General features: G+C 31.5%; 35 non-coding genes across 35 annotated transcripts; all 35 read left to right on the plus strand.

Annotated features, from left to right (window-relative positions):
• Positions 1-701: 701 nt before the first annotated feature.
• Positions 702-774, plus strand: TRNAF-GAA (transfer RNA phenylalanine (anticodon GAA)). Its single transcript has one exon. It is a non-coding gene; the product is annotated as a tRNA-Phe (tRNA).
• A 2,358-nt stretch (positions 775-3,132) lies between these two features.
• On the plus strand, positions 3,133-3,205 carry TRNAF-GAA (transfer RNA phenylalanine (anticodon GAA)). The gene has a single exon. It is a non-coding gene; the product is annotated as a tRNA-Phe (tRNA).
• An 8,688-nt stretch (positions 3,206-11,893) lies between these two features.
• TRNAF-GAA (transfer RNA phenylalanine (anticodon GAA)) lies at positions 11,894-11,966 on the plus strand. The gene has a single exon. It is a non-coding gene; the product is annotated as a tRNA-Phe (tRNA).
• A 2,358-nt stretch (positions 11,967-14,324) lies between these two features.
• Positions 14,325-14,397, plus strand: TRNAF-GAA (transfer RNA phenylalanine (anticodon GAA)). Its single transcript has one exon. It is a non-coding gene; the product is annotated as a tRNA-Phe (tRNA).
• Positions 14,398-18,694: 4,297 nt separating this feature from the next.
• Positions 18,695-18,767, plus strand: TRNAF-GAA (transfer RNA phenylalanine (anticodon GAA)). The gene has a single exon. It is a non-coding gene; the product is annotated as a tRNA-Phe (tRNA).
• Positions 18,768-22,578: 3,811 nt separating this feature from the next.
• Positions 22,579-22,651, plus strand: TRNAF-GAA (transfer RNA phenylalanine (anticodon GAA)). The gene has a single exon. It is a non-coding gene; the product is annotated as a tRNA-Phe (tRNA).
• A 15,108-nt stretch (positions 22,652-37,759) lies between these two features.
• TRNAF-GAA (transfer RNA phenylalanine (anticodon GAA)) lies at positions 37,760-37,832 on the plus strand. Its single transcript has one exon. It is a non-coding gene; the product is annotated as a tRNA-Phe (tRNA).
• A 5,310-nt stretch (positions 37,833-43,142) lies between these two features.
• TRNAF-GAA (transfer RNA phenylalanine (anticodon GAA)) lies at positions 43,143-43,215 on the plus strand. The gene has a single exon. It is a non-coding gene; the product is annotated as a tRNA-Phe (tRNA).
• Positions 43,216-48,029: 4,814 nt separating this feature from the next.
• Positions 48,030-48,102, plus strand: TRNAF-GAA (transfer RNA phenylalanine (anticodon GAA)). The gene has a single exon. It is a non-coding gene; the product is annotated as a tRNA-Phe (tRNA).
• A 1,386-nt stretch (positions 48,103-49,488) lies between these two features.
• On the plus strand, positions 49,489-49,561 carry TRNAF-GAA (transfer RNA phenylalanine (anticodon GAA)). The gene has a single exon. It is a non-coding gene; the product is annotated as a tRNA-Phe (tRNA).
• A 2,852-nt stretch (positions 49,562-52,413) lies between these two features.
• On the plus strand, positions 52,414-52,486 carry TRNAF-GAA (transfer RNA phenylalanine (anticodon GAA)). Its single transcript has one exon. It is a non-coding gene; the product is annotated as a tRNA-Phe (tRNA).
• Positions 52,487-56,961: 4,475 nt separating this feature from the next.
• Positions 56,962-57,034, plus strand: TRNAF-GAA (transfer RNA phenylalanine (anticodon GAA)). The gene has a single exon. It is a non-coding gene; the product is annotated as a tRNA-Phe (tRNA).
• Positions 57,035-57,934: 900 nt separating this feature from the next.
• On the plus strand, positions 57,935-58,007 carry TRNAF-GAA (transfer RNA phenylalanine (anticodon GAA)). The gene has a single exon. It is a non-coding gene; the product is annotated as a tRNA-Phe (tRNA).
• A 3,818-nt stretch (positions 58,008-61,825) lies between these two features.
• Positions 61,826-61,898, plus strand: TRNAF-GAA (transfer RNA phenylalanine (anticodon GAA)). The gene has a single exon. It is a non-coding gene; the product is annotated as a tRNA-Phe (tRNA).
• A 4,475-nt stretch (positions 61,899-66,373) lies between these two features.
• Positions 66,374-66,446, plus strand: TRNAF-GAA (transfer RNA phenylalanine (anticodon GAA)). The gene has a single exon. It is a non-coding gene; the product is annotated as a tRNA-Phe (tRNA).
• A 900-nt stretch (positions 66,447-67,346) lies between these two features.
• TRNAF-GAA (transfer RNA phenylalanine (anticodon GAA)) lies at positions 67,347-67,419 on the plus strand. The gene has a single exon. It is a non-coding gene; the product is annotated as a tRNA-Phe (tRNA).
• A 5,768-nt stretch (positions 67,420-73,187) lies between these two features.
• On the plus strand, positions 73,188-73,260 carry TRNAF-GAA (transfer RNA phenylalanine (anticodon GAA)). The gene has a single exon. It is a non-coding gene; the product is annotated as a tRNA-Phe (tRNA).
• Positions 73,261-75,618: 2,358 nt separating this feature from the next.
• TRNAF-GAA (transfer RNA phenylalanine (anticodon GAA)) lies at positions 75,619-75,691 on the plus strand. The gene has a single exon. It is a non-coding gene; the product is annotated as a tRNA-Phe (tRNA).
• A 3,337-nt stretch (positions 75,692-79,028) lies between these two features.
• TRNAF-GAA (transfer RNA phenylalanine (anticodon GAA)) lies at positions 79,029-79,101 on the plus strand. Its single transcript has one exon. It is a non-coding gene; the product is annotated as a tRNA-Phe (tRNA).
• Positions 79,102-80,973: 1,872 nt separating this feature from the next.
• Positions 80,974-81,046, plus strand: TRNAF-GAA (transfer RNA phenylalanine (anticodon GAA)). The gene has a single exon. It is a non-coding gene; the product is annotated as a tRNA-Phe (tRNA).
• A 1,386-nt stretch (positions 81,047-82,432) lies between these two features.
• On the plus strand, positions 82,433-82,505 carry TRNAF-GAA (transfer RNA phenylalanine (anticodon GAA)). The gene has a single exon. It is a non-coding gene; the product is annotated as a tRNA-Phe (tRNA).
• Positions 82,506-88,259: 5,754 nt separating this feature from the next.
• TRNAF-GAA (transfer RNA phenylalanine (anticodon GAA)) lies at positions 88,260-88,332 on the plus strand. The gene has a single exon. It is a non-coding gene; the product is annotated as a tRNA-Phe (tRNA).
• A 2,358-nt stretch (positions 88,333-90,690) lies between these two features.
• On the plus strand, positions 90,691-90,763 carry TRNAF-GAA (transfer RNA phenylalanine (anticodon GAA)). Its single transcript has one exon. It is a non-coding gene; the product is annotated as a tRNA-Phe (tRNA).
• Positions 90,764-97,503: 6,740 nt separating this feature from the next.
• TRNAF-GAA (transfer RNA phenylalanine (anticodon GAA)) lies at positions 97,504-97,576 on the plus strand. Its single transcript has one exon. It is a non-coding gene; the product is annotated as a tRNA-Phe (tRNA).
• Positions 97,577-110,149: 12,573 nt separating this feature from the next.
• On the plus strand, positions 110,150-110,222 carry TRNAF-GAA (transfer RNA phenylalanine (anticodon GAA)). The gene has a single exon. It is a non-coding gene; the product is annotated as a tRNA-Phe (tRNA).
• Positions 110,223-114,051: 3,829 nt separating this feature from the next.
• On the plus strand, positions 114,052-114,124 carry TRNAF-GAA (transfer RNA phenylalanine (anticodon GAA)). Its single transcript has one exon. It is a non-coding gene; the product is annotated as a tRNA-Phe (tRNA).
• A 5,287-nt stretch (positions 114,125-119,411) lies between these two features.
• TRNAF-GAA (transfer RNA phenylalanine (anticodon GAA)) lies at positions 119,412-119,484 on the plus strand. Its single transcript has one exon. It is a non-coding gene; the product is annotated as a tRNA-Phe (tRNA).
• Positions 119,485-123,313: 3,829 nt separating this feature from the next.
• TRNAF-GAA (transfer RNA phenylalanine (anticodon GAA)) lies at positions 123,314-123,386 on the plus strand. The gene has a single exon. It is a non-coding gene; the product is annotated as a tRNA-Phe (tRNA).
• Positions 123,387-125,264: 1,878 nt separating this feature from the next.
• Positions 125,265-125,337, plus strand: TRNAF-GAA (transfer RNA phenylalanine (anticodon GAA)). The gene has a single exon. It is a non-coding gene; the product is annotated as a tRNA-Phe (tRNA).
• A 1,385-nt stretch (positions 125,338-126,722) lies between these two features.
• Positions 126,723-126,795, plus strand: TRNAF-GAA (transfer RNA phenylalanine (anticodon GAA)). Its single transcript has one exon. It is a non-coding gene; the product is annotated as a tRNA-Phe (tRNA).
• Positions 126,796-129,152: 2,357 nt separating this feature from the next.
• TRNAF-GAA (transfer RNA phenylalanine (anticodon GAA)) lies at positions 129,153-129,225 on the plus strand. Its single transcript has one exon. It is a non-coding gene; the product is annotated as a tRNA-Phe (tRNA).
• A 3,829-nt stretch (positions 129,226-133,054) lies between these two features.
• On the plus strand, positions 133,055-133,127 carry TRNAF-GAA (transfer RNA phenylalanine (anticodon GAA)). The gene has a single exon. It is a non-coding gene; the product is annotated as a tRNA-Phe (tRNA).
• Positions 133,128-136,481: 3,354 nt separating this feature from the next.
• TRNAF-GAA (transfer RNA phenylalanine (anticodon GAA)) lies at positions 136,482-136,554 on the plus strand. Its single transcript has one exon. It is a non-coding gene; the product is annotated as a tRNA-Phe (tRNA).
• A 2,369-nt stretch (positions 136,555-138,923) lies between these two features.
• Positions 138,924-138,996, plus strand: TRNAF-GAA (transfer RNA phenylalanine (anticodon GAA)). The gene has a single exon. It is a non-coding gene; the product is annotated as a tRNA-Phe (tRNA).
• Positions 138,997-143,323: 4,327 nt separating this feature from the next.
• Positions 143,324-143,396, plus strand: TRNAF-GAA (transfer RNA phenylalanine (anticodon GAA)). The gene has a single exon. It is a non-coding gene; the product is annotated as a tRNA-Phe (tRNA).
• The last annotated feature ends 783 nt before the right edge of the window (positions 143,397-144,179 follow it).

A 144,179-nucleotide genomic window follows, 5' to 3' on the forward strand; every position in this document is an offset into this window, starting at 1 on the left:
GTAATCTAACAATGCTTCCTGACCACAATTTGTTAAAACTTTTACTTAAATGTATGATTAAGGGTTTGTAATGGATATATTTACAGTATAAAACACATATTTTCTTTTCATTTCATGCAATCATGCTGACAGAAAAATATTGATACTTAACCTTGTGTAACCATGCAAACATAGCTCAGTTGATGTCTTAGTGACTTTTGCCATACACAGACCTTGCCAAAATAGCTCAGTTGGGAGAGCGTTAGACTGAAGATCTAAAGGTCCCTGGTTTCGGCATGTTTGAGTGCATTTTTCTTTTTTCCTTGAGTAGTGATCAGAATTTAATTATTTCAAATTTAAACAACATCATTTCTTAACATAGTTGAGTATTCAGTAGTAACTTCTAAATGATGAGAATGTTTATTTAACAACACGGTGCATAAATACAGCTTAAATATTGTTTTCATGTTTTAAGTCACGCTACTCTAACTATTATGAAAATTTGAAGTAATCTAACAATGCTTCCTGACCACAATTTGTTAAAACTTTTACTTAAATGTATGATTAAGGGTTTGTAATGGATATATTTACAGTATAAAACACATCTTTTCTCTTCATTTCATGCAATCATGATGACAGAAAAATATTGATACTTAACCTTGTGTAACCATGCAAACATAGCTCAGTTGAGGTCTTAGTGACTTTTGCCATACACATACCTTGCCGAAATAGCTCAGTTGGGAGAGCGTTAGACTGAAGATCTAAAGGTCCCTGGTTCGATCCCGAGTTTCGGCATGTTTGAGTGCATTTTTCTTTTTTCCTTGAGTAGTGATCAGAATTTAATTATTTCAAATTTAAACAACATCATTTCTTAACATAGTTGAGTATTCAGTAGTAACTTCTAAATGATGAGAATGTTTATTTAACAACACGGTGCATAAATACAGCTTAAATATTGTTTTCATGTTGTCCGTCATGCTACTCTATTATGAAAATTTGAAGTAAACTAACTGCTTCCTGACCACAATTTGTTAAAACTTTTACTTAAATGTATGATTAAGGGCTTGTAATTTATATATTTACAGTATAAAATACATCTTTTCTCTTCATTTCATGCAATCATGATGACAGAAAAATATTGATACTTAACCTTGTGTAACCATGCAAACATAGCTCAGTTGATGTCTTAGTGACTTTTGCCATACACAGACCATGCCGAAATAGCTCAGTTGGGAGAGCGTTAGACTGAAGATCTAAAGGTCCCTGGTTTCGGCATGTTTGAGTGCATATTTCTTTTTTCCATGAGTAGTGATCAGAATTTAATTATTTCAAATTTAATCAACATCATTTCTTAACATAGTTGAGTATTCAGTAGTAACTTCTAAATGATGAGAATGTTTATTTAACAACACGGTGCATAAATACAGCTTAAATATTGTTTTCATGTTTTAAGTCACGCTACTCTAACTATTATGAAAATTTGAAGTAATCTAACAATGCTTCCTGACCACAATTTGTTAAAACTTTTACTTAAATGTATGATTAAGGGTTTGTAATGGATATATTTACAGTATAAAACACATATTTTCTTTTCATTTCATGGAATCATGCTGACAGAAAAATATTGATACTTAACCTTGTGTAACCATGCAAACATAGCTCAGTTGATGTCTTAGTGACTTTTGCCATACACAGACCTTGCCGAAATAGCTCAGTTGGGAGAGCGTTAGACTGAAGATCTAAAGGTCCCTGGTTTTGGCATGTTTGAGTGCATTTTTCTTTTTTCCTTGAGTAGTGATCAGAATTTAATTATTTCAAAATTAAACAACATCATTTCTTAACTTAGTTGAGAATTCAGTAGTAACTTCTAAATGATGAGAATGTTTATTTAACAACACGGTGCATAAATACAGCTTAAATATTGTTTTCATGTTGTAAGTCACGCTACTCTAACTATTATGAAAATTTGAAGTAATCTAACAATGCTTCCTGACCACAATTTGTTAAAACTTTTACTTAAATGTATGATTAAGGGTTTGTAATGGATATATTTACAGTATAAAACACATATTTTCTTTTCATTTCATGCAATCATGCTGACAGAAAAATATTGATACTTAACCTTGTGTAACCATGCAAACATAGCTCAGTTGATGTCTTAGTGACTTTTGCCATACACAGACCTTGCCAAAATAGCTCAGTTGGGAGAGCGTTAGACTGAAGATCTAAAGGTCCCTGGTTTCGGCATGTTTGAGTGCATTTTTCTTTTTTCCTTGAGTAGTGATCAGAATTTAATTATTTCAAATTTAAACAACATCATTTCTTAACATAGTTGAGTATTCAGTAGTAACTTCTAAATGATGAGAATGTTTATTTAACAACACGGTGCATAAATACAGCTTAAATATTGTTTTCATGTTTTAAGTCACGCTACTCTAACTATTATGAAAATTTGAAGTAATCTAACAATGCTTCCTGACCACAATTTGTTAAAACTTTTACTTAAATGTATGATTAAGGGTTTGTAATGGATATATTTACAGTATAAAACACATATTTTCTTTTCATTTCATGCAATCATGATGACAGAAAAATATTGATACTAAACCTTGTGTAACCATGCAAACATAGCTCAGTTGAGGTCTTAGTGACTTTTGCCATACACAGACTTTGCCAAAATAGCTCAGTTGGGAGAGCGTTAGACTGAAGATCTAAAGGTCCCGGGTTTCAGCATGTTTGAGTACCTTTTTTCTTCTTTCCTTGAGCAGTTATCAGTTTTTAAGTATTTCAAATGTAAACAACATCATTTCTTAACATAGTTGAGTATTCAGTGGTAACTTCTAAATGATGAGAATGTTTATTTAACAACACGGTGCATAAATACAGCTTAAATATTGTTTTCATGATGTCCATCATGCTACTCTATTATGAAAATTTGAAATAAACTAACTGCTTTCTGACCACAATTTGTTAAAACTTTTACTTAAATGTATGATTAAGGGTTTGTAATGGATATATTTACAGTATAAAACACATCTTTTCTCTTCATTTCATGCAATCATGATGACAGAAAAATATTGATACTTAACCTTGTGTAACCATGCAAACATAGCTCAGTTGAGGTCTTAGTGACTTTTGCCATACACATACCTTGCCGAAATAGCTCAGTTGGGAGAGCGTTAGACTGAAGATCTAAAGGTCCCTGGTTCGATCCCGGGTTTCGGCATGTTTGCGTGCATTTTTCTTTTTTCCTTGAGTAGTGATCAGAATTTAATTATTTCAAATTTAAACAACATCATTTCTTAACATAGTTGAGTATTCAGTAGTAACTTCTAAATGATGAGAATGTTTATTTAACAACACGGTGCATAAATACAGCTTAAATATTGTTTTCATGTTGTCCGTCATGCTACTCTATTATGAAAATTTGAAGTAAACTAACTGCTTCCTGACCACAATTTGTTAAAACTTTTACTTAAATGTATGATTAAGGGCTTGTAATTTATATATTTACAGTATAAAATACATCTTTTCTCTTCATTTCATGCAATCATGAAGACAGAAAAATATTGATACTTAACCTTGTGTAACCATGCAAACATAGCTCAGTTGATGTCTTAGTGACTTTTGCCATACACAGACCATGCCGAAATAGCTCAGTTGGGAGAGCGTTAGACTGAAGATCTAAAGGTCCCTGGTTTCGGCATGTTTGAGTGCATATTTCTTTTTTCCATGAGTAGTGATCAGAATTTAATTATTTCAAATTTAATCAACATCATTTCTTAACATAGTTGAGTATTCAGTAGTAACTTTTAAATGATGAGAATGTTTATTTAACAACACGGTGCATAAATACAGCTTAAATATTGTTTTCATGTTTTAAGTCACGCTACTCTAACTATTATGAAAATTTGAAGTAATCTAACAATGCTTCCTGACCACAATTTGTTAAAACTTTTACTTAAATGTATGATTAAGGGTTTGTAATGGATATATTTACAGTATAAAACACATATTTTCTTTTCATTTCATGGAATCATGCTGACAGAAAAATATTGATACTTAACCTTGTGTAACCATGCAAACATAGCTCAGTTGATGTCTTAGTGACTTTTGCCATACACAGACCTTGCCGAAATAGCTCAGTTGGGAGAGCGTTAGACTGAAGATCTAAAGGTCCCTGGTTTTGGCATGTTTGAGTGCATTTTTCTTTTTTCCTTGAGTAGTGATCAGAATTTAATTATTTCAAATTTAAACAACATCATTTCTTAACATAGTTGAGTATTCAGTAGTAACTTCTAAATGATGAGAATGTTTATTTAACAACACGGTGCATAAATACAGCTTAAATATTGTTTTCATGTTTTAAGTCACGCTACTCTAACTATTATGAAAATTTGAAGTAATCTAACAATGCTTCCTGACCACAATTTGTTAAAACTTTTACTTAAATGTATGATTAAGGGTTTGTAATGGATATATTTACAGTATAAAACACATATTTTCTTTTCATTTCATGCAATCATGATGACAGAAAAATATTGATACTAAACCTTGTGTAACCATGCAAACATAGCTCAGTTGAGGTCTTAGTGACTTTTGCCATACACAGACTTTGCCAAAATAGCTCAGTTGGGAGAGCGTTAGACTGAAGATCTAAAGGTCCCGGGTTTCAGCATGTTTGAGTACCTTTTTTCTTCTTTCCTTGAGTAGTGATCAGAATTTAATTATTTCAAATTTAAACAACATCATTTCTTAACATAGTTGAGTATTCAGTAGTAACTTCTAAATGATGAGAATGTTTATTTAACAACACGGTGCATAAATACAGCTTAAATATTGTTTTCATGTTGTCCGTCATGCTACTCTAGTCTGAAAATTTGAAGTAAACTAACTGCTTCCTGACCACAATTTGTTAAAACTTTTACTTAAATGTATGATTAAGGGCTTGTAATTTATATATTTACAGTATAAAATACATCTTTTCTCTTCATTTCATGCAATCATGATGACAGAAAAATATTGATACTTAACCTTGTGTAACCATGCAAACATAGCTCAGTTGATGTCTTAGTGACTTTTGCCATACACAGACCATGCCGAAATAGCTCAGTTGGGAGAGCGTTAGACTGAAGATCTAAAGGTCCCTGGTTTCGGCATGTTTGAGTGCATATTTCTTTTTTCCATGAGTAGTGATCAGAATTTAATTATTTCAAATTTAATCAACATCATTTCTTAACATAGTTGAGTATTCAGTAGTAACTTCTAAATGATGAGAATGTTTATTTAACAACACGGTGCATAAATACAGCTTAAATATTGTTTTCATGTTTTAAGTCACGCTACTCTAACTATTATGAAAATTTGAAGTAATCTAACAATGCTTCCTGACCACAATTTGTTAAAACTTTTACTTAAATGTATGATTAAGGGTTTGTAATGGATATATTTACAGTATAAAACACATATTTTCTTTTCATTTCATGGAATCATGCTGACAGAAAAATATTGATACTTAACCTTGTGTAACCATGCAAACATAGCTCAGTTGATGTCTTAGTGACTTTTGCCATACACAGACCTTGCCGAAATAGCTCAGTTGGGAGAGCGTTAGACTGAAGATCTAAAGGTCCCTGGTTTTGGCATGTTTGAGTGCATTTTTCTTTTTTCCTTGAGTAGTGATCAGAATTTAATTATTTCAAAATTAAACAACATCATTTCTTAACTTAGTTGAGAATTCAGTAGTAACTTCTAAATGATGAGAATGTTTATTTAACAACACAGTGCATAAATACAGCTTAAATATTGTTTTCATGTTGTAAGTCACGCTACTCTAACTATTATGAAAATTTGAAGTAATCTAACAATGCTTCCTGACCACAATTTGTTAAAACTTTTACTTAAATGTATGATTAAGGGTTTGTAATGGATATATTTACAGTATAAAACACATATTTTCTTTTCATTTCATGCAATCATGATGACAGAAAAATATTGATACTAAACCTTGTGTAACCATGCAAACATAGCTCAGTTGAGGTCTTAGTGACTTTTGCCATACACAGACTTTGCCAAAATAGCTCAGTTGGGAGAGCGTTAGACTGAAGTTCTAAAGGTCCCGGGTTTCAGCATGTTTGAGTACCTTTTTTCTTCTTTCCTTGAGCAGTTATCAGTTTTTAAGTATTTCAAATATAAACAACATCATTTCTTAACATAGTTGAGAATTCAGTAGTAACTTCTAAATGATGAGAATGTTTATTTAACAACACGGTGCATAAATACAGCTTAAATATTGTTTTCATGATGTCCATCATGCTACTCTATTATGAAAATTTGAAGTAAACTAACTGCTTCCTGACCACATTTTGTTAAAACTTTTACTTGAATGTATGATTAAGGGCTTGTAATTTATATATTTACAGTATAAAACACATCTTTTCTCTTCATTTCATGCAATCATGATGACAGAAAAATATTGATACTTAACCTTGTGTAACCATGCAAACATAGCTCAGTTGATGTCTTAGTGACTTTTGCCATACACAGACCTTGCCGAAATAGCTCAGTTGGGAGAGCGTTAGACTGAAGATCTAAAGGTCCCTGGTTTCGGCATGTTTGAGTGCATATTTCTTTTTTCCATGAGTAGTAATCAGAATTTAATTATTTCAAATTTAAACAACATCATTTCTTAACATAGTTTAGTATTCAGTAGTAACTTCTAAATGATGAGAATGTTTATTTAACAACACGGTGCATAAATACAGCTTAAATATTGTTTTCATGTTTTAAGTCACGCTACTCTAACTATTATGAAAATTTTAAGTAATCTAACAATGCTTCCTGACCACAATTTGTTAAAACTTTTACTTAAATGTATGATTAAGGGTTTGTAATGGATATATTTACAATATAAAACACATATTTTCTTTTCATTTCATGCAATCATGATGACAGAAAAATATTGATACTAAACCTTGTGTAACCATGCAAACATAGCTCAGTTGAGGTCTTAGTGACTTTTGCCATACACAGACTTAGCCAAAATAGCTCAGTTGGGAGAGCGTTAGACTGAAGATCTAAAGGTCCCTGGTTTCTGCATGTTTGAGAAAATTTTTTCTTTTTTCCTTGAGTAGTTATCAGTATTTAATTATTTCAAATGTAAACCACATCATTTCTTAACATAGTTGAGTATTCAGTAGTAACTTTTAAATGATGAGAATGTTTATTTAACAACACGGTGCATAAATACAGCTTAAATATTGTTTTCATGTTGTAAGTCATGCTACTCTAACTATTATGAAAATTTGAAGTAATCTAACAATGCTTCCTGACCACAATTTGTTAAAACTTTTACTTAAATGTATGATTAAGGGTTTGTAATGGATATATTTACAGTATAAAACACATCTTTTCTCTTCATTTAATGCAATCATGATGACAGAAAAATATTGATACTTAACCTTGTGTAACCATGCAAATATAGCTCAGTTGATGTCTTAGTGACTTTTGCCATACACATACCTTGCCGAAATAGCTCAGTTGGGAGAGCGTTAGACTGAAGATCTAAAGGTCCCTTGTTCAATCCCGGGTTTTGGCATGTTTGCGTGCATTTTTCTTTTTTCCTTGAGTAGTGATCAGAATTTAATTATTTCAAATTTAAACAACATCATTTCTTAACATAGTTGAGTATTCAGTAGTAACTTCTAAATGATGAGAATGTTTATTTAACAACATGGTGCATAAATACAGCTTAAATATTGTTTTCATGTTTTAAGTCACGCTACTCTAACTATTATGAAAATTTGAAGTAATCTAACAATGCTTCCTGACCACAATTTGTTAAAACTTTTACTTAAATGTATGATTAAGGGTTTGTAATGGATATATTTACAGTATAAAACACATATTTTCTTTTCATTTCATGCAATCATGATGACAGAAAAATATTGATACTAAACCTTGTGTAACCATGCAAACATAGCTCAGTTGAGGTCTTAGTGACTTTTGCCATACACAGACTTTGCCAAAATAGCTCAGTTGGGAGAGCGTTAGACTGAAGATCTAAAGGTCCCGGGTTTCAGCATGTTTGAGTACCTTTTTTCTTCTTTCCTTGAGTAGTGATCAGAATTTAATTATTTCAAATTTAAACAACATCATTTCTTAACATAGTTTAGTATTCAGTAGTAACTTCTAAATGATGAGAATGTTTATTTAACAACACGGTGCATAAATACAGCTTAAATATTGTTTTCATGTTTTAAGTCACGCTACTCTAACTATTATGAAAATTTTAAGTAATCTAACAATGCTTCCTGACCACAATTTGTTAAAACTTTTACTTAAATGTATGATTAAGGGTTTGTAATGGATATATTTACAATATAAAACACATATTTTCTTTTCATTTCATGCAATCATGATGACAGAAAAATATTGATACTAAACCTTGTGTAACCATGCAAACATAGCTCAGTTGAGGTCTTAGTGACTTTTGCCATACACAGACTTAGCCAAAATAGCTCAGTTGGGAGAGCGTTAGACTGAAGATCTAAAGGTCCCTGGTTTCTGCATGTTTGAGAAAATTTTTTCTTTTTTCCTTGAGTAGTTATCAGTATTTAATTATTTCAAATGTAAACCACATCATTTCTTAACATAGTTGAGTATTCAGTAGTAACTTTTAAATGATGAGAATGTTTATTTAACAACACGGTGCATAAATACAGCTTAAATATTGTTTTCATGTTGTAAGTCATGCTACTCTAACTATTATGAAAATTTGAAGTAATCTAACAATGCTTCCTGACCACAATTTGTTAAAACTTTTACTTAAATGTATGATTAAGGGTTTGTAATGGATATATTTACAGTATAAAACACATCTTTTCTCTTCATTTAATGCAATCATGATGACAGAAAAATATTGATACTTAACCTTGTGTAACCATGCAAATATAGCTCAGTTGATGTCTTAGTGACTTTTGCCATACACATACCTTGCCGAAATAGCTCAGTTGGGAGAGCGTTAGACTGAAGATCTAAAGGTCCCTTGTTCAATCCCGGGTTTTGGCATGTTTGCGTGCATTTTTCTTTTTTCCTTGAGTAGTGATCAGAATTTAATTATTTCAAATTTAAACAACATCATTTCTTAACATAGTTGAGTATTCAGTAGTAACTTCTAAATGATGAGAATGTTTATTTAACAACATGGTGCATAAATACAGCTTAAATATTGTTTTCATGTTTTAAGTCACGCTACTCTAACTATTATGAAAATTTGAAGTAATCTAACAATGCTTCCTGACCACAATTTGTTAAAACTTTTACTTAAATGTATGATTAAGGGTTTGTAATGGATATATTTACAGTATAAAACACATATTTTCTTTTCATTTCATGCAATCATGATGACAGAAAAATATTGATACTAAACCTTGTGTAACCATGCAAACATAGCTCAGTTGAGGTCTTAGTGACTTTTGCCATACACAGACTTTGCCAAAATAGCTCAGTTGGGAGAGCGTTAGACTGAAGATCTAAAGGTCCCGGGTTTCAGCATGTTTGAGTACCTTTTTTCTTCTTTCCTTGAGTAGTGATCAGAATTTAATTATTTCAAATTTAAACAACATCATTTCTTAACATAGTTGAGTATTCAGTAGTAACTTCTAAATGATGAGAATGTTTATTTAACAACACGGTGCATAAATACAGCTTAAATATTGTTTTCATGTTGTCCGTCATGCTACTCTAGTCTGAAAATTTGAAGTAAACTAACTGCTTCCAGACCACAATTTGTTAAAACTTTTACTTAAATGTATGATTAAGGGCTTGTAATTTATATATTTACAGTATAAAATACATCTTTTCTCTTCATTTCATGCAATCATGATGACAGAAAAATATTGATACTTAACCTTGTGTAACCATGCAAACATAGCTCAGTTGATGTCTTAGTGACTTTTGCCATACACAGACAATGCCGAAATAGCTCAGTTGGGAGAGCGTTAGACTGAAGATCTAAAGGTCCCTGGTTTCGGCATGTTTGAGTGCATATTTCTTTTTTCCATGAGTAGTGATCAGAATTTAATTATTTCAAATTTAATCAACATCATTTCTTAACATAGTTGAGTATTCAGTAGTAACTTCTAAATGATGAGAATGTTTATTTAACAACACGGTGCATAAATACAGCTTAAATATTGTTTTCATGTTTTAAGTCACGCTACTCTAACTATTATGAAAATTTGAAGTAATCTAACAATGCTTCCTGACCACAATTTGTTAAAACTTTTACTTAAATGTATGATTAAGGGTTTGTAATGGATATATTTACAGTATAAAACACATATTTTCTTTTCATTTCATGGAATCATGCTGACAGAAAAATATTGATACTTAACCTTGTGTAACCATGCAAACATAGCTCAGTTGATGTCTTAGTGACTTTTGCCATACACAGACCTTGCCGAAATAGCTCAGTTGGGAGAGCGTTAGACTGAAGATCTAAAGGTCCCTGGTTTTGGTATGTTTGAGTGCATTTTTCTTTTTTCCTTGAGTAGTGATCAGAATTTAATTATTTCAAAATTAAACAACATCATTTCTTAACTTAGTTGAGAATTCAGTAGTAACTTCTAAATGATGAGAATGTTTATTTAACAACACGGTGCATAAATACAGCTTAAATATTGTTTTCATGTTGTAAGTCACGCTACTCTAACTATTATGAAAATTTGAAGTAATCTAACAATGCTTCCTGACCACAATTTGTTAAAACTTTTACTTAAATGTATGATTAAGGGTTTGTAATGGATATATTTACAGTATAAAACACATATTTTCTTTTCATTTCATGCAATCATGCTGACAGAAAAATATTGATACTTAACCTTGTGTAACCATGCAAACATAGCTCAGTTGATGTCTTAGTGACTTTTGCCATACACAGACCTTGCCAAAATAGCTCAGTTGGGAGAGCGTTAGACTGAAGATCTAAAGGTCCCTGGTTTCGGCATGTTTGAGTGCATTTTTCTTTTTTCCTTGAGTAGTGATCAGAATTTAATTATTTCAAATTTAAACAACATCATTTCTTAACATAGTTGAGTATTCAGTAGTAACTTCTAAATGATGAGAATGTTTATTTAACAACACGGTGCATAAATACAGCTTAAATATTGTTTTCATGTTTTAAGTCACGCTACTCTAACTATTATGAAAATTTGAAGTAATCTAACAATGCTTCCTGACCACAATTTGTTAAAACTTTTACTTAAATGTATGATTAAGGGTTTGTAATGGATATATTTACAGTATAAAACACATATTTTCTTTTCATTTCATGCAATCATGATGAGAGAAAAATATTGATACTAAACCTTGTGTAACCATGCAAACATAGCTCAGTTGAGGTCTTAGTGACTTTTGCCATACACAGACTTTGCCAAAATAGCTCAGTTGGGAGAGCGTTAGACTGAAGATCTAAAGGTCCCGGGTTTCAGCATGTTTGAGTACCTTTTTTCTTCTTTCCTTGAGCAGTTATCAGTTTTTAAGTATTTCAAATGTAAACAACATCATTTCTTAACATAGTTGAGTATTCAGTGGTAACTTCTAAATGATGAGAATGTTTATTTAACAACACGGTGCATAAATACAGCTTAAATATTGTTTTCATGATGTCCATCATGCTACTCTATTATGAAAATTTGAAATAAACTAACTGCTTTCTGACCACAATTTGTTAAAACTTTTACTTAAATGTATGATTAAGGGTTTGTAATGGATATATTTACAGTATAAAACACATCTTTTCTCTTCATTTCATGCAATCATGATGACAGAAAAATATTGATACTTAACCTTGTGTAACCATGCAAACATAGCTCAGTTGAGGTCTTAGTGACTTTTGCCATACACATACCTTGCCGAAATAGCTCAGTTGGGAGAGCGTTAGACTGAAGATCTAAAGGTCCCTGGTTCGATGCCGGGTTTCGGCATGTTTGAGTGCATTTTTCTTTTTTCCTTGAGTAGTGATCAGAATTTAATTATTTCAAATTTAAACAACATCATTTCTTAACATAGTTGAGTATTCAGTAGTAACTTCTAAATGATGAGAATGTTTATTTAACAACACGGTGCATAAATACAGCTTAAATATTGTTTTCATGTTGTCCGTCATGCTACTCTATTATGAAAATTTGAAGTAAACTAACTGCTTCCTGACCACAATTTGTTAAAACTTTTACTTAAATGTATGATTAAGGGCTTGTAATTTATATATTTACAGTATAAAATACATCTTTTCTCTTCATTTCATGCAATCATGATGACAGAAAAATATTGATACTTAACCTTGTGTAACCATGCAAACATAGCTCAGTTGATGTCTTAGTGACTTTTGCCATACACAGACCATGCCGAAATAGCTCAGTTGGGAGAGCGTTAGACTGAAGATCTAAAGGTCCCTGGTTTCGGCATGTTTGAGTGCATATTTCTTTTTTCCATGAGTAGTGATCAGAATTTAATTATTTCAAATTTAATCAACATCATTTCTTAACATAGTTGAGTATTCAGTAGTAACTTCTAAATGATGAGAATGTTTATTTAACAACACGGTGCATAAATACAGCTTAAATATTGTTTTCATGTTTTAAGTCACGCTACTCTAACTATTATGAAAATTTGAAGTAATCTAACAATGCTTCCTGACCACAATTTGTTAAAACTTTTACTTAAATGTATGATTAAGGGTTTGTAATGGATATATTTACAGTATAAAACACATATTTTCTTTTCATTTCATGGAATCATGCTGACAGAAAAATATTGATACTTAACCTTGTGTAACCATGCAAACATAGCTCAGTTGATGTCTTAGTGACTTTTGCCATACACAGACCTTGCCGAAATAGCTCAGTTGGGAGAGCGTTAGACTGAAGATCTAAAGGTCCCTGGTTTTGGCATGTTTGAGTGCATTTTTCTTTTTTCCTTGAGTAGTGATCAGAATTTAATTATTTCAAAATTAAACAACATCATTTCTTAACTTAGTTGAGAATTCAGTAGTAACTTCTAAATGATGAGAATGTTTATTTAACAACACGGTGCATAAATACAGCTTAAATATTGTTTTCATGTTGTAAGTCACGCTACTCTAACTATTATGAAAATTTGAAGTAATCTAACAATGCTTCCTGACCACAATTTGTTAAAACTTTTACTTAAATGTATGATTAAGGGTTTGTAATGGATATATTTACAGTATAAAACACATATTTTCTTTTCATTTCATGCAATCATGCTGACAGAAAAATATTGATACTTAACCTTGTGTAACCATGCAAACATAGCTCAGTTGATGTCTTAGTGACTTTTGCCATACACAGACCTTGCCAAAATAGCTCAGTTGGGAGAGCGTTAGACTGAAGATCTAAAGGTCCCTGGTTTCGGCATGTTTGAGTGCATTTTTCTTTTTACCTTGAGTAGTGATCAGAATTTAATTATTTCAAATTTAAACAACATCATTTCTTAACATAGTTGAGTATTCAGTAGTAACTTCTAAATGATGAGAATGTTTATTTAACAACACGGTGCATAAATACAGCTTAAATATTGTTTTCATGTTTTAAGTCACACTACTCTAACTATTATGAAAATTTGAAGTAATCTAACAATGCTTCCTGACCACAATTTGTTAAAACTTTTACTTAAATGTATGATTAAGGGTTTGTAATGGATATATTTACAGTATAAAACACATATTTTCTTTTCATTTCATGCAATCATGATGACAGAAAAATATTGATACTAAACCTTGTGTAACCATGCAAACATAGCTCAGTTGAGGTCTTAGTGACTTTTGCCATACACAGACTTTGCCAAAATAGCTCAGTTGGGAGAGCGTTAGACTGAAGATCTAAAGGTCCCGGGTTTCAGCATGTTTGAGTACCTTTTTTCTTCTTTCCTTGAGCAGTTATCAGTTTTTAAGTATTTCAAATGTAAACAACATCATTTCTTAACATAGTTGAGTATTCAGTGGTAACTTCTAAATGATGAGAATGTTTATTTAACAACACGGTGCATAAATACAGCTTAAATATTGTTTTCATGATGTCCATCATGCTACTCTATTATGAAAATTTGAAATAAACTAACTGCTTTCTGACCACAATTTGTTAAAACTTTTACTTAAATGTATGATTAAGGGTTTGTAATGGATATATTTACAGTATAAAACACATCTTTTCTCTTCATTTCATGCAATCATGATGACAGAAAAATATTGATACTTAACCTTGTGTAACCATGCAAACATAGCTCAGTTGAGGTCTTAGTGACTTTTGCCATACACATACCTTGCCGAAATAGCTCAGTTGGGAGAGCGTTAGACTGAAGATCTAAAGGTCCCTGGTTCGATCCCGGGTTTCGGCATGTTTGAGTGCATTTTTCTTTTTTCCTTGAGTAGTGATCAGAATTTAATTATTTCAAATTTAAACAACATCATTTCTTAACATAGTTGAGTATTCAGTAGTAACTTCTAAATGATGAGAATGTTTATTTAACAACACGGTGCATAAATACAGCTTAAATATTGTTTTCATGTTGTCCGTCATGCTACTCTATTATGAAAATTTGAAGTAAACTAACTGCTTCCTGACCACAATTTGTTAAAACTTTTACTTAAATGTATGATTAAGGGCTTGTAATTTATATATTTACAGTATAAAATACATCTTTTCTCTTCATTTCATGCAATCATTATGACAGAAAAATATTGATACTTAACCTTGTGTAACCATGCAAACATAGCTCAGTTGATGTCTTAGTGACTTTTGCCATACACAGACCATGCCGAAATAGCTCAGTTGGGAGAGCGTTAGACTGAAGATCTAAAGGTCCCTGGTTTCGGCATGTTTGAGTGCATATTTCTTTTTTCCATGAGTAGTGATCAGAATTTAATTATTTCAAATTTAATCAACATCATTTCTTAACATAGTTGAGTATTCAGTAGTAACTTCTAAATGATGAGAATGTTTATTTAACAACACGGTGCATAAATACAGCTTAAATATTGTTTTCATGTTTTAAGTCACGCTACTCTAACTATTATGAAAATTTGAAGTAATCTAACAATGCTTCCTGACCACAATTTGTTAAAACTTTTACTTAAATGTATGATTAAGGGTTTGTAATGGATATATTTACAGTATAAAACACATATTTTCTTTTCATTTCATGGAATCATGCTGACAGAAAAATATTGATACTTAACCTTGTGTAACCATGCAAACATAGCTCAGTTGATGTCTTAGTGACTTTTGCCATACACAGACCTTGCCGAAATAGCTCAGTTGGGAGAGCGTTAGACTGAAGATCTAAAGGTCCCTGGTTTTGGCATGTTTGAGTGCATTTTTCTTTTTTCCTTGAGTAGTGATCAGAATTTAATTATTTCAAAATTAAACAACATCATTTCTTAACTTAGTTGAGAATTCAGTAGTAACTTCTAAATGATGAGAATGTTTATTTAACAACACGGTGCATAAATACAGCTTAAATATTGTTTTCATGTTGTAAGTCACGCTACTCTAACTATTATGAAAATTTGAAGTAATCTAACAATGCTTCCTGACCACAATTTGTTAAAACTTTTACTTAAATGTATGATTAAGGGTTTGTAATGGATATATTTACAGTATAAAACACATATTTTCTTTTCATTTCATGCAATCATGCTGACAGAAAAATATTGATACTTAACCTTGTGTAACCATGCAAACATAGCTCAGTTGATGTCTTAGTGACTTTTGCCATACACAGACCTTGCCAAAATAGCTCAGTTGGGAGAGCGTTAGACTGAAGATCTAAAGGTCCCTGGTTTCGGCATGTTTGAGTGCATTTTTCTTTTTTCCTTGAGTAGTGATCAGAATTTAATTATTTCAAATTTAAACAACATCATTTCTTAACATAGTTGAGTATTCAGTAGTAACTTCTAAATGATGAGAATGTTTATTTAACAACACGGTGCATAAATACAGCTTAAATATTGTTTTCATGTTTTAAGTCACGCTACTCTAACTATTATGAAAATTTGAAGTAATCTAACAATGCTTCCTGACCACAATTTGTTAAAACTTTTACTTAAATGTATGATTAAGGGTTTGTAATGGATATATTTACAGTATAAAACACATATTTTCTTTTCATTTCATGCAATCATGATGACAGAAAAATATTGATACTAAACCTTGTGTAACCATGCAAACATAGCTCAGTTGAGGTCTTAGTGACTTTTGCCATACACAGACTTTGCCAAAATAGCTCAGTTGGGAGAGCGTTAGACTGAAGATCTAAAGGTCCCGGGTTTCAGCATGTTTGAGTACCTTTTTTCTTCTTTCCTTGAGTAGTGATCAGAATTTAATTATTTCAAATTTAAACAACATCATTTCTTAACATAGTTGAGTATTCAGTAGTAACTTCTAAATGATGAGAATGTTTATTTAACAACACGGTGCATAAATACAGCTTAAATATTGTTTTCATGTTGTCCGTCATGCTACTCTAGTCTGAAAATTTGAAGTAAACTAACTGCTTCCTGACCACAATTTGTTAAAACTTTTACTTAAATGTATGATTAAGGGCTTGTAATTTATATATTTACAGTATAAAATACATCTTTTCTCTTCATTTCATGCAATCATGATGACAGAAAAATATTGATACTTAACCTTGTGTAACCATGCAAACATAGCTCAGTTGATGTCTTAGTGACTTTTGCCATACACAGACCATGCCGAAATAGCTCAGTTGGGAGAGCGTTAGACTGAAGATCTAAAGGTCCCTGGTTTCGGCATGTTTGAGTGCATATTTCTTTTTTCCATGAGTAGTGATCAGAATTTAATTATTTCAAATTTAATCAACATCATTTCTTAACATAGTTGAGTATTCAGTAGTAACTTCTAAATGATGAGAATGTTTATTTAACAACACGGTGCATAAATACAGCTTAAATATTGTTTTCATGTTTTAAGTCACGCTACTCTAACTATTATGAAAATTTGAAGTAATCTAACAATGCTTCCTGACCACAATTTGTTAAAACTTTTACTTAAATGTATGATTAAGGGTTTGTAATGGATATATTTACAGTATAAAACACATATTTTCTTTTCATTTCATGGAATCATGCTGACAGAAAAATATTGATACTTAACCTTGTGTAACCATGCAATCATAGCTCAGTTGATGTCTTAGTGACTTTTGCCATACACAGACCTTGCCGAAATAGCTCAGTTGGGAGAGCGTTAGACTGAAGATCTAAAGGTCCCTGGTTTTGGCATGTTTGAGTGCATTTTTCTTTTTTCCTTGAGTAGTGATCAGAATTTAATTATTTCAAAATTAAACAACATCATTTCTTAACTTAGTTGAGAATTCAGTAGTAACTTCTAAATGATGAGAATGTTTATTTAACAACACGGTGCATAAATACAGCTTAAATATTGTTTTCATGTTGTAAGTCACGCTACTCTAACTATTATGAAAATTTGAAGTAATCTAACAATGCTTCCTGACCACAATTTGTTAAAACTTTTACTTAAATGTATGATTAAGGGTTTGTAATGGATATATTTACAGTATAAAACACATATTTTCTTTTCATTTCATGCAATCATGCTGACAGAAAAATATTGATACTTAACCTTGTGTAACCATGCAAACATAGCTCAGTTGATGTCTTAGTGACTTTTGCCATACACAGACCTTGCCAAAATAGCTCAGTTGGGAGAGCGTTAGACTGAAGATCTAAAGGTCCCTGGTTTCGGCATGTTTGAGTGCATTTTTCTTTTTTCCTTGAGTAGTGATCAGAATTTAATTATTTCAAATTTAAACAACATCATTTCTTAACATAGTTGAGTATTCAGTAGTAACTTCTAAATGATGAGAATGTTTATTTAACAACACGGTGCATAAATACAGCTTAAATATTGTTTTCATGTTTTAAGTCACGCTACTCTAACTATTATGAAAATTTGAAGTAATCTAACAATGCTTCCTGACCACAATTTGTTAAAACTTTTACTTAAATGTATGATTAAGGGTTTGTAATGGATATATTTACAGTATAAAACACATATTTTCTTTTCATTTCATGCAATCATGATGACAGAAAAATATTGATACTAAACCTTGTGTAACCATGCAAACATAGCTCAGTTGAGGTCTTAGTGACTTTTGCCATACACAGACTTTGCCAAAATAGCTCAGTTGGGAGAGCGTTAGACTGAAGATCTAAAGGTCCCGGGTTTCAGCATGTTTGAGTACCTTTTTTCTTCTTTCCTTGAGCAGTTATCAGTTTTTAAGTATTTCAAATGTAAACAACATCATTTCTTAACATAGTTGAGTATTCAGTGGTAACTTCTAAATGATGAGAATGTTTATTTAACAACACGGTGCATAAATACAGCTTAAATATTGTTTTCATGATGTCCATCATGCTACTCTATTATGAAAATTTGAAATAAACTAACTGCTTTCTGACCACAATTTGTTAAAACTTTTACTTAAATGTATGATTAAGGGTTTGTAATGGATATATTTACAGTATAAAACACATCTTTTCTCTTCATTTCATGCAATCATGATGACAGAAAAATATTGATACTTAACCTTGTGTAACCATGCAAACATAGCTCAGTTGAGGTCTTAGTGACTTTTACCATACACATACCTTGCCGAAATAGCTCAGTTGGGAGAGCGTTAGACTGAAGATCTAAAGGTCCCTGGTTCGATCCCGGGTTTCGGCATGTTTGAGTGCATTTTTCTTTTTTCCTTGAGTAGTGATCAGAATTTAATTATTTCAAATTTAAACAACATCATTTCTTAACATAGTTGAGTATTCAGTAGTAACTTCTAAATGATGAGAATGTTTATTTAACAACACGGTGCATAAATACAGCTTAAATATTGTTTTCATGTTGTCCGTCATGCTACTCTATTATGAAAATTTGAAGTAAACTAACTGCTTCCTGACCACAATTTGTTAAAACTTTTACTTAAATGTATGATTAAGGGCTTGTAATTTATATATTTACAGTATAAAATACATCTTTTCTCTTCATTTCATGCAATCATGATGACAGAAAAATATTGATACTTAACCTTGTGTAACCATGCAAACATAGCTCAGTTGATGTCTTAGTGACTTTTGCCATACACAGACCATGCCGAAATAGCTCAGTTGGGAGAGCGTTAGACTGAAGATCTAAAGGTCCCTGGTTTCGGCATGTTTGAGTGCATATTTCTTTTTTCCATGAGTAGTGATCAGAATTTAATTATTTCAAATTTAATCAACATCATTTCTTAACATAGTTGAGTATTCAGTAGTAACTTTTAAATGATGAGAATGTTTATTTAACAACACGGTGCATAAATACAGCTTAAATATTGTTTTCATGTTTTAAGTCACGCTACTCTAACTATTATGAAAATTTGAAGTAATCTAACAATGCTTCCTGACCACAATTTGTTAAAACTTTTACTTAAATGTATGATTAAGGGTTTGTAATGGATATATTTACAGTATAAAACACATATTTTCTTTTCATTTCATGGAATCATGCTGACAGAAAAATATTGATACTTAACCTTGTGTAACCATGCAAACATAGCTCAGTTGATGTCTTAGTGACTTTTGCCATACACAGACCTTGCCGAAATAGCTCAGTTGGGAGAGCGTTAGACTGAAGATCTAAAGGTCCCTGGTTTTGGCATGTTTGAGTGCATTTTTCTTTTTTCCTTGAGTAGTGATCAGAATTTAATTATTTCAAAATTAAACAACATCATTTCTTAACTTAGTTGAGAATTCAGTAGTAACTTCTAAATGATGAGAATGTTTATTTAACAACACGGTGCATAAATACAGCTTAAATATTGTTTTCATGTTGTAAGTCACGCTACTCTAACTATTATGAAAATTTGAAGTAATCTAACAATGCTTCCTGACCACAATTTGTTAAAACTTTTACTTAATTGTATGATTAAGGGTTTGTAATGGATATATTTACAGTATAAAACACATATTTTCTTTTCATTTCATGCAATCATGCTGACAGAAAAATATTGATACTTAACCTTGTGTAACCATGCAAACATAGCTCAGTTGATGTCTTAGTGACTTTTGCCATACACAGACCTTGCCAAAATAGCTCAGTTGGGAGAGCGTTAGACTGAAGATCTAAAGGTCCCTGGTTTCGGCATGTTTGAGTGCATTTTTCTTTTTTCCTTGAGTAGTGATCAGAATTTAATTATTTCAAATTTAAACAACATCATTTCTTAACATAGTTGAGTATTCAGTAGTAACTTCTAAATGATGAGAATGTTTATTTAACAACACGGTGCATAAATACAGCTTAAATATTGTTTTCATGTTTTAAGTCACGCTACTCTAACTATTATGAAAATTTGAAGTAATCTAACAATGCTTCCTGACCACAATTTGTTAAAACTTTTACTTAAATGTATGATTAAGGGTTTGTAATGGATATATTTACAGTATAAAACACATATTTTCTTTTCATTTCATGCAATCATGATGACAGAAAAATATTGATACTAAACCTTGTGTAACCATGCAAACATAGCTCAGCTGAGGTCTTAGTGACTTTTGCCATACACAGACTTTGCCAAAATAGCTCAGTTGGGAGAGCGTTAGACTGAAGATCTAAAGGTCCCGGGTTTCAGCATGTTTGAGTACCTTTTTTCTTCTTTCCTTGAGTAGTGATCAGAATTTAATTATTTCAAATTTAAACAACATCATTTCTTAACATAGTTGAGTATTCAGTAGTAACTTCTAAATGATGAGAATGTTTATTTAACAACACGGTGCATAAATACAGCTTAAATATTGTTTTCATGTTGTCCGTCATGCTACTCTATTATGAAAATTTGAAGTAAACTAACTGCTTCCTGACCACAATTTGTTAAAACTTTTACTTAAATGTATGATTAAGGGCTTGTAATTTATATATTTACAGTATAAAATACATCTTTTCTCTTCATTTCATGCAATCATGATGACAGAAAAATATTGATACTTAACCTTGTGTAACCATGCAAACATAGCTCAGTTGATGTCTTAGTGACTTTTGCCATACACAGACCATGCCGAAATAGCTCAGTTGGGAGAGCGTTAGACTGAAGATCTAAAGGTCCCTGGTTTCGGCATGTTTGAGTGCATATTTCTTTTTTCCATGAGTAGTGATCAGAATTTAATTATTTCAAATTTAATCAACATCATTTCTTAACATAGTTGAGTATTCAGTAGTAACTTCTAAATGATGAGAATGTTTATTTAACAACACGGTGCATAAATACAGCTTAAATATTGTTTTCATGTTGTAAGTCACGCTACTCTAACTATTATGAAAATTTGAAGTAATCTAACAATGCTTCCTGACCACAATTTGTTAAAACTTTTACTTAAATGTATGATTAAGGGTTTGTAATGGATATATTTACAGTATAAAACACATATTTTCTTTTCATTTCATGCAATCATGCTGACAGAAAAATATTGATACTTAACCTTGTGTAACCATGCAAACATAGCTCAGTTGATGTCTTAGTGACTTTTGCCATACACAGACCTTGCCAAAATAGCTCAGTTGGGAGAGCGTTAGACTGAAGATCTAAAGGTCCCTGGTTTCGGCATGTTTGAGTGCATTTTTCTTTTTTCCTTGAGTAGTGATCAGAATTTAATTATTTCAAATTTAAACAACATCATTTCTTAACATAGTTGAGTATTCAGTAGTAACTTCTAAATGATGAGAATGTTTATTTAACAACACGGTGCATAAATACAGCTTAAATATTGTTTTCATGTTTTAAGTCACGCTACTCTAACTATTATGAAAATTTGAAGTAATCTAACAATGCTTCCTGACCACAATTTGTTAAAACTTTTACTTAAATGTATGATTAAGGGTTTGTAATGGATATATTTACAGTATAAAACACATATTTTCTTTTCATTTCATGCAATCATGATGACAGAAAAATATTGATACTAAACCTTGTGTAACCATGCAAACATAGCTCAGTTGAGGTCTTAGTGACTTTTGCCATACACAGACTTTGCCAAAATAGCTCAGTTGGGAGAGCGTTAGACTGAAGATCTAAAGGTCCCGGGTTTCAGCATGTTTGAGTACCTTTTTTCTTCTTTCCTTGAGCAGTTATCAGTTTTTAAGTATTTCAAATGTAAACAACATCATTTCTTAACATAGTTGAGTATTCAGTGGTAACTTCTAAATGATGAGAATGTTTATTTAACAACACGGTGCATAAATACAGCTTAAATATTGTTTTCATGATGTCCATCATGCTACTCTATTATGAAAATTTGAAATAAACTAACTGCTTTCTGACCACAATTTGTTAAAACTTTTACTTAAATGTATGATTAAGGGTTTGTAATGGATATATTTACAGTATAAAACACATCTTTTCTCTTCATTTCATGCAATCATGATGACAGAAAAATATTGATACTTAACCTTGTGTAACCATGCAAACATAGCTCAGTTGAGGTCTTAGTGACTTTTGCCATACACATACCTTGCCGAAATAGCTCAGTTGGGAGAGCGTTAGACTGAAGATCTAAAGGTCCCTGGTTCGATCCCGGGTTTCGGCATGTTTGAGTGCATTTTTCTTTTTTCCTTGAGTAGTGATCAGAATTTAATTATTTCAAATTTAAACAACATCATTTCTTAACATAGTTGAGTATTCAGTAGTAACTTCTAAATGATGAGAATGTTTATTTAACAACACGGTGCATAAATACAGCTTAAATATTGTTTTCATGTTGTCCGTCATGCTACTCTATTATGAAAATTTGAAGTAAACTAACTGCTTCCTGACCACAATTTGTTAAAACTTTTACTTAAATGTATGATTAAGGGCTTGTAATTTATATATTTACAGTATAAAATACATCTTTTCTCTTCATTTCATGCAATCATGATGACAGAAAAATATTGATACTTAACCTTGTGTAACCATGCAAACATAGCTCAGTTGATGTCTTAGTGACTTTTGCCATACACAGACCATGCCGAAATAGCTCAGTTGGGAGAGCGTTAGACTGAAGATCTAAAGGTCCCTGGTTTCGGCATGTTTGAGTGCATATTTCTTTTTTCCATGAGTAGTGATCAGAATTTAATTATTTCAAATTTAATCAACATCATTTCTTAACATAGTTGAGTATTCAGTAGTAACTTCTAAATGATGAGAATGTTTATTTAACAACACGGTGCATAAATACAGCTTAAATATTGTTTTCATGTTTTAAGTCACGCTACTCTAACTATTATGAAAATTTGAAGTAATCTAACAATGCTTCCTGACCACAATTTGTTAAAACTTTTACTTAAATGTATGATTAAGGGTTTGTAATGGATATATTTACAGTATAAAACACATATTTTCTTTTCATTTCATGGAATCATGCTGACAGAAAAATATTGATACTTAACCTTGTGTAACCATGCAAACATAGCTCAGTTGATGTCTTAGTGACTTTTGCCATACACAGACCTTGCCGAAATAGCTCAGTTGGGAGAGCGTTAGACGGAAGATCTAAAGGTCCCTGGTTTTGGCATGTTTGAGTGCATTTTTCTTTTTTCCTTGAGTAGTGATCAGAATTTAATTATTTCAAAATTAAACAACATCATTTCTTAACTTAGTTGAGAATTCAGTAGTAACTTCTAAATGATGAGAATGTTTATTTAACAACACGGTGCATAAATACAGCTTAAATATTGTTTTCATGTTGTAAGTCACGCTACTCTAACTATTATGAAAATTTGAAGTAATCTAACAATGCTTCCTGACCACAATTTGTTAAAACTTTTACTTAAATGTATGATTAAGGGTTTGTAATGGATATATTTACAGTATAAAACACATATTTTCTTTTCATTTCATGCAATCATGATGACAGAAAAATATTGATACTAAACCTTGTGTAACCATGCAAACATAGCTCAGTTGAGGTCTTAGTGACTTTTGCCATACACAGACTTTGCCAAAATAGCTCAGTTGGGAGAGCGTTAGACTGAAGTTCTAAAGGTCCCGGGTTTCAGCATGTTTGAGTACCTTTTTTCTTCTTTCCTTGAGCAGTTATCAGTTTTTAGGTATTTCAAATATAAACAACATCATTTCTTAACATAGTTGAGAATTCAGTGGTAACTTCTAAATGATGAGAATGTTTATTTAACAACACGGTGCATAAATACAGCTTAAATATTGTTTTCATGATGTCCATCATGCTACTCTATTATGAAAATTTGAAATAAACTAACTGCTTTCTGACCACAATTTGTTAAAACTTTTACTTAAATGTATGATTAAGGGTTTGTAATGGATATATTTACAGTATAAAACACATCTTTTCTCTTCATTTCATGCAATCATGATGACAGAAAAATATTGATACTTAACCTTGTGTAACCATGCAAACATAGCTCAGTTGAGGTCTTAGTGACTTTTGCCATACACATACCTTGCCGAAATAGCTCAGTTGGGAGAGCGTTAGACTGAAGATCTAAAGGTTCCTTGTTCAATCCCGGGTTTCGGCATGTTTGCATGCATTTTTTTTTTCCTTGAGTAGTGATCAGAATTTAATTATTTCAAATTTTAACAACATCATTTCTTAACATAGTTGAGTATTCAGTAGTAACTTCTAAATGATGAGAATGTTTATTTAACAACACGGTGCATAAATACAGCTTAAATATTGTTTTCATGTTTTAAGTCACGCTACTCTAACTATTATGAAAATTTGAAGTAATCTAACAATGCTTCCTGACCACAATTTGTTAAAACTTTTACTTAAATGTATGATTAAGGGTTTGTAATTGATATATTTACAGTATAAAACACATATTTTCTCGTCATTTCATGCAATCATGATGACAGAAAAATATTAAGACTTAACCTTGTGTAACCATGCAAACATAGCTCAGTTGAGGTCTTAGTGACTTTTGTCATACACATACCTTGCCGAAATAGCTCAGTTGGGAGAGCGTTAGACTGAAGATCTAAAGGTCCCTTGTTCAATCCCGGGTTTTGGCATGTTTGCGTGCATTTTTCTTTTTTCCTTGAGTAGTGATCAGAATTTAATTATTTCAAATTTAAACAACATCATTTCTTAACATAGTTGAGTATTCAGTAGTAACTTCTAAATGATGAGAATGTTTATTTAACAACACGGTGCATAAATACAGCTTAAATTTTGTTTTCATGTTTTAAGTCACGCTACTCTAACTATTATGAAAATTTGAAGTAATTTAACAATGCTTCCTGACCACAATTTGTTAAAACTTTTACTTAAATGTATGATTAAGGGTTTGTAATGGATATATTTACAGTATAAAACACATATTTTCTTTTCATTTCATGCAATCATGCTGACAGAAAAATATTGATACTTAACCTTGTGTAACCATGCAAACATAGCTCAGTTGATGTCTTAGTGACTTTTGCCATACACAGACCTTGCCGAAATAGCTCAGTTGGGAGAGCGTTAGACTGAAGATCTAAAGGTCCCTGGTTTCGGCATGTTTGAGTGCATTTTTCTTTTTTCCTTGAGTAGTGATCAGAATTTAATTATTTCAAATTTAAACAACATCATTTGTTAACATAGTTGAGTATTCAGTAGTAACTTCTAAATGATGAGAATGTTTATTTAACAACACGGTGCATAAATACAGCTTAAATATTGTTTTCATGTTTTAAGTCACGCTACTCTAACTATTATGAAAATTTGAAGTAATCTAACAATGCTTCCTGACCACAATTTGTTAAAACTTTTACTTAAATGTATGATTAAGGGTTTGTAATGGATATATTTACAGTATAAAACACATATTTTCTTTTCATTTCATGCAATCATGATGACAGAAAAATATTGATACTAAACCTTGTGTAACCATGCAAACATAGCTCAGTTGAGGTCTTAGTGACTTTTGCCATACACAGACTTTGCCAAAATAGCTCAGTTGGGAGAGCGTTAGACTGAAGATCTAAAGGTCCCGGGTTTCAGCATGTTTGAGTACCTTTTTTCTTCTTTCCTTGAGCAGTTATCAGTTTTTAAGTATTTCAATTGTAAACAACATCATTTCTTAACATAGTTGAGTATTCAGTGGTAACTTCTAAATGATGAGAATGTTTATTTAACAACACGGTGCCTAAATACAGCTTAAATATTGTTTTCATGATGTCCATCATGCTACTCTATTATGAAAATTTGAAATAAACTAACTGCTTTCTGACCACAATTTGTTAAAACTTTTACTTAAATGTATGATTAAGGGTTTGTAATGGATATATTTACAGTATAAAACACATCTTTTCTCTTCATTTCATGCAATCATGATGACCGAAAAATATTGATACTTAACCTTGTGTAACCATGCAAACATAGCTCAGTTGAGGTCTTAGTGACTTTTGCCATACACATACCTTGCCGAAATAGCTCAGTTGGGAGAGCGTTAGACTGAAGATCTAAAGGTTCCTTGTTCAATCCCGGGTTTCGGCATGTTTGCGTGCATTTTTTTTTTTCCTTGAGTAGTGATCAGAATTTAATTATTTCAAATTTAAACAACATCATTTCTTAACATAGTTGAGTATTCAGTAGTAACTTCTAAATGATGAGAATGTTTATTTAACAACACAGTGCATAAATACAGCTTAAATATTGTTTTCATGTTTTAAGTCTCGGTACTCTAACTATTATGAAAATTTGAAGTAATCTAACAATGCTTCCTGACCACAATTTGTTAAAACTTTTACTTAAATGTATGATTAAGGGTTTGTAATGGATATATTTACAGTATAAAACACATATTTTCTTTTCATTTCATGCAATCATGATGACAGAAAAATATTGATACTTAACCTTGTGTAACCATGCAAACATAGCTCAGTTGATGTCTTAGTGACTTTTGCCATTCACAGACCTTGCCGAAATAGCTCAGTTGGGAGAGTGTTAGACTGAAGATCTAAAGGTCCCTAGTTTCGGCATGTTTGAGTGCATTTTTCTTTTTTCCTTGAGTAGTGATCAGAATTTAATTATTTCAAATTTTAACAACATCATTTCTTAACATAGTTGAGTATTCAGTAGTAACTTCTAAATGATGAGAATGTTTATTTAACAACACGGTGCATAAATACAGCTTAAATATTGTTTTCATGTTTTAAGTCACGCTACTCTAACTATTATGAAAATTTGAAGTAATCTAACAATGCTTCCTGACCACAATTTGTTAAAACTTTTACTTAAATGTATGATTAAGGGTTTGTAATTGATATATTTACAGTATAAAACACATATTTTCTCTTCATTTCATGCAATCATGATGACAGAAAAATATTAATACTTAACCTTGTGTAACCATGCAAACATAGCTCAGTTGAGGTCTTAGTGACTTTTGTCATACACATACCTTGCCGAAATAGATCAGTTGGGAGAGCGTTAGACTGAAGATCTAATGGTCCCTTGTTCAATCCCCGGTTTTGGCATGTTTGCGTGCATTTTTCTTTTTTCCTTGAGTAGTGATCAGAATTTAATTATTTCAAATTTAAACAACATCATTTCTTAACATAGTTGAGTATTCAGTAGTAACTTCTAAATGATGAGAATGTTTATTTAACAACACGGTGCATAAATACAGCTTAAATATTGTTTTCATGTTTTAAGTCACGCTACTCTAACTATTATGAAAATTTGAAGTAATCTAACAATGCTTCCTGACCACAATTTGTTAAAACTTTTACTTAAATGTATGATTAAGGGTTTGTAATGGATATATTTACAGTATAAAACACATATTTTCTTTTCATTTCATGCAATCATGCTGACAGAAAAATATTGATACTTAACCTTGTGTAACCATGCAAACATAGCTCAGTTGATGTCTTAGTGACTTTTGCCATACACAGACCTTGCCGAAATAGCTCAGTTGGGAGAGCGTTAGACTGAAGATCTAAAGGTCCCTGGTTTCGGCATGTTTGAGTGCATTTTTCTTTTTTCCTTGAGTAGTGATCAGAATTTAATTATTTCAAATTTAAACAACATCATTTCTTAACATAGTTGAGTATTCAGTAGTAACTTCTAAATGATGAGAATGTTTATTTAACAACACGGTGCATAAATACAGCTTAAATATTGTTTTCATGTTTTAAGTCACGCTACTCTAACTATTATGAAAATTTGAAGTAATCTAACAATGCTTCCTGACCACAATTTGTTAAAACTTTTACTTAAATGTATGATTAAGGGTTTGTAATGGATATATTTTCAGTATAAAACACATATTTTCTTTTAATTTCATGCAATCATGATGACAGAAAAATATTGATACTAAACCTTGTGTAACCATGCAAACATAGCTCAGTTGAGGTCTTAGTGACTTTTGCCATACACAGACTTTGCCAAAATAGCTCAGTTGGGAGAGCGTTAGACTGAAGATCTAAAGGTCCCGGGTTTCAGCATGTTTGAGTACCTTTTTTCTTCTTTCCTTGAGCAGTTATCAGTTTTAAGTATTTCAATTGGAAACAACATCATTTCTTAACATAGTTGAGTATTCAGTGGTAACTTCTAAATGATGAGAATGTTTATTTAACAACACGGTGCATAAATACAGCTTAAATATTGTTTTCATGATGTCCATCATGCTACTCTATTATGAAAATTTGAAATAAACTAACTGCTTTCTGACCACAATTTGTTAAAACTTTTACTTAAATGTATGATTAAGGGTTTGTAATGGATATATTTACAGTATAAAACACATCTTTTCTCTTCATTTCATGCAATCATGATGACAGAAAAATATTGATACTTAACCTTGTGTAACCATGCAAACATAGCTCAGTTGAGGTCTTAGTGACTTTTGCCATACACATACCTTGCCGAAATAGCTCAGTTGGGAGAGCGTTAGACTGAAGATCTAAAGGTTCCTTGTTCAATCCCGGGTTTCGGCATGTTTGCATGCATTTTTTTTTTCCTTGAGTAGTGATCAGAATTTAATTATTTCAAATTTTAACAACATCATTTCTTAACATAGTTGAGTATTCAGTAGTAACTTCTAAATGATGAGAATGTTTATTTAACAACACGGTGCATAAATACAGCTTAAATATTGTTTTCATGTTTTAAGTCACGCTACTCTAACTATTATGAAAATTTGAAGTAATCTAACAATGCTTCCTGACCACAATTTGTTAAAACTTTTACTTAAATGTATGATTAAGGGTTTGTAATTGATATATTTACAGTATAAAACACATATTTTCTCGTCATTTCATGCAATCATGATGACAGAAAAATATTAATACTTAACCTTGTGTAACCATGCAAACATAGCTCAGTTGAGGTCTTAGTGACTTTTGTCATACACATACCTTGCCGAAATAGCTCAGTTGGGAGAGCGTTAGACTGAAGATCTAAAGGTCCCTTGTTCAATCCCGGGTTTTGGCATGTTTGCGTGCATTTTTCTTTTTTCCTTGAGTAGTGATCAGAATTTAATTATTTCAAATTTAAACAACATCATTTCTTAACATAGTTGAGTATTCAGTAGTAACTTCTAAATGATGAGAATGTTTATTTAACAACACGGTGCATAAATACAGCTTAAATTTTGTTTTCATGTTTTAAGTCACGCTACTCTAACTATTATGAAAATTTGAAGTAATCTAACAATGCTTCCTGACCACAATTTGTTAAAACTTTTACTTAAATGTATGATTAAGGGTTTGTAATGGATATATTTACAGTATAAAACACATATTTTCTTTTCATTTCATGCAATCATGCTGACAGAAAAATATTGATACTTAACCTTGTGTAACCATGCAAACATAGCTCAGTTGATGTCTTAGTGACTTTTGCCATACACAGACCTTGCCGAAATAGCTCAGTTGGGAGAGCGTTAGACTGAAGATCTAAAGGTCCCTGGTTTCGGCATGTTTGAGTGCATTTTTCTTTTTTCCTTGAGTAGTGATCAGAATTTAATTATTTCAAATTTAAACAACATCATTTGTTAACATAGTTGAGTATTCAGTAGTAACTTCTAAATGATGAGAATGTTTATTTAACAACACGGTGCATAAATACAGCTTAAATATTGTTTTCATGTTTTAAGTCACGCTACTCTAACTATTATGAAAATTTGAAGTAATCTAACAATGCTTCCTGACCACAATTTGTTAAAACTTTTACTTAAATGTATGATTAAGGGTTTGTAATGGATATATTTTCAGTATAAAACACATATTTTCTTTTAATTTCATGCAATCATGATGACAGAAAAATATTGATACTAAACCTTGTGTAACCATGCAAACATAGCTCAGTTGAGGTCTTAGTGACTTTTGCCATACACAGACTTTGCCAAAATAGCTCAGTTGGGAGAGCGTTAGACTGAAGATCTAAAGGTCCCGGGTTTCAGCATGTTTGAGTACCTTTTTTCTTCTTTCCTTGAGCAGTTATCAGTTTTAAGTATTTCAATTGTAAACAACATCATTTCTTAACATAGTTGAGTATTCAGTGGTAACTTCTAAATGATGAGAATGTTTATTTAACAACACGGTGCATAAATACAGCTTAAATATTGTTTTCATGATGTCCATCATGCTACTCTATTATGAAAATTTGAAATAAACTAACTGCTTTCTGACCACAATTTGTTAAAACTTTTACTTAAATGTATGATTAAGGGTTTGTAATGGATATATTTACAGTATAAAACACATCTTTTCTCTTCATTTCATGCAATCATGATGACAGAAAAATATTGATACTTAACCTTGTGTAACCATGCAAACATAGCTCAGTTGAGGTCTTAGTGACTTTTGCCATACACATACCTTGCCGAAATAGCTCAGTTGGGAGAGCGTTAGACTGAAGATCTAAAGGTTCCTTGTTCAATCCCGGGTTTCGGCATGTTTGCATGCATTTTTTTTTTCCTTGAGTAGTGATCAGAATTTAATTATTTCAAATTTTAACAACATCATTTCTTAACATAGTTGAGTATTCAGTAGTAACTTCTAAATGATGAGAATGTTTATTTAACAACACGGTGCATAAATACAGCTTAAATATTGTTTTCATGTTTTAAGTCACGCTACTCTAACTATTATGAAAATTTGAAGTAATCTAACAATGCTTCCTGACCACAATTTGTTAAAACTTTTACTTAAATGTATGATTAAGGGTTTGTAATTGATATATTTACAGTATAAAACACATATTTTCTCGTCATTTCATGCAATCATGATGACAGAAAAATATTAATACTTAACCTTGTGTAACCATGCAAACATAGCTCAGTTGAGGTCTTAGTGACTTTTGTCATACACATACCTTGCCGAAATAGCTCAGTTGGGAGAGCGTTAGACTGAAGATCTAAAGGTCCCTTGTTCAATCCCGGGTTTTGGCATGTTTGCGTGCATTTTTCTTTTTTCCTTGAGTAGTGATCAGAATTTAATTATTTCAAATTTAAACAACATCATTTCTTAACATAGTTGAGTATTCAGTAGTAACTTCTAAATGATGAGAATGTTTATTTAACAACACGGTGCATAAATACAGCTTAAATTTTGTTTTCATGTTTTAAGTCACGCTACTCTAACTATTATGAAAATTTGAAGTAATCTAACAATGCTTCCTGACCACAATTTGTTAAAACTTTTACTTAAATGTATGATTAAGGGTTTGTAATGGATATATTTACAGTATAAAACACATATTTTCTTTTCATTTCATGCAATCATGCTGACAGAAAAATATTGATACTTAACCTTGTGTAACCATGCAAACATAGCTCAGTTGATGTCTTAGTGACTTTTGCCATACACAGACCTTGCCGAAATAGCTCAGTTGGGAGAGCGTTAGACTGAAGATCTAAAGGTCCCTGGTTTCGGCATGTTTGAGTGCATTTTTCTTTTTTCCTTGAGTAGTGATCAGAATTTAATTATTTCAAATTTAAACAACATCATTTGTTAACATAGTTGAGTATTCAGTAGTAACTTCTAAATGATGAGAATGTTTATTTAACAACACGGTGCATAAATACAGCTTAAATATTGTTTTCATGTTTTAAGTCACGCTACTCTAACTATTATGAAAATTTGAAGTAATCTAACAATGCTTCCTGACCACAATTTGTTAAAACTTTTACTTAAATGTATGATTAAGGGTTTGTAATGGATATATTTACAGTATAAAACACATATTTTCTTTTCATTTCATGCAATCATGATGACAGAAAAATATTAATACTAAACCTTGTGTAACCATGCAAACATAGCTCAGTTGAGGTCTTAGTGACTTTTGCCATACACAGACTTTGCCAAAATAGCTCAGTTGGGAGAGCGTTAGACTGAAGATCTAAAGGTCCCGGGTTTCAGCATGTTTGAGTACCTTTTTTCTTCTTTCCTTGAGCAGTTATCAGTTTTTAAGTATTTCAATTGTAAACAACATCATTTCTTAACATAGTTGAGTATTCAGTGGTAACTTCTAAATGATGAGAATGTTTATTTAACAACACGGTGCCTAAATACAGCTTAAATATTGTTTTCATGATGTCCATCATGCTACTCTATTATGAAAATTTGAAATAAACTAACTGCTTTCTGACCACAATTTGTTAAAACTTTTACTTAAATGTATGATTAAGGGTTTGTAATGGATATATTTACAGTATAAAACACATCTTTTCTCTTCATTTCATGCAATCATGATGACCGAAAAATATTGATACTTAACCTTGTGTAACCATGCAAACATAGCTCAGTTGAGGTCTTAGTGACTTTTGCCATACACATACCTTGCTGAAATAGCTCAGTTGGGAGAGCGTTAGACTGAAGATCTAAAGGTTCCTTGTTCAATCCCGGGTTTCGGCATGTTTGCGTGCATTTTTTTTTTTCCTTGAGTAGTGATCAGAATTTAATTATTTCAAATTTAAACAACATCATTTCTTAACATAGTTGAGTATTCAGTAGTAACTTCTAAATGATGAGAATGTTTATTTAACAACACAGTGCATAAATACAGCTTAAATATTGTTTTCATGTTTTAAGTCTCGCTACTCTAACTATTATGAAAATTTGAAGTAATCTAACAATGCTTCCTGACCACAATTTGTTAAAACTTTTACTTAAATGTATGATTAAGGGTTTGTAATGGATATATTTACAGTATAAAACACATATTTTCTTTTCATTTCATGCAATCATGATGACAGAAAAATATTGATACTTAACCTTGTGTAACCATGCAAACATAGCTCAGTTGATGTCTTAGTGACTTTTGCCATTCACAGACCTTGCCGAAATAGCTCAGTTGGGAGAGTGTTAGACTGAAGATCTAAAGGTCCCTAGTTTCGGCATGTTTGAGTGCATTTTTCTTTTTTCCTTGAGTAGTGATCAGAATTTAATTATTTCAAATTTTAACAACATCATTTCTTAACATAGTTGAGTATTCAGTAGTAACTTCTAAATGATGAGAATGTTTATTTAACAACACGGTGCATAAATTCAGCTTAAATATTGTTTTCATGTTTTAAGTCACGCTACTCTAACTATTATGAAAATTTGAAGTAATCTAACAATGCTTCCTGACCACAATTTGTTAAAACTTTTACTTAAATGTATGATTAAGGGTTTGTAATTGATATATTTACAGTATAAAACACATATTTTCTCTTCATTTCATGCAATCATGATGACAGAAAAATATTAATACTTAACCTTGTGTAACCATGCAAACATAGCTCAGTTGAGGTCTTAGTGACTTTTGTCATACACATACCTTGCCGAAATAGCTCAGTTGGGAGAGCGTTAGACTGAAGATCTAAAGGTCCCTTGTTCAATCCCCGGTTTTGGCATGTTTGCGTGCATTTTTCTTTTTTCCTTGAGTAGTGATCAGAATTTAATTATTTCAAATTTAAACAACATCATTTCTTAACATAGTTGAGTATTCAGTAGTAACTTCTAAATGATGAGAATGTTTATTTAACAACACGGTGCATAAATACAGCTTAAATATTGTTTTCATGTTTTAAGTCACGCTACTCTAACTATTATGAAAATTTGAAGTAATCTAACAATGCTTCCTGACCACAATTTGTTAAAACTTTTACTTAAATGTATGATTAAGGGTTTGTAATGGATATATTTACAGTATAAAACACATATTTTCTTTTCATTTCATGCAATCATGCTGACAGAAAAATATTGATACTTAACCTTGTGTAACCATGCAAACATAGCTCAGTTGATGTCTTAGTGACTTTTGCCATACACAGACCTTGCCGAAATAGCTCAGTTGGGAGAGCGTTAGACTGAAGATCTAAAGGTCCCTGGTTTCGGCATGTTTGAGTGCATTTTTCTTTTTTCCTTGAGTAGTGATCAGAATTTAATTATTTCAAATTTAAACAACATCATTTCTTAACATAGTTGAGTATTCAGTAGTAACTTCTAAATTATGAGAATGTTTATTTAACAACACGGTGCATAAATACAGCTTAAATATTGTTTTCATGTTTTAAGTCACGCTACTCTAACTATTATGAAAATTTGAAGTAATCTAACAATGCTTCCTGACCACAATTTGTTAAAACTTTTACTTAAATGTATGATTAAGGGTTTGTAATGGATATATTTTCAGTATAAAACACATATTTTCTTTTAATTTCATGCAATCATGATGACAGAAAAATATTGATACTAAACCTTGTGTAACCATGCAAACATAGCTCAGTTGAGGTCTTAGTGACTTTTGCCATACACAGACTTTGCCAAAATAGCTCAGTTGGGAGAGCGTTAGACTGAAGATCTAAAGGTCCCGGGTTTCAGCATGTTTGAGTACCTTTTTTCTTCTTTCCTTGAGCAGTTATCAGTTTTTAAGTATTTCAATTGTAAACAACATCATTTCTTAACATAGTTGAGTATTCAGTGGTAACTTCTAAATGATGAGAATGTTTATTTAACAACACGGTGCATAAATACAGCTTAAATATTGTTTTCATGATGTCCATCATGCTACTCTATTATGAAAATTTGAAATAAACTAACTGCTTTCTGACCACAATTTGTTAAAACTTTTACTTAAATGTATGATTAAGGGTTTGTAATGGATATATTTACAGTATAAAACACATCTTTTCTCTTCATTTCATGCAATCATGATGACAGAAAAATATTGATACTTAACCTTGTGTAACCATGCAAACATAGCTCAGTTGAGGTCTTAGTGACTTTTGCCATACACATACCTTGCCGAAATAGCTCAGTTGGGAGAGCGTTAGACTGAAGATCTAAAGGTTCCTTGTTCAATGCTGGGTTTCGGCATGTTTGCGTGCATTTTTTTTTTCCTTGAGTAGTGATCAGAATTTAATTATTTCAAATTTAAACAACATCATTTCTTAACATAGTTGAGTATTCAGTAGTAACTTCTAAATGATGAGAATGTTTATTTAACAACACAGTGCATAAATACAGCTTAAATATTGTTTTCATGTTTTAAGTCTCGCTACTCTAACTATTATGAAAATTTTAAGTAATCTAACAATGCTTCCTGACCACAATTTGTTAAAACTTTTACTTAAATGTATGATTAAGGGTTTGTAATGGATATATTTACAGTATAAAACACATATTTTCTTTTCATTTCATGCAATCATGATGACAGAAAAATATTGATACTTAACCTTGTGTAACCATGCAAACATAGCTCAGTTGATGTCTTAGTGACTTTTGCCATTCACAGACCTTGCCGAAATAGCTCAGTTGGGAGAGTGTTAGACTGAAGATCTAAAGGTCCCTGGTTTCGGCATGTTTGAGTGCATTTTTCTTTTTTCCTTGAGTAGTGATCAGAATTTAATTATTTCAAATTTTAACAACATCATTTCTTAACATAGTTGAGTATTCAGTAGTAACTTCTAAATGATGAGAATGTTTATTTAACAACACGGTGCATAAATACAGCTTAAATATTGTTTTCATGTTTTAAGTCACGCTACTCTAACTATTATGAAAATTTGAAGTAATCTAACAATGCTTCCTGACCACAATTTGTTAAAACTTTTACTTAAATGTATGATTAAGGGTTTGTAATTGATATATTTACAGTATAAAACACATATTTTCTCTTCATTTCATGCAATCATGATGACAGAAAAATATTAATACTTAACCTTGTGTAACCATGCAAACATAGCTCAGTTGAGGTCTTAGTGACTTTTGTCATACACATACCTTGCCGAAATAGCTCAGTTGGGAGAGCGTTAGACTGAAGATCTAAAGGTCCCTTGTTCAATCCCCGGTTTTGGCATGTTTGCGTGCATTTTTCTTTTTTCCTTGAGTAGTGATCAGAATTTAATTATTTCAAATTTAAACAACATCATTTCTTAACATAGTTGAGTATTCAGTAGTAACTTCTAAATGATGAGAATGTTTATTTAACAACACGGTGCATAAATACAGCTTAAATATTGTTTTCATGTTTTAAGTCACGCTACTCTAACTATTATGAAAATTTGAAGTAATCTAACAATGCTTCCTGACCACAATTTGTTAAAACTTTTACTTAAATGTATGATTAAGGGTTTGTAATGGATATATTTACAGTATAAAACACATATTTTCTCTTCATTTCATGCAATCATGATGACAGAAAAATATTAATACTTAACCTTGTGTAACCATGCAAACATAGCTCAGTTGAGGTCTTAGTGACTTTTGTCATACACATACCTCGCTGAAATAGCTCAGTTGGGAGAGCGTTAGACTGAAGATCTAAAGGTCCCTTGTTCAATCCCTGGTTTTGGCATGTTTGCGTGCATTTTTCTTTTTTCCTTGAGTAGTGATCAGAATTTAATTATTTCAAATTTAAACAACATCATTTCTTAACATAGTTGAGTATTCAGTAGTAACTTCTAAATGATGAGAATGTTTATTTAACAACACGGTGCATAAATACAGCTTAAATATTGTTTTCATGTTTTAAGTCATGCTACTCTAACTATTATGAAAATTTGAAGTAATCTAACAATGCTTCCTGACCACAATTTGTTAAAACTTTTACTTAAATGTATGATTAAGGGTTTGTAATGGATATATTTACAGTATAAAACACATATTTTCTTTTCATTTCATGCAATCATGATGACAGAAAAATATTGATACTAAACCTTGTGTAACCATGCAAACATAGCTCAGTTGAGGTCTTAGTGACTTTTGCCATACACAGACTTTGCCAAAATAGCTCAGTTGGGAGAGCGTTAGACTGACGATCTAAAGGTCCCGGGTTTCAGTATGTTTGAGTACCTTTTTTCTTCTTTCCTTGAGCAGTTATCAGTTTTTAAGTATTTCAATTGTAAACAACATCATTTCTTAACATAGTTGAGTATTCAGTGGTAACTTCTAAATGATGAGAATGTTTATTTAACAACACGGTGCATAAATACAGCTTAAATATTGTTTTCATGATGTCCATCATGCTACTCTATTATGAAAATTTGAAATAAACTAACTGCTTTCTGACCACAATTTGTTAAAACTTTTACTTAAATGTATGATTAAGGGTTTGTAATGGATATATTTACAGAATAAAACACATCTTTTCTCTTCATTTCATGCAATCATGATGACAGAAAATTATTGATACTTAACATTGTGTAACCATGCAAACATAGCTCAGTTGAGGTCTTAGTGACTTTTGCCATACACATACCTTGCTGAAATAGCTCAGTTGGGAGAGCGTTAGACTGAAGATCTAAAGGTCCCAGGTTCGATCCCGGGTTTCAGCATGTTTGAGTGCATTTTTCTTTTTTCCTTGAGTAGTGATCAGAATTTAATTATTTCAAATTTAAACAACATCATTTCTTAACATAGTTGAGTATTCAGTAGTAACTTCTAAATGATGAGAATGTTTATTTAACAACACGGTGCATAAATACAGCTTAAATATTGTTTTCATGTTGTCCGTCATGCTACACTATTATGAAAATTTGAAGTAAACTAACTGCTTCCTGACCACAATTTGTTAAAACTTTTACTTAAATGTATGATTAAGGGCTTGTAATTTATATACTTACAGTATAAAATACATCTTTTCTCTTCATTTCATGCAATCATGATGACAGAAAAATATTGATACTTAACCTTGTGTAACCATGCAAACATAGCTCAGTTGATGTCTTAGTGACTTTTGCCATACACAGACCATGCCGAAATAGCTCAGTTGGGAGAGCGTTAGACTGAAGATCTAAAGGTCCCTGGTTTCGGCATGTTTGAGTGCATATTTCTTTTTTCCATGAGTAGTGATCAGAATTTAATTATTTCAAATTTAATCAACATCATTTCTTAACATAGTTGAGTATTCAGTAGTAACTTCTAAATGATGAGAATGTTTATTTAACAACACGGTGCATAAATACAGCTTAAATATTGTTTTCATGTTTTAAGTCACGCTACTCTAACTATTATGAAAATTTGAAGTAATCTAACAATGCTTCCTGACCACAATTTGTTAAAACTTTTACTTAAATGTATGATTAAGGGTTTGTAATGGATATATTTACAGTATAAAACACATATTTTCTTTTCATTTCATGCAATCATGATGACAGAAAAATATTGATACTAAACCTTGTGTAACCATGCAAACATAGCTCAGTTGAGGTCTTAGTGACTTTTGCCATACACAGACTTTGCCAAAATAGCTCAGTTGGGAGAGCGTTAGACTGAAGATCTAAAGGTCCCGGGTTTCAGCATGTTTGAGTACCTTTTTTCTTCTTTCCTTGAGCAGTTATCAGTTTTTAAGTATTTCAAATGTAAACAACATCATTTCTTAACATAGTTGAGTATTCAGTGGCAACTTCTAAATGATGAGAATGTTTATTTAACAACACGATGCATAAATACAGCTTAAATATTGTTTTCATGATGTCCATCATGCTACTCTATTATGAAAATTTGAAATAAACTAACTGCTTTCTGACCACAATTTGTTAAAACTTTTACTTAAATGTATGATTAAGGGTTTGTAATGGATATATTTACAGTATAAAACACATCTTTTCTCTTCATTTCATGCAATCATGATGACAGAAAAATATTGATACTTAACCTTGTGTAACCATGCAAACATAGCTCAGTTGAGGTCTTAGTGACTTTTGCCATACACATACCTTGCTGAAATTGCTCAGTTGGGAGAGCGTTAGAGTGAAGATCTAAAGGTCCCTTGTTCAATCCCGAGTTTCGGCATGTTTGCGTGCATTTTTCTTTTTTCCTTGAGTAGTGATCAGAATTTAATTATTTCAAATTTAAACAACATCATTTCTTAACATAGTTGAGTATTCAGTAGTAACTTCTAAATGATGAGAATGTTTATTTAACAACACGGTGCATAAATACAGCTTAAATATTGTTTTCATGTTTTAAGTCACGCTACTCTAACTATTATGAAAATTTGAAGTAATCTAACAATGCTTCCTGACCACAATTTGTTAAAACTTTTACTTAAATGTATGATTAAGGGTTTGTAATGGATATATTTACAGTATAAAACACATATTTTCTTTTCATTTCATGCAATCATGCTGACAGAAAAATATTGATACTTAACCTTGTGTAACCATGCAAACATAGCTCAGTTGATGTCTTAGTGACTTTTGCCATACACAGACCTTGCCGAAATAGCTCAGTTGGGAGAGCGTTAGACTGAAGATCTAAAGGTCCCTGGTTTCGGCATGTTTGAGTGCATTTTTCTTTTTTCCTTGAGTAGTGATCAGAATTTAATTATTTCAAATTTAAACAACATCATTTCTTAACATAGTTGAGTATTCAGTAGTAACTTCTAAATTATGAGAATGTTTATTTAACAACACGGTGCATAAATACAGCTTAAATATTGTTTTCATGTTTTAAGTCACGCTACTCTAACTATTATGAAAATTTGAAGTAATCTAACAATGCTTCCTGACCACAATTTGTTAAAACTTTTACTTAAATGTATGATTAAGGGTTTGTAATGGATATATTTTCAGTATAAAACACATATTTTCTTTTAATTTCATGCAATCATGATGACAGAAAAATATTGATACTAAACCTTGTGTAACCATGCAAACATAGCTCAGTTGAGGTCTTAGTGACTTTTGCCATACACAGACTTTGCCAAAATAGCTCAGTTGGGAGAGCGTTAGACTGAAGATCTAAAGGTCCCGGGTTTCAGCATGTTTGAGTACCTTTTTTCTTCTTTCCTTGAGCAGTTATCAGTTTTTAAGTATTTCAATTGTAAACAACATCATTTCTTAACATAGTTGAGTATTCAGTGGTAACTTCTAAATGATGAGAATGTTTATTTAACAACACGGTGCATAAATACAGCTTAAATATTGTTTTCATGATGTCCATCATGCTACTCTATTATGAAAATTTGAAATAAACTAACTGCTTTCTGACCACAATTTGTTAAAACTTTTACTTAAATGTATGATTAAGGGTTTGTAATGGATATATTTACAGTATAAAACACATCTTTTCTCTTCATTTCATGCAATCATGATGACAGAAAAATATTGATACTTAACCTTGTGTAACCATGCAAACATAGCTCAGTTGAGGTCTTAGTGACTTTTGCCATACACATACCTTGCCGAAATAGCTCAGTTGGGAGAGCGTTAGACTGAAGATCTAAAGGTTCCTTGTTCAATGCTGGGTTTCGGCATGTTTGCGTGCATTTTTTTTTTCCTTGAGTAGTGATCAGAATTTAATTATTTCAAATTTAAACAACATCATTTCTTAACATAGTTGAGTATTCAGTAGTAACTTCTAAATGATGAGAATGTTTATTTAACAACACAGTGCATAAATACAGCTTAAATATTGTTTTCATGTTTTAAGTCTCGCTACTCTAACTATTATGAAAATTTTAAGTAATCTAACAATGCTTCCTGACCACAATTTGTTAAAACTTTTACTTAAATGTATGATTAAGGGTTTGTAATGGATATATTTACAGTATAAAACACATATTTTCTTTTCATTTCATGCAATCATGATGACAGAAAAATATTGATACTTAACCTTGTGTAACCATGCAAACATAGCTCAGTTGATGTCTTAGTGACTTTTGCCATTCACAGACCTTGCCGAAATAGCTCAGTTGGGAGAGTGTTAGACTGAAGATCTAAAGGTCCCTGGTTTCGGCATGTTTGAGTGCATTTTTCTTTTTTCCTTGAGTAGTGATCAGAATTTAATTATTTCAAATTTTAACAACATCATTTCTTAACATAGTTGAGTATTCAGTAGTAACTTCTAAATGATGAGAATGTTTATTTAACAACACGGTGCATAAATACAGCTTAAATATTGTTTTCATGTTTTAAGTCACGCTACTCTAACTATTATGAAAATTTGAAGTAATCTAACAATGCTTCCTGACCACAATTTGTTAAAACTTTTACTTAAATGTATGATTAAGGGTTTGTAATTGATATATTTACAGTATAAAACACATATTTTCTCTTCATTTCATGCAATCATGATGACAGAAAAATATTAATACTTAACCTTGTGTAACCATGCAAACATAGCTCAGTTGAGGTCTTAGTGACTTTTGTCATACACATACCTTGCCGAAATAGCTCAGTTGGGAGAGCGTTAGACTGAAGATCTAAAGGTCCCTTGTTCAATCCCCGGTTTTGGCATGTTTGCGTGCATTTTTCTTTTTTCCTTGAGTAGTGATCAGAATTTAATTATTTCAAATTTAAACAACATCATTTCTTAACATAGTTGAGTATTCAGTAGTAACTTCTAAATGATGAGAATGTTTATTTAACAACACGGTGCATAAATACAGCTTAAATATTGTTTTCATGTTTTAAGTCACGCTACTCTAACTATTATGAAAATTTGAAGTAATCTAACAATGCTTCCTGACCACAATTTGTTAAAACTTTTACTTAAATGTATGATTAAGGGTTTGTAATGGATATATTTACAGTATAAAACACATATTTTCTCTTCATTTCATGCAATCATGATGACAGAAAAATATTAATACTTAACCTTGTGTAACCATGCAAACATAGCTCAGTTGAGGTCTTAGTGACTTTTGTCATACACATACCTCGCTGAAATAGCTCAGTTGGGAGAGCGTTAGACTGAAGATCTAAAGGTCCCTTGTTCAATCCCTGGTTTTGGCATGTTTGCGTGCATTTTTCTTTTTTCCTTGAGTAGTGATCAGAATTTAATTATTTCAAATTTAAACAACATCATTTCTTAACATAGTTGAGTATTCAGTAGTAACTTCTAAATGATGAGAATGTTTATTTAACAACACGGTGCATAAATACAGCTTAAATATTGTTTTCATGTTTTAAGTCACGCTACTCTAACTATTATGAAAATTTGAAGTAATCTAACAATGCTTCCTGACCACAATTTGTTAAAACTTTTACTTAAATGTATGATTAAGGGTTTGTAATGGATATATTTACAGTATAAAACACATATTTTCTTTTCATTTCATGCAATCATGATGACAGAAAAATATTGATACTAAACCTTGTGTAACCATGCAAACATAGCTCAGTTGAGGTCTTAGTGACTTTTGCCATACACAGACTTTGCCAAAATAGCTCAGTTGGGAGAGCGTTAGACTGACGATCTAAAGGTCCCGGGTTTCAGTATGTTTGAGTACCTTTTTTCTTCTTTCCTTGAGCAGTTATCAGTTTTTAAGTATTTCAATTGTAAACAACATCATTTCTTAACATAGTTGAGTATTCAGTGGTAACTTCTAAATGATGAGAATGTTTATTTAACAACACGGTGCATAAATACAGCTTAAATATTGTTTTCATGATGTCCATCATGCTACTCTATTATGAAAATTTGAAATAAACTAACTGCTTTCTGACCACAATTTGTTAAAACTTTTACTTAAATGTATGATTAAGGGTTTGTAATGGATATATTTACAGAATAAAACACATCTTTTCTCTTCATTTCATGCAATCATGATGACAGAAAATTATTGATACTTAACATTGTGTAACCATGCAAACATAGCTCAGTTGAGGTCTTAGTGACTTTTGCCATACACATACCTTGCTGAAATAGCTCAGTTGGGAGAGCGTTAGACTGAAGATCTAAAGGTCCCAGGTTCGATCCCGGGTTTCAGCATGTTTGAGTGCATTTTTCTTTTTTCCTTGAGTAGTGATCAGAATTTAATTATTTCAAATTTAAACAACATCATTTCTTAACATAGTTGAGTATTCAGTAGTAACTTCTAAATGATGAGAATGTTTATTTAACAACACGGTGCATAAATACAGCTTAAATATTGTTTTCATGTTGTCCGTCATGCTACACTATTATGAAAATTTGAAGTAAACTAACTGCTTCCTGACCACAATTTGTTAAAACTTTTACTTAAATGTATGATTAAGGGCTTGTAATTTATATACTTACAGTATAAAATACATCTTTTCTCTTCATTTCATGCAATCATGATGACAGAAAAATATTGATACTTAACCTTGTGTAACCATGCAAACATAGCTCAGTTGATGTCTTAGTGACTTTTGCCATACACAGACCATGCCGAAATAGCTCAGTTGGGAGAGCGTTAGACTGAAGATCTAAAGGTCCCTGGTTTCGGCATGTTTGAGTGCATATTTCTTTTTTCCATGAGTAGTGATCAGAATTTAATTATTTCAAATTTAATCAACATCATTTCTTAACATAGTTGAGTATTCAGTAGTAACTTCTAAATGATGAGAATGTTTATTTAACAACACGGTGCATAAATACAGCTTAAATATTGTTTTCATGTTTTAAGTCACGCTACTCTAACTATTATGAAAATTTGAAGTAATCTAACAATGCTTCCTGACCACAATTTGTTAAAACTTTTACTTAAATGTATGATTAAGGGTTTGTAATGGATATATTTACAGTATAAAACACATATTTTCTTTTCATTTCATGCAATCATGATGACAGAAAAATATTGATACTAAACCTTGTGTAACCATGCAAACATAGCTCAGTTGAGGTCTTAGTGACTTTTGCCATACACAGACTTTGCCAAAATAGCTCAGTTGGGAGAGCGTTAGACTGAAGATCTAAAGGTCCCGGGTTTCAGCATGTTTGAGTACCTTTTTTCTTCTTTCCTTGAGCAGTTATCAGTTTTTAAGTATTTCAAATGTAAACAACATCATTTCTTAACATAGTTGAGTATTCAGTGGCAACTTCTAAATGATGAGAATGTTTATTTAACAACACGATGCATAAATACAGCTTAAATATTGTTTTCATGATGTCCATCATGCTACTCTATTATGAAAATTTGAAATAAACTAACTGCTTTCTGACCACAATTTGTTAAAACTTTTACTTAAATGTATGATTAAGGGTTTGTAATGGATATATTTACAGTATAAAACACATCTTTTCTCTTCATTTCATGCAATCATGATGACAGAAAAATATTGATACTTAACCTTGTGTAACCATGCAAACATAGCTCAGTTGAGGTCTTAGTGACTTTTGCCATACACATACCTTGCTGAAATAGCTCAGTTGGGAGAGCGTTAGAGTGAAGATCTAAAGGTCCCTTGTTCAATCCCGAGTTTCGGCATGTTTGCGTGCATTTTTCTTTTTTCCTTGAGTAGTGATCAGAATTTAATTATTTCAAATTTAAACAACATCATTTCTTAACATAGTTGAGTATTCAGTAGTAACTTCTAAATGATGAGAATGTTTATTTAACAACAAGGTGCATAAATACAGCTTAAATATTGTTTTCATGTTTTAAGTCACGCTACTCTAACTATTATGAAAATTTGAAGTAATCTAACAATGCTTCCTGACCACAATTTGTTAAAACTTTTACTTAAATGTATGATTAAGGGTTTGTAATGGATATATTTACAGTATAAAACACATATTTTCTTTTCATTTCATGCAATCATGATGACAGAAAAATATTGATACTTAACCTTGTGTAACCATGCAAACATAGCTCAGTTGATGTCTTAGTGACTTTTGCCATACACAGACCTTGCCGAAATAGCTCAGTTGGGAGAGCGTTAGACTGAAGATCTAAAGGTCCCTGGTTTCGGCATGTTTGAGTGCATTATTCTTTTTTCCTTGAGTAGTGATCAGAATTTAATTATTTCAAATTTAAACAACATCATTTATTAACATAGTTGAGTATTCAGTAGTATCTTCTAAATGATGAGAATGTTTATTTAACAACACAGTGCATAAATACAGCTTAAATATTGTTTTCATGTTGTAAGTCACGCTACTCTAACTATTATGAAAATTTGAAGTAATCTAACAATGCTTCCTGACCACAATTTGTTAAAACTTTTACTTAAATGTATGATTAAGGGTTTGTAATGGATATATTTACAGTATAAAACACATATTTTCTTTTCATTTCATGCAATCATGCTGACAGAAAAATATTGATACTAAACCTTGTGTAACCATGCAAACATAGCTCAGTTGAGGTCTTAGTGACTTTTGCCATACACAGACTTTGCCAAAATAGCTCAGTTGGGAGAGCGTTAGACTGAAGATCTAAAGGTCCCGGGTTTCAGCATGTTTGAGTACCTTTTTTCTTCTTTCCTTGAGCAGTTATCAGTTTTTAAGTATTTCAAATGTAAACAACATCATTTCTTAACATAGTTGAGTATTCAGTGGTAACTTCTAAATGATGAGAATGTTTATTTAACAACACGGTGCCTAAATACAGCTTAAATATTGTTTTCATGATGTCCATCATGCTACTCTATTATGAAAATTTGAAATAAACTAACTGCTTTCTGACCACAATTTGTTAAAACTTTTACTTAAATGTATGATTAAGGGTTTGTAATGGATATATTTACAGTATAAAACACATCTTTTCTCTTCATTTCATGCAATCATGATGACAGAAAAATATTGATACTTAACCTTGTGTAACCATGCAAACATAGCTCAGTTGATGTCTTAGTGACTTTTGCCATACACATACCTTGCCGAAATAGCTCAGTTGGGAGAGCGTTAGACTGAAGATCTAAAGGTTCCTTGTTCAATCCCGAGTTTCGGCATGTTTGCGTGCATTTTTCTTTTTTCCTTGAGTAGTGATCAGAATTTAATTATTTCAAATTTAAACAACATCATTTCTTAACATAGTTGAGTATTCAGTAGTAACTTCTAAATGATGAGAATGTTTATTTAACAACACGGTGCATAAATACAGCTTAAATATTGTTTTCATGTTTTAAGTCACGCTACTCTAACTATTATGAAAATTTGAAGTAATCTAGCAATGCTTCCTGACCACAATTTGTTAAAACTTTTACTTAAATGTATGATTAAGGGTTTGTAATGGATATATTTACAGTATAAAACACATATTTTCTCTTCATTTCATGCAATCATGATGACAGAAAAATATTAATACTTAACCTTGTGTAACCATGCAAACATAGCTCAGTTGAGGTCTTAGTGACTTTTGTCATACACATACCTCGCTGAAATAGCTCAGTTGGGAGAGCGTTAGACTGAAGATCTAAAGGTCCCTTGTTCAATCCCCGGTTTTGGCATGTTTGCGTGCATTTTTCTTTTTTCCTTGAGTAGTGATCAGAATTTAATTATTTCAAATTTAAACAACATCATTTCTTAACATAGTTGAGTATTCAGTAGTAACTTCTAAATGATGAGAATGTTTATTTAACAACACGGTGCATAAATACAGCTTAAATATTGTTTTCATGTTTTAAGTCACGCTACTCTAACTATTATGAAAATTTGAAGTAATCTAACAATGCTTCCTGACCACAATTTGTTAAAACTTTTACTTAAATGTATGATTAAGGGTTTGTAATGGATATATTTACAGTATAAAACACATATTTTCTTTTCATTTCATGCAATCATGCTGACAGAAAAATATTGATACTTAACCTTGTGTAACCATGCAAACATAGCTCAGTTGATGTCTTAGTGACTTTTGCCATACACAGACCTTGCCGAAATAGCTCAGTTGGGAGAGCGTTAGACTGAAGATCTAAAGGTCCCTGGTTTCGGCATGTTTGAGTGCATTTTTCTTTTTTCCTTGAGTAGTGATCAGAATTTAATTATTTCAAATTTAAACAACATCATTTCTTAACATAGTTGAGTATTCAGTAGTAACTTCTAAATGATGAGAATGTTTATTTAACAACACGGTGCATAAATACAGCTTAAATATTGTTTTCATGTTTTAAGTCACGCTACTCTAACTATTATGAAAATTTGAAGTAATCTAACAATGCTTCCTGACCACAATTTGTTAAAACTTTTACTTAAATGTATGATTAAGGGTTTGTAATGGATATATTTACAGTATAAAACACATATTTTCTTTTCATTTCATGCAATCATGATGACAGAAAAATATTGATACTAAACCTTGTGTAACCATGCAAACATAGCTCAGTTGAGGTCTTAGTGACTTTTGCCATACACAGACTTTGCCAAAATAGCTCAGTTGGGAGAGCGTTAGACTGACGATCTAAAGGTCCCGGGTTTCAGTATGTTTGAGTACCTTTTTTCTTCTTTCCTTGAGCAGTTATCAGTTTTTAAGTATTTCAATTGTAAACAACATCATTTCTTAACATAGTTGAGTATTCAGTGGTAACTTCTAAATGATGAGAATGTTTATTTAACAACACGGTGCATAAATACAGCTTAAATATTGTTTTCATGATGTCCATCATGCTACTCTATTATGAAAATTTGAAATAAACTAACTGCTTTCTGACCACAATTTGTTAAAACTTTTACTTAAATGTATGATTAAGGGTTTGTAATGGATATATTTACAGTATAAAACACATCTTTTCTCTTCATTTCATGCAATCATGATGACAGAAAATTATTGATACTTAACATTGTGTAACCATGCAAACATAGCTCAGTTGAGGTCTTAGTGACTTTTGCCATACACATACCTTGCTGAAATAGCTCAGTTGGGAGAGCGTTAGACTGAAGATCTAAAGGTCCCAGGTTCGATCCCGGGTTTCAGCATGTTTGAGTGCATTTTTCTTTTTTCCTTGAGTAGTGATCAGAATTTAATTATTTCAAATTTAAACAACATCATTTCTTAACATAGTTGAGTATTCAGTAGTAACTTCTAAATGATGAGAATGTTTATTTAACAACACGGTGCATAAATACAGCTTAAATATTGTTTTCATGTTGTCCGTCATGCTACTCTATTATGAAAATTTGAAGTAAACTAACTGCTTCCTGACCACAATTTGTTAAAACTTTTACTTAAATGTATGATTAAGGGCTTGTAATTTATATACTTACAGTATAAAATACATCTTTTCTCTTCATTTCATGCAATCATGATGACAGAAAAATATTGATACTTAACCTTGTGTAACCATGCAAACATAGCTCAGTTGATGTCTTAGTGACTTTTGCCATACACAGACCATGCCGAAATAGCTCAGTTGGGAGAGCGTTAGACTGAAGATCTAAAGGTCCCTGGTTTCGGCATGTTTGAGTGCATATTTCTTTTTTCCATGAGTAGTGATCAGAATTTAATTATTTCAAATTTAATCAACATCATTTCTTAACATAGTTGAGTATTCAGTAGTAACTTCTAAATGATGAGAATGTTTATTTAACAACACGGTGCATAAATACAGCTTAAATATTGTTTTCATGTTTTAAGTCACGCTACTCTAACTATTATGAAAATTTGAAGTAATCTAACAATGCTTCCTGACCACAATTTGTTAAAACTTTTACTTAAATGTATGATTAAGGGTTTGTAATGGATATATTTACAGTATAAAACACATATTTTCTTTTCATTTCATGCAATCATGATGACAGAAAAATATTGATACTAAACCTTGTGTAACCATGCAAACATAGCTCAGTTGAGGTCTTAGTGACTTTTGCCATACACAGACTTTGCCAAAATAGCTCAGTTGGGAGAGCGTTAGACTGAAGATCTAAAGGTCCCGGGTTTCAGCATGTTTGAGTACCTTTTTTCTTCTTTCCTTGAGCAGTTATCAGTTTTTAAGTATTTCAAATGTAAACAACATCATTTCTTAACATAGTTGAGTATTCAGTGGCAACTTCTAAATGATGAGAATGTTTATTTAACAACACGGTGCATAAATACAGCTTAAATATTGTTTTCATGATGTCCATCATGCTACTCTATTATGAAAATTTGAAATAAACTAACTGCTGTCTGACCACAATTTGTTAAAACTTTTACTTAAATGTATGATTAAGGGTTTGTAATGGATATATTTACAGTATAAAACACATCTTTTCTCTTCATTTCATGCAATCATGATGACAGAAAAATATTGATACTTAACCTTGTGTAACCATGCAAACATAGCTCAGTTGAGGTCTTAGTGACTTTTGCCATACACATACCTTGCTGAAATAGCTCAGTTGGGAGAGTGTTAGACTGAAGATCTAAAGGTCCCTGGTTCAATCCCGGGTTTCGGCATGTTTGAGTGCATTTTTCTTTTTTCCTAGAGTAGTGATCAGAATTTAATTATTTCAAATTTAAACAACATCATTTCTTAACATAGTTGAGTATTCAGTAGTAACTTCTAAATGATGAGAATGTTTATTTAACAACACGGTGCATAAATACAGCTTAAATATTGTTTTCATGTTGTCCGTCATGCTACTCTATTATGAAAATTTGAAGTAAACTAACTGCTTCCTGACCACAATTTGTTAAAACTTTTACTTAAATGTATGATTAAGGGCTTGTAATTTATATATTTACAGTATAAAATACATCTTTTCTTTTCATTTCATGCAATCATGATGACAGAAAAATATTGATACTTAACCTTGTGTAACCATGCAAACATAGCTCAGTTGATGTCTAAGTGACTTTTGCCATACACAGACCATGCCGAAATAGCTCAGTTGGGAGAGCGTTAGACTGAAGATCTAAAGGTCCCTGGTTTCGGCATGTTTGAGTGCATATTTCTTTTTTCCATGAGTAGTGATCAGAATTTAATTATTTCAAATTTAATCAACATCATTTCTTAACATAGTTGAGTATTCAGTAGTAACTTCTAAATGATGAGAATGTTTATTTAACAACACGGTGCATAAATACAGCTTAAATATTGTTTTCATGTTTTAAGTCACGCTACTCTAACTATTATGAAAATTTGAAGTAATCTAACAATGCTTCCTGACCACAATTTGTTAAAACTTTTACTTAAATGTATGATTAAGGGTTTGTAATGGATATATTTACAGTATAAAACACATATTTTCTTTTCATTTCATGCAATCATGCTGACAGAAAAATATTGCTACTTAACCTTGTGTAACCATGCAAACATAGCTTAGTTGATGTCTTAGTGACTTTTGCCATACACAGACCTTGCCGAAATAGCTCAGTTGGGAGAGCGTTAGACTGAAGATCTAAAGGTCCCTGGTTTTGGCATGTTTGAGTGCATTTTTCTTTTTTCTTTGAGTAGTGATCAGAGTTTAATTATTTCAAATTTAAACAACATCATTTCTTAACATAGTTGAGTATTCAGTAGTAACTTCTAAATGATGAGAATGTTTATTTAACAACACGGTGCATAAATACAGCTTAAATATTGTTTTCATGTTGTAAGTCACGCTACTCTAACTATTATGAAAATTTGAAGTAATCTAACAATGCTTCCTGACCACAATTTGTTAAAACTTTTACTTAAATGTATTATTAAGGGTTTGTAATGGATATATTTACAGTATAAAACACATATTTTTCTTTTCATTTCATGCAATCATGATGACAGAAAAATATTGATACTAAACCTTGTGTAACCATGCAAACATAGCTCAGTTGAGGTCTTAGTGACTTTTGCCATACACAGACTTTGCCAAAATAGCTCAGTTGGGAGAGCGTTAGACTGAAGATCTAAAGGTCCCGGGTTTCAGCATGTTTGAGTACCTTTTTTCTTCTTTCCTTGAGCAGTTATCAGTTTTTAAGTATTTCAAATGTAAACAACATCATTTCTTAACATAGTTGAGTATTCAGTGGCAACTTCTAAATGATGAGAATGTTTATTTAACAACACGGTGCATAAATACAGCTTAAATATTGTTTTCACGATGGCCATCATGCTACTCTATTATGAAAATTTGAAATAAACTAACTGCTTTCTGACCACAATTTGTTAAAACTTTTACTTAAATGTATGATTAAGGGTTTGTAATGGATATATTTACAGTATAAAACACATATTTTCTCTTCATTTCATGCAATCATGATGACAGAAAAATATTAATACTTAACCTTGTGTAACCATGCAAACATAGCTCAGTTGAGGTCTTAGTGACTTTTGTCATACACATACCTTGCCGAAATAGCTCAGTTGGGAGAGCGTTAGACTGAAGATCTAAAGGTCCCTTGTTCAATCCCGGGTTTCGGCATGTTTGCGTGCATTTTTCTTTTTTCCTTGAGTAGTGATCAGAATTTAATTATTTCAAATTTAAACAACATCATTTCTTAACATAGTTGAGTATTCAGTAGTAACTGCTAAATGATGAGAATGTTTATTTAACAACACGGTGCATAAATACAGCTTAAATATTGTTTTCATGTTTTAAGTCACGCTACTCTAACTATTATGAAAATTTGAAGTAATCTAACAATGCTTTCTGACCACAATTTGTTAAAACTTTTACTTAAATGTATGATTAAGGGTTTGTAATGGATATATTTACAGTATAAAACACATATTTTCATTTCATTTCATGCAATCATGATGACAGAAAAATATTGATACTAAACCTTGTGTAACCATGCAAACATAGCTCAGTTGAGGTCTTAGTGACTTTTGCCATACACAGACTTTGCCAAAATAGCTCAGTTGGGAGAGCGTTAGACTGAAGATCTAAAGGTCCCGGGTTTCAGCATGTTTGAGTACCTTTTTTCTTCTTTCCTTGAGCAGTTATCAGTTTTTAAGTATTTCAAATGTAAACAACATCATTTCTTAACATAGTTGAGTATTCAGTGGTAACTTCTAAATGATGAGAATGTTTATTTAACAACACGGTGCATAAATACAGCTTAAATATTGTTTTCATGATGTCCATCATGCCACTCTATTATGAAAATTTGAAATAAACTAACTGCTTTCTGACCACAATTTGTTAAAACTTTTACTTAAATGTATGATTAAGGGGTTGTAATGGATATATTTACAGTATAAAACACATCTTTTCTCTTCATTTCATGCAATCATGATGACAGAAAATTATTGATACTTAACATTGTGTAACCATGCAAACATAGCTCAGTTGAGGTCTTAGTGACTTTTGCCATACACATACCTTGCTGAAATAGCTCAGTTGGGAGAGCGTTAGACTGAAGATCTAAAGGTCCCTGGTTTGATCCCGGGTTTCAGCATGTTTGAGTGCATTTTTCTTTTTTCCTTGAGTAATGATCAGAATTTAATTATTTCAAATTTAAACAACATCATTTCTTAACATAGTTGAGTATTCAGTAGTAACTTCTAAATGATGAGAATGTTTATTTAACAACACGGTGCATAAATACAGCTTAAATATTGTTTTCATCTTGTCCGTCATGCTACTCTATTATGAAAATTTGAAGTAAACTAACTGCTTCCTGACCACAATTTGTTAAAACTTTTACTTAAATGTATGATTAAGGGCTTGTAATTTATATATTTACAGTATAAAATACATCTTTTCTCTTCATTTCATGCAATCATGATGACAGAAAAATATTGATACTTAACCTTGTGTAACCATGCAAACATAGCTCAGTTGATGTCTTAGTGACTTTTGCCATACACAGACCATGCCGAAATAGCTCAGTTGGGAGAGCGTTAGACTGAAGATCTATAGGTCCCTGGTTTCGGCATGTTTGAGTGCATATTTCTTTTTTCCATGAGTAGTGATCAGAATTTAATTATTTCAAATTTAATCAACATCATTTCTTAACATAGTTGAGTATTCAGTAGTAACTTCTAAATGATGAGAATGTTTATTTAACAACACGGTGCATAAATACAGCTTAAATATTGTTTTCATGTTTTAAGTCACGCTACTCTAACTATTATGAAAATTTGAAGTAATCTAACAATGCTTCCTGACCACAATTTGTTAAAACTTTTACTTAAATGTATGATTAAGGGTTTGTAATGGATATATTTACAGTATAAAACACATATTTTCTTTTCATTTCATGCAATCATGATGACAGAAAAATATTGATACTAAACCTTGTGTAACCATGCAAACATAGCTCAGTTGAGGTCTTAGTGACTTTTGCCATACACAGACTTTGCCAAAATAGCTCAGTTGGGAGAGCGTTAGACTGAAGATCTAAAGGTCCCGGGTTTCAGCATGTTTGAGTACCTTTTTTCTTCTTTCCTTGAGCAGTTATCAGTTTTTAAGTATTTCAAATGTAAACAGCATCATTTCTTAACATAGTTGAGTATTCAGTGTCAACTTCTAAATGATGAGAATGTTTATTTAACAACACGGTGCATAAATACAGCTTAAATATTGTTTTCATGATGTCCATCATGCTACTCTATTATGAAAATTTGAAATAAACTAACTGCTTTCTGACCACAATTTGTTAAAACTTTTACTTTAATGTATGATTAAGGGTTTGTAATGGATATATTTACAGTATAAAACACATCTTTTCTCTTCATTTCATGCAATCATGATGACAGAAAAATATTGATACTTAACCTTGTGTAACCATGCAAACATAGCTCAGTTGAGGTCTTAGTGACTTTTGCCATACACATACCTTGCTGAAATTGCTCAGTTGGGAGAGCGTTAGAGTGAAGATCTAAAGGTCCCTTGTTCAATCCCGAGTTTCGGCATGTTTGCGTGCATTTTTCTTTTTTCCTTGAGTAGTGATCAGAATTTAATTATTTCAAATTTAAACAACATCATTTCTTAACATAGTTGAGTATTCAGTAGTAACTTCTAAATGATGAGAATGTTTATTTAACAACAAGGTGCATAAATACAGCTTAAATATTGTTTTCATGTTTTAAGTCACGCTACTCTAACTATTATGAAAATTTGAAGTAATCTAACAATGCTTCCTGACCACAATTTGTTAAAACTTTTACTTAAATGTATGATTAAGGGTTTGTAATGGATATATTTACAGTATAAAACACATATTTTCTTTTCATTTCATGCAATCATGATGACAGAAAAATATTGATACTTAACCTTGTGTAACCATGCAAACATAGCTCAGTTGATGTCTTAGTGACTTTTGCCATACACAGACCTTGCCGAAATAGCTCAGTTGGGAGAGCGTTAGACTGAAGATCTAAAGGTCCCTGGTTTCGGCATGTTTGAGTGCATTATTCTTTTTTCCTTGAGTAGTGATCAGAATTTAATTATTTCAAATTTAAACAACATCATTTCTTAACATAGTTGAGTATTCAGTAGTATCTTCTAAATGATGAGAATGTTTATTTAACAACACAGTGCATAAATACAGCTTAAATATTGTTTTCATGTTGTAAGTCACGCTACTCTAACTATTATGAAAATTTGAAGTAATCTAACAATGCTTCCTGACCACAATTTGTTAAAACTTTTACTTAAATGTATGATTAAGGGTTTGTAATGGATATATTTACAGTATAAAACACATATTTTCTTTTCATTTCATGCAATCATGCTGACAGAAAAATATTGATACTAAACCTTGTGTAACCATGCAAACATAGCTCAGTTGAGGTCTTAGTGACTTTTGCCATACACAGACTTTGCCAAAATAGCTCAGTTGGGAGAGCGTTAGACTGAAGATCTAAAGGTCCCGGGTTTCAGCATGTTTGAGTACCTTTTTTCTTCTTTCCTTGAGCAGTTATCAGTTTTTAAGTATTTCAAATGTATACAACATCATTTCTTAACATAGTTGAGTATTCAGTGGTAACTTCTAAATGATGAGAATGTTTATTTAACAACACGGTGCCTAAATACAGCTTAAATATTGTTTTCATGATGTCCATCATGCTACTCTATTATGAAAATTTGAAATAAACTAACTGCTTTCTGACCACAATTTGTTAAAACTTTTACTTAAATGTATGATTAAGGGTTTGTAATGGATATATTTACAGTATAAAACACATCTTTTCTCTTCATTTCATGCAATCATGATGACAGAAAAATATTGATACTTAACCTTGTGTAACCATGCAAACATAGCTCAGTTGAGGTCTTAGTGACTTTTGCCATACACATACCTTGCCGAAATAGCTCAGTTGGGAGAGCGTTAGACTGAAGATCTAAAGGTTCCTTGTTCAATCCCGAGTTTCGGCATGTTTGCGTGCATTTTTCTTTTTTCCTTGAGTAGTGATCAGAATTTAATTATTTCAAATTTAAACAACGTCATTTCTTAACATAGTTAAGTATTCAGTAGTAACTTCTAAATGATGAGAATGTTTATTTAACAACAAGGTGCATAAATACAGCTTAAATATTGTTTTCATGTTTTAAGTCACGCTACTCTAACTATTATGAAAATTTGAAGTAATCTAACAATGCTTCCTGACCACAATTTGTTAAAACTTTTACTTAAATGTTTGATTAAGGGTTTGTAATGGATATATTTACAGTATAAAACACATATTTTCTTTTCATTTCATGCAATCATGCTGACAGAAAAATATTGATACTTAACCTTGTGTAACCATGCAAACATAGCTCAGTTGATGTCTTAGTGACTTTTGCCATACACAGACCTTGCCGAAATAGCTCAGTTGGGAGAGCGTTAGACTGAAGATCTAAAGGTCCCTGGTTTCGGCATGTTTGAGTGCATTTTTCTTTTTTCCTTGAGTAGTGATCAGAATTTAATTATTTCAAATTTAAACAACATCATTTCTTAACATAGTTGAGTATTCAGTAGTAACTTCTAAATGATGAGAATGTTTATTTAACAACACGGTGCATAAATACAGCTTAAATATTGTTTTCATGTTGTAAGTCACGCTACTCTAACTATTATGAAAATTTGAAGTAATCTAACAATGCTTCCTGACCACAATTTGTTAAAACTTTTACTTAAATGTATGATTAAGGGTTTGTAATGGATATATTTACAGTATAAAACACATATTTTCTTTTCATTTCATGCAATCATGCTGACAGAAAAATATTGATACTAAACTAGGGATGTGCAGGCTCGGTTCTACTCGGTTCCGTTCCGTTCTTTTTACCGAATCTTATTGGCTATCCAAAACTCGTGACAGCTGAAACCCAATAAGATCCGGTAAAAAAAACCGAACGGAACCGAGTAGAACCGAGCCTGCACATCCCTATACTAAACCTTGTGTAACCATGCAAACATAGCTCAGTTGAGGTCTTAGTGACTTTTGCCATACACAGACTTTGCCAAAATAGCTCAGTTGGGAGAGCGTTAGACTGAAGATCTAAAGGTCCCGGGTTTCAGCATGTTTGAGTACCTTTTTTCTTCTTTCCTTGAGCAGTTATCAGTTTTTAAGTATTTCAAATGTAAACAACATCATTTCTTAACATAGTTGAGTATTCAGTGGTAACTTCTAAATGATGAGAATGTTTATTTAACAACACGGTGCCTAAATACAGCTTAAATATTGTTTTCATGATGTCCATCATGCTACTCTATTATGAAAATTTGAAATAAACTAACTGCTTTCTGACCACAATTTGTTAAAACTTTTACTTAAATGTATGATTAAGGGTTTGTAATGGATATATTTACAGTATAAAACACATCTTTTCTCTTCATTTCATGCAATCATGATGACAGAAAAATATTGATACTTAACCTTGTGTAACCATGCAAACATAGCTCAGTTGAGGTCTTAGTGACTTTTGCCATACACATACCTTGCCGAAATAGCTCAGTTGGGAGAGTGTTAGACTGAAGATCTAAAGGTCCCTGGTTCAATCCCGGGTTTCGGCATGTTTGAGTGCATTTTTCTTTTTTCCTTGAGTAGTGATCAGAATTTAATTATTTCAAATTTAAACAACATCATTTCTTAACATAGTTGAGTATTCAGTAGTAACTTCTAAATGATGAGAATGTTTATTTAACAACACGGTGCATAAATACAGCTTAAATATTGTTTTCATGTTGTCCGTCATGCTACTCTATTATGAAAATTTGAAGTAAACTAACTGCTTCATGACCACAATTTGTTAAAACTTTTACTTAAATGTATGATTAAGGGCTTGTAATTTATATATTTACAGTATAAAACACATATTTTCATTTCATTTCATGCAATCATGATGACAGAAAAATATTGATACTAAACCTTGTGTAACCATGCAAACATAGCTCAGTTGAGGTCTTAGTGACTTTTGCCATACACAGACTTTGCCAAAATAGCTCAGTTGGGAGAGCGTTAGACTGAAGATCTAAAGGTCCCGGGTTTCAGCATGTTTGAGTACCTTTTTTCTTCTTTCCTTGAGCAGTTATCAGTTTTTAAGTATTTCAAATGTAAACAACATCATTTCTTAACATAGTTGAGTATTCAGTGGTAACTTCTAAATGATGAGAATGTTTATTTAACAACACGGTGCATAAATACAGCTTAAATATTGTTTTCATGATGTCCATCATGCTACTCTATTATGAAAATTTGAAATAAACTAACTGCTTTCTGACCACAATTTGTTAAAACTTTTACTTAAATGTATGATTAAGGGGTTGTAATGGATATATTTACAGTATAAAACACATCTTTTCTCTTCATTTCATGCAATCATGATGACAGAAAAATATTGATACTTAACCTTGTGTAACCATGCAAACATAGCTCAGTTGAGGTCTTAGTGACTTTTGCCATACACATACCTTGCCGAAATAGCTCAGTTGGGAGAGCGTTAGACTGAAGATCTAAAGGTCCCTGGTTCGATCCAGGGTTTCGGCATGTTTGAGTGCATTTTTCTTTTTTCCTTGAGTAGTGATCAGAATTTAATTATTTCAAATTTAAACAACATCATTTCTTAACATAGTTGAGTATTCAGTAGTAACTTCTAAATGATGAGAATGTTTATTTAACAACACGGTGCATAAATACAGCTTAAATATTGTTTTCATGTTGTCCGTCATGCTACTCTATTATGAAAATTTGAAGTAAACTAACTGCTTCCTGACCACAATTTGTTAAAACTTTTACTTAAATGTATGATTAAGGGCTTGTAATTTATATATTTACAGTATAAAATACATCTTTTCTCTTCATTTCATGCAATCATGATGACAGAAAAATACTGATACTTAACCTTGTGTAACCATGCAAACATAGCTCAGTTGATGTCTTAGTGACTTTTGCCATACACAGAGCATGCTGAAATAGCTCAGTTGGGAGAGCGTTAGACTGAAGATCTAAAGGTCCCTGGTTTCGGCATGTTTGAGTGCATATTTCTTTATTCCATGAGTAGTGATCAGAATTTAATTATTTCAAATTTAATCAACATAATTTCTTAACATAGTTGAGTATTCAGTAGTAACTTCTAAATGATGAGAATGTTTATTTAACAACACGGTGCATAAATACAGCTTAAATATTGTTTTCATGTTTTAAGTCACGCTACTCTAACTATTATGAAAATTTGAAGTAATCTAACAATGCTTCCTGACCACAATTTGTTAAAACTTTTACTTAAATGTATGATTAAGGGTTTGTAATGGATATATTTACAGTATAAAACACATATTTTCTTTTCATTTCATGGAATCATGCTGACAGAAAAATATTGATACTTAACCTTGTGTAACCATGCAAACATAGCTCAGTTGATGTCTTAGTGACTTTTGCCATACACAGACCTTGCCGAAATAGCTCAGTTGGGAGAGCGTTAGACTGAAGATCTAAAGGTCCCTGGTTTTGGCATGTTTGAGTGCATTTTTCTTTTTTCCTTGAGTAGTGATGAGAATTTAATTATTTCAAATTTAAACAACATCATTTCTTAACATAGTTGAGTATTCAGTAGTAACTTCTAAATGATGAGAATGTTTATTTAACAACACGGTGCATAAATACAGCTTAAATATTGTTTTCATGTTTTAAGTCACGCTACTCTAACTATTATGAAAATTTGAAGTAATCTAACAATGCTTCCTGACCACAGTTTGTTAAAACTTTTACTTAAATGTATGATTAAGGGTTTGTAATGGATATATTTACAGTATAAAACACATATTTTCTTTTCATTTCATGCAATCATGATGACAGAAAAATATTGATACTAAACCTTGTGTAACCATGCAAACATAGCTCAGTTGAGGTCTTAGTGACTTTTGCCATACACAGACTTTGCCAAAATAGCTCAGTTGGGAGAGCGTTAGACTGAAGATCTAAAGGTCCCGGGTTTCAGCATGTTTGAGTACCTTTTTTCTTCTTTCCTTGAGCAGTTATCAGTTTTTAAGTATTTCAAATGTAAACAACATCATTTCTTAACATAGTTGAGTATTCAGTGGTAACTTCTAAATGATGAGAATGTTTATTTAACAACACGGTGCATAAATACAGCTTAAATATTGTTTTCATGATGTCCATCATGCTACTCTATTATGAAAATTTGAAATAAACTAACTGCTTTCTGACCACAATTTGTTAAAACTTTTACTTAAATGTATGATTAAGGGTTTGTAATGGATATATTTACAGTATAAAACACATCTTTTCTCTTCATTTCATGCAATCATGATGACAGAAAAATATTGATACTTAACCTTGTGTAACCATGCAAACATAGCTCAGTTGAGGTCTTAGTGACTTTTGCCATACACATACCTTGCCAAAATAGCTCAGTTGGGAGAGCGTTAGACTGAAGATCTAAAGGTCCCTGGTTCGATCCCGGGTTTCAGCATGTTTGAGTGCATTTTTCTTTTTTCCTTGAGTAGTGATCAGAATTTAATTATTTCAAATTTAAACAACATCATTTCTTAACATAGTTGAGTATTCAGTAGTAACTTCTAAATGATGAGAATGTTTATTTAACAACACGGTGCATAAATACAGCTTAAATATTGTTTTCATGTTTTAAGTCACGCTACTCTAACTATTATGAAAATTTGAAGTAATCTAACAATGCTTCCTGACCACAATTTGTTAAAACTTTTACTTAAATGTATGATTAAGGGTTTGTAATGGATATATTTACAGTATAAAACACATATTTTCTTTTCATTTTATGGAATCATGCTGACAGAAAAATATTGAACCTTTACCTTGTGTAACCATGCAAACATAGCTCAGTTGATGTCTTAGTGACTTTTGCCATACACAGACCTTGCCGAAATAGCTCAGTTGGGAGAGCGATAGACTGAAGATCTAAAGGTCCCTGGTTTTGGCATGTTTGAGTGCATTTTTCTTTTTTCCTTGAGTAGTGATCAGAATTTAATTATTTCAAATTTAAACAACATCATTTCTTAACATACTTGAGTATTCAGTAGTAACTTCTAAATGATGAGAATGTTTATTTAACAACACGGTGCATAAATACAGCTTAAATATTGTTTTCATGTTGTAAGTCACGCTACTCTAACTATTATGAAAATTTGAAGTAATCTAACAATGCTTCCTGACCACAATTTGTTAAAACTTTTACTTAAATATATGATTAAGGGTTTGTAATGGATATATTTACAGTATAAAACACATATTTTCTTTTCATTTCATGCAATCATGATGACAGAAAAATATTGATACTAAACCTTGTGTAACCATGCAAACATAGCTCAGTTGAGGTCTTAGTGACTTTTGCCATACACAGACTTTGCCAAAATAGCTCAGTTGGGAGAGCGTTAGACTGAAGATCTAAAGGTCCCGGGTTTCAGCATGTTTGAGTACCTTTTTTCTTCTTTCCTTGAGCAGTTATCAGTTTTTAAGTATTTCAAATGTAAACAACTTCATTTCTTAACATAGTTGAGTATTCAGTGGCAACTTCTAAATGATGAGAATGTTTATTTAACAACACGGTGCATAAATACAGCTTAAATATTGTTTTCATGATGTCCATCATGCTACTCTATTATGAAAATTTGAAATAAACTAACTGCTTTCTGACCACAATTTGTTAAAACTTTTACTTAAATGTATGATTAAGGGTTTGTAATGGATATATTTACAGTATAAAACACATATTTTCATTTCATTTCATGCAATCATGATGACAGAAAAATATTGATACTAAACCTTGTGTAACCATGCAAACATAGCTCAGTTGAGGTCTTAGTGACTTTTGCCATACACAGACTTTGCCAAAATAGCTCAGTTGGGAGAGCGTTAGACTGAAGATCTAAAGGTCCCGGGTTTCAGCATGTTTGAGTACCTTTTTTCTTCTTTCCTTGAGCAGTTATCAGTTTTTAAGTATTTCAAATGTAAACAACATCATTTCTTAACATAGTTGAGTATTCAGTGGTAACTTCTAAATGATGAGAATGTTTATTTAACAACACGGTGCATAAATACAGCTTAAATATTGTTTTCATGATGTCCATCATGCTACTCTATTATGAAAATTTGAAATAAACTAACTGCTTTCTGACCACAATTTGTTAAAACTTTTACTTAAATGTATGATTAAGGGGTTGTAATGGATATATTTACAGTATAAAACACATCTTTTCTCTTCATTTCATGCAATCATGATGACAGAAAATTATTGATACTTAACATTGTGTAACCATGCAAACATAGCTCAGTTGAGGTCTTAGTGACTTTTGCCATACACATACCTTGCTGAAATAGCTCAGTTGGGAGAGCGTTAGACTGAAGATCTAAAGGTCCCTGGTTTGATCCCGGGTTTCAGCATGTTTGAGTGCATTTTTCTTTTTTCCTTGAGTAATGATCAGAATTTAATTATTTCAAATTTAAACAACATCATTTCTTAACATAGTTGAGTATTCAGTAGTAACTTCTAAATGATGAGAATGTTTATTTAACAACACGGTGCATAAATACAGCTTAAATATTGTTTTCATCTTGTCCGTCATGCTACTCTATTATGAAAATTTGAAGTAAACTAACTGCTTCCTGACCACAATTTGTTAAAACTTTTACTTAAATGTATGATTAAGGGCTTGTAATTTATATATTTACAGTATAAAATACATCTTTTCTCTTCATTTCATGCAATCATGATGACAGAAAAATATTGATACTTAACCTTGTGTAACCATGCAAACATAGCTCAGTTGATGTCTTAGTGACTTTTGCCATACACAGACCATGCCGAAATAGCTCAGTTGGGAGAGCGTTAGACTGAAGATCTATAGGTCCCTGGTTTCGGCATGTTTGAGTGCATATTTCTTTTTTCCATGAGTAGTGATCAGAATTTAATTATTTCAAATTTAATCAACATCATTTCTTAACATAGTTGAGTATTCAGTAGTAACTTCTAAATGATGAGAATGTTTATTTAACAACACGGTGCATAAATACAGCTTAAATATTGTTTTCATGTTTTAAGTCACGCTACTCTAACTATTATGAAAATTTGAAGTAATCTAACAATGCTTCCTGACCACAATTTGTTAAAACTTTTACTTAAATGTATGATTAAGGGTTTGTAATGGATATATTTACAGTATAAAACACATATTTTCTTTTCATTTCATGCAATCATGATGACAGAAAAATATTGATACTAAACCTTGTGTAACCATGCAAACATAGCTCAGTTGAGGTCTTAGTGACTTTTGCCATACACAGACTTTGCCAAAATAGCTCAGTTGGGAGAGCGTTAGACTGAAGATCTAAAGGTCCCGGGTTTCAGCATGTTTGAGTACCTTTTTTCTTCTTTCCTTGAGCAGTTATCAGTTTTTAAGTATTTCAAATGTAAACAGCATCATTTCTTAACATAGTTGAGTATTCAGTGGCAACTTCTAAATGATGAGAATGTTTATTTAACAACACGGTGCATAAATACAGCTTAAATATTGTTTTCATGATGTCCATCATGCTACTCTATTATGAAAATTTGAAATAAACTAACTGCTTTCTGACCACAATTTGTTAAAACTTTTACTTTAATGTATGATTAAGGGTTTGTAATGGATATATTTACAGTATAAAACACATCTTTTCTCTTCATTTCATGCAATCATGATGACAGAAAAATATTGATACTTAACCTTGTGTAACCATGCAAACATAGCTCAGTTGAGGTCTTAGTGACTTTTGCCATACACATACCTTGCTGAAATAGCTCAGTTGGGAGAGCGTTAGAGTGAAGATCTAAAGGTCCCTTGTTCAATCCCGAGTTTCGGCATGTTTGCGTGCATTTTTCTTTTTTCCTTGAGTAGTGATCAGAATTTAATTATTTCAAATTTAAACAACATCATTTCTTAACATAGTTGAGTATTCAGTAGTAACTTCTAAATGATGAGAATGTTTATTTAACAACAAGGTGCATAAATACAGCTTAAATATTGTTTTCATGTTTTAAGTCATGCTACTCTAACTATTATGAAAATTTGAAGTAATCTAACAATGCTTCCTGACCACAATTTGTTAAAACTTTTACTTAAATGTATGATTAAGGGTTTGTAATGGATATATTTACAGTATAAAACACATATTTTCTTTTCATTTCATGCAATCATGATGACAGAAAAATATTGATACTTAACCTTGTGTAACCATGCAAACATAGCTCAGTTGATGTCTTAGTGACTTTTGCCATACACAGACCTTGCCGAAATAGCTCAGTTGGGAGAGCGTTAGACTGAAGATCTAAAGGTCCCTGGTTTCGGCATGTTTGAGTGCATTATTCTTTTTTCCTTGAGTAGTGATCAGAATTTAATTATTTCAAATTTAAACAACATCATTTCTTAACATAGTTGAGTATTCAGTAGTATCTTCTAAATGATGAGAATGTTTATTTAACAACACAGTGCATAAATACAGCTTAAATATTGTTTTCATGTTGTAAGTCACGCTACTCTAACTATTATGAAAATTTGAAGTAATCTAACAATGCTTCCTGACCACAATTTGTTAAAACTTTTACTTAAATGTATGATTAAGGGTTTGTAATGGATATATTTACAGTATAAAACACATATTTTCTTTTCATTTCATGCAATCATGCTGACAGAAAAATATTGATACTAAACCTTGTGTAACCATGCAAACATAGCTCAGTTGAGGTCTTAGTGACTTTTGCCATACACAGACTTTGCCAAAATAGCTCAGTTGGGAGAGCGTTAGACTGAAGATCTAAAGGTCCCGGGTTTCAGCATGTTTGAGTACCTTTTTTCTTCTTTCCTTGAGCAGTTATCAGTTTTTAAGTATTTCAAATGTATACAACATCATTTCTTAACATAGTTGAGTAGTCAGTGGTAACTTCTAAATGATGAGAATGTTTATTTAACAACACGGTGCCTAAATACAGCTTAAATATTGTTTTCATGATGTCCATCATGCTACTCTATTATGAAAATTTGAAATAAACTAACTGCTTTCTGACCACAATTTGTTAAAACTTTTACTTAAATGTATGATTAAGGGTTTGTAATGGATATATTTACAGTATAAAACACATCTTTTCTCTTCATTTCATGCAATCATGATGACAGAAAAATATTGATACTTAACCTTGTGTAACCATGCAAACATAGCTCAGTTGAGGTCTTAGTGACTTTTGCCATACACATACCTTGCCGAAATAGCTCAGTTGGGAGAGCGTTAGACTGAAGATCTAAAGGTTCCTTGTTCAATCCCGAGTTTCGGCATGTTTGCGTGCATTTTTCTTTTTTCCTTGAGTAGTGATCAGAATTTAATTATTTCAAATTTAAACAACGTCATTTCTTAACATAGTTAAGTATTCAGTAGTAACTTCTAAATGATGAGAATGTTTATTTAACAACAAGGTGCATAAATACAGCTTAAATATTGTTTTCATGTTTTAAGTCACGCTACTCTAACTATTATGAAAATTTGAAGTAATCTAACAATGCTTCCTGACCACAATTTGTTAAAACTTTTACTTAAATGTTTGATTAAGGGTTTGTAATGGATATATTTACAGTATAAAACACATATTTTCTTTTCATTTCATGCAATCATGCTGACAGAAAAATATTGATACTTAACCTTGTGTAACCATGCAAACATAGCTCAGTTGATGTCTTAGTGACTTTTGCCATACACAGACCTTGCCGAAATAGCTCAGTTGGGAGAGCGTTAGACTGAAGATCTAAAGGTCCCTGGTTTCGGCATGTTTGAGTGCATTTTTCTTTTTTCCTTGAGTAGTGATCAGAATTTAATTATTTCAAATTTAAACAACATCATTTCTTAACATAGTTGAGTATTCAGTAGTAACTTCTAAATGATGAGAATGTTTATTTAACAACACGGTGCATAAATACAGCTTAAATATTGTTTTCATGTTGTAAGTCACGCTACTCTAACTATTATGAAAATTTGAAGTAATCTAACAATGCTTCCTGACCACAATTTGTTAAAACTTTTACTTAAATGTATGATTAAGGGTTTGTAATGGATATATTTACAGTATAAAACACATATTTTCTTTTCATTTCATGCAATCATGCTGACAGAAAAATATTGATACTAAACTAGGGATGTGCAGGCTCGGTTCTACTCGGTTCCGTTCGGTTCTTTTTACCGAATCTTATTGGCTATCCAAAACTCGTGACAGCTGAAACCCAATAAGATCCGGTAAAAAAAACCGAACGGAACCGAGTAGAACCGAGCCTGCACATCCCTATACTAAACCTTGTGTAACCATGCAAACATAGCTCAGTTGAGGTCTTAGTGACTTTTGCCATACACAGACTTTGCCAAAATAGCTCAGTTGGGAGAGCGTTAGACTGAAGATCTAAAGGTCCCGGGTTTCAGCATGTTTGAGTACCTTTTTTCTTCTTTCCTTGAGCAGTTATCAGTTTTTAAGTATTTCAAATGTAAACAACATCATTTCTTAACATAGTTGAGTATTCAGTGGTAACTTCTAAATGATGAGAATGTTTATTTAACAACACGGTGCCTAAATACAGCTTAAATATTGTTTTCATGATGTCCATCATGCTACTCTATTATGAAAATTTGAAATAAACTAACTGCTTTCTGACCACAATTTGTTAAAACTTTTACTTAAATGTATGATTAAGGGTTTGTAATGGATATATTTACAGTATAAAACACATCTTTTCTCTTCATTTCATGCAATCATGATGACAGAAAAATATTGATACTTAACCTTGTGTAACCATGCAAACATAGCTCAGTTGAGGTCTTAGTGACTTTTGCCATACACATACCTTGCCGAAATAGCTCAGTTGGGAGAGTGTTAGACTGAAGATCTAAAGGTCCCTGGTTCAATCCCGGGTTTCGGCATGTTTGAGTGCATTTTTCTTTTTTCCTTGAGTAGTGATCAGAATTTAATTATTTCAAATTTAAACAACATCATTTCTTAACATAGTTGAGTATTCAGTAGTAACTTCTAAATGATGAGAATGTTTATTTAACAACACGGTGCATAAATACAGCTTAAATATTGTTTTCATGTTGTCCGTCATGCTACTCTATTATGAAAATTTGAAGTAAACTAACTGCTTCCTGACCACAATTTGTTAAAACTTTTACTTAAATGTATGATTAAGGGCTTGTAATTTATATATTTACAGTATAAAACACATATTTTCATTTCATTTCATGCAATCATGATGACAGAAAAATATTGATACTAAACCTTGTGTAACCATGCAAACATAGCTCAGTTGAGGTCTTAGTGACTTTTGCCATACACAGACTTTGCCAAAATAGCTCAGTTGGGAGAGCGTTAGACTGAAGATCTAAAGGTCCCGGGTTTCAGCATGTTTGAGTACCTTTTTTCTTCTTTCCTTGAGCAGTTATCAGTTTTTAAGTATTTCAAATGTAAACAACATCATTTCTTAACATAGTTGAGTATTCAGTGGTAACTTCTAAATGATGAGAATGTTTATTTAACAACACGGTGCATAAATACAGCTTAAATATTGTTTTCATGATGTCCATCATGCTACTCTATTATGAAAATTTGAAATAAACTAACTGCTTTCTGACCACAATTTGTTAAAACTTTTACTTAAATGTATGATTAAGGGGTTGTAATGGATATATTTACAGTATAAAACACATCTTTTCTCTTCATTTCATGCAATCATGATGACAGAAAAATATTGATACTTAACCTTGTGTAACCATGCAAACATAGCTCAGTTGAGGTCTTAGTGACTTTTGCCATACACATACCTTGCCGAAATAGCTCAGTTGGGAGAGCGTTAGACTGAAGATCTAAAGGTCCCTGGTTCGATCCAGGGTTTCGGCATGTTTGAGTGCATTTTTCTTTTTTCCTTGAGTAGTGATCAGAATTTAATTATTTCAAATTTAAACAACATCATTTCTTAACATAGTTGAGTATTCAGTAGTAACTTCTAAATGATGAGAATGTTTATTTAACAACACGGTGCATAAATACAGCTTAAATATTGTTTTCATGTTGTCCGTCATGCTACTCTATTATGAAAATTTGAAGTAAACTAACTGCTTCCTGACCACAATTTGTTAAAACTTTTACTTAAATGTATGATTAAGGGCTTGTAATTTATATATTTACAGTATAAAATACATCTTTTCTCTTCATTTCATGCAATCATGATGACAGAAAAATACTGATACTTAACCTTGTGTAACCATGCAAACATAGCTCAGTTGATGTCTTAGTGACTTTTGCCATACACAGAGCATGCTGAAATAGCTCAGTTGGGAGAGCGTTAGACTGAAGATCTAAAGGTCCCTGGTTTCGGCATGTTTGAGTGCATATTTCTTTATTCCATGAGTAGTGATCAGAATTTAATTATTTCAAATTTAATCAACATAATTTCTTAACATAGTTGAGTATTCAGTAGTAACTTCTAAATGATGAGAATGTTTATTTAACAACACGGTGCATAAATACAGCTTAAATATTGTTTTCATGTTTTAAGTCACGCTACTCTAACTATTATGAAAATTTGAAGTAATCTAACAATGCTTCCTGACCACAATTTGTTAAAACTTTTACTTAAATGTATGATTAAGGGTTTGTAATGGATATATTTACGGTATAAAACACATATTTTCTTTTCATTTCATGGAATCATGCTGACAGAAAAATATTGATACTTAACCTTGTGTAACCATGCAAACATAGCTCAGTTGATGTCTTAGTGACTTTTGCCATACACAGACCTTGCCGAAATAGCTCAGTTGGGAGAGCGTTAGACTGAAGATCTAAAGGTCCCTGGTTTTGGCATGTTTGAGTGCATTTTTCTTTTTTCCTTGAGTAGTGATGAGAATTTAATTATTTCAAATTTAAACAACATCATTTCTTAACATAGTTGAGTATTCAGTAGTAACTTCTAAATGATGAGAATGTTTATTTAACAACACGGTGCATAAATACAGCTTAAATATTGTTTTCATGTTTTAAGTCACGCTACTCTAACTATTATGAAAATTTGAAGTAATCTAACAATGCTTCCTGACCACAGTTTGTTAAAACTTTTACTTAAATGTATGATTAAGGGTTTGTAATGGATATATTTATAGTATAAAACACATATTTTCTTTTCATTTCATGCAATCATGATGACAGAAAAATATTGATACTAAACCTTGTGTAACCATGCAAACATAGCTCAGTTGAGGTCTTAGTGACTTTTGCCATACACAGACTTTGCCAAAATAGCTCAGTTGGGAGAGCGTTAGACTGAAGATCTAAAGGTCCCGGGTTTCAGCATGTTTGAGTACCTTTTTTCTTCTTTCCTTGAGCAGTTATCAGTTTTTAAGTATTTCAAATGTAAACAACATCATTTCTTAACATAGTTGAGTATTCAGTGGTAACTTCTAAATGATGAGAATGTTTATTTAACAACACGGTGCATAAATACAGCTTAAATATTGTTTTCATGATGTCCATCATGCTACTCTATTATGAAAATTTGAAATAAACTAACTGCTTTCTGACCACAATTTGTTAAAACTTTTACTTAAATGTATGATTAAGGGTTTGTAATGGATATATTTACAGTATAAAACACATCTTTTCTCTTCATTTCATGCAATCATGATGACAGAAAAATATTGATACTTAACCTTGTGTAACCATGCAAACATAGCTCAGTTGAGGTCTTAGTGACTTTTGCCATACACATACCTTGCCAAAATAGCTCAGTTGGGAGAGCGTTAGACTGAAGATCTAAAGGTCCCTGGTTCGATCCCGGGTTTCAGCATGTTTGAGTGCATTTTTCTTTTTTCCTTGAGTAGTGATCAGAATTTAATTATTTCAAATTTAAACAACATCATTTCTTAACATAGTTGAGTATTCAGTAGTAACTTCTAAATGATGAGAATGTTTATTTAACAACACGGTGCATAAATACAGCTTAAATATTGTTTTCATGTTTTAAGTCACGCTACTCTAACTATTATGAAAATTTGAAGTAATCTAACAATGCTTCCTGAGCACAATTTGTTAAAACTTTTACTTAAATGTATGATTAAGGGTTTGTAATGGATATATTTACAGTATAAAACACATATTTTCTTTTCATTTCATGGAATCATGCTGACAGAAAAATATTGATACTTAACCTTGTGTAACCATGCAAACATAGCTCAGTTGATGTCTTAGTGACTTTTGCCATACACAGACCTTGCCGAAATAGCTCAGTTGGGAGAGCGTTAGACTGAAGATCTAAAGGTCCCTGGTTTTGGCATGTTTGAGTGCATTTTTCTTTTTTCCTTGAGTAGTGATCAGAATTTAATTATTTCAAATTTAAACAACATCATTTCTTAACATACTTGAGTATTCAGTAGTAACTTCTAAATGATGAGAATGTTTATTTAACAACACGGTGCATAAATACAGCTTAAATATTGTTTTCATGTTGTAAGTCACGCTACTCTAACTATTATGAAAATTTGAAGTAATCTAACAATGCTTCCTGACCACAATTTGTTAAAACTTTTACTTAAATGTATGATTAAGGGTTTGTAATGGATATATTTACAGTATAAAACACATATTTTCTTTTCATTTCATGCAATCATGATGACAGAAAAATATTGATACTAAACCTTGTGTAACCATGCAAACATAGCTCAGTTGAGGTCTTAGTGACTTTTGCCATACACAGACTTTGCCAAAATAGCTCAGTTGGGAGAGCGTTAGACTGAAGATCTAAAGGTCCCGGGTTTCAGCATGTTTGAGTACCTTTTTTCTTCTTTCCTTGAGCAGTTATCAGTTTTTAAGTATTTCAAATGTAAACAACATCATTTCTTAACATAGTTGAGTATTCAGTGGCAACTTCTAAATGATGAGAATGTTTATTTAACAACACGGTGCATAAATACAGCTTAAATATTGTTTTCATGATGTCCATCATGCTACTCTATTATGAAAATTTGAAATAAACTAACTGCTTTCTGACCACAATTTGTTAAAACTTTTACTTAAATGTATGATTAAGGGTTTGTAATGGATATATTTACAGTATAAAACACATCTTTTCTCTTCATTTCATGCAATCATGATGACAGAAAAATATTGATACTTAACCTTGTGTAACCATGCAAACATAGCTCAGTTGATGTCTTAGTGACTTTTGCCATACACAGACCATGCCGAAATAGCTCAGTTGGGAGAGCGTTAGACTGAAGATCTAAAGGTCCCTGGTTTCGGCATGTTTGAGTGCATATTTCTTTATTCCATGAGTAGTGATCAGAATTTAATTATTTCAAATTTAATCAACATCATTTCTTAACATAGTTGAGTATTCAGTAGTAACTTCTAAATGATGAGAATGTTTATTTAACAACACGGTGCATAAATACAGCTTAAATATTGTTTTCATGTTTTAAGTCACGCTACTCTAACTATTATGAAAATTTGAAGTAATCTAACAATGCTTCCTGACCACAATTTGTTAAAACTTTTACTTAAATGTATGATTAAGGGTTTGTAATGGATATATTTACAGTATAAAACACATATTTTCTTTTCATTTCATGGAATCATGCTGACAGAAAAATATTGATACTTAACCTTGTGTAACCATGCAAACATAGCTCAGTTGATGTCTTAGTGACTTTTGCCATACACAGACCTTGCCGAAATAGCTCAGTTGGGAGAGCATTAGACTGAAGATCTAAAGGTCCCTGGTTTTGGCATGTTTGAGTGCATTTTTCTTTTTTCCTTGAGTAGTGATCAGAATTTAATTATTTCAAATTTAAACAACATCATTTCTTAACATAGTTGAGTATTCAGTAGTAACTTCTAAATGATGAGAATGTTTATTTAACAACACGGTGCATAGATACAGCTTAAATATTGTTTTCATGATGTCCATCATGCTACTCTATTATGAAAATTTGAAATAAACTAACTGCTTTCTGACCACAATTTGTTAAAACTTTTACTTAAATGTATGATTAAGGGTTTGTAATGGATATATTTACAGTATAAAACACATCTTTTCTCTTCATTTCATGCAATCATGATGACAGAAAAATATTGATACTTAACCTTGTGTAACCATGCAAACATAGCTCAGTTGAGGTCTTAGTGACTTTTGCCATACACATACCTTGCCGAAATAGCTCAGTTGGGAGAGCGTTAGACTGAAGATCTAAAGGTCCCTGCTTCGATCCCGGGTTTCAGCATGTTTGAGTGCATTTTTCTTTTTTCCTTGAGTAGTGATCAGAATTTAATTATTTCAAATTTAAACAACATCATTTCTTAACATAGTTGAGTATTCAGTAGTAACTTCTAAATGATGAGAATGTTTATTTAACAACACGGTGCATAAATACAGCTTAAATATTGTTTTCATGTTTTAAGTCACGCTACTCTAACTATTATGAAAATTTGAAGTAATCTAACAATGCTTCCTGACCACAGTCTGTTAAAACTTTTACTTAAATGTATGATTAAGGGTTTGTAATGGATATATTTACAGTATAAAACATATATTTTCTTTTCATTTCATGCAATCATGCTGGCAGAAAAATATTGATACTTAACCTTGTGTAACCATGCAAACATAGCTCAGTTGATGTCTTAGTGACTTTTGCCATACACAGACCTTACCGAAATAGCTCAGTTGGGAGAGCGTTAGACTGAAGATCTAAAGGTCCCTGGTTTCGGCATGTTTGAGTGCATTTTTCTTTTTTCCTTGAGTAGTGATCAGAATTTAATTATTTCAAATTTAAACAACATCATTTCTTAACATAGTTATGTATTCAGTAGTAACTTCTAAATGATGAGAATGTTTATTTAACAACACGGTGCATAAATACAGCTTAAATATTGTTTTCATGTTGTAAGTCACGCCACTCTAACTATTATGAAAATTTGAAGTAATCTAACAATGCTTCCTGACCACAATTTGTTAAAACTTTTACTTAAATGTATGATTAAGGGTTTGTAATGGATATATTTACAGTATAAAACACATATTTTCTTTTCATTTCATGCAATCATGATGACAGAAAAATATTGATACTAAACCTTGTGTAACCATGCAAACATAGCTCAGTTGAGGTCTTAGTGACTTTTGCCATACACAGACTTTGCCAAAATAGCTCAGTTGGGAGAGCGTTAGACTGAAGATCTAAAGGTCCCGGGTTTCAGCATGTTTGAGTACCTTTTTTCTTCTTTCCTTGAGCAGTTATCAGTTTTTAAGTATTTCAAATGTAAACAACATCATTTCTTAACATAGTTGAGTATTCAGTGGTAACTTCTAAATGATGAGAATGTTTATTTAACAACACGGTGCATAAATACAGCTTAAATATTGTTTTCATGATGTCCATCATGCTACTCTATTATGAAAATTTGAAATAAACTAACTGCTTTCTGACCACAATTTGTTAAAACTTTTACTTAAATGTATGATTAAGGGTTTGTAATGGATATATTTACAGTATAAAACACATATTTTCTCTTCATTTCATGCAATCATGATGACAGAAAAATATTGATACTTAACCTTGTGTAACCATGCAAACATAGCTCAGTTGAGGTCTTAGTGACTTTTGCCATACACATACTTTGCCGAAATAGCTCAGTTGGGAGAGCGTTAGACTGAAGATCTAAAGGTCCCTGGTTCGATCCCGGGTTTCGGCATGTTTGAGTGCATTTTTCTTTTTTCCTTGAGTAGTGATCAGAATTTAATTATTTCAAATTTAAACAACATCATTTCTTAACATAGTTGAGTATTCAGTAGTAACTTCTAAATGATGAGAATGTTTATTTAACAACACGGTGCATAAATACAGCTTAAATATTGTTTTCATGTTGTCCGTCATGCTACTCTATTATGAAAATTTGAAGTAAACTAACTGCTTCCTGACCACAATTTGTTAAAACTTTTACTTAAATGTATGATTAAGGGCTTGTAATTTATATATTTACAGTATAAAATACATCTTTTCTCTTCATTTCATGCAATCATGATGACAGAAAAATATTGATACTTAACCTTGTGTAAGCATGCAAACATAGCTCAGTTGATGCCTTAGTGACTTTTGCCATACACAGACCATGCCGAAATAGCTCAGTTGGGAGAGCGTTAGACTGAAGATCTAAAGGTCCCTGGTTTCGGCATGTTTGAGTGCATATTTCTTTATTCCATGAGTAGTGATCAGAATTTAATTATTTCAAATTTAATCAACATCATTTCTTAACATAGTTGAGAATTCAGTAGTAACTTCTAAATGATGAGAATGTTTATTTAACAACACGGTGCATAAATACAGCTTAAATATTGTTTTCATGTTTTAAGTCACGCTACTCTAACTATTATGAAAATTTGAAGTAATCTAACAATGCTTCCTGACCACAATTTGTTAAAACTTTTACTTAAATGTATGATTAAGGGTTTGTAATGGATATATTTACAGTATAAAACACATATTTTCTTTTCATTTCATGGAATCATGCTGACAGAAAAATATTGATACTTAACCTTGTGTAACCATGCAAACATAGCTCAGTTGATGTCTTAGTGACTTTTGCCATACACAGACCTTGCCGAAATAGCTCAGTTGGGAGAGCGTTAGACTGAAGATCTAAAGGTCCCTGGTTTTGGCATGTTTGAGTGCATTTTTCTTTTTTCCTTGAGTAGTGATCAGAATTTAATTATTTCAAATTTAAACAACATCATTTCTTAACATAGTTGAGTATTCAGTAGTAACTTCTAAATGATGAGAATGTTTATTTAACAACACGGTGCATAAATACAGCTTAAATATTGTTTTCATGTTTTAAGTCACGCTACTCTAACTATTATGAAAATTTGAAGTAATCTAACAATGCTTCCTGACCACAGTTTGTTAAAACTTTTACTTAAATGTATGATTAAGGGTTTGTAATGGATATATTTACAGTATAAAACACATATTTTCTTTTCATTTCATGCAATCATGCTGACAGAAAAATATTGATACTTAACCTTGTGTAACCATGCAAACATAGCTCAGTTGATGTCTTAGTGACTTTTGCCATACACAGACCTTGCCGAAATAGCTCAGTTGGGAGAGCGTTAGACTGAAGATCTAAAGGTCCCTGGTTTCGGCATGTTTGAGTGCATTTTTCTTTTTTCCTTGAGTAGTGATCAGAATTTAATTATTTCAAATTTAAACAACATCATTTCTTAACATAGTTGAGTATTCAGTAGTAACTTCTAAATGATGAGAATGTTTATTTAACAACACGGTGCATAAATACAGTTTAAATATTGTTTTCATGTTTTAAGTCACGCTACTCTAACTATTATGAAAATTTGAAGTAATCTAACAATGCTTCCTGACCACAATTTGTTAAAACTTTTACTTAAATGTATGATTAAGGGTTTGTAATGGATATATTTACAGTATAAAACACATATTTTCTTTTCATTTCATGCAATCATGATGACAGAAAAATATTGATACTAAACCATGTGTAACCATGCAAACATAGCTCAGTTGAGGTCTTAGTGACTTTTGCCATACACAGACTTTGCCAAAATAGCTCAGTTGGGAGAGCGTTAGACTGAAGATCTAAAGGTCCCGGGTTTCAGCATGTTTGAGTACCTTTTTTCTTCTTTCCTTGAGCAGTTATCAGTTTTTAAGTATTTCAAATGTAAACAACATCATTTCTTAACATAGTTGAGTATTCAGTGGTAACTTCTAAATGATGAGAATGTTTATTTAACAACACGGTGCATAAATACAGCTTAAATATTGTTTTCATGATGTCCATCATGCTACTCTATTATGAAAATTTGAAATAAACTAACTGCTTTCTGACCACAATTTGTTAAAACTTTTACTTAAATGTATGATTAAGGGTTTGTAATGGATATATTTACAGTATAAAACACATCTTTTCTCTTCATTTCATGCAATCATGATGACAGAAAAATATTGATACTTAACCTTGTGTAACCATGCACACATAGCTCAGTTGAGGTCTTAGTGACTTTTGCCATACACATACCTTGCCGAAATAGCTCAGTTGGGAGAGCGTTAGACTGAAGATCTAAAGGTCCCTGGTTCGATCCCGGGTTTCAGCATGTTTGAGTGCATTTTTCTTTTTTCCTTGAGTAGTGATCAGAATTTAATTATTTCAAATTTAAACAACATCATTTCTTAACATAGTTGAGTATTCAGTAGTAACTTCTAAATGATGAGAATGTTTATTTAACAACACGGTGCATAAATACAGCTTAAATATTGTTTTCATGTTGTCCGTCATGCTACTCTATTATGAAAATTTGAAGTAAACTAACTGCTTCCTGACCACAATTTGTTAAAACTTTTACTTAAATGTATGATTAAGGGCTTGTAATTTATATATTTACAGTATAAAATACATCTTTTCTCTTCATTTCATGGAATCATGCTGACAGAAAAATATTGATACTTAACCTTGTGTAACCATGCACACATAGCTCAGTTGATGTCTTAGTGACTTTTGCCATACACAGACCATGCCGAAATAGCTCAGTTGGGAGAGCGTTAGACTGAAGATCTAAAGGTCCCTGGTTTCGGCATGTTTGAGTGCATATTTCTTTATTCCATGAGTAGTGATCAGAATTTAATTATTTCAAATTTAATCAACATCATTTCTTAACATAGTTGAGTATTCAGTAGTAACTTCTAAATGATGAGAATGTTTATTTAACAACACGGTGCATAAATACAGCTTAAATAATATTTTCATGTTTTAAGTCACGCTACTCTAACTATTATGAAAATTTGAAGTAATCTAACAATGCTTCCTGTCCACAATTTGTTAAAACTTTTACTTAAATGTATGATTAAGGGTTTGTAATGGATATATTTACAGTATAAAACACATATTTTCTTTTCATTTCATGGAATCATGCTGACAGAAAAATATTGATACTTAACCTTGTGTAACCATGCAAACATAGCTCAGTTGATGTCTTAGTGACTTTTGCCATACACAGACCTTGCCGAAATAGCTCAGTTGGGAGAGCGTTAGACTGAAGATCTAAAGGTCCCTGGTTTTGGCATGTTTGAGTGCATTTTTCTTTTTTCCTTGAGTAGTGATCAGAATTTAATTATTTCAAATTTAAACAACATCATTTCTTAACATAGTTGAGTATTCAGTAGTAACTTCTAAATGATGAGAATGTTTATTTAACAACACGGTGCATAAATACAGCTTAAATATTGTTTTCATGTTTTAAGTCACGCTACTCTAACTATTATGAAAATTTTAAGTAATCTAACAATGCTTCCTGACCACAATTTGTTAAAACTTTTACTTAAATGTATGATTAAGGGTTTGTAATGGATATATTTACAGTATAAAACACATATTTTCTTTTCATTTCATGCAATCATGATGACAGAAAAATATTGATACTAAACCTTGTGTAACCATGCAAACATAGCTCAGTTGAGGTCTTAGTGACTTTTGCCATACACAGACTTTGCCAAAATAGCTCAGTTGGGAGAGCGTTAGACTGAAGATCTAAAGGTCCCGGGTTTCAGCATGTTTGAGTACCTTTTTTCTTCTTTCCTTGAGCAGTTATCAGTTTTTAAGTATTTCAAATGTAAACAACATCATTTCTTAACATAGTTGAGTATTCAGTGGTAACTTCTAAATGATGAGAATGTTTATTTAACAACACGGTGCATAAATACAGCTTAAATATTGTTTTCATGATGTCCATCATGCTACTCTATTATGAAAATTTGAAATAAACTAACTGCTTTCTGACCACAATTTGTTAAAACTTTTACTTAAATGTATGATTAAGGGTTTGTAATGGATATATTTACAGTATAAAACACATCTTTTCTCTTCATTTCATGCAATCATGATGACAGAAAAATATTGATACTTAACCTTGTGTAACCATGCAAACATAGCTCAGTTGAGGTCTTAGTGACTTTTGCCATACACATACCTTGCCGAAATAGCTCAGTTGGGAGAGCGTTAGACTGAAGATCTAAAGGTCCCTGGTTCGATCCTGGGTTTCAGCATGTTTGAGTGCATTTTTCTTTTTTCCTTGAGTAGTGATCAGAATTTAATTATTTCAAATTTAAACAACATCATTTCTTAACATAGTTGAGTATTCAGTAGTAACTTCTAAATGATGAGAATGTTTATTTAACAACACGGTGCATAAATACAGCTTAAATATTGTTTTCATGTTTTAAGTCACGCTACTCTAACTATTATGAAAATTTGAAGTAATCTAACAATGCTTCCTGACCACAGTCTGTTAAAACTTTTACTTAAATGTATGATTAAGGGTTTGTAATGGATATATTTACAGTATAAAACATATATTTTCTTTTCATTTCATGCAATCATGCTGGCAGAAAAATATTGATACTTAACCTTGTGTAACCATGCAAACATAGCTCAGTTGATGTCTTAGTGACTTTTGCCATACACAGACCTTACCGAAATAGCTCAGTTGGGAGAGCGTTAGACTGAAGATCTAAAGGTCCCTGGTTTCGGCATGTTTGAGTGCATTTTTCTTTTTTCCTTGAGTAGTGATCAGAATTTAATTATTTCAAATTTAAACAACATCATTTCTTAACATAGTTATGTATTCAGTAGTAACTTCTAAATGATGAGAATGTTTATTTAACAACACGGTGCATAAATACAGCTTAAATATTGTTTTCATGTTGTAAGTCACGCCACTCTAACTATTATGGAAATTTGAAGTAATCTAACAATGCTTCCTGACCACAATTTGTTAAAACTTTTACTTAAATGTATGATTAAGGGTTTGTAATGGATATATTTACAGTATAAAACACATATTTTCTTTTCATTTCATGCAATCATGATGACAGAAAAATATTGATACTAAACCTTGTGTAACCATGCAGACATAGCTCAGTTGAGGTCTTAGTGACTTTTGCCATACACAGACTTTGCCAAAATAGCTCAGTTGGGAGAGCGTTAGACTGAAGATCTAAAGGTCCCGGGTTTCAGCATGTTTGAGTACCTTTTTTCTTCTTTCCTTGAGCAGTTATCAGTTTTTAAGTATTTCAAATGTAAACAACATCATTTCTTAACATAGTTGAGTATTCAGTGGTAACTTCTAAATGATGAGAATGTTTATTTAACAACACGGTGCATAAATACAGCTTAAATATTGTTTTCATGATGTCCATCATGCTACTCTATTATGAAAATTTGAAATAAACTAACTGCTTTCTGACCACAATTTGTTAAAACTTTTACTTAAATGTATGATTAAGGGTTTGTAATGGATATATTTACAGTATAAAACACATATTTTCTCTTCATTTCATGCAATCATGATGACAGAAAAATATTGATACTTAACCTTGTGTAACCATGCAAACATAGCTCAGTTGAGGTCTTAGTGACTTTTGCCATACACATACTTTGCCGAAATAGCTCAGTTGGGAGAGCGTTAGACTGAAGATCTAAAGGTCCCTGGTTCGATCCCGGGTTTCGGCATGTTTGAGTGCATTTTTCTTTTTTCCTTGAGTAGTGATCAGAATTTAATTATTTCAAATTTAAACAACATCATTTCTTAACATAGTTGAGTATTCAGTAGTAACTTCTAAATGATGAGAATGTTTATTTAACAACACGGTGCATAAATACAGCTTAAATATTGTTTTCATGTTGTCCGTCATGCTACTCTATTATGAAAATTTGAAGTAAACTAACTGCTTCCTGACCACAATTTGTTAAAACTTTTACTTAAATGTATGATTAAGGGCTTGTAATTTATATATTTACAGTATAAAATACATCTTTTCTCTTCATTTCATGCAATCATGATGACAGAAAAATATTGATACTTAACCTTGTGTAAGCATGCAAACATAGCTCAGTTGATGCCTTAGTGACTTTTGCCATACACAGACCATGCCGAAATAGCTCAGTTGGGAGAGCGTTAGACTGAAGATCTAAAGGTCCCTGGTTTCGGCATGTTTGAGTGCATATTTCTTTATTCCATGAGTAGTGATCAGAATTTAATTATTTCAAATTTAATCAACATCATTTCTTAACATAGTTGAGAATTCAGTAGTAACTTCTAAATGATGAGAATGTTTATTTAACAACACGGTGCATAAATACAGCTTAAATATTGTTTTCATGTTTTAAGTCACGCTACTCTAACTATTATGAAAATTTGAAGTAATCTAACAATGCTTCCTGACCACAATTTGTTAAAACTTTTACTTAAATGTATGATTAAGGGTTTGTAATGGATATATTTACAGTATAAAACACATATTTTCTTTTCATTTCATGCAATCATGCTGACAGAAAAATATTGATACTTAACCTTGTGTAACCATGCAAACATAGCTCAGTTGATGTCTTAGTGACTTTTGCCATACACAGACCTTGCCGAAATAGCTCAGTTGGGAGAGCGTTAGACTGAAGATCTAAAGGTCCCTGGTTTCGGCATGTTTGAGTGCATTTTTCTTTTTTCCTTGAGTAGTGATCAGAATTTAATTATTTCAAATTTAAACAACATCATTTCTTAACATAGTTGAGTATTCAGTAGTAACTTCTAAATGATGAGAATGTTTATTTAACAACACGGTGCATAAATACAGCTTAAATATTGTTTTCATGTTTTAAGTCACGCTACTCTAACTATTATGAAAATTTGAAGTAATCTAACAATGCTTCCTGACCACAATTTGTTAAAACTTTTACTTAAATGTATGATTAAGGGTTTGTAATGGATATATTTACAGTATAAAACACATATTTTCTTTTCATTTCATGCAATCATGATGACAGAAAAATATTGATACTAAACCATGTGTAACCATGCAAACATAGCTCAGTTGAGGTCTTAGTGACTTTTGCCATACACAGACTTTGCCAAAATAGCTCAGTTGGGAGAGCGTTAGACTGAAGATCTAAAGGTCCCGGGTTTCAGCATGTTTGAGTACCTTTTTTCTTCTTTCCTTGAGCAGTTATCAGTTTTTAAGTATTTCAAATGTAAACAACATCATTTCTTAACATAGTTGAGTATTCAGTGGTAACTTCTAAATGATGAGAATGTTTATTTAACAACACGGTGCATAAATACAGCTTAAATATTGTTTTCATGATGTCCATCATGCTACTCTATTATGAAAATTTGAAATAAACTAACTGCTTTCTGACCACAATTTGTTAAAACTTTTACTTAAATGTATGATTAAGGGTTTGTAATGGATATATTTACAGTATAAAACACATCTTTTCTCTTCATTTCATGCAATCATGATGACAGAAAAATATTGATACATAACCTTGTGTAACCATGCAAACATAGCTCAGTTGAGGTCTTAGTGACTTTTGCCATACACATACCTTGCCGAAATAGCTCAGTTGGGAGAGCGTTAGACTGAAGATCTAAAGGTCCCTGGTTCGATCCCGGGTTTCAGCATGTTTGAGTGCATTTTTCTTTTTTCCTTGAGTAGTGATCAGAATTTAATTATTTCAAATTTAAACAACATCATTTCTTAACATAGTTGAGTATTCAGTAGTAACTTCTAAATGATGAGAATGTTTATTTAACAACACGGTGCATAAATACAGCTTAAATATTGTTTTCATGTTGTCCGTCATGCTACTCTATTATGAAAATTTGAAGTAAACTAACTGCTTCCTGACCACAATTTGTTAAAACTTTTACTTAAATGTATGATTAAGGGCTTGTAATTTATATATTTACAGTATAAAATACATCTTTTCTCTTCATTTCATGCAATCATGATGACAGAAAAATATTGATACTTAACCTTGTGTAACCATGCAAACATAGCTCAGTTGATGTCTTAGTGACTTTTGCCATACACAGACCTTGCCGAAATAGCTCAGTTGGGAGAGCGTTAGACTGAAGATCTAAAGGTCCCTGGTTTCGGCATGTTTGAGTGCATTTTTCTTTTTTCCTTGAGTAGTGATCAGAATTTAATTATTTCAAATTTAAACAACATCATTTCTTAACATAGTTGAGTATTCAGTAGTAACTTCTAAATGATGAGAATGTTTATTTAACAACACGGTGCATAAATACAGCTTAAATATTGTTTTCATGTTTTAAGTCACGCTACTCTAACTATTATGAAAATTTGAAGTAATCTAACAATGCTTCCTGACCACAATTTGTTAAAACTTTTACTTAAATGTATGATTAAGGGTTTGTAATGGATATATTTACAGTATAAAACACATATTTTCTTTTCATGTCATGCAATCATGATGACAGAAAAATATTGATACTAAACCATGTGTAACCATGCAAACATAGCTCAGTTGAGGTCTTAGTGACTTTTGCCATACACAGACTTTGCCAAAATAGCTCAGTTGGGAGAGCGTTAGACTGAAGATCTAAAGGTCCCGGGTTTCAGCATGTTTGAGTACCTTTTTTCTTCTTTCCTTGAGCAGTTATCAGTTTTTAAGTATTTCAAATGTAAACAACATCATTTCTTAACATAGTTGAGTATTCAGTGGTAACTTCTAAATGATGAGAATGTTTATTTAACAACACGGTGCATAAATACAGCTTAAATATTGTTTTCATGATGTCCATCATGCTACTCTATTATGAAAATTTGAAATAAACTAACTGCTTTCTGACCACAATTTGTTAAAACTTTTACTTAAATGTATGATTAAGGGTTTGTAATGGATATATTTACAGTATAAAACACATCTTTTCTCTTCATTTCATGCAATCATGATGACAGAAAAATATTGATACTTAACCTTGTGTAACCATGCAAACATAGCTCAGTTGAGGTCTTAGTGACTTTTGCCATACACATACCTTGCCGAAATAGCTCAGTTGGGAGAGCGTTAGACTGAAGATCTAAAGGTCCCTGGTTCGATCCCGGGTTTCAGCATGTTTGAGTGCATTTTTCTTTTTTCCTTGAGTAGTGATCAGAATTTAATTATTTCAAATTTAAACAACATCATTTCTTAACATAGTTGAGTATTCAGTAGTAACTTCTAAATGATGAGAATGTTTATTTAACAACACGGTGCATAAATACAGCTTAAATATTGTTTTCATGTTGTCCGTCATGCCACTCTATTATGAAAATTTGAAGTAAACTAACTGCTTCCTGACCACAATTTGTTAAAACTTTTACTTAAATGTATGATTAAGGGCTTGTAATTTATATATTTACAGTATAAAATACATCTTTTCTCTTCATTTCATGCAATCATGATGACAGAAAAATATTGATACTTAACCTTGTGTAACCATGCAAACATAGCTCAGTTGATGTCTTAGTGACTTTTGCCATACACAGACCATGCCGAAATAGCTCAGTTGGGAGAGCGTTAGACTGAAGATCTAAAGGTCCCTGGTTTCGGCATGTTTGAGTGCATATTTTTTTTTTCCATGAGTAGTGATCAGAATTTAATTATTTCAAATTTAATCAACATCATTTCTTAACATAGTTGAGTATTCAGTAGTAACTTCTAAATGATGAGAATGTTTATTTAACAACACGGTGCATAAATACAGCTTAAATATTGTTTTCATGTTTTAAGTCACGCTACTCTAACTATTATGAAAATTTGAAGTAATCTAACAATGCTTCCTGACCACAATTTGTTAAAACTTTTACTTAAATGTATGATTAAGGGTTTGTAATGGATATATTTACAGTATAAAACACATATTTTCTTTTCATTTTATGGAATCATGCTGACAGAAAAATATTGATACTTAACCTTGTGTAACCATGCAAACATAGCTCAGTTGATGTCTTAGTGACTTTTGCCATACACAGACCTTGCCGAAATAGCTCAGTTGGGAGAGCGTTAGACTGAAGATCTAAAGGTCCCTGGTTTTGGCATGTTTGAGTGCATTTTTCTTTTTTCCTTGAGTAGTGATCAGAATTTAATTATTTCAAATTTAAACAACATCATTTCTTAACATACTTGAGTATTCAGTAGTAACTTCTAAATGATGAGAATGTTTATTTAACAACACGGTGCATAAATACAGCTTAAATATTGTTTTCATGTTTTAAGTCACGCTACTCTAACTATTATGAAAATTTGAAGTAATCTAACAATGCTTACTGACCACAGTTTGTTAAAACTTTTACTTAAATGTATGATTAAGGGTTTGTAATGGATATATTTACAGTATAAAACACATATTTTCTTTTCATTTCATGCAATCATGCTGGCAGAAAAATATTGATACTTAACCTTGTGTAACCATGCAAACATAGCTCAGTTGATGTCTTAGTGACTTTTGCCATACACAGACCTTACCGAAATAGCTCAGTTGGGAGAGCGTTAGACTGAAGATCTAAAGGTCCCTGGTTTCGGCATGTTTGAGTGCATTTTTCTTTTTTCCTTGAGTAGTGATCAGAATTTAATTATTTCAAATTTAAACAACATCATTTCTTAACATAGTTGAGTATTCAGTAGTAACTTCTAAATGATGAGAATGTTTATTTAACAACACGGTGCATAAATACAGCTTAAATATTGTTTTCATGTTTTAAGTCACGCTACTCTAACTATTATGAAAATTTGAAGTAATCTAACAATGGTTCCTGACCACAGTTTGTTAAAACTTTTACTTAAATGTATGATTAAGGGTTTGTAATGGATATATTTACAGTATAAAACACATATTTTCTTTTCATTTCATGCAATCATGCTGGCAGAAAAATATTGATACTTAACCTTGTGTAACCATGCAAACATAGCTCAGTTGATGTCTTAGTGACTTTTGCCATACACAGACCTTACCGAAATAGCTCAGTTGGGAGAGCGTTAGACTGAAGATCTAAAGGTCCCTGGTTTCGGCATGTTTGAGTGCATTTTTCTTTTTTCCTTGAGTAGTGATCAGAATTTAATTATTTCAAATTTAAACAACATCATTTCTTAACATAGTTGAGTATTCAGTAGTAACTTCTAAATGATGAGAATGTTTATTTAACAACACGGTGCATAAATACAGCTTAAATATTGTTTTCATGTTTTAAGTCACGCTACTCTAACTATTATGAAAATTTGAAGTAATCTAACAATGCTTCCTGACCACAATTTGTTAAAACTTTTACTTAAATGTATGATTAAGGGTTTGTAATGGATATATTTACAGTATAAAACACATATTTTCTTTTCATTTCATGCAATCATGATGACAGAAAAATATTGATACTAAACCTTGTGTAACCATGCAAACATAGCTCAGTTGAGGTCTTAGTGACTTTTGCCATACACAGACTTTGCCAAAATAGCTCAGTTGGGAGAGCGTTAGACTGAAGATCTAAAGGTCCCGGGTTTCAGCATGTTTGAGTACCTTTTTTCTTCTTTCCTTGAGCAGTTATCAGTTTTTAAGTATTTCAAATGTAAACAACATCATTTCTTAACATAGTTGAGTATTCAGTGGTAACTTCTAAATGATGAGAATGTTTATTTAACAACACGGTGCATAAATACAGCTTAAATATTGTTTTCATGATGTCCATCATGCTACTCTATTATGAAAATTTGAAATAAACTAACTGCTTTCTGACCACAATTTGTTAAAACTTTTACTTAAATGTATGATTAAGGGTTTGTAATGGATATATTTACAGTATAAAACACATCTTTTCTCTTCATTTCATGCAATCATGATGACAGAAAAATATTGATACTTAACCTTGTGTAACCATGCAAACATAGCTCAGTTGATGTCTTAGTGACTTTTGCCATACACATACCTTGCCGAAATAGCTCAGTTGGGAGAGCGTTAGACTGAAGATCTAAAGGTCCCTGGTTCGGTTTCGGCATGTTTGAGTGCATTTTTCTTTTTTCCTTGAGTAGTGATCAGAATTTAATTATTTCAAATTTAAACAACATCATTTCTTAACATAGTTGAGTATTCAGTAGTAACTTCTAAATGATGAGAATGTTTATTTAACAACACGGTGCATAAATACAGCTTAAATATTGTTTTCATTTTGTCCGTCATGCTACTCTATTATGAAAATTTGAAGTAAACTAACTGCTTCCTGACCACAATTTGTTAAAACTTTTACTTAAATGTATGATTAAGGGCTTGTAATTTATATATTTACAGTAAAAAATACATCTTTTCTCTTCATTTCATGCAATCATGATGACAGAAAAATATTGATACTTAACCTTGTGTAACCATGCAAACATAGCTCAGTTGATGTCTTAGTGACTTTTGCCATACACAGACCATGCCGAAATAGCTCAGTTGGGAGAGCGTTAGACTGAAGATCTAAAGGTCCCTGGTTTCGGCATGTTTGAGTGCATATTTTTTTTTTCCATGAGTAGTGATCAGAATTTAATTATTTCAAATTTAATCAACATCATTTCTTAACATAGTTGAGTATTCAGTAGTAACTTCTAAATGATGAGAATGTTTATTTAACAACACGGTGCATAAATACAGCTTAAATATTGTTTTCATGTTTTAAGTCACGCTACTCTAACTATTATGAAAATTTGAAGTAATCTAACAATGCTTCCTGACCACAATTTGTTAAAACTTTTACTTAAATGTATGATTAAGGGTTTGTAATGGATATATTTACAGTATAAAACACATATTTTCTTTTCATTTTATGGAATCATGCTGACAGAAAAATATTGATACTTAACCTTGTGTAACCATGCAAACATAGCTCAGTTGATGTCTTAGTGACTTTTGCCATACACAGACCTTGCCGAAATAGCTCAGTTGGGAGAGCGTTAGACTGAAGATCTAAAGGTCCCTGGTTTTGGCATGTTTGAGTGCATTTTTCTTTTTTCCTTGAGTAGTGATCAGAATTTAATTATTTCAAATTTAAACAACATCATTTCTTAACATACTTGAGTATTCAGTAGTAACTTCTAAATGATGAGAATGTTTATTTAACAACACGGTGCATAAATACAGCTTAAATATTGTTTTCATGTTTTAAGTCACGCTACTCTAACTATTATGAAAATTTGAAGTAATCTAACAATGCTTACTGACCACAGTTTGTTAAAACTTTTACTTAAATGTATGATTAAGGGTTTGTAATGGATATATTTACAGTATAAAACACATATTTTCTTTTCATTTCATGCAATCATGCTGGCAGAAAAATATTGATACTTAACCTTGTGTAACCATGCAAACATAGCTCAGTTGATGTCTTAGTGACTTTTGCCATACACAGACCATACCGAAATAGCTCAGTTGGAAGAGCGTTAGACTGAAGATCTAAAGGTCCCTGGTTTCGGCATGTTTGAGTGCATTTTTCTTTTTTCCTTGAGTAGTGATCAGAATTTAATTATTTCAAATTTAAACAACATCATTTCTTAACATAGTTGAGTATTCAGTAGTAACTTCTAAATGATGAGAATGTTTATTTAACAACACGGTGCATAAATACAGCTTAAATATTGTTTTCATGTTTTAAGTCACGCTACTCTAACTATTATGAAAATTTGAAGTAATCTAACAATGGTTCCTGACCACAGTTTGTTAAAACTTTTACTTAAATGTATGATTAAGGGTTTGTAATGGATATATTTACAGTATAAAACACATATTTTCTTTTCATTTCATGCAATCATGCTGGCAGAAAAATATTGATACTTAACCTTGTGTAACCATGCAAACATAGCTCAGTTGATGTCTTAGTGACTTTTGCCATACACAGACCTTACCGAAATAGCTCAGTTGGGAGAGCGTTAGACTGAAGATGTAAAGGTCCCTGGTTTCGGCATGTTTGAGTGCATTTTTCTTTTTTCCTTGAGTAGTGATCAGAATTTAATTATTTCAAATTTAAACAACATCATTTCTTAACATAGTTGAGTATTCAGTAGTAACTTCTAAATGATGAGAATGTTTATTTAACAACACGGTGCATAAATACAGCTTAAATATTGTTTTCATGTTTTAAGTCACGCTACTCTAAATATTATGAAAATTTGAAGTAATCTAACAATGCTTCCTGACCACAATTTGTTAAAACTTTTACTTAAATGTATGATTAAGGGTTTGTAATGGATATATTTACAGTATAAAACACATATTTTCTTTTCATTTCATGCAATCATGATGACAGAAAAATATTGATACTAAACCTTGTGTAACCATGCAAACATAGCTCAGTTGAGGTCTTAGTGACTTTTGCCATACACAGACTTTGCCAAAATAGCTCAGTTGGGAGAGCGTTAGACTGAAGATCTAAAGGTCCCGGGTTTCAGCATGTTTGAGTACCTTTTTTCTTCTTTCCTTGAGCAGTTATCAGTTTTTAAGTATTTCAAATGTAAACAACATCATTTCTTAACATAGTTGAGTATTCAGTGGTAACTTCTAAATGATGAGAATGTTTATTTAACAACACGGTGCATAAATACAGCTTAAATATTGTTTTCATGATGTCCATCATGCTACTCTATTATGAAAATTTGAAATAAACTAACTGCTTTCTGACCACAATTTGTTAAAACTTTTACTTAAATGTATGATTAAGGGCTTGTAATTTATATAATTACAGTATAAAATACATCTTTTCTCTTCATTTCATGCAATCATGATGACAGAAAAATATTGATACTTAACCTTGTGTAACCATGCAAACATAGCTCAGTTGAGGTCTTAGTGACTTTTGCCATACACATACCTTGCCGAAATAGCTCAGTTGGGAGAGCGTTAGACTGAAGATCTAAAGGTTCCTGGTTCGATCCCGGGTTTCAGCATGTTTGAGTGCATTTTTCTTTTTTCCTTGAGTAGTGATCAGAATTTAATTATTTCAAATTTAAACAACATCATTTCTTAACATAGTTGAGTATTCAGTAGTAACTTCTAAATGATGAGAATGTTTATTTAACAACACGGTGCATAAATACAGCTTAAATATTGTTTTCATGTTGTCCGTCATGCTACTCTATTATGAAAATTTGAAGTAAACTAACTGCTTCCTGACCAGAATTTGTTAAAACTTTTACTTAAATGTATGATTAAGGGCTTGTAATTTATATATTTACAGTATAAAATACATCTTTTCTCTTCATTTCATGCAATCATGATGACAGAAAAATATTGATACTTAACCTTGTGTAACCATGCAAACATAGCTCAGTTGATGTCTTAGTGACTTTTGCCATACACAGACCATGCCGAAATAGCTCAGTTGGGAGAGCGTTAGACTGAAGATCTAAAGGTCCCTGGTTTCGGCATGTTTGAGTGCATATTTTTTTTTTCCATGAGTAGTGATCAGAATTTAATTATTTCAAATTTAATCAACATCATTTCTTAACATAGTTGAGTATTCAGTAGTAACTTCTAAATGATGAGAATGTTTATTTAACAACACGGTGCATAAATACAGCTTAAATATTGTTTTCATGTTTTAAGTCACGCTACTCTAACTATTATGAAAATTTGAAGTAATCTAACAATGCTTCCTGACCACAATTTGTTAAAACTTTTACTTAAATGTATGATTAAGGGTTTGTAATGGATATATTTACAGTATAAAACACATATTTTCTTTTCATTTTATGGAATCATGCTGACAGAAAAATATTGATACTTAACCTTGTGTAACCATGCAAACGTAGCTCAGTTGATGTCTTAGTGACTTTTGCCATACACAGACCTTGCCGAAATAGCTCAGTTGGGAGAGCGTTAGACTGAAGATCTAAAGGTCCCTGGTTTCGGCATGTTTGAGTGCATTTTTCTTTTTTCCTTGAGTAGTGATCAGAATTTAATTATTTCAAATTTAAACAACATCATTTCTTAACATACTTGAGTATTCAGTAGTAACTTCTAAATGATGAGAATGTTTATTTAACAACACGGTGCATAAATACAGCTTAAATATTGTTTTCATGTTTTAAGTCACGCTACTCTAACTATTATGAAAATTTGAAGTAATCTAACAATGCTTACTGACCACAGTTTGTTAAAACTTTTACTTAAATGTATGATTAAGGGTTTGTAATGGATATATTTACAGTATAAAACACATATTTTCTTTTCATTTCATGCAATCATGCTGGCAGAAAAATATTGATACTTAACCTTGTGTAACCATGCAAACATAGCTCAGTTGATGTCTTAGTGACTTTTGCCATACACAGACCTTGCCGAAATAGCTCAGTTGGGAGAGCGTTAGACTGAAGATCTAAAGGTCCCTGGTTTCGGCATGTTTGAGTGCATTTTTCTTTTTTCCTTGAGTAGTGATCAGAATTTAATTATTTCAAATTTAAACAACATCATTTCTTAACATAGTTGAGTATTCAGTAGTAACTTCTAAATGATGAGAATGTTTATTTAACAACACGGTGCATAAATACAGCTTAAATATTGTTTTCATGTTTTAAGTCACGCTACTCTAACTATTATGAAAATTTGAAGTAATCTAACAATGCTTCCTGACCACAATTTGTTAAAACTTTTACTTAAATGTATGATTAAGGGTTTGTAATGGATATATTTACAGTATAAAACACATATTTTCTTTTCATTTCATCCAATCATGATGACAGAAAAATATTGATACTAAACCTTGTGTAACCATGCAAACATAGCTCAGTTGAGGTCTTAGTGACTTTTGCCATACACAGACTTTGCCAAAATAGCTCAGTTGGGAGAGCGTTAGACTGAAGATCTAAAGGTCCCGGGTTTCAGCATGTTTGAGTACCTTTTTTCTTCTTTCCTTGAGCAGTTATCAGTTTTTAAGTATTTCAAATGTAAACAACATCATTTCTTAACATAGTTGAGTATTCAGTGGTAACTTCTAAATGATGAGAATGTTTATTTAACAACACGGTGCATAAATACAGCTTAAATATTGTTTTCATGATGTCCATCATGCTACTCTATTATGAAAATTTGAAATAAACTAACTGCTTTCTGACCACAATTTGTTAAAACTTTTACTTAAATGTATGATTAAGGGTTTGTAATGGATATATTTACAGTATAAAACACATCTTTTCTCTTCATTTCATGCAATCATGATGACAGAAAAATATTGATACTTAACCTTGTGTAACCATGCAAACATAGCTCAGTTGAGGTCTTAGTGACTTTTGCCATACACATACCTTGCCGAAATAGCTCAGTTGGGAGAGCGTTAGACTGAAGATCTAAAGGTCCCTGGTTCGATCCCGGGTTTCAGCATGTTTGAGTGCATTTTTCTTTTTTCCTTGAGTAGTGATCAGAATTTAATTATTTCAAATTTAAACAACATCATTTCTTAACATAGTTGAGTATTCAGTAGTAACTTCTAAATGATGAGAATGTTTATTTAACAACACGGTGCATAAATACAGCTTAAATATTGTTTTCATGTTGTCCGTCATGCTACTCTATTATGAAAATTTGAAGTAAACTAACTGCTTCCTGACCACAATTTGTTAAAACTTTTACTTAAATGTATGATTAAGGGCTTGTAATTTATATATTTACAGTATAAAACACATATTTTCTTTTCATTTCATGCAATCATTATGACAGAAAAATATTGATACTAAACCTTGTGTAACCATGCAAACATAGCTCAGTTGAGGTCTTAGTGACTTTTGCCATACACAGACTTTGCCAAAATAGCTCAGTTGGGAGAGCGTTAGACTGAAGATCTAAAGGTCCCGGGTTTCAGCATGTTTGAGTACCTTTTTTCTTCTTTCCTTGAGCAGTTATCAGTTTTTAAGTATTTCAAATGTAAACAACATCATTTCTTAACATAGTTGAGTATTCAGTGGCAACTTCTAAATGATGAGAATGTTTATTTAACAACACGGTGCATAAATACAGCTTAAATATTGTTTTCATGATGTCCATCATGCTACTCTATTATGAAAATTTGAAATAAACTAACTGCTTTCTGACCACAATTTGTTAAAACTTTTACTTAAATGTATGATTAAGGGTTTGTAATGGATATATTTACAGTATAAAACACATCTTTTCTCTTCATTTCATGCAATCATGATGACAGAAAAATATTAATACTTAACCTTGTGTAACCATGCATACATAGCTCAGTTGAGGTCTTAGTGACTTTTGTCATACACATACCTTTCCAAAATAGCTCAGTTGGGAGAGCGTTAGACTGAAGATTTAAAGGTCCCTTGTTCAATCCCTGGTTTCGGCATGTTTGTGTGCATTTTTCTTTTTTCCTTGAGTAGTGATCAGAATTTAATTATTTCAAATTTAAACAACATCATTTCTTAACATAGTTGAGTATTCAGTAGTAACTTCTAAATGATGAGAATGTTTATTTAACAACACGGTGCATAAATACAGCTTAAATATTGTTTTCATGTTTTAAGTCACGCTACTCTAACTATTATGAAAATTTGAAGTAATCTAACAATGCTTCCTGACCACAGTTTGTTAAAACTTTTACTTAAATGTATGATTAAGGGTTTGTAATGGATATATTTACAGTATAAAACACATATTTTCTCTTCATTTCATGCAATCATGCTGACAGAAAAATATTGATACTTAACCTTGTGTAACCATGCAAACATAGCTCAGTTGATGTCTTAGTGACTTTTGCCATACACAGACCTTGCCGAAATAGCTCAGTTGGGAGAGCGTTAGACTGAAGATCTAAAGGTACCTGGTTCAATCCCGTGTTTTGGCATGTTTGAGTGCATTTTTCTTTTTTCCTTGAGTAGTGATCAGAATTTAATTATTTCAAATTTAAACAACATCATTTCTTAACATAGTTGAGTATTCAGTAGTAACTTCTAAATGATGAGAATGTTTATTTAACAACACGGTGCATAAATACAGCTTAAATATTGTTTTCATGTTGTCCGTCATGCTACTCTATTATGAAAATTTGAAGTAAACTAACTGCTTCCTGACCACAATTTGTTAAAACTTTTACTTAAATGTATGATTAAGGGCTTGTAATTTATATATTTACAGTATAAAATACATCTTTTCTCTTCATTTCATGCAATCATGATGACAGAAAAATATTGATACTTAACCTTGTGTAACCATGCAAACATAGCTCAGTTGATGTCTTAGTGACTTTTGCCATACACAGACCATGCCGAAATAGCTCAGTTGGGAGAGCGTTAGACTGAAGATCTAAAGGTCCCTGGTTTCGGCATGTTTGAGTGCATATTTCTTTTTTCCATGAGTAGTGATCAGAATTTAATTATTTCAAATTTAATCAACATCATTTCTTAACATAGTTGAGTATTCAGTAGTAACTTCTAAATGATGAGAATGTTTATTTAACAACACGGTGCATAAATACAGCTTAAATATTGTTTTCATGTTTTAAGTCACGCTACTCTAACTATTATGAAAATTTGAAGTAATCTAACAATGCTTCCTGACCACAATTTGTTAAAACTTTTACTTAAATGTATGATTAAGGGTTTGTAATGGATATATTTACAATATAAAACACATATTTTCTTTTCATTTCATGGAATCATGCTGACAGAAAAATATTGATACTTAACCTTGTGAAACCATGCAAACATAGCTCAGTTGATGTCTTAGTGACTTTTGCCATACACAGACCTTGCCGAAATAGCTCAGTTGGGAGAGCGTTAGACTGAAGATCTAAAGGTCCCTGGTTTTGGCATGTTTGAGTGCATTTTTCTTTTTTCCTTGAGTAGTGATCAGAATTTAATTATTTCAAATTTAAACAACATCATTTCTTAACATAGTTGAGTATTCAGTAGTAACTTCTAAATGATGAGAATGTTTATTTAACAACACGGTGCATAAATACAGCTTAAATATTGTTTTCATGTTGTCCGTCATGCTACTCTATTATGAAAATTTGAAGTAAACTAACTGCTTCCTGACCACAATTTGTTAAAACTTTTACTTAAATGTATGATTAAGGGCTTGTAATTTATATATTTACAGTATAAAATACATCTTTTCTCTTCATTTCATGCAATCATGATGACAGAAAAATATTGATACTTAACCTTGTGTAACCATGCAAACATAGCTCAGTTGATGTCTTAGTGACTTTTGCCATACACAGACCATGCCGAAATAGCTCAGTTGGGAGAGCGTTAGACTGAAGATCTAAAGGTCCCTGGTTTCGGCATGTTTGAGTGCATATTTCTTTTTTCCATGAGTAGTGATCAGAATTTAATTATTTCAAATTTAATCAACATCATTTCTTAACATAGTTGAGTATTCAGTAGTAACTTCTAAATGATGAGAATGTTTATTTAACAACACGGTGCTTAAATACAGCTTAAATATTGTTTTCATGTTTTAAGTCACGCTACTCTAACTATTATGAAAATTTGAAGTAATCTAACAATGCTTCCTGACCACAATTTGTTAAAACTTTTACTTAAATGTATGATTAAGGGTTTGTAATGGATATATTTACAGTATAAAACACATATTTTCTTTTCATTTCATGCAATCATGCTGACAGAAAAATATTGATACTTAACCTTGTGTAACCATGCAAACATAGCTCAGTTGATGTCTTAGTGACTTTTGCCATACACAGACCTTGCCGAAATAGCTCAGTTGGGAGAGCGTTAGACTGAAGATCTAAAGGTACCTGGTTCAATCCCGTGTTTTGGCATGTTTGAGTGCATTTTTCTTTTTTCCTTGAGTAGTGATCAGAATTTAATTATTTCAAATTTAAACAACATCATTTCTTAACATAGTTGAGTATTCAGTAGTAACTTCTAAATGATGAGAATGTTTATTTAACAACACGGTGCATAAATACAGCTTAAATATTGTTTTCATGTTGTCCATCATGCTACTCTATTATGAAAATTTGAAGTAAACTAACTGCTTCCTGACCACAATTTGTTAAAACTTTTACTTAAATGTATGATTAAGGGCTTGTAATTTATATATTTACAGTATAAAATACATCTTTTCTCTTCATTTCATGCAATCATGATGACAGAAAAATATTGATACTTAACCTTGTGTAACCATGCAAACATAGCTCAGTTGATGTCTTAGTGACTTTTGCCATACACAGACCATGCCGAAATAGCTCAGTTGGGAGAGCGTTAGACTGAAGATCTAAAGGTCCCTGGTTTCGGCATGTTTGAGTGCATATTTCTTTTTTCCATGAGTAGTGATCAGAATTTAATTATTTCAAATTTAATCAACATCATTTCTTAACATAGTTGAGTATTCAGTAGTAACTTCTAAATCATGAGAATGTTTATTTAACAACACGGTGCATAAATACAGCTTAAATATTGTTTTCATGTTTTAAGTCACGCTACTCTAACTATTATGAAAATTTGAAGTAATCTAACAATGCTTCCTGACCACAATTTGTTAAAACTTTTACTTAAATGTATGATTAAGGGTTTGTAATGGATATATTTACAGTATAAAACACATATTTTCTTTTCATTTCATGGAATCATGCTGACAGAAAAATATTGATACTTAACCTTGTGTAACCATGCAAACATAGCTCAGTTGATGTCTTAGTGACTTTTGCCATACACAGACCTTGCCGAAATAGCTCAGTTGGGAGAGCGTTAGACTGAAGATCTAAAGGTCCCTGGTTTTGGCATGTTTGAGTGCATTTTTCTTTTTTCCTTGAGTAGTGATCAGAATTTAATTATTTCAAATTTAAACAACATCATTTCTTAACATAGTTGAGTATTCAGTAGTAACTTCTAAATGATGAGAATGTTTATTTAACAACACGGTGCATAAATACAGCTTAAATATTGTTTTCATGTTTTAAGTCACGCTACTCTAACTATTATGAAAATTTGAAGTAATCTAACAATGCTTCCTGACCACAGTTTGTTAAAACTTTTACTTAAATGTATGATTAAGGGTTTGTAATGGATATATTTACAGTATAAAACACATATTTTCTTTTCATTTCATGCAATCATGCTGACAGAAAAATATTGATACTTAACCTTGTGTAACCATGCAAACATAGCTCAGTTGATGTCTTAGTGACTTTTGCCATACACAGGCCTTGCCGAAATAGCTCAGTTGGGAGAGCTTTAGACTGAAGATCTAAAGGTCCCTGGTTTCGGCATGTTTGAGTGCATTTTTCTTTTTTCCTTGAGTAGTGATCAGAATTTAATTATTTCAAATTTAAACAACATCATTTCTTAACATAGTTGAGTATTCAGTAGTAACTTCTAAATGATGAGAATGTTTATTTAACAACACGGTGCATAAATACAGCTTAAATATTGTTTTCATGTTTTAAGTCACGCTACTCTAACTATTATGAAAATTTGAAGTAATCTAACAATGCTTCCTGACCACAATTTGTTAAAACTTTTACTTAAATGTATGATTAAGGGTTTGTAATGGATATATTTACAGTATAAAACACATATTTTCTTTTCATTTCATCCAATCATGATGACAGAAAAATATTGATACTAAACCTTGTGTAACCATGCAAACATAGCTCAGTTGAGGTCTTAGTGACTTTTGCCATACACAGACTTTGCCAAAATAGCTCAGTTGGGAGAGCGTTAGACTGAAGATCTAAAGGTCCCGGGTTTCAGCATGTTTGAGTACCTTTTTTCTTCTTTCCTTGAGCAGTTATCAGTTTTTAAGTATTTCAAATGTAAACAACATCATTTCTTAACATAGTTGAGTATTCAGTGGTAACTTCTAAATGATGAGAATGTTTATTTAACAACACGGTGCATAAATACAGCTTAAATATTGTTTTCATGATGTCCATCATGCTACTCTATTATGAAAATTTGAAATAAACTAACTGCTTTCTGACCACAATTTGTTAAAACTTTTACATAAATGTATGATTAAGGGTTTGTAATGGATATATTTACAGTATAAAACACATATTTTCTTTTCATTTCATGCAATCATGCTGACAGAAAAATATTGATACTTAACCTTGTGTAACCATGCAAACATAGCTCAGTTGATGTCTTAGTGACTTTTGCCATACACAGACCTTGCCGAAATAGCTCAGTTGGGAGAGCGTTAGACTGAAGATCTAAAGGTCCCTGGTTTCGGCATGTTTGAGTGCATTTTTCTTTTTTCCTTGAGTAGTGATCAGAATTTAATTATTTCAAATTTAAACAACATCATTTCTTAACATAGTTGAGTATTCAGTAGTAACTTCTAAATGATGAGAATGTTTATTTAACAACACGGTGCATAAATACAGCTTAAATATTGTTTTCATGTTTTAAGTCACGCTACTCTAACTATTATGAAAATTTGAAGTAATCTAACAATGCTTCCTGACCACAATTTGTTAAAACTTTTACTTAAATGTATGATTAAGGGTTTGTAATGGATATATTTACAGTATAAAACACATATTTTCTTTTCATTTCATCCAATCATGATGACAGAAAAATATTGATACTAAACCTTGTGTAACCATGCAAACATAGCTCAGTTGAGGTCTTAGTGACTTTTGCCATACACAGACTTTGCCAAAATAGCTCAGTTGGGAGAGCGTTAGACTGAAGATCTAAAGGTCCCGGGTTTCAGCATGTTTGAGTACCTTTTTTCTTCTTTCCTTGAGCAGTTATCAGTTTTTAAGTATTTCAAATGTAAACAACATCATTTCTTAACATAGTTGAGTATTCAGTGGTAACTTCTAAATGATGAGAATGTTTATTTAACAACACGGTGCATAAATACAGCTTAAATATTGTTTTCATGATGTCCATCATGCTACTCTATTATGAAAATTTGAAATAAACTAACTGCTTTCTGACCACAATTTGTTAAAACTTTTACTTAAATGTATGATTAAGGGTTTGTAATGGATATATTTACAGTATAAAACACATCTTTTCTCTTCATTTCATGCAATCATGATGACAGAAAAATATTGATACTTAACCTTGTGTAACCATGCAAACATAGCTCAGTTGAGGTCTTAGTGACTTTTGCCATACACATACCTTGCCGAAATAGCTCAGTTGGGAGAGCGTTAGACTGAAGATCTAAAGGTCCCTGGTTCGATCCCGGGTTTCAGCATGTTTGAGTGCATTTTTCTTTTTTCCTTGAGTAGTGATCAGAATTTAATTATTTCAAATTTAAACAACATCATTTCTTAACATAGTTGAGTATTCAGTAGTAACTTCTAAATGATGAGAATGTTTATTTAACAACACGGTGCATAAATACAGCTTAAATATTGTTTTCATGTTGTCCGTCATGCTACTCTATTATGAAAATTTGAAGTAAACTAACTGCTTCCTGACCACAATTTGTTAAAACTTTTACTTAAATGTATGATTAAGGGCTTGTAATTTATATATTTACAGTATAAAACACATATTTTCTTTTCATTTCATGCAATCATTATGACAGAAAAATATTGATACTAAACCTTGTGTAACCATGCAAACATAGCTCAGTTGAGGTCTTAGTGACTTTTGCCATACACAGACTTTGCCAAAATAGCTCAGTTGGGAGAGCGTTAGACTGAAGATCTAAAGGTCCCGGGTTTCAGCATGTTTGAGTACCTTTTTTCTTCTTTCCTTGAGCAGTTATCAGTTTTTAAGTATTTCAAATGTAAACAACATCATTTCTTAACATAGTTGAGTATTCAGTGGCAACTTCTAAATGATGAGAATGTTTATTTAACAACACGGTGCATAAATACAGCTTAAATATTGTTTTCATGATGTCCATCATGCTACTCTATTATGAAAATTTGAAATAAACTAACTGCTTTCTGACCACAATTTGTTAAAACTTTTACTTAAATGTATGATTAAGGGTTTGTAATGGATATATTTACAGTATAAAACACATCTTTTCTCTTCATTTCATGCAATCATGATGACAGAAAAATATTAATACTTAACCTTGTGTAACCATGCATACATAGCTCAGTTGAGGTCTTAGTGACTTTTGTCATACACATACCTTTCCAAAATAGCTCAGTTGGGAGAGCGTTAGACTGAAGATTTAAAGGTCCCTTGTTCAATCCCTGGTTTCGGCATGTTTGTGTGCATTTTTCTTTTTTCCTTGAGTAGTGATCAGAATTTAATTATTTCAAATTTAAACAACATCATTTCTTAACATAGTTGAGTATTCAGTAGTAACTTCTAAATGATGAGAATGTTTATTTAACAACACGGTGCATAAATACAGCTTAAATATTGTTTTCATGTTTTAAGTCACGCTACTCTAACTATTATGAAAATTTGAAGTAATCTAACAATGCTTCCTGACCACAGTTTGTTAAAACTTTTACTTAAATGTATGATTAAGGGTTTGTAATGGATATATTTACAGTATAAAACACATATTTTCTCTTCATTTCATGCAATCATGCTGACAGAAAAATATTGATACTTAACCTTGTGTAACCATGCAAACATAGCTCAGTTGATGTCTTAGTGACTTTTGCCATACACAGACCTTGCCGAAATAGCTCAGTTGGGAGAGCGTTAGACTGAAGATCTAAAGGTACCTGGTTCAATCCCGTGTTTTGGCATGTTTGAGTGCATTTTTCTTTTTTCCTTGAGTAGTGATCAGAATTTAATTATTTCAAATTTAAACAACATCATTTCTTAACATAGTTGAGTATTCAGTAGTAACTTCTAAATGATGAGAATGTTTATTTAACAACACGGTGCATAAATACAGCTTAAATATTGTTTTCATGTTGTCCGTCATGCTACTCTATTATGAAAATTTGAAGTAAACTAACTGCTTCCTGACCACAATTTGTTAAAACTTTTACTTAAATGTATGATTAAGGGCTTGTAATTTATATATTTACAGTATAAAATACATCTTTTCTCTTCATTTCATGCAATCATGATGACAGAAAAATATTGATACTTAACCTTGTGTAACCATGCAAACATAGCTCAGTTGATGTCTTAGTGACTTTTGCCATACACAGACCATGCCGAAATAGCTCAGTTGGGAGAGCGTTAGACTGAAGATCTAAAGGTCCCTGGTTTCGGCATGTTTGAGTGCATATTTCTTTTTTCCATGAGTAGTGATCAGAATTTAATTATTTCAAATTTAATCAACATCATTTCTTAACATAGTTGAGTATTCAGTAGTAACTTCTAAATGATGAGAATGTTTATTTAACAACACGGTGCATAAATACAGCTTAAATATTGTTTTCATGTTTTAAGTCACGCTACTCTAACTATTATGAAAATTTGAAGTAATCTAACAATGCTTCCTGACCACAATTTGTTAAAACTTTTACTTAAATGTATGATTAAGGGTTTGTAATGGATATATTTACAATATAAAACACATATTTTCTTTTCATTTCATGGAATCATGCTGACAGAAAAATATTGATACTTAACCTTGTGAAACCATGCAAACATAGCTCAGTTGATGTCTTAGTGACTTTTGCCATACACAGACCTTGCCGAAATAGCTCAGTTGGGAGAGCGTTAGACTGAAGATCTAAAGGTCCCTGGTTTTGGCATGTTTGAGTGCATTTTTCTTTTTTCCTTGAGTAGTGATCAGAATTTAATTATTTCAAATTTAAACAACATCATTTCTTAACATAGTTGAGTATTCAGTAGTAACTTCTAAATGATGAGAATGTTTATTTAACAACACGGTGCATAAATACAGCTTAAATATTGTTTTCATGTTGTCCGTCATGCTACTCTATTATGAAAATTTGAAGTAAACTAACTGCTTCCTGACCACAATTTGTTAAAACTTTTACTTAAATGTATGATTAAGGGCTTGTAATTTATATATTTACAGTATAAAATACATCTTTTCTCTTCATTTCATGCAATCATGATGACAGAAAAATATTGATACTTAACCTTGTGTAACCATGCAAACATAGCTCAGTTGATGTCTTAGTGACTTTTGCCATACACAGACCATGCCGAAATAGCTCAGTTGGGAGAGCGTTAGACTGAAGATCTAAAGGTCCCTGGTTTCGGCATGTTTGAGTGCATATTTCTTTTTTCCATGAGTAGTGATCAGAATTTAATTATTTCAAATTTAATCAACATCATTTCTTAACATAGTTGAGTATTCAGTAGTAACTTCTAAATGATGAGAATGTTTATTTAACAACACGGTGCTTAAATACAGCTTAAATATTGTTTTCATGTTTTAAGTCACGCTACTCTAACTATTATGAAAATTTGAAGTAATCTAACAATGCTTCCTGACCACAATTTGTTAAAACTTTTACTTAAATGTATGATTAAGGGTTTGTAATGGATATATTTACAGTATAAAACACATATTTTCTTTTCATTTCATGCAATCATGCTGACAGAAAAATATTGATACTTAACCTTGTGTAACCATGCAAACATAGCTCAGTTGATGTCTTAGTGACTTTTGCCATACACAGACCTTGCCGAAATAGCTCAGTTGGGAGAGCGTTAGACTGAAGATCTAAAGGTACCTGGTTCAATCCCGTGTTTTGGCATGTTTGAGTGCATTTTTCTTTTTTCCTTGAGTAGTGATCAGAATTTAATTATTTCAAATTTAAACAACATCATTTCTTAACATAGTTGAGTATTCAGTAGTAACTTCTAAATGATGAGAATGTTTATTTAACAACACGGTGCATAAATACAGCTTAAATATTGTTTTCATGTTGTCCATCATGCTACTCTATTATGAAAATTTGAAGTAAACTAACTGCTTCCTGACCACAATTTGTTAAAACTTTTACTTAAATGTATGATTAAGGGCTTGTAATTTATATATTTACAGTATAAAATACATCTTTTCTCTTCATTTCATGCAATCATGATGACAGAAAAATATTGATACTTAACCTTGTGTAACCATGCAAACATTGCTCAGTTGATGTCTTAGTGACTTTTGCCATACACAGACCATGCCGAAATAGCTCAGTTGGGAGAGCGTTAGACTGAAGATCTAAAGGTCCCTGGTTTCGGCATGTTTGAGTGCATATTTCTTTTTTCCATGAGTAGTGATCAGAATTTAATTATTTCAAATTTAATCAACATCATTTCTTAACATAGTTGAGTATTCAGTAGTAACTTCTAAATCATGAGAATGTTTATTTAACAACACGGTGCATAAATACAGCTTAAATATTGTTTTCATGTTTTAAGTCACGCTACTCTAACTATTATGAAAATTTGAAGTAATCTAACAATGCTTCCTGACCACAATTTGTTAAAACTTTTACTTAAATGTATGATTAAGGGTTTGTAATGGATATATTTACAGTATAAAACACATATTTTCTTTTCATTTCATGGAATCATGCTGACAGAAAAATATTGATACTTAACCTTGTGTAACCATGCAAACATAGCTCAGTTGATGTCTTAGTGACTTTTGCCATACACAGACCTTGCCGAAATAGCTCAGTTGGGAGAGCGTTAGACTGAAGATCTAAAGGTCCCTGGTTTTGGCATGTTTGAGTGCATTTTTCTTTTTTCCTTGAGTAGTGATCAGAATTTAATTATTTCAAATTTAAACAACATCATTTCTTAACATAGTTGAGTATTCAGTAGTAACTTCTAAATGATGAGAATGTTTATTTAACAACACGGTGCATAAATACAGCTTAAATATTGTTTTCATGTTTTAAGTCACGCTACTCTAACTATTATGAAAATTTGAAGTAATCTAACAATGCTTCCTGACCACAGTTTGTTAAAACTTTTACTTAAATGTATGATTAAGGGTTTGTAATGGATATATTTACAGTATAAAACACATATTTTCTTTTCATTTCATGCAATCATGCTGACAGAAAAATATTGATACTTAACCTTGTGTAACCATGCAAACATAGCTCAGTTGATGTCTTAGTGACTTTTGCCATACACAGGCCTTGCCGAAATAGCTCAGTTGGGAGAGCGTTAGACTGAAGATCTAAAGGTCCCTGGTTTCGGCATGTTTGAGTGCATTTTTCTTTTTTCCTTGAGTAGTGATCAGAATTTAATTATTTCAAATTTAAACAACATCATTTCTTAACATAGTTGAGTATTCAGTAGTAACTTCTAAATGATGAGAATGTTTATTTAACAACACGGTGCATAAATACAGCTTAAATATTGTTTTCATGTTTTAAGTCACGCTACTCTAACTATTATGAAAATTTGAAGTAATCTAACAATGCTTCCTGACCACAATTTGTTAAAACTTTTACTTAAATGTATGATTAAGGGTTTGTAATGGATATATTTACAGTATAAAACACATATTTTCTTTTCATTTCATGCAATCATGATGACAGAAAAATATTGATACTAAACCATGTGTAACCATGCAAACATAGCTCAGTTGAGGTCTTAGTGACTTTTGCCATACACAGACTTTGCCAAAATAGCTCAGTTGGGAGAGCGTTAGACTGAAGATCTAAAGGTCCCGGGTTTCAGCATGTTTGAGTACCTTTTTTCTTCTTTCCTTGAGCAGTTATCAGTTTTTAAGTATTTCAAATGTAAACAACATCATTTCTTAACATAGTTGAGTATTCAGTGGTAACTTCTAAATGATGAGAATGTTTATTTAACAACACGGTGCATAAATACAGCTTAAATATTGTTTTCATGATGTCCATCATGCTACTCTATTATGAAAATTTGAAATAAACTAACTGCTTTCTGACCACAATTTGTTAAAACTTTTACTTAAATGTATGATTAAGGGTTTGTAATGGATATATTTACAGTATAAAACACATCTTTTCTCTTCATTTCATGCAATCATGATGACAGAAAAATATTGACACTTAACCTTGTGTAACCATGCAAACATAGCTCAGTTGATGTCTTAGTGACTTTTGCCATACACAGGCCTTGCCGAAATAGCTCAGTTGGGAGAGCGTTAGACTGAAGATCTAAAGGTCCCTGGTTTCGGCATGTTTGAGTGCATTTTTCTTTTTTCCTTGAGTAGTGATCAGAATTTAATTATTTCAAATTTAAACAACATCATTTCTTAACATAGTTGAGTATTCAGTAGTAACTTCTAAATGATGAGAATGTTTATTTAACAACACGGTGCATAAATACAGCTTAAATATTGTTTTCATGTTTTAAGTCACGCTACTCTAACTATTATGAAAATTTGAAGTAATCTAACAATGCTTCCTGACCACAATTTGTTAAAACTTTTACTTAAATGTATGATTAAGGGTTTGTAATGGATATATTTACAGTATAAAACACATATTTTCTTTTCATTTCATGCAATCATGATGACAGAAAAATATTGATACTAAACCTTGTGTAACCATGCAAACATAGCTCAGTTGATGTCTTAGTGACTTTTGCCATACACAGACCTTGCCGAAATAGCTCAGTTGGGAGAGCGTTAGACTGAAGATCTAAAGGTCCCTGGTTTTGGCATGTTTGAGTGCATTTTTCTTTTTTCCTTGAGTAGTGATCAGAATTTAATTATTTCAAATTTAAACAACATCATTTCTTAACATAGTTGAGTATTCAGTAGTAACTTCTAAATGATGAGAATGTTTATTTAACAACACGGTGCATAAATACAGCTTAAATATTGTTTTCATGTTGTCCGTCATGCTACTCTATTATGAAAATTTGAAGTAAACTAACTGCTTCCTGACCACAATTTGTTAAAACTTTTACTTAAATGTATGATTAAGGGCTTGTAATTTATATATTTACAGTATAAAATACATCTTTTCTCTTCATTTCATGCAATCATGATGACAGAAAAATATTGATACTTAACCTTGTGTAACCATGCAAACATAGCTCAGTTGATGTCTTAGTGACTTTTGCCATACACAGACCATGCCGAAATAGCTCAGTTGGGAGAGCGTTAGACTGAAGATCTAAAGGTCCCTGGTTTCGGCATGTTTGAGTGCATATTTCTTTTTTCCATGAGTAGTGATCAGAATTTAATTATTTCAAATTTAATCAACATCATTTCTTAACATAGTTGAGTATTCAGTAGTAACTTCTAAATGATGAGAATGTTTATTTAACAACACGGTGCTTAAATACAGCTTAAATATTGTTTTCATGTTTTAAGTCACGCTACTCTAACTATTATGAAAATTTGAAGTAATCTAACAATGCTTCCTGACCACAATTTGTTAAAACTTTTACTTAAATGTATGATTAAGGGTTTGTAATGGATATATTTACAGTATAAAACACATATTTTCTTTTCATTTCATGCAATCATGCTGACAGAAAAATATTGATACTTAACCTTGTGTAACCATGCAAACATAGCTCAGTTGATGTCTTAGTGACTTTTGCCATACACAGACCTTGCCGAAATAGCTCAGTTGGGAGAGCGTTAGACTGAAGATCTAAAGGTACCTGGTTCAATCCCGTGTTTTGGCATGTTTGAGTGCATTTTTCTTTTTTCCTTGAGTAGTGATCAGAATTTAATTATTTCAAATTTAAACAACATCATTTCTTAACATAGTTGAGTATTCAGTAGTAACTTCTAAATGATGAGAATGTTTATTTAACAACACGGTGCATAAATACAGCTTAAATATTGTTTTCATGTTGTCCATCATGCTACTCTATTATGAAAATTTGAAGTAAACTAACTGCTTCCTGACCACAATTTGTTAAAACTTTTACTTAAATGTATGATTAAGGGCTTGTAATTTATATATTTACAGTATAAAATACATCTTTTCTCTTCATTTCATGCAATCATGATGACAGAAAAATATTGATACTTAACCTTGTGTAACCATGCAAACATAGCTCAGTTGATGTCTTAGTGACTTTTGCCATACACAGACCATGCCGAAATAGCTCAGTTGGGAGAGCGTTAGACTGAAGATCTAAAGGTCCCTGGTTTCGGCATGTTTGAGTGCATATTTCTTTTTTCCATGAGTAGTGATCAGAATTTAATTATTTCAAATTTAATCAACATCATTTCTTAACATAGTTGAGTATTCAGTAGTAACTTCTAAATCATGAGAATGTTTATTTAACAACACGGTGCATAAATACAGCTTAAATATTGTTTTCATGTTTTAAGTCACGCTACTCTAACTATTATGAAAATTTGAAGTAATCTAACAATGCTTCCTGACCACAATTTGTTAAAACTTTTACTTAAATGTATGATTAAGGGTTTGTAATGGATATATTTACAGTATAAAACACATATTTTCTTTTCATTTCATGGAATCATGCTGACAGAAAAATATTGATACTTAACCTTGTGTAACCATGCAAACATAGCTCAGTTGATGTCTTAGTGACTTTTGCCATACACAGACCTTGCCGAAATAGCTCAGTTGGGAGAGCGTTAGACTGAAGATCTAAAGGTCCCTGGTTTTGGCATGTTTGAGTGCATTTTTCTTTTTTCCTTGAGTAGTGATCAGAATTTAATTATTTCAAATTTAAACAACATCATTTCTTAACATAGTTGAGTATTCAGTAGTAACTTCTAAATGATGAGAATGTTTATTTAACAACACGGTGCATAAATACAGCTTAAATATTGTTTTCATGTTTTAAGTCACGCTACTCTAACTATTATGAAAATTTGAAGTAATCTAACAATGCTTCCTGACCACAGTTTGTTAAAACTTTTACTTAAATGTATGATTAAGGGTTTGTAATGGATATATTTACAGTATAAAACACATATTTTCTTTTCATTTCATGCAATCATGCTGACAGAAAAATATTGATACTTAACCTTGTGTAACCATGCAAACATAGCTCAGTTGATGTCTTAGTGACTTTTGCCATACACAGACCTTGCCGAAATAGCTCAGTTGGGAGAGCGTTAGACTGAAGATCTAAAGGTCCCTGGTTTCGGCATGTTTGAGTGCATTTTTCTTTTTTCCTTGAGTAGTGATCAGAATTTAATTATTTCAAATTTAAACAACATCATTTCTTAACATAGTTGAGTATTCAGTAGTAACTTCTAATTGATGAGAATGTTTATTTAACAACACGGTGCATAAATACAGCTTAAATATTGTTTTCATGTTTTAAGTCACGCTACTCTAACTATTATGAAAATTTGAAGTAATCTAACAATGCTTCCTGACCACAATTTGTTAAAACTTTTACTTAAATGTATGATTAAGGGTTTGTAATGGATATATTTACAGTATAAAACACATATTTTCTTTTCATTTCATGCAATCATGATGACAGAAAAATATTGATACTAAACCTTGTGTAACCATGCAAACATAGCTCAGTTGAGGTCTTAGTGACTTTTGCCATACACAGACTTTGCCAAAATAGCTCAGTTGGGAGAGCGTTAGACTGAAGATCTAAAGGTCCCGGGTTTCAGCATGTTTGAGTACCTTTTTTCTTCTTTCCTTGAGCAGTTATCAGTTTTTAAGTATTTCAAATGTAAACAACATCATTTCTTAACATAGTTGAGTATTCAGTGGTAACTTCTAAATGATGAGAATGTTTATTTAACAACACGGTGCATAAATACAGCTTAAATATTGTTTTCATGATGTCCATCATGCTACTCTATTATGAAAATTTGAAATAAACTAACTGCTTTCTGACCACAATTTGTTAAAACTTTTACTTAAATGTATGATTAAGGGTTTGTAATGGATATATTTACAGTATAAAACACATCTTTTCTCTTCATTTCATGCAATCATGATGACAGAAAAATATTGACACTTAACCTTGTGTAACCATGCAAACATAGCTCAGTTGAGGTCTTAGTGACTTTTGCCATACACAGACCATGCCGAAATAGCTCAGTTGGGAGAGCGTTAGACTGAAGATCTAAAGGTCCCTGGTTTCGGCATGTTTGAGTGCATATTTCTTTTTTCCATGAGTAGTGATCAGAATTTAATTATTTCAAATTTAATCAACATCATTTCTTAACATAGTTGAGTATTCAGTAGTAACTTCTAAATGATGAGAATGTTTATTTAACAACACGGTGCATAAATACAGCTTAAATATTGTTTTCATGTTTTAAGTCACGCTACTCTAACTATTATGAAAATTTGAAGTAATCTAACAATGCTTCCTGACCACAATTTGTTAAAACTTTTACTTAAATGTATGATTAAGGGTTTGTAATGGATATATTTACAGTATAAAACACATATTTTCTTTTCATTTCATGCAATCATGCTGACAGAAAAATATTGATACTTAACCTTGTGTAACCATGCAAACATAGCTCAGTTGATGTCTTAGTGACTTTTGCTATACACAGACCTTGCCGAAATAGCTCAGTTGGGAGAGCGTTAGACTGAAGATCTAAAGGTACCTGGTTCAATCCCGTGTTTTGGCATGTTTGAGTGCATTTTTCTTTTTTCCTTGAGTAGTGATCAGAATTTAATTATTTCAAATTTAAACAACATCATTTCTTAACATAGTTGAGTATTCAGTAGTAACTTCTAAATGATGAGAATGTTTATTTAACAACACAGTGCATAAATACAGCTTAAATATTGTTTTCATGTTGTCCGTCATGCTACTCTATTATGAAAATTTGAAGTAAACTAACTGCTTCCTGACCACAATTTGTTAAAACTTTTACTTAAATGTATGATTAAGGGCTTGTAATTTATATATTTACAGTATAAAATACATCTTTTCTCTTCATTTCATGCAATCATGATGACAGAAAAATATTGATACTTAACCTTGTGTAACCATGCAAACATAGCTCAGTTGATGTCTTAGTGACTTTTGCCATACACAGACCATGCCGAAATAGCTCAGTTGGGAGAGCGTTAGACTGAAGATCTAAAGGTCCCTGGTTTCGGCATGTTTGAGTGCATATTTCTTTTTTCCATGAGTAGTGATCAGAATTTAATTATTTCAAATTTAATCAACATCATTTCTTAACATAGTTGAGTATTCAGTAGTAACTTCTAAATCATGAGAATGTTTATTTAACAACACGGTGCATAAATACAGCTTAAATATTGTTTTCATGTTTTAAGTCACGCTACTCTAACTATTATGAAAATTTGAAGTAATCTAACAATGCTTCCTGACCACAATTTGTTAAAACTTTTACTTAAATGTATGATTAAGGGTTTGTAATGGATATATTTACAGTATAAAACACATATTTTCTTTTCATTTCATGGAATCATGCTGACAGAAAAATATTGATACTTAACCTTGTGTAACCATGCAAACATAGCTCAGTTGATGTCTTAGTGACTTTTGCCATACACAGACCTTGCCGAAATAGCTCAGTTGGGAGAGCGTTAGACTGAAGATCTAAAGGTCCCTGGTTTTGGCATGTTTGAGTGCATTTTTCTTTTTTCCTTGAGTAGTGATCAGAATTTAATTATTTCAAATTTAAACAACATCATTTCTTAACATAGTTGAGTATTCAGTAGTAACTTCTAAATGATGAGAATGTTTATTTAACAACACGGTGCATAAATACAGCTTAAATATTGTTTTCATGTTTTAAGTCACGCTACTCTAACTATTATGAAAATTTGAAGTAATCTAACAATGCTTCCTGACCACAGTTTGTTAAAACTTTTACTTAAATGTATGATTAAGGGTTTGTAATGGATATATTTACAGTATAAAACACATATTTTCTTTTCATTTCATGCAATCATGCTGACAGAAAAATATTGATACTTAACCTTGTGTAACCATGCAAACATAGCTCAGTTGATGTCTTAGTGACTTTTGCCATACACAGACCTTGCCGAAATAGCTCAGTTGGGAGAGCGTTAGACTGAAGATCTAAAGGTCCCTGGTTTCGGCATGTTTGAGTGCATTTTTCTTTTTTCCTTGAGTAGTGATCAGAATTTAATTATTTCAAATTTAAACAACATCATTTCTTAACATAGTTGAGTATTCAGTAGTAACTTCTAAATGATGAGAATGTTTATTTAACAACACGGTGCATAAATACAGCTTAAATATTGTTTTCATGTTTTAAGTCACGCTACTCTAACTATTATGAAAATTTGAAGTAATCTAACAATGCTTCCTGACCACAATTTGTTAAAACTTTTACTTAAATGTATGATTAAGGGTTTGTAATGGATATATTTACAGTATAAAACACATATTTTCTTTTCATTTCATGCAATCATGATGACAGAAAAATATTGATACTAAACCTTGTGTAACCATGCAAACATAGCTCAGTTGAGGTCTTAGTGACTTTTGCCATACACAGACTTTGCCAAAATAGCTCAGTTGGGAGAGCGTTAGACTGAAGATCTAAAGGTCCCGGGTTTCAGCATGTTTGAGTACCTTTTTTCTTCTTTCCTTGAGCAGTTATCAGTTTTTAAGTATTTCAAATGTAAACAACATCATTTCTTAACATAGTTGAGTATTCAGTGGTAACTTCTAAATGATGAGAATGTTTATTTAACAACATGGTGCATAAATACAGCTTAAATATTGTTTTCATGATGTCCATCATGCTACTCTATTATGAAAATTTGAAATAAACTAACTGCTTTCTGACCACAATTTGTTAAAACTTTTACTTAAATGTATGATTAAGGGTTTGTAATGGATATATTTACAGTATAAAACACATCTTTTCTCTTCATTTCATGCAATCATGATGACAGAAAAATATTGACACTTAACCTTGTGTAACCATGCAAACATAGCTCAGTTGAGGTCTTAGTGACTTTTGCCATACACATACCTTGCTGAAATAGCTCAGTTGGGAGAGCGTTAGACTGAAGATCTAAAGGTCCCTGGTTCGATCCCGGGTTTCAGCATGTTTGAGTGCATTTTTCTTTTTTCCTTGAGTAGTGATCAGAATTTAATTATTTCAAATTTAAACAACATCATTTCTTAACATAGTTGAGTATTCAGTAGTAACTTCTAAATGATGAGAATGTTTATTTAACAACACGGTGCATAAATACAGCTTAAATATTGTTTTCATGTTGTCCGTCATGCTACTCTATTATGAAAATTTGAAGTAAACTAACTGCTTCCTGACCACAATTTGTTAAAACTTTTACTTAAATGTATGATTAAGGGCTTGTAATTTATATATTTACAGTATAAAACACATATTTTCTTTTCATTTCATGCAATCATTATGACAGAAAAATATTGATACTAAACCTTGTGTAACCATGCAAACATAGCTCAGTTGAGTTCTTAGTGACTTTTGCCATACACAGACTTTGCCAAAATAGCTCAGTTGGGAGAGCGTTAGACTGAAGATCTAAAGGTCCCGGGTTTCAGCATGTTTGAGTACCTTTTTTCTTCTTTCCTTGAGCAGTTATCAGTTTTTAAGTATTTCAAATGTAAACAACATCATTTCTTAACATAGTTGAGTATTCAGTGGCAACTTCTAAATGATGAGAATGTTTATTTAACAACACGGTGCATAAATACAGCTTAAATATTGTTTTCATGATGTCCATCATGCTACTCTATTATGAAAATTTGAAATAAACTAACTGCTTTCTGACCACAATTTGTTAAAACTTTTACTTAAATGTATGATTAAGGGTTTGTAATGGATATATTTACAGTATAAAACACATCTTTTCTCTTCATTTCATGCAATCATGATGACAGAAAAATATTAATACTTAACCTTGTGTAACCATGCATACATAGCTCAGTTGAGGTCTTAGTGACTTTTGTCATACACATACTTTTCCAAAATCGCTCAGTTGGGAGAGCGTTAGACTGGAGATCTAAAGGTCCCTTGTTCAATCCCTGGTTTCGGCATGTTTGTGTGCATTTTTCTTTTTTCCTTGAGTAGTGATCAGAATTTAATTATTTCAAATTTAAACAACATCATTTCTTAACATAGTTGAGTATTCAGTAGTAACTTCTAAATGATGAGAATGTTTATTTAACAACACGGTGCATAAATACAGCTTAAATATTGTTTTCATGTTTTAAGTCACGCTACTCTAACTATTATGAAAATTTGAAGTAATCTAACAATGCTTCCTGACCACAGTTTGTTAAAACTTTTACTTAAATGTATGATTAAGGGTTTGTAATGGATATATTTACAGTATAAAACACATATTTTCTTTTCATTTCATGCAATCATGCTGACAGAAAAATATTGATACTTAACCTTGTGTAACCATGCAAACATAGCTCAGTTGATGTCTTAGTGACTTTTGCCATACACAGACCTTGCCGAAATAGCTCAGTTGGGAGAGCGTTAGACTGAAGATCTAAAGGTACCTGGTTCAATCCCGTGTTTTGGCATGTTTGAGTGCATTTTTCTTTTTTCCTTGAGTAGTGATCAGAATTTAATTATTTCAAATTTAAACAACATCATTTCTTAACATAGTTGAGTATTCAGTAGTAACTTCTAAATGATGAGAATGTTTATTTAACAACACGGTGCATAAATACAGCTTAAATATTGTTTTCATGTTGTCCGTCATGCTACTCTATTATGAAAATTTGAAGTAAACTAACTGCTTCCTGACCACAATTTGTTAAAACTTTTACTTAAATGTATGATTAAGGGCTTGTAATTTATATATTTACAGTATAAAATACATCTTTTCTCTTCATTTCATGCAATCATGATGACAGAAAAATATTGATACTTAACCTTGTGTAACCATGCAAACATAGCTCAGTTGATGTCTTAGTGACTTTTGCCATACACAGACCATGCCGAAATAGCTCAGTTGGGAGAGCGTTAGACTGAAGATCTAAAGGTCCCTGGTTTCGGCATGTTTGAGTGCATATTTCTTTTTTCCATGAGTAGTGATCAGAATTTAATTATTTCAAATTTAATCAACATCATTTCTTAACATAGTTGAGTATTCAGTAGTAACTTCTAAATCATGAGAATGTTTATTTAACAACACGGTGCATAAATACAGCTTAAATATTGTTTTCATGTTTTAAGTCACGCTACTCTAACTATTATGAAAATTTGAAGTAATCTAACAATGCTTCCTGACCACAATTTGTTAAAACTTTTACTTAAATGTATGATTAAGGGTTTGTAATGGATATATTTACAGTATAAAACACATATTTTCTTTTCATTTCATGGAATCATGCTGACAGAAAAATATTGATACTTAACCTTGTGTAACCATGCAAACATAGCTCAGTTGATGTCTTAGTGACTTTTGCCATACACAGACCTTGCCGAAATAGCTCAGTTGGGAGAGCGTTAGACTGAAGATCTAAAGGTCCCTGGTTTTGGCATGTTTGAGTGCATTTTTCTTTTTTCCTTGAGTAGTGATCAGAATTTAATTATTTCAAATTTAAACAACATCATTTCTTAACATAGTTGAGTATTCAGTAGTAACTTCTAAATGATGAGAATGTTTATTTAACAACACGGTGCATAAATACAGCTTAAATATTGTTTTCATGTTTTAAGTCACGCTACTCTAACTATTATGAAAATTTGAAGTAATCTAACAATGCTTCCTGACCACAGTTTGTTAAAACTTTTACTTAAATGTATGATTAAGGGTTTGTAATGGATATATTTACAGTATAAAACACATATTTTCTTTTCATTTCATGCAATCATGCTGGCAGAAAAATATTGATACTTAACCTTGTGTAACCATGCAAACATAGCTCAGTTGATGTCTTAGTGACTTTTGCCATACACAGACCTTACCGAAATAGCTCAGTTGGGAGAGCGTTAGACTGAAGATCTAAAGGTCCCTGGTTTCGGCATGTTTGAGTGCATTTTTCTTTTTTCCTTGAGTAGTGATCAGAATTTAATTATTTCAAATTTAAACAACATCATTTCTTAACATAGTTGAGTATTCAGTAGTAACTTCTAAATGATGAGAATGTTTATTTAACAACACGGTGCATAAATACAGCTTAAATATTGTTTTCATGTTTTAAGTCACGCTACTCTAACTATTATGAAAATTTGAAGTAATCTAACAATGCTTCCTGACCACAATTTGTTAAAACTTTTACTTAAATGTATGATTAAGGGTTTGTAATGGATATATTTACAGTATAAAACACATATTTTCTTTTCATTTCATGCAATCATGATGACAGAAAAATATTGATACTAAACCTTGTGTAACCATGCAAACATAGCTCAGTTGAGGTCTTAGTGACTTTTGCCATACACAGACTTTGCCAAAATAGCTCAGTTGGGAGAGCGTTAGACTGAAGATCTAAAGGTCCCGGGTTTCAGCATGTTTGAGTACCTTTTTTCTTCTTTCCTTGAGCAGTTATCAGTTTTTAAGTATTTCAAATGTAAACAACATCATTTCTTAACATAGTTGAGTATTCAGTGGTAACTTCTAAATGATGAGAATGTTTATTTAACAACACGGTGCATAAATACAGCTTAAATATTGTTTTCATGATGTCCATCATGCTACTCTATTATGAAAATTTGAAATAAACTAACTGCTTTCTGACCACAATTTGTTAAAACTTTTACTTAAATGTATGATTAAGGGCTTGTAATTTATATAATTACAGTATAAAATACATCTTTTCTCTTCATTTCATGCAATCATGATGACAGAAAAATATTGATACTTAACCTTGTGTAACCATGCAAACATAGCTCAGTTGAGGTCTTAGTGACTTTTGCCATACACATACCTTGCCGAAATAGCTCAGTTGGGAGAGCGTTAGACTGAAGATCTAAAGGTCCCTGGTTCGATCCCGGGTTTCAGCATGTTTGAGTGCATTTTTCTTTTTCCTTGAGTAGTGATCAGAATTTAATTATTTCAAATTTAAACAACATCATTTCTTAACATAGTTGAGTATTCAGTAGTAACTTCTAAATGATGAGAATGTTTATTTAACAACACGGTGCATAAATACAGCTTAAATATTGTTTTCATGTTGTCCGTCATGCTACTCTATTATGAAAATTTGAAGTAAACTAACTGCTTCCTGACCAGAATTTGTTAAAACTTTTACTTAAATGTATGATTAAGGGCTTGTAATTTATATATTTACAGTATAAAATACATCTTTTCTCTTCATTTCATGCAATCATGATGACAGAAAAATATTGATACTTAACCTTGTGTAACCATGCAAACATAGCTCAGTTGATGTCTTAGTGACTTTTGCCATACACAGACCATGCCGAAATAGCTCAGTTGGGAGAGCGTTAGACTGAAGATCTAAAGGTCCCTGGTTTCGGCATGTTTGAGTGCATATTTTTTTTTTCCATGAGTAGTGATCAGAATTTAATTATTTCAAATTTAATCAACATCATTTCTTAACATAGTTGAGTATTCAGTAGTAACTTCTAAATGATGAGAATGTTTATTTAACAACACGGTGCATAAATACAGCTTAAATATTGTTTTCATGTTTTAAGTCACGCTACTCTAACTATTATGAAAATTTGAAGTAATCTAACAATGCTTCCTGACCACAATTTGTTAAAACTTTTACTTAAATGTATGATTAAGGGGTTGTAATGGATATATTTACAGTATAAAACACATATTTTCTTTTCATTTCATGCAATCATGCTGACAGAAAAATATTGATACTTAACCTTGTGTAACCATGCAAACATAGCTCAGTTGATGTCTTAGTGACTTTTGCCATACACAGACCTTGCCGAAATAGCTCAGTTGGGAGAGCGTTAGACTGAAGATCTAAAGGTCCCTGGTTTCGGCATGTTTGAGTGCATTTTTCTTTTTTCCTTGAGTAGTGATCAGAATTTAATTATTTCAAATTTAAACAACATCATTTCTTAACATAGTTGAGTATTCAGTAGTAACTTCTAAATGATGAGAATGTTTATTTAACAACACGGTGCATAAATACAGCTTAAATATTGTTTTCATGTTTTAAGTCACGCTACTCTAACTATTATGAAAATTTGAAGTAATCTAACAATGCTTCCTGACCACAATTTGTTAAAACTTTTACTTAAATGTATGATTAAGGGTTTGTAATGGATATATTTACAGTATAAAACACATATTTTCTTTTCATTTCATGCAATCATGATGACAGAAAAATATTGATACTAAACCTTGTGTAACCATGCAAACATAGCTCAGTTGAGGTCTTAGTGACTTTTGCCATACACAGACTTTGCCAAAATAGCTCAGTTGGGAGAGCGTTAGACTGAAGATCTAAAGGTCCCGGGTTTCAGCATGTTTGAGTACCTTTTTTCTTCTTTCCTTGAGCAGTTATCAGTTTTTAAGTATTTCAAATGTAAACAACATCATTTCTTAACATAGTTGAGTATTCAGTGGTAACTTCTAAATGATGAGAATGTTTATTTAACAACACGGTGCATAAATACAGCTTAAATATTGTTTTCATGATGTCCATCATGCTACTCTATTATGAAAATTTGAAATAAACTAACTGCTTTCTGACCACAATTTGTTAAAACTTTTACTTAAATGTATGATTAAGGGTTTGTAATGGATATATTTACAGTATAAAACACATCTTTTCTCTTCATTTCATGCAATCATGATGACAGAAAAATATTGATACTTAACCTTGTGTAACTATGCAAACATAGCTCAGTTGAGGTCTTAGTGACTTTTGCCATACACATACCTTGACGAAATAGCTCAGTTGGGAGAGCGTTAGACTGAAGATCTAAAGGTCCCTGGTTCGATCCCGGGTTTCAGCATGTTTGAGTGCATTTTTCTTTTTTCCTTGAGTAGTGATCAGAATTTAATTATTTCAAATTTAAACAACATCATTTCTTAACATAGTTGAGTATTCAGTAGTAACTTCTAAATGATGAGAATGTTTATTTAACAACACGGTGCATAAATACAGCTTAAATATTGTTTTCATGTTGTCCGTCATGCTACTCTATTATGAAAATTTGAAGTAAACTAACTGCTTCCTGACCACAATTTGTTAAAACTTTTACTTAAATGTATGATTAAGGGCTTGTAATTTATATATTTACAGTATAAAACACATATTTTCTTTTCATTTCATGCAATCATTATGACAGAAAAATATTGATACTAAACCTTGTGTAACCATGCAAACATAGCTCAGTTGAGGTCTTAGTGACTTTTGCCATACACAGACTTTGCCAAAATAGCTCAGTTGGGAGAGCGTTAGACTGAAGATCTAAAGGTCCCGGGTTTCAGCATGTTTGAGTACCTTTTTTCTTCTTTCCTTGAGCAGTTATCAGTTTTTAAGTATTTCAAATGTAAACAACATCATTTCTTAACATAGTTGAGTATTCAGTGGCAACTTCTAAATGATGAGAATGTTTATTTAACAACACGGTGCATAAATACAGCTTAAATATTGATTTCATGATGTCCATCATGCTACTCTATTATGAAAATTTGAAATAAACTAACTGCTTTCTGACCACAATTTGTTAAAACTTTTACTTAAATGTATGATTAAGGGTTTGTAATGGATATATTTACAGTATAAAACACATCTTTTCTCTTCATTTCATGCAATCATGATGACAGAAAAATATTAATACTTAACCTTGTGTAACCATGCATACATAGCTCAGTTGAGGTCTTAGTGACTTTTGTCATACACATACCTTTCCAAAATAGCTCAGTTGGGAGAGCGTTAGACTGAAGATCTAAAGGCCCCTTGTTCAATCCCTGGTTTCGGCATGTTTGTGTGCATTTTTCTTTTTTCCTTGAGTAGTGATCAGAATTTAATTATTTCAAATTTAAACAACATCATTTCTTAACATAGTTGAGTATTCAGTAGTAACTTCTAAATGATGAGAATGTTTATTTAACAACACGGTGCATAAATACAGCTTAAATATTGTTTTCATGTTTTAAGTCACGCTACTCTAACTATTATGAAAATTTGAAGTAATCTAACAATGCTTCCTGACCACAGTTTGTTAAAACTTTTACTTAAATGTATGATTAAGGGTTTGTAATGGATATATTTACAGTATAAAACACATATTTTCTTTTCATTTCATGCAATCATGCTGACAGAAAAATATTGATACTTAACCTTGTGTAACCATGCAAACATAGCTCAGTTGATGTCTTAGTGACTTTTGCCATACACAGACCTTGCCGAAATAGCTCAGTTGGGAGAGCGTTAGACTGAAGATCTAAAGGTACCTGGTTCAATTCCGTGTTTTGGCATGTTTGAGTGCATTTTTCTTTTTTCCTTGAGTAGTGATCAGAATTTAATTATTTCAAATTTAAACAACATCATTTCTTAACATAGTTGAGTATTCAGTAGTAACTTCTAAATGATGAGAATGTTTATTTAACAACACGGTGCATAAATACAGCTTAAATATTGTTTTCATGTTGTCCGTCATGCTACTCTATTATGAAAATTTGAAGTAAACTAACTGCTTCCTGACCACAATTTGTTAAAACTTTTACTTAAATGTATGATTAAGGGCTTGTAATTTATATATTTACAGTATAAAATACATCTTTTCTCTTCATTTCATGCAATCATGATGACAGAAAAATATTGATACTTAACCTTGTGTAACCATGCAAACATAGCTCAGTTGATGTCTTAGTGACTTTTGCCATACACAGACCATGCCGAAATAGCTCAGTTGGGAGAGCGTTAGACTGAAGATCTAAAGGTCCCTGGTTTCGGCATGTTTGAGTGCATATTTCTTTTTTCCATGAGTAGTGATCAGAATTTAATTATTTCAAATTTAATCAACATCATTTCTTAACATAGTTGAGTATTCAGTAGTAACTTCTAAATGATGAGAATGTTTATTTAACAACACGGTGCATAAATACAGCTTAAATATTGTTTTCATGTTTTAAGTCACGCTACTCTAACTATTATGAAAATTTGAAGTAATCTAACAATGCTTCCTGACCACAATTTGTTAAAACTTTTACTTAAATGTATGATTAAGGGTTTGTAATGGATATATTTACAGTATAAAACACATATTTTCTTTTCATTTCATGGAATCATGCTGACAGAAAAATATTGATACTTAACCTTGTGAAACCATGCAAACATAGCTCAGTTGATGTCTTAGTGACTTTTGCCATACACAGACCTTGCCGAAATAGCTCAGTTGGGAGAGCGTTAGACTGAAGATCTATAGGTCCCTGGTTTCGGCATGTTTGAGTGCATTTTTCTTTTTTCCTTGAGTAGTGATCAGAATTTAATTATTTTAAATTTAAACAACATCATTTCTTAACATAGTTGAGTATTCAGTAGTAACTTCTAAATGATGAGAATGTTTATTTAACAACACAGTGCATAAATACAGCTTAAATATTGTTTTCATGTTTTAAGTCACGCTACTCTAACTATTATGAAAATTTGAAGTAATCTAACAATGCTTCCTGACCACAATTTGTTAAAACTTTTACTTAAATGTATGATTAAGGGTTTGTAATGGATATATTTACAGTATAAAACACATATTTTCTTTTCATTTCATGCAATCATGATGACAGAAAAATATTGATACTAAACCTTGTGTAACCATGCAAACATAGCTCAGTTGAGGTCTTAGTGACTTTTGCCATACACAGACTTTGCCAAAATAGCTCAGTTGGGAGAGCGTTAGACTGAAGATCTAAAGGTCCCGGGTTTCAGCATGTTTGAGTACCTTTTGTCTTCTTTCCTTGAGCAGTTATCAGTTTTTAAGAATTTCAAATGTAAACAACATCATTTCTTAACATAGTTGAGTATTCAGTGGTAACTTCTAAATGATGAGAATGTTTATTTAACAACACGGTGCATAAATACAGCTTAAATATTGTTTTCATGATGTCCATCATGCTACTCTATTATGAAAATTTGAAATAAACTAACTGCTTTCTGACCACAATTTGTTAAAACTTTTACTTAAATGTATGATTAAGGGTTTGTAATGGATATATTTACAGTATAAAACACATCTTTTCTCTTCATTTCATGCAATCATGATGACAGAAATATATTGATACTTAACCTTGTGTAACCATGCAAACATAGCTCAGTTGAGGTCTTAGTGACTTTTGCCATACACATACCTTGCCGAAATAGCTCAGTTGGGAGAGCGTTAGACTGAAGATCTAAAGGTCCCTGGTTCGATCCCGGGTTTCGGCATGTTTGAGTGCATTTTTCTTTATTCCATGAGTAGTGATCAGAATTTAATTATTTCAAATTTAATCAACATCATTTCTTAACATAGTTGAGTATTCAGTAGTAACTTCTAAATGATGAGAATGTTTATTTAACAACACGGTGCATAAATACAGCTTAAATATTGTTTTCATGTTGTCCGTCATGCTACTCTATTATGAAAATTTGAAGTAAACTAACTGCTTCCTGACCACAATTTGTTAAAACTTTTACTTAAATGTATGATTAAGGGCTTGTAATTTATATATTTACAGTATAAAACACATATTTTCTTTTCATTTCATGCAATCATTATGACAGAAAAATATTGATACTAAACCTTGTGTAACCATGCAAACATAGCTCAGTTGAGGTCTTAGTGACTTTTGCCATACACAGACTTTGCCAAAATAGCTCAGTTGGGAGAGCGTTAGACTGAAGATCTAAAGGTCCCGGGTTTCAGCATGTTTGAGTACCTTTTTTCTTCTTTCCTTGAGCAGTTATCAGTTTTTAAGTATTTCAAATGTAAACAACATCATTTCTTAACATAGTTGAGTATTCAGTGGCAACTTCTAAATGATGAGAATGTTTATTTAACAACACGGTGCATAAATACAGCTTAAATATTGATTTCATGATGTCCATCATGCTACTCTATTATGAAAATTTGAAATAAACTAACTGCTTTCTGACCACAATTTGTTAAAACTTTTACTTAAATGTATGATTAAGGGTTTGTAATGGATATATTTACAGTATAAAACACATCTTTTCTCTTCATTTCATGCAATCATGATGACAGAAAAATATTAATACTTAACCTTGTGTAACCATGCATACATAGCTCAGTTGAGGTCTTAGTGACTTTTGTCATACACATACCTTTCCAAAATAGCTCAGTTGGGAGAGCGTTAGACTGAAGATCTAAAGGCCCCTTGTTCAATCCCTGGTTTCGGCATGTTTGTGTGCATTTTTCTTTTTTCCTTGAGTAGTGATCAGAATTTAATTATTTCAAATTTAAACAACATCATTTCTTAACATAGTTGAGTATTCAGTAGTAACTTCTAAATGATGAGAATGTTTATTTAACAACACGGTGCATAAATACAGCTTAAATATTGTTTTCATGTTTTAAGTCACGCTACTCTAACTATTATGAAAATTTGAAGTAATCTAACAATGCTTCCTGACCACAGTTTGTTATAACTTTTACTTAAATGTATGATTAAGGGTTTGTAATGGATATATTTACAGTATAAAACACATATTTTCTTTTCATTTCATGCAATCATGCTGACAGAAAAATATTGATACTTAACCTTGTGTAACCATGCAAACATAGCTCAGTTGATGTCTTAGTGACTTTTGCCATACACAGACCTTGCCGAAATAGCTCAGTTGGGAGAGCGTTAGACTGAAGATCTAAAGGTACCTGGTTCAATCCCGTGTTTTGGCATGTTTGAGTGCATTTTTCTTTTTTCCTTGAGTAGTGATCAGAATTTAATTATTTCAAATTTAAACAACATCATTTCTTAACATAGTTGAGTATTCAGTAGTAACTTCTAAATGATGAGAATGTTTATTTAACAACACGGTGCATAAATACAGCTTAAATATTGTTTTCATGTTGTCCGTCATGCTACTCTATTATGAAAATTTGAAGTAAACTAACTGCTTCCTGACCACAATTTGTTAAAACTTTTACTTAAATGTATGATTAAGGGCTTGTAATTTATATATTTACAGTATAAAATACATCTTTTCTCTTCATTTCATGCAATCATGATGACAGAAAAATATTGATACTTAACCTTGTGTAACCATGCAAACATAGCTCAGTTGATGTCTTAGTGACTTTTGCCATACACAGACCATGCCGAAATAGCTCAGTTGGGAGAGCGTTAGACTGAAGATCTAAAGGTCCCTGGTTTCGGCATGTTTGAGTGCATATTTCTTTTTTCCATGAGTAGTGATCAGAATTTAATTATTTCAAATTTAATCAACATCATTTCTTAACATAGTTGAGTATTCAGTAGTAACTTCTAAATTATGAGAATGTTTATTTAACAACACGGTGCATAAATACAGCTTAAATATTGTTTTCATGTTTTAAGTCACGCTACTCTAACTATTATGAAAATTTGAAGTAATCTAACAATGCTTCCTGACCACAATTTGTTAAAACTTTTACTTAAATGTATGATTAAGGGTTTGTAATGGATATATTTACAGTATAAAACACATATTTTCTTTTCATTTCATGGAATCATGCTGACAGAAAAATATTGATACTTAACCTTGTGAAACCATGCAAACATAGCTCAGTTGATGTCTTAGTGACTTTTGCCATACACAGACCTTGCCGAAATAGCTCAGTTGGGAGAGCGTTAGACTGAAGATCTAAAGGTCCCTGGTTTTGGCATGTTTGAGTGCATTTTTCTTTTTTCCTTGAGTAGTGATCAGAATTTAATTATTTCAAATTTAAACAACATCATTTCTTAACATAGTTGAGTATTCAGTAGTAACTTCTAAATGATGAGAATGTTTATTTAACAACACGGTGCATAAATACAGCTTAAATATTGTTTTCATGTTTTAAGTCACGCTACTCTAACTATTATGAAAATTTGAAGTAATCTAACAATGCTTCCTGACCACAGTTTGTTAAAACTTTTACTTAAATGTATGATTAAGGGTTTGTAATGGATATATTTACAGTATAAAACACATATTTTCTTTTCATTTCATGCAATCATGCTGACAGAAAAATATTGATACTTAACCTTGTGTAACCATGCAAACATAGCTCAGTTGATGTCTTAGTGACTTTTGCCATACACAGACCTTGCCGAAATAGCTCAGTTGGGAGAGCGTTAGACTGAAGATCTATAGGTCCCTGGTTTCGGCATGTTTGAGTGCATTTTTCTTTTTTCCTTGAGTAGTGATCAGAATTTAATTATTTCAAATTTAAACAACATCATTTCTTAGCATAGTTGAGTATTCAGTAGTAACTTCTAAATGATGAGAATGTTTATTTAACAACACAGTGCATAAATACAGCTTAAATATTGTTTTCATGTTTTAAGTCACGCTACTCTAACTATTATGAAAATTTGAAGTAATCTAACAATGCTTCCTGACCACAATTTGTTAAAACTTTTACTTAAATGTATGATTAAGGGTTTGTAATGGATATATTTACAGTATAAAACACATATTTTCTTTTCATTTCATGCAATCATGATGACAGAAAAATATTGATACTAAACCTTGTGTAACCATGCAAACATAGCTCAGTTGAGGTCTTAGTGACTTTTGCCATACACAGACTTTGCCAAAATAGCTCAGTTGGGAGAGCGTTAGACTGAAGATCTAAAGGTCCCGGGTTTCAGCATGTTTGAGTACCTTTTGTCTTCTTTCCTTGAGCAGTTATCAGTTTTTAAGAATTTCAAATGTAAACAACATCATTTCTTAACATAGTTGAGTATTCAGTGGTAACTTCTAAATGATGAGAATGTTTATTTAACAACACGGTGCATAAATACAGCTTAAATATTGTTTTCATGATGTCCATCATGCTACTCTATTATGAAAATTTGAAATAAACTAACTGCTTTCTGACCACAATTTGTTAAAACTTTTACTTAAATGTATGATTAAGGGTTTGTAATGGATATATTTACAGTATAAAACACATCTTTTCTCTTCATTTCATGCAATCATGATGACAGAAATATATTGATACTTAACCTTGTGTAACCATGCAAACATAGCTCAGTTGAGGTCTTAGTGACTTTTGCCATACACATACCTTGCCGAAATAGCTCAGTTGGGAGAGCGTTAGACTGAAGATCTAAAGGTCCCTGGTTCGATCCCGGGTTTCGGCATGTTTGAGTGCATTTTTCTTTATTCCATGAGTAGTGATCAGAATTTAATTATTTCAAATTTAATCAACATCATTTCTTAACATAGTTGAGTATTCAGTAGTAACTTCTAAATCATGAGAATGTTTATTTAACAACACGGTGCATAAATACAGCTTAAATATTGTTTTCATGTTTTAAGTCACGCTACTCTAACTATTATGAAAATTTGAAGTAATCTAACAATGCTTCCTGACCACAATTTGTTAAAACTTTTACTTAAATGTATGATTAAGGGTTTGTAATGGATATATTTACAGTATAAAACACATATTTTCTTTTCATTTCATGGAATCATGCTGACAGAAAAATATTGATACTTAACCTTGTGTAACCATGCAAACATAGCTCAGTTGATGTCTTAGTGACTTTTGCCATACACAGACCTTGCCGAAATAGCTCAGTTGGGAGAGCGTTAGACTGAAGATCTAAAGGTCCCTGGTTTTGGCATGTTTGAGTGCATTTTTCTTTTTTCCTTGAGTAGTGATCAGAATTTAATTATTTCAAATTTAAACAACATCATTTCTTAACATAGTTGAGTATTCAGTAGTAACTTCTAAATGATGAGAATGTTTATTTAACAACACGGTGCATAAATACAGCTTAAATATTGTTTTCATGTTTTAAGTCACGCTACTCTAACTATTATGAAAATTTGAAGTAATCTAACAATGCTTCCTGACCACAGTTTGTTAAAACTTTTACTTAAATGTATGATTAAGGGTTTGTAATGGATATATTTACAGTATAAAACACATATTTTCTTTTCATTTCATGCAATCATGCTGGCAGAAAAATATTGATACTTAACCTTGTGTAACCATGCAAACATAGCTCAGTTGATGTCTTAGTGACTTTTGCCATACACAGACCTTACCGAAATAGCTCAGTTGGGAGAGCGTTAGACTGAAGATCTAAAGGTCCCTGGTTTCGGCATGTTTGAGTGCATTTTTCTTTTTTCCTTGAGTAGTGATCAGAATTTAATTATTTCAAATTTAAACAACATCATTTCTTAACATAGTTGAGTATTCAGTAGTAACTTCTAAATGATGAGAATGTTTATTTAACAACACGGTGCATAAATACAGCTTAAATATTGTTTTCATGTTTTAAGTCACGCTACTCTAACTATTATGAAAATTTGAAGTAATCTAACAATGCTTCCTGACCACAATTTGTTAAAACTTTTACTTAAATGTATGATTAAGGGTTTGTAATGGATATATTTACAGTATAAAACACATATTTTCTTTTCATTTCATGCAATCATGATGACAGAAAAATATTGATACTAAACCTTGTGTAACCATGCAAACATAGCTCAGTTGAGGTCTTAGTGACTTTTGCCATACACAGACTTTGCCAAAATAGCTCAGTTGGGAGAGCGTTAGACTGAAGATCTAAAGGTCCCGGGTTTCAGCATGTTTGAGTACCTTTTTTCTTCTTTCCTTGAGCAGTTATCAGTTTTTAAGTATTTCAAATGTAAACAACATCATTTCTTAACATAGTTGAGTATTCAGTGGTAACTTCTAAATGATGAGAATGTTTATTTAACAACACGGTGCATAAATACAGCTTAAATATTGTTTTCATGATGTCCATCATGCTACTCTATTATGAAAATTTGAAATAAACTAACTGCTTTCTGACCACAATTTGTTAAAACTTTTACTTAAATGTATGATTAAGGGCTTGTAATTTATATAATTACAGTATAAAATACATCTTTTCTCTTCATTTCATGCAATCATGATGACAGAAAAATATTGATACTTAACCTTGTGTAACCATGCAAACATAGCTCAGTTGAGGTCTTAGTGACTTTTGCCATACACATACCTTGCCGAAATAGCTCAGTTGGGAGAGCGTTAGACTGAAGATCTAAAGGTTCCTGGTTCGATCCCGGGTTTCAGCATGTTTGAGTGCATTTTTCTTTTTCCTTGAGTAGTGATCAGAATTTAATTATTTCAAATTTAAACAACATCATTTCTTAACATAGTTGAGTATTCAGTAGTAACTTCTAAATGATGAGAATGTTTATTTAACAACACGGTGCATAAATACAGCTTAAATATTGTTTTCATGTTGTCCGTCATGCTACTCTATTATGAAAATTTGAAGTAAACTAACTGCTTCCTGACCAGAATTTGTTAAAACTTTTACTTAAATGTATGATTAAGGGCTTGTAATTTATATATTTACAGTATAAAATACATCTTTTCTCTTCATTTCATGCAATCATGATGACAGAAAAATATTGATACTTAACCTTGTGTAACCATGCAAACATAGCTCAGTTGATGTCTTAGTGACTTTTGCCATACACAGACCATGCCGAAATAGCTCAGTTGGGAGAGCGTTAGACTGAAGATCTAAAGGTCCCTGGTTTCGGCATGTTTGAGTGCATATTTTTTTTTTCCATGAGTAGTGATCAGAATTTAATTATTTCAAATTTAATCAACATCATTTCTTAACATAGTTGAGTATTCAGTAGTAACTTCTAAATGATGAGAATGTTTATTTAACAACACGGTGCATAAATACAGCTTAAATATTGTTTTCATGTTTTAAGTCACGCTACTCTAACTATTATGAAAATTTGAAGTAATCTAACAATGCTTCCTGACCACAATTTGTTAAAACTTTTACTTAAATGTATGATTAAGGGTTTGTAATGGATATATTTACAGTATAAAACACATATTTTCTTTTCATTTCATGCAATCATGATGACAGAAAAATATTGATACTAAACCTTGTGTAACCATGCAAACATAGCTCAGTTGAGGTCTTAGTGACTTTTGCCATACACAGACTTTGCCAAAATAGCTCAGTTGGGAGAGCGTTAGACTGAAGATCTAAAGGTCCCGGGTTTCAGCATGTTTGAGTACCTTTTTTCTTCTTTCCTTGAGCAGTTATCAGTTTTTAAGTATTTCAAATGTAAACAACATCATTTCTTAACATAGTTGAGTATTCAGTGGTAACTTCTAAATGATGAGAATGTTTATTTAACAACACGGTGCATAAATACAGCTTAAATATTGTTTTCATGATGTCCATCATGCTACTCTATTATGAAAATTTGAAATAAACTAACTGCTTTCTGACCACAATTTGTTAAAACTTTTACTTAAATGTATGATTAAGGGCTTGTAATTTATATAATTACAGTATAAAATACATCTTTTCTCTTCATTTCATGCAATCATGATGACAGAAAAATATTGATACTTAACCTTGTGTAACCATGCAAACATAGCTCAGTTGAGGTCTTAGTGACTTTTGCCATACACATACCTTGCCGAAATAGCTCAGTTGGGAGAGCGTTAGACTGAAGATCTAAAGGTCCCTGGTTCGATCCCGGGTTTCAGCATGTTTGAGTGCATTTTTCTTTTTCCTTGAGTAGTGATCAGAATTTAATTATTTCAAATTTAAACAACATCATTTCTTAACATAGTTGAGTATTCAGTAGTAACTTCTAAATGATGAGAATGTTTATTTAACAACACGGTGCATAAATACAGCTTAAATATTGTTTTCATGTTGTCCGTCATGCTACTCTATTATGAAAATTTGAAGTAAACTAACTGCTTCCTGACCAGAATTTGTTAAAACTTTTACTTAAATGTATGATTAAGGGCTTGTAATTTATATATTTACAGTATAAAATACATCTTTTCTCTTCATTTCATGCAATCATGATGACAGAAAAATATTGATACTTAACCTTGTGTAACCATGCAAACATAGCTCAGTTGATGTCTTAGTGACTTTTGCCATACACAGACCATGCCGAAATAGCTCAGTTGGGAGAGCGTTAGACTGAAGATCTAAAGGTCCCTGGTTTCGGCATGTTTGAGTGCATATTTTTTTTTTCCATGAGTAGTGATCAGAATTTAATTATTTCAAATTTAATCAACATCATTTCTTAACATAGTTGAGTATTCAGTAGTAACTTCTAAATGATGAGAATGTTTATTTAACAACACGGTGCATAAATACAGCTTAAATATTGTTTTCATGTTTTAAGTCACGCTACTCTAACTATTATGAAAATTTGAAGTAATCTAACAATGCTTCCTGACCACAATTTGTTAAAACTTTTACTTAAATGTATGATTAAGGGGTTGTAATGGATATATTTACAGTATAAAACACATATTTTCTTTTCATTTCATGCAATCATGCTGACAGAAAAATATTGATACTTAACCTTGTGTAACCATGCAAACATAGCTCAGTTGATGTCTTAGTGACTTTTGCCATACACAGACCTTGCCGAAATAGCTCAGTTGGGAGAGCGTTAGACTGAAGATCTAAAGGTCCCTGGTTTCGGCATGTTTGAGTGCATTTTTCTTTTTTCCTTGAGTAGTGATCAGAATTTAATTATTTCAAATTTAAACAACATCATTTCTTAACATAGTTGAGTATTCAGTAGTAACTTCTAAATGATGAGAATGTTTATTTAACAACACGGTGCATAAATACAGCTTAAATATTGTTTTCATGTTTTAAGTCACGCTACTCTAACTATTATGAAAATTTGAAGTAATCTAACAATGCTTCCTGACCACAGTTTGTTAAAACTTTTACTTAAATGTATGATTAAGGGTTTGTAATGGATATATTTACAGTATAAAACACATATTTTCTTTTCATTTCATGCAATCATGCTGACAGAAAAATATTGATACTTAACCTTGTGTAACCATGCAAACATAGCTCAGTTGATGTCTTAGTGACTTTTGCCATACACAGACCTTGCCGAAATAGCTCAGTTGGGAGAGCGTTAGACTGAAGATCTATAGGTCCCTGGTTTCGGCATGTTTGAGTGCATTTTTCTTTTTTCCTTGAGTAGTGATCAGAATTTAATTATTTCAAATTTAAACAACATCATTTCTTAACATAGTTGAGTATTCAGTAGTAACTTCTAAATGATGAGAATGTTTATTTAACAACACAGTGCATAAATACAGCTTAAATATTGTTTTCATGTTTTAAGTCACGCTACTCTAACTATTATGAAAATTTGAAGTAATCTAACAATGCTTCCTGACCACAATTTGTTAAAACTTTTACTTAAATGTATGATTAAGGGTTTGTAATGGATATATTTACAGTATAAAACACATATTTTCTTTTCATTTCATGCAATCATGATGACAGAAAAATATTGATACTAAACCTTGTGTAACCATGCAAACATAGCTCAGTTGAGGTCTTAGTGACTTTTGCCATACACAGACTTTGCCAAAATAGCTCAGTTGGGAGAGCGTTAGACTGAAGATCTAAAGGTCCCGGGTTTCAGCATGTTTGAGTACCTTTTGTCTTCTTTCCTTGAGCAGTTATCAGTTTTTAAGAATTTCAAATGTAAACAACATCATTTCTTAACATAGTTGAGTATTCAGTGGTAACTTCTAAATGATGAGAATGTTTATTTAACAACACGGTGCATAAATACAGCTTAAATATTGTTTTCATGATGTCCATCATGCTACTCTATTATGAAAATTTGAAATAAACTAACTGCTTTCTGACCACAATTTGTTAAAACTTTTACTTAAATGTATGATTAAGGGTTTGTAATGGATATATTTACAGTATAAAACACATCTTTTCTCTTCATTTCATGCAATCATGATGACAGAAATATATTGATACTTAACCTTGTGTAACCATGCAAACATAGCTCAGTTGAGGTCTTAGTGACTTTTGCCATACACATACCTTGCCGAAATAGCTCAGTTGGGAGAGCGTTAGACTGAAGATCTAAAGGTCCCTGGTTCGATCCCGGGTTTCGGCATGTTTGAGTGCATTTTTCTTTATTCCATGAGTAGTGATCAGAATTTAATTATTTCAAATTTAATCAACATCATTTCTTAACATAGTTGAGTATTCAGTAGTAACTTCTAAATGATGAGAATGTTTATTTAACAACACGGTGCATAAATACAGCTTAAATATTGTTTTCATGTTGTCCGTCATGCTACTCTATTATGAAAATTTGAAGTAAACTAACTGCTTCCTGACCACAATTTGTTAAAACTTTTACTTAAATGTATGATTAAGGGCTTGTAATTTATATATTTACAGTATAAAACACATATTTTCTTTTCATTTCATGCAATCATTATGACAGAAAAATATTGATACTAAACCTTGTGTAACCATGCAAACATAGCTCAGTTGAGGTCTTAGTGACTTTTGCCATACACAGACTTTGCCAAAATAGCTCAGTTGGGAGAGCGGTAGACTGAAGATCTAAAGGTCCCGGGTTTCAGCATGTTTGAGTACCTTTTTTCTTCTTTCCTTGAGCAGTTATCAGTTTTTAAGTATTTCAAATGTAAACAACATCATTTCTTAACATAGTTGAGTATTCAGTGGCAACTTCTAAATGATGAGAATGTTTATTTAACAACACGGTGCATAAATACAGCTTAAATATTGATTTCATGATGTCCATCATGCTACTCTATTATGAAAATTTGAAATAAACTAACTGCTTTCTGACCACAATTTGTTAAAACTTTTACTTAAATGTATGATTAAGGGTTTGTAATGGATATATTTACAGTATAAAACACATCTTTTCTCTTCATTTCATGCAATCATGATGACAGAAAAATATTAATACTTAACCTTGTGTAACCATGCATACATAGCTCAGTTGAGGTCTTAGTGACTTTTGTCATACACATACCTTTCCAAAATAGCTCAGTTGGGAGAGCGTTAGACTGAAGATCTAAAGGCCCCTTGTTCAATCCCTGGTTTCGGCATGTTTGTGTGCATTTTTCTTTTTTCCTTGAGTAGTGATCAGAATTTAATTATTTCAAATTTAAACAACATCATTTCTTAACATAGTTGAGTATTCAGTAGTAACTTCTAAATGATGAGAATGTTTATTTAACAACACGGTGCATAAATACAGCTTAAATATTGTTTTCATGTTTTAAGTCACGCTACTCTAACTATTATGAAAATTTGAAGTAATCTAACAATGCTTCCTGACCACAGTTTGTTAAAACTTTTACTTAAATGTATGATTAAGGGTTTGTAATGGATATATTTACAGTATAAAACACATATTTTCTTTTCATTTCATGCAATCATGCTGACAGAAAAATATTGATACTTAACCTTGTGTAACCATGCAAACATAGCTCAGTTGATGTCTTAGTGACTTTTGCCATACACAGACCTTGCCGAAATAGCTCAGTTGGGAGAGCGTTAGACTGAAGATCTAAAGGTACCTGGTTCAATCCCGTGTTTTGGCATGTTTGAGTGCATTTTTCTTTTTTCCTTGAGTAGTGATCAGAATTTAATTATTTCAAATTTAAACAACATCATTTCTTAACATAGTTGAGTATTCAGTAGTAACTTCTAAATGATGAGAATGTTTATTTAACAACACGGTGCATAAATACAGCTTAAATATTGTTTTCATGTTGTCCGTCATGCTACTCTATTATGAAAATTTGAAGTAAACTAACTGCTTCCTGACCACAATTTGTTAAAACTTTTACTTAAATGTATGATTAAGGGCTTGTAATTTATATATTTACAGTATAAAATACATCTTTTCTCTTCATTTCATGCAATCATGATGACAGAAAAATATTGATACTTAACCTTGTGTAACCATGCAAACATAGCTCAGTTGATGTCTTAGTGACTTTTGCCATACACAGACCATGCCGAAATAGCTCAGTTGGGAGAGCGTTAGACTGAAGATCTAAAGGTCCCTGGTTTCGGCATGTTTGAGTGCATATTTCTTTTTTCCATGAGTAGTGATCAGAATTTAATTATTTCAAATTTAATCAACATCATTTCTTAACATAGTTGAGTATTCAGTAGTAACTTCTAAATTATGAGAATGTTTATTTAACAACACGGTGCATAAATACAGCTTAAATATTGTTTTCATGTTTTAAGTCACGCTACTCTAACTATTATGAAAATTTGAAGTAATCTAACAATGCTTCCTGACCACAATTTGTTAAAACTTTTACTTAAATGTATGATTAAGGGTTTGTAATGGATATATTTACAGTATAAAACACATATTTTCTTTTCATTTCATGGAATCATGCTGACAGAAAAATATTGATACTTAACCTTGTGAAACCATGCAAACATAGCTCAGTTGATGTCTTAGTGACTTTTGCCATACACAGACCTTGCCGAAATAGCTCAGTTGGGAGAGCGTTAGACTGAAGATCTAAAGGTCCCTGGTTTTGGCATGTTTGAGTGCATTTTTCTTTTTTCCTTGAGTAGTGATCAGAATTTAATTATTTCAAATTTAAACAACATCATTTCTTAACATAGTTGAGTATTCAGTAGTAACTTCTAAATGATGAGAATGTTTATTTAACAACACGGTGCATAAATACAGCTTAAATATTGTTTTCATGTTTTAAGTCACGCTACTCTAACTATTATGAAAATTTGAAGTAATCTAACAATGCTTCCTGACCACAGTTTGTTAAAACTTTTACTTAAATGTATGATTAAGGGTTTGTAATGGATATATTTACAGTATAAAACACATATTTTCTTTTCATTTCATGCAATCATGCTGACAGAAAAATATTGATACTTAACCTTGTGTAACCATGCAAACATAGCTCAGTTGATGTCTTAGTGACTTTTGCCATACACAGACCTTGCCGAAATAGCTCAGTTGGGAGAGCGTTAGACTGAAGATCTAAAGGTCCCTGGTTTTGGCATGTTTGAGTGCATTTTTCTTTTTTCCTTGAGTAGTGATCAGAATTTAATTATTTCAAATTTAAACAACATCATTTCTTAACATAGTTGAGTATTCAGTAGTAACTTCTAAATGATGAGAATGTTTATTTAACAACACGGTGCATAAATACAGCTTAAATATTGTTTTCATGTTTTAAGTCACGCTACTCTAACTATTATGAAAATTTGAAGTAATCTAACAATGCTTCCTGACCACAATTTGTTAAAACTTTTACTTAAATGTATGATTAAGGGTTTGTAATGGATATATTTACAGTATAAAACACATATTTTCTTTTCATTTCATGCAATCATGATGACAGAAAGATATTGATACTAAACCTTGTGTAACCATGCAAACATAGCTCAGTTGAGGTCTTAGTGACTTTTGCCATACACAGACTTTGCCAAAATAGCTCAGTTGGGAGAGCGTTAGACTGAAGATCTAAAGGTCCCGGGTTTCAGCATGTTTGAGTACCTTTTTTCTTCTTTCCTTGAGCAGTTATCAGTTTTTAAGTATTTCAAATGTAAACAACATCATTTCTTAACATAGTTGAGTATTCAGTGGTAACTTCTAAATGATGAGAATGTTTATTTAACAACACGGTGCATAAATACAGCTTAAATATTGTTTTCATGATGTCCATCATGCTACTCTATTATGAAAATTTGAAATAAACTAACTGCTTTCTGACCACAATTTGTTAAAACTTTTACTTAAATGTATGATTAAGGGCTTGTAATTTATATAATTACAGTATAAAATACATCTTTTCTCTTCATTTCATGCAATCATGATGACAGAAAAATATTGATACTTAACCTTGTGTAACCATGCAAACATAGCTCAGTTGAGGTCTTAGTGACTTTTGCCATACACATACCTTGCCGAAATAGCTCAGTTGGGAGAGCGTTAGACTGAAGATCTAAAGGTCCCTGGTTCGATCCCGGGTTTCGGCATGTTTGAGTGCATTTTTCTTTATTCCATGAGTAGTGATCAGAATTTAATTATTTCAAATTTAATCAACATCATTTCTTAACATAGTTGAGTATTCAGTAGTAACTTCTAAATGATGAGAATGTTTATTTAACAACACGGTGCATAAATACAGCTTAAATATTGTTTTCATGTTTTAAGTCACGCTACTCTAACTATTATGAAAATTTGAAGTAATCTAACAATGCTTCCTGACCACAGTTTGTTAAAACTTTTACTTAAATGTATGATTAAGGGTTTGTAATGGATATATTTACAGTATAAAACACATATTTTCTTTTCATTTCATGCAATCATGCTGACAGAAAAATATTGATACTTAACCTTGTGTAACCATGCAAACATAGCTCAGTTGATGTCTTAGTGACTTTTGCCATACACAGACCTTGCCGAAATAGCTCAGTTGGGAGAGCGTTAGACTGAAGATCTAAAGGTCCCTGGTTTTGGCATGTTTGAGTGCATTTTTCTTTTTTCCTTGAGTAGTGATCAGAATTTAATTATTTCAAATTTAAACAACATCATTTCTTAACATAGTTGAGTATTCAGTAGTAACTTCTAAATGATGAGAATGTTTATTTAACAACACGGTGCATAAATACAGCTTAAATATTGTTTTCATGTTTTAAGTCACGCTACTCTAACTATTATGAAAATTTGAAGTAATCTAACAATGCTTCCTGACCACAGTTTGTTAAAACTTTTACTTAAATGTATGATTAAGGGTTTGTAATGGATATATTTACAGTATAAAACACATATTTTCTTTTCATTTCATGCAATCATGCTGACAGAAAAATATTGATACTTAACCTTGTGTAACCATGCAAACATAGCTCAGTTGATGTCTTAGTGACTTTTGCCATACACAGACCTTGCCGAAATAGCTCAGTTGGGAGAGCGTTAGACTGAAGATCTAAAGGTCCCTGGTTTCGGCATGTTTGAGTGCATTTTTCTTTTTTCCTTGAGTAGTGATCAGAATTTAATTATTTCAAATTTAAACAACATCATTTCTTAACATAGTTGAGTATTCAGTAGTAACTTCTAAATGATGAGAATGTTTATTTAACAACACGGTGCATAAATACAGCTTAAATATTGTTTTCATGTTTTAAGTCACGCTACTCTAACTATTATGAAAATTTGAAGTAATCTAACAATGCTTCCTGACCACAATTTGTTAAAACTTTTACTTAAATGTATGATTAAGGGTTTGTAATGGATATATTTACAGTATAAAACACATATTTTCTTTTCATTTCATGCAATCATGATGACAGAAAAATATTGATACTAAACCTTGTGTAACCATGCAAACATAGCTCAGTTGAGGTCTTAGTGACTTTTGCCATACACAGACTTTGCCAAAATAGCTCAGTTGGGAGAGCGTTAGACTGAAGATCTAAAGGTCCCGGGTTTCAGCATGTTTGAGTACCTTTTTTCTTCTTTCCTTGAGCAGTTATCAGTTTTTAAGTATTTCAAATGTAAACAACATCATTTCTTAACATAGTTGAGTATTCAGTGGCAACTTCTAAATGATGAGAATGTTTATTTAACAACACGGTGCATAAATACAGCTTAAATATTGTTTTCATGATGTCCATCATGCTACTCTATTATGAAAATTTGAAATAAACTAACTGCTTTCTGACCACAATTTGTTAAAACTTTTACTTAAATGTATGATTAAGGGTTTGTAATGGATATATTTACAGTATAAAACACATCTTTTCTCTTCATTTCATGCAATCATGATGACAGAAAAATATTAATACTTAACCTTGTGTAACCATGCATACATAGCTCAGTTGAGGTCTTAGTGACTTTTGTCATACACATACCTTTCCAAAATAGCTCAGTTGGGAGAGCGTTAGACTGAAGATCTAAAGGTCCCTTGTTCAATCCCGGGTTTCGGCATGTTTGTGTGCATTTTTCTTTTTTCCTTGAGTAGTGATCAGAATTTAATTATTTCAAATTTAAACAACATCATTTCTTAACATTGTTGAGTATTCAGTAGTAACTTCTAAATGATGAGAATGTTTATTTAACAACACGGTGCATAAATACAGCTTAAATATTGTTTTCATGTTTTAAGTCACGCTACTCTAACTATTATGAAAATTTGAAGTAATCTAACAATGCTTCCTGACCACAGTTTGTTAAAACTTTTACTTAAATGTATGATTAAGGGTTTGTAATGGATATATTTACAGTATAAAACACATATTTTCTTTTCATTTCATGCAATCATGCTGACAGAAAAATATTGATACTTAACCTTGTGTAACCATGCAAACATAGCTCAGTTGATGTCTTAGTGACTTTTGCCATACACAGACCTTGCCGAAGTAGCTCAGTTGGGAGAGCGTTAGACTGAAGATCTAAAGGTACCTGGTTCAATCCCGTGTTTCGGCATGTTTGAGTGCATTTTTCTTTTTTCCTTGAGTAGTCATCAGAATTTAATTATTTCAAATTTAAACAACATCATTTCTTAACATAGTTGAGTATTCAGTAGTAATTTCTAAATGATGAGAATGTTTATTTAAAAACACGGTTCATACATACAGCTTAAATATTGTTTTCATGTTGTCCGTCATGCTACTCTATTATGAAAATTTTAAGTAAACTAACTGCTTCCTGACCACAATTTGTTAAAACTTTTACTTAAATGTATGATTAAGGGCTTGTAATTTATATATTTACAGTATAAAATACATCTTTTCTCTTCATTTCATGCAATCATGATGACAGAAAAATATTGATACTTAACCTTGTGTAACCATGCAAACATAGCTCAGTTGATGTCTTAGTGACTTTTGCCATACACAGACCAAGCCGAAATAGCTCAGTTGGGAGAGCGTTAGACTGAAGATCTAAAGGTCCCTGGTTTCGGCATGTTTGAGTGCATATTTCTTTTTTCCATGAGTAGTGATCAGAATTTAATTATTTCAAATTTAATCAACATCATTTCTTAACATAGTTGAGTATTCAGTAGTAACTTCTAAATGATGAGAATGTTTATTTAACAACACAGTGCATAAATACAGCTTAAATATTGTTTTCATGTTTTAAGTCACGCTACTCTAACTATTATGAAAATTTGAAGTAATCTAACAATGCTTCCTGACCACAATTTGTTAAAACTTTTACTTAAATGTATGATTAAGGGTTTGTAATGGATATATTTACAGTATAAAACACATATTTTCTTTTCATTTCATGCAATCATGATGACAGAAAAATATTGATACTAAACCTTGTGTAACCATGCAAACATAGCTCAGTTGAGGTCTTAGTGACTTTTGCCATACACAGACTTTGCCGAAATAGCTCAGTTGGGAGAGCGTTAGACTGAAGATCTAAAGATCCCTGGTTCGATCCCGGGTTTCGGCATGTTTGAGTGCATTTTTCTTTTTTCCTTGAGTATTGATCAGAATTTAATTATTTCAAATTTAAACAACATCATTTCTTAACATAGTTGAGTATTCAGTAGTAAATTCTAAATGATGAGAATGTTTATTTAACAACACGGTGCATAAATACAGCTTAAATATTGTTTTCATGTTGTCCGTCATGCTACTCTATTATGAAAATTTGAATAAACTAACTGCTTCCTGACCACAATTTGTTAAAAGTTTTACTTAAATGTATGATTAAGGGCTTGTCATTTATATATTTACAGTATAAAATACATCTTTTCTCTTCATTTCATGCAATCATGATGACAGAAAAATATTGATACTTAACCTTGTGTAACCATGCAAACATAGCTCAGTTGATGTCTTAGTGACTTTTGACATACACAGACCTTGCCGAAATAGCTCAGTTGGGAGAGCGTTAGACTGAAGATCTAAAGGTCCCTGGTTTCGGCATGTTTGAGTGCATATTTCTTTTTTCCATGAGTAGTGATCAGAATTTAATTATTTCAAATTTAATCAACATCATTTCTTAACATAGTTGAGTATTCAGTAGTAACTTCTAAATGATGAGAATGTTTATTTAACAACACGGTGCATAAATACAGCTTAAATATTGTTTTCATGTTTTAAGTCACGCTACTCTAACTATTATGAAAATTTGAAGTAATCTAACAATGCTTCCTGACCACAATTTGTTAAAACTTTTACTTAAATGTATGATTAAGGGTTTGTAATGGATATATTTACAGTATAAAACACATCTTCTCTCTTCATTTCATGCAATCATGATGACAGAAAAATATTAATACTTAACCTTGTGTAACCATGCAAACATAGCTCAGTTGAGGTCTTAGTGACTTTTGCCATACACATACCTTGCTGAAATAGCTCAGTTGGGAGAGCGTTAGACTGAAGATCTAAAGGTCCCTTGTTCAATCCCGGGTTTCGGCATGTTTGCGTGCATTTTTCTTTTTTCCTTGAGTAGTGATCAGAATTTAATTATTTCATATTTAAACAACATCATTTCTTAACATAGTTGAGTATTCAGTAGTAACTTCTAAATGATGAGAATGTTTATTTAACAACACGGTGCATAAATACAGCTTAAATATTGTTTTCATGTTTTAAGTCTTGCTACTCTAACTATTATGAAAATTTGAAGTAATCTAACAATGCTTCCTGACCACAATTTGTTAAAACTTTTACTTAAATGTATGATTAAGGGTTTGTAATGGATATATTTACAGTATAAAACACATATTTTCTTTTCATTTCATGCAATCATGCTGACAGAAAAATATTGATACTTAACCTTGTGTAACCATGCAAACATAGCTCAGTTGATGTCTTAGTGACTTTTGCCATACACAGACCTTGCCGAAATAGCTCAGTTGGGAGAGCGTTAGACTGAAGATCTAAAGGTCCCTGGTTTCGGCATGTTTGCGTGCCTTTTTCTTTTTTCCTTGAGTAGTGATCAGAATTTAATTATTTCAAATTTAAACAACATCATTTCTTAACATAGTTGAGTATTCAGTAGTAACTTCTAAATGATGAGAATGTTTATTTAACAACACGGTGCATAAATACAGCTTAAATATTGTTTTCATGTTTTAAGTCACGCTACTCTAACTATTATGAAAATTTGAAGTAATCTAACAATGCTTCCTGACCACAATTTGTTAAAACTTTTACTTAAATGTATGATTAAGGGTTTGTAATGGATATATTTACAGTATAAAACACATATTTTCTTTTCATTTCATGCAATCATGATGACAGAAAAATATTGATACTAAACCTTGTGTAACCATGCAAACATAGCTCAGTTGAGGTCTTAGTGACTTTTGCCATACACAGACTTTGCCAAAATAGCTCAGTTGGGAGAGCGTTAGACTGAAGATCTAAAGGTCCCGGGTTTCAGCATGTTTGAGTACATTTTTACTTCTTTCCTTGAGCAGTTATCAGTTTTTAAGTATTTCAAATGTAAACAACATCATTTCTTAACATAGTTGAGTATTCAGTGGTAACTTCTAAATGATGAGAATGTTTATTTAACAACACGGTGCATAAATACAGCTTAAATATTGTTTTCATGATGTCCATCATGCTACTCTATTATGAAAATTTGAAATAAACTAACAGCTTTCTGACCACAATTTGTTAAAACTTTTACTTAAATGTATGATTAAGGGTTTGTAATGGATATATTTACAGTATAAAACACATCTTTTCTCTTCATTTCATGCAATCATGATGACAGAAAAATATTGATACTTAACCTTGTGTAACCATGCAAACATAGCTCAGTTGAGGTCTTAGTGACTTTTGCCATACACATACCTTGCCGAAATAGCTCAGTTTTGAGAGCGTTAGACTGAAGATCTAAAGGTCCCTGGTTCGATCCCGGGTTTCGGCATGTTTGAGTGCATTTTTCTTTTTTCCTTGAGTAGTGATCAGAATTTAATTATTTCAAATTTAAACAACATAGTTTCTTAACATAGATGAGTATTCAGTAGTAACTTCTAAATGATGAGAATGTTTATTTAACAACACGGTGCATAAATACAGCTTAAATATTGTTTTCATGTTGTCCGTCATGCTACTCTATTATGAAAATTTGAAGAAAACTAACTGCTTCCTGACCACAATTTGTTAAAACTTTTACTTAAATGTATGATTAAGGGCTTGTAATTTATATATTTACAGTATAAAATACATCTTTTCTCTTCATTTCATGCAATCATGATGACAGAAAAATATTGATACTTAACCTTGTGTAACCATGCAAACATAGCTCAGTTGATGTCTTAGTGACTTTTGCCATACACAGACCTTGCCGAAATTGCTCAGTTGGGAGAGCGTTAGACTGAAGATCTAAAGGTCCCTGGTTTCGGCATGTCTGAGTGCATTTTTCTTTTTTCCTTGAGTAGTGATCAGAATTTAATTATTTCAAATTTAAACAACATCATTTCTTAACATAGTTGAGTATTCAGTAGTAACTTCTAAATGATGAGAATGTTTAGTTAACAACACGGTGCATAAATACAGCTTAAATATAGTTTTCATGTTGTAAGTCACGCTACTCTAACTATTATGAAAATTTGAAGTAATCTAACAATGCTTCCTGACCACAATTTGTTAAAACTTTTACTTAAATGTATGATTAAGGGTTTGTAATGGATATATTTACAGTATAAAACACATATTTTCTTTTCATTTCATGCAATCATGATGACAGAAAAATATTGATACTAAACCTTGTGTAACCATGCAATCATAGCTCAGTTGAGGTCTTAGTGACTTTTGCCATACACAGACTTTGCCGAAATAGCTCAGTTAGGAGAGCGTTAGACTGAAGATCTAAAGGTCCCGGGTTTCAGCATGTTTGAGTACCTTTTTTCTTCTTTCCTTGAGCAGTTATCAGTTTTTAAGTATTTCAAATGTAAACATCATCATTTCTTAACATAGTTGAGTATTCAGTGGCAACTTCTAAATGATGAGAATGTTTATTTAACAACACGGTGCATAAATACAGCTTAAATATTGTTTTCATGATGTCCATCATGCTACTCTATTATGAAAATTTGAAATAAACTAACTGCTTTCTGACCACAATTTGTTAAAACTTTTACTTAAATGTATGATTAAGGGTTTGTAATGGATATATTTACAGTATAAAACACATCTTTTCTCTTCATTTCATGCAATCATGATGACAGAAAAATATTAATACTTAACCTTGTGTAACCATGCAAACATAGCTCAGTTGAGGTCTTAGTGACTTTTGCCATACACATACCTTGCTGAAATAGCTCAGTTGGGAGAGCGTTAGACTGAAGATCTAAAGGTCCCTTGTTCAATCCCGGGTTTCGGCATGTTTGCGTGCATTTTTCTTTTTTCCTTGAGTAGTGATCAGAATTTAATTATTTCAAATTTAAACAACATCATTTCTTAACATAGTTGAGTATTCAGTAGTAACTTCTAAATGATGAGAATGTTTATTTAACAACACGGTGCATAAATACAGCTTAAATATTGTTTTCATGTTTTAAGTCTCGCTACTCTAACTATTATGAAAATTTGAAGTAATCTAACAATGCTTCCTGACCACAATTTGTTAAAACTTTTACTTAAATGTATGATTAAGGGTTTGTAATGGATATATTTACAGTATAAAACACATATTTTCTTTTCATTTCATGCAATCATGCTGACAGAAAAATATTGATACTTAACCTTGTGTAACCATGCAAACATAGCTCAGTTGATGTCTTAGTGACTTTTGCCATACACAGACCTTGCCGAAATAGCTCAGTTGGGAGAGCGTTAGACTGAAGATCTAAAGGTCCCTGGTTTCGGCATGTTTGCGTGCCTTTTTCTTTTTTCCTTGAGTAGTGATCAGAATTTAATTATTTCAAATTTAAACAACATCATTTCTTAACATAGTTGAGTATTCAGTAGTAACTTCTAAATGATGAGAATGTTTATTTAACAACACGGTGCATAAATACAGCTTAAATATTGTTTTCATGTTTTAAGTCACGCTACTCTAACTATTATGAAAATTTGAAGTAATCTAACAATGCTTCCTGACCACAATTTGTTAAAACTTTTACTTAAATGTATGATTAAGGGTTTGTAATGGATATATTTACAGTATAAAACACATATTTTCTTTTCATTTCATGCAATCATGATGACAGAAAAATATTGATACTAAACCTTGTGTAACCATGCAAACATAGCTCAGTTGAGGTCTTAGTGACTTTTGCCATACACAGACTTTGCCAAAATAGCTCAGTTGGGAGAGCGTTAGACTGAAGATCTAAAGGTCCCGGGTTTCAGCATGTTTGAGTACCTTTTTTCTTCTTTCCTTGAGCAGTTATCAGTTTTTAAGTATTTCAAATGTAAACAACATCATTTCTTAACATAGTTGAGTATTCAGTGGCAACTTCTAAATGATGAGAATGTTTATTTAACAACACGGTGCATAAATACAGCTTAAATATTGTTTTCATGATGTCCATCATGCTACTCTATTATGAAAATTTGAAATAAACTAACTGCTTTCTGACCACAATTTGTTAAAACTTTTACTTAAATGTATGATTAAGGGTTTGTAATGGATATATTTACAGTATAAAACACATCTTTTCTCTTCATTTCATGCAATCATGATGACAGAAAAATATTAATACTTAACCTTGTGTAACCATGCATACATAGCTCAGTTGAGGTCTTAGTGACTTTTGTCATACACATACCTTTCCAAAATAGCTCAGTTGGGAGAGCGTTAGACTGAAGATCTAAAGGTCCCTTGTTCAATCCCGGGTTTCGGCATGTTTGTGTGCATTTTTCTTTTTTCCTTGAGTAGTGATCAGAATTTAATTATTTCAAATTTAAACAACATCATTTCTTAACATAGTTGAGTATTCAGTAGTAACTTCTAAATGATGAGAATGTTTATTTAACAACACGGTGCATAAATACAGCTTAAATATTGTTTTCATGTTTTAAGTCACGCTACTCTAACTATTATGAAAATTTGAAGTAATCTAACAATGCTTCCTGACCACAGTTTGTTAAAACTTTTACTTAAATGTATGATTAAGGGTTTGTAATGGATATATTTACAGTATAAAACACATATTTTCTTTTCATTTCATGCAATCATGCTGACAGAAAAATATTGATACTTAACCTTGTGTAACCATGCAAACATAGCTCAGTTGATGTCTTAGTGACTTTTGCCATACACAGACCTTGCCGAAGTAGCTCAGTTGGGAGAGCGTTAGACTGAAGATCTAAAGGTACCTGGTTCAATCCCGTGTTTCGGCATGTTTGAGTGCATTTTTCTTTTTTCCTTGAGTAGTGATCAGAATTTAATTATTTCAAATTTAAACAACATCATTTCTTAACATAGTTGAGTATTCAGTAGTAACTTCTAAATGATGAGAATGTTTATTTAAAAACACGGTGCATACATACAGCTTAAATATTGTTTTCATGTTGTCCGTCATGCTACTCTATTATGAAAATTTGAAGTAAACTAACTGCTTCCTGACCACAATTTGTTAAAACTTTTACTTAAATGTATGATTAAGGGCTTGTAATTTATATATTTACAGTATAAAATACATCTTTTCTCTTCATTTCATGCAATCATGATGACAGAAAAATATTGATACTTAACCTTGTGTAACCATGCAAACATAGCTCAGTTGATGTCTTAGTGACTTTTGCCATACACAGACCAAGCCGAAATAGCTCAGTTGGGAGAGCATTAGACTGAAGATCTAAAGGTCCCTGGTTTCGGCATGTTTGAGTGCATATTTCTTTTTTCCATGAGTAGTGATCAGAATTTAATTATTTCAAATTTAATCAACATCATTTCTTAACATAGTTGAGTATTCAGTAGTAACTCCTAAATGATGAGAATGTTTATTTAACAACACGGTGCATAAATACAGCTTAAATATTGTTTTCATGTTTTAAGTCACGCTACTCTAACTATTATGAAAATTTGAAGTAATCTAACAATGCTTCCTGACCACAATTTGTTAAAACTTTTACTTAAATGTATGATTAAGGGTTTGTAATGGATATATTTACAGTACAAAACACATATTTTCTTTTCATTTCATGCAATCATGATGACAGAAAAATATTGATACTAAACCTTGTGTAACCATGCAAACATAGCTCAGTTGAGGTCTTAGTGACTTTTGCCATACACAGACTTTGCCGAAATAGCTCAGTTGGGAGAGCGTTAGACTGAAGATCTAAAGATCCCTGGTTCGATCCCGGGTTTCGGCATGTTTGAGTGCATTTTTCTTTTTTCCTTGAGTATTGATCAGAATTTAATTATTTCAAATTTAAACAACATCATTTCTTAACATAGTTGAGTATTCAGTAGTAAATTCTAAATGATGAGAATGTTTATTTAACAACACGGTGCATAAATACAGCTTAAATATTGTTTTCATGTTGTCCGTCATGCTACTCTATTATGAAAATTTGAATAAACTAACTGCTTCCTGACCACAATTTGTTAAAAGTTTTACTTAAATGTATGATTAAGGGCTTGTCATTTATATATTTACAGTATAAAATACATCTTTTCTCTTCATTTCATGCAATCATGATGACAGAAAAATATTGATACTTAACCTTGTGTAACCATGCAAACATAGCTCAGTTGATGTCTTAGTGACTTTTAACATACACAGACCTTGCCGAAATAGCTCAGTTGGGAGAGCGTTAGACTGAAGATCTAAAGGTCCCTGGTTTCGGCATGTTTGAGTGCATATTTCTTTTTTCCATGAGTAGTGATCAGAATTTAATTATTTCAAATTTAATCAACATCATTTCTTAACATAGTTGAGTATTCAGTAGTAACTTCTAAATGATGAGAATGTTTATTTAACAACACGGTGCATAAATACAGCTTAAATATTGTTTTCATGTTTTAAGTCACGCTACTCTAACTATTATGAAAATTTGAAGTAATCTAACAATGCTTCCTGACCACAATTTGTTAAAACTTTTACTTAAATGTATGATTAAGGGTTTGTAATGGATATATTTACAGTATAAAAC

Source organism: Taudactylus pleione, unplaced genomic scaffold, assembly GCF_031769625.1.
Source record: "Taudactylus pleione unplaced genomic scaffold, aTauple2 ptg000815l, whole genome shotgun sequence".
Classification (NCBI taxonomy): Eukaryota; Metazoa; Chordata; class Amphibia; order Anura; family Myobatrachidae; genus Taudactylus; species Taudactylus pleione.